This window comes from Pristis pectinata, chromosome 18 (assembly GCF_009764475.1).
Source record: "Pristis pectinata isolate sPriPec2 chromosome 18, sPriPec2.1.pri, whole genome shotgun sequence".
NCBI classification, from domain to species: domain Eukaryota; kingdom Metazoa; phylum Chordata; class Chondrichthyes; order Rhinopristiformes; family Pristidae; genus Pristis; species Pristis pectinata.
Window position 1 is genome coordinate 28,242,519 of NC_067422.1, and position 144,179 is coordinate 28,386,697.

A 144,179-nucleotide genomic window follows, 5' to 3' on the forward strand; every position below is an offset into this window, starting at 1 on the left:
AATTAGGGGGTTAAAATTATGTAGATTAACTAAAGTTACTAATAAAAGCATACACACTAAAAATAAATATGTATACAAAAATTACATTTAATTTAGTTTTCGTTAAGCAGGTATGTACCTACGCACAATGTGTAAATTTATATGATTTCAATGTAGAAGTCCTTCTTTCATTTGAATTTGGTGTAAAAATATAGAGATTATTTTTGTCTCCAATAATGGAGCAACAAACAGATAGCTGGCCATGGGAAAAGCATTGCGTTTTAAGATTAAGGCCAACATCTTTAAGTGATTGTCCTTGCACTTTCTTAATGTTCATAACAAAACGAAGTTGAACTGAGATTGCTTGAATAAAAAGGTAGATGAGATGGGATAATTGAAATCCAAGGGATAAAGACATTTTCCCCAACAGCATTATCAGTCATTATTGTAGCCTTAATTACATGTGGTAGTATTTTATGAACCGATGACCTTGTGCCATTGTATTGAATTGGTGGATCCAAATTCCGGAATAGCATGATTGAAGCTCCTTTTAGTTCAAGATTATGTGATGGCACACCAGGTGGTGATAGAGAGTTCAAAAATTCAACAGGAAAATGTACAGCCTTATCAACATCTGTCATACAGTCAATAGAGTTATAATGTACACGCTGTCTGGGAAGCTTTGAAAGAAGATCTTTATTCATGACCGGCACGGCATCATCTTTTGGTGCTAAAATTGTTCTTTCACACAACCGTTAATAATTCAAATAGTGTTGAGTGACATTTGTGAAAACAGCTTGCATCAGATCATGATGTGATGTAACAATTCAGCCCAATTTTTTCGTCAAAATCATTCCTGCTGAGTTTTTATGCTTAGTTTTTCCATTTCCTAATTTGAGTAAATTCAAATCAAATGCTTTTTTGGATGGATCGCCCATCAAATGCACTCGCATGTTGGTTTTCAAGTGAAATTGTTTAACATTTTCCCAATATATGATGCATTAATACAGGCTTTCAATTCATCTCTTTTAGTACCTTATGGAATTACTGGTAATGTTTGATGAAAATCTCTGGCTAACGCTAAAGTAATACCTCCCATTAATTTATTATTGTCTCAGATCTTGCGACCTTTGATTCAATGCTTCAGTGGCTGCTCTATGAGCCATTGTACATTCATCCCAAACAATAAGTTTACAATCTATTAGAATTTTCTCTTTGCAGTTCCCAGACCAATGTTATATGTTGGAGTCTCCACATTTGTCAAATTTAAAGGGAGTTTAAAAGCCAAATTTGCAGCTCTTCTTCCTGTCAAAAATATTGAAACAAAGTCTGGTAATGCCACAGTCAGGGCAATCCTGTTTTGTCTTCAAACTTTAGCCAAAAGTAGATTAATAAGGAAAGTTCTTCCTGTTCCACCAGAAGCATCCAAAATAAAAATGATTTCTTGGTCATTGCAAACAGACTCTGTAATAGTACCTAAGGCATTTCTTTGGTATCTCACTAAACTTGTCTCTTTCTCCCTGATATATTCATCTAACAGGTTTGAATCATAGCTAGTCTCCTGCAGAAACTTGGTGTGCACATTTTCAGTTTCCCTCTGTGGTTCAAGTAGACCAAAAGGACACATGTCAGGTCCACCCAAATATTTAGTACATCAAAAATAGATCTGAAAAATACTCAACAATTTTCAATGAGGAAAATTAAAATTAGGCCCCCTTTGTGCTATGCAGAGCTTCCTTTGGTGCTTTGAGAAAAACTAGGAGTGTAGTGCACATCCTTATGCACAACCCAATTTACATGCAAAATCTCAGATTTCTGGGTTGTTTCGTTACTGAGCTATGTACAGGACATACAGACATACTATTTTATTATATATCTTTAGATTTGCAACATCTATAGTTTTGTTTCGCTTTTTGATTACTCTACCCATGAATTCCGTATCCATTCCAAACTGGTGTTAGGGTGCTACGTTAGTGAATTCAGCAGCCTTGGATTAAAGGGAGCCAGATATACTGTGTTGCCTCAAATAATGGGAATATGCAGTCCCACCTAATAAAAGCATCACAGCTGCATCATAGTCTGTGGGCATGGACATGTATGTCAATAATTCTGTGGTAATTGGTCAGATACCACCTAAACAATATTTTGTTTGCACACTTTGGCTGTTCACTTTGAGGTGAAGAGCTCTGATAACAAATTGAATTATATTTTCCATAAAAGCAAAAAGAAAACATTGTACTAAAAACAGAAAATCCTGGAGATACACAGTAGGTCAGGCAGCATTTATGCAGAAAGGAAATTGAATTTCACAGCAGTTCTGCCAACCAAATGCCAGTGACTTGAAATGTTAACTTGGTTGCTGTTAACACTGATGCTGCCTGATGATCTTTCAACATTTTTGTTTTTATTTGGGTCCATTTATGATACCTTGGTCTCTGCAGAGCTCTATCATTATGAAATCATGAAGATCTGTATCTTACTCCATATCACTCCTCAGAAAATGAGACTGTGACTAAATGATTCAAGGTCAGGTATCAGTTTTCAGACCTCATGCTCACTGCCTGTGTGGCCTCATTGTAGCAGCATAACTTGCAAAATATGTTTTTATCAGATTGGAAAATGTGCTAGTATTTAACCAATTTCAAAGTCATAATTTCATTAGGTTATGCTGCTCAAGATCGATTATAATTATTATAGTTTATTTGTGTTGTTAACCCGCTATTGACTCTTCCTTCTTTAAAAACAGTGGAACTTAAAAATAAAATAATAGGTGCACAAGAGGGCACATAACATAACTCATCACATTCCAATCAAATCCTTTCAGGAACACTGCACAAGGTACTTCAGATAGACAAGTACCATAGTCTTCTTATACATTTTTCTAATAACAACTGATAATTTGAGAGATTTGCTGTTTCCAGCTTCTCCAACTTTGAGCAATTCCAAATAATAGTGTTTATCTCAATTAATACAATCTATAGCAAGCTTCCACACAACCTAATCTGTTTGAACATTGTTGACTGAAGGATAACAAGTAGCCAGGATATTGGGAACAACACCCTTGTTCTTCTTCAAAACAGTGTCATCAGATCTTTTACATCCACTCTCAAGAGAAGACAGAGCCCAATTTAATGTCTTACTTGAAAAATGGCACTCTGGATTGCCAGAGGGTGATTATCTTTTTTTAACTCAATGTACTGGTATACATCATGTGGAGGGCAAGGCTGACATTTATTTAAATAAAACAATTGGTGAAGTGATTTTGTGCAACTTATCCTCTTGGAATGTGATGTGATCTGAGTCACAGATGGAAGGAATCAGTACTTGGGGGCCACCTATTCACGATCTATATCACTTCACTGAGGAGACCAAATGTAACTTTTCCACATTTGTCGATGACACAAAACCAAGGAAAATATGAGTAGTAATGAGGTGCAAAGAAGCTTCTGACTACTATTTAAGTAGTGAGATATTGCAAAATGTTATTGTTCAAAGGGACATAAGTCATTGATAGCTAACATGTGGGTGTGGCAGGCAACTAGAATGTTGACTTTTATTGCAAGAAGACTTGAATATATGTGTAAAGATGCCAGAAAATGTCTTATACAGAGCCATAATGGCACCACACCTGTACTATGATATCTTCTTACCTCAAAGAAGGACATACTTACTATAGAGAGAATATAGCAAAGATTCACCAGACTGATTCCTGTAATGCAGGTTTGTAATATGAGTAGAGATTGAGTAGGCAAGGCCTCTATTCCTTAGAGTTTAGTGGAATGGTACTCAGTCATCAATTGCATTCAAAACAGGAATCAATTGATTTCTGGATAATAGAGGAATCAAGGGACATGAGGATAGGCCAAGAAAATGGTGTGGAGGTAGAAGATCAGTAATGATCTCATGAATGGTTGAGCAGGCTTGAGAAGCAGAATGACCTATACTTACTCCTATTTCTTGTGTTCTCACGTTCCACTGATTTCAGCTGCTGACCAAGGTGTTTCCTGAGCTGTGAAATGATCACTGCTGTGATAATGCATTCTGTTGGGGGAATCTAGAACATTGCTGTTCTGGAGTCATCCAGCCAGGTCTGGAACCTGATATTGGGAACTGTCCTGTCCAATTAGGAAGGGGTGGTCACCCTGCAATGTCAGTTTGTTTTTACTGCTCAAGTGAGACATGAACCCTTGACCTTCTAACTCATGACTCATGAGAGTGCTCCCCACTGAGTGCTGTCATTTATTAATCCATAACTTTCCTAGTTATAATTAAGTGTGCTTTCATTATTGTCTCCCTTGCTGTACTAAATGAAATCTGATTTTATTTTATTGATTATCCAAAATTAATTAGGTCATATTTAATTCCCAAATAAAACAGAAACAATTATGAACTTGCTGAACAAGAACAGTGAGTCAGAGCTCAACCCCGTTTTTACAAGGTGAATTCCACTTCAATTTTGGAGCGAAACTTCACAAATAAAGTTCTACTTCACACATTTGAACGGGCGAGGATTCCCAGCAGCCTGAACGTTGAGGGGGAGGGCGTGTCCCTTTAAAGCGAGCGAGCTGTGCGGCGCTCGGTTGCTCGGCCTGCGGCGCTCGGTGGTGCGGGGTTTGACTGGGCTCGCTGGTTGAGCAGCGGACGCCGGAAGTGGGCGCGGGGTTCGGGCCCCGGGGCGATGGTGGCGACCAGCTGAGGAGCGGCCGAGCCATGGACCTGCTGCCGGCCAATCCGCACGGCAATGGCCTGCTGTACGCCGGCTTCAACCAGGACCACGGTGAGTGCGGTCTCCCCCCCCCCCCCCCCCCCCCCCGAGAGCGGGCAGTCAGAGAGGTGTGCGGCACAGTAACGGGCCCTTCGGCCCACCGCGTCCATGCCGACCCTTCTGCCCGCCGTCACTGATCCCATTTGCCTGCCCCCCCCCCATTGGGTCGGTAACCGCCTGTGCCCTGTCCGTTCGAGTGTCTGTCTAAATGCCTCGTAAACACCGTGATTGCTTCTGGCTCCACCTCCTCCTCTGGCAGCCCTTTCCAGATATCAACCACTCTCTGTAAACAAGAAAACTTTCCCCTGAAATCCCCTTCCTCTCGCCTTAAACCCGTGCCCTCTTGTTTTTGATGCCCCTGCCATGGGGGAAATGATTCAGACTATCTATGCCTCTTATAACTTTACATGCCTCCGTCAGGTCACCCCTTGGCCTCTTCCTCATCCCCAGGGAAAAACAAGCCCAGCCTGTATGATCTCTTTCTCCCAGGGCGACAATGGCTAACACGAGGGGACATAATTTTAAAGTGATTGGAGGAAGGTATAAGGGGGATGTCAGCGGTAAGTTCTTTTACACAGAGACTGGTGGGTGCGTGGAACGCACTGCCGGCAGAGGTTGTGGGGGCAGATACATTAGGGACATTTAAGAGACTCTTAGACAGGTGAATGATAGAGAAATGGGGTGGGGGGGGGTGATGTGGGAGGGAAGGGTTAGATAGATCTTACAGCAGGGTAAAATGTTGGCATAACATTGTGGGCTGAAGGGCCTGTACTGTGCTGCGTTGTTCTATGTTCTCCCTACAACTGAAGTTCTCCAGTCTAGGTAATATCCTGGGAATCTTCTCTGCACTCGCTACAGTGCAACGGCATTCTTCTTATAGTGTGGCAACCAGAACTGCACACAGTGTGCTAAGTGTGGTCTTTTATAATGTTGCTGCAATCTCCCAACTCCCTATGATCTCCCAATTTTTATTCTGTTCCCTGACCTATGAAGGCAAGCGTAACACGGGCCACCTTCACTTTCTCCGTGTTACCACTTTGGGGAATTATGGATGAACCCCAATGTCTCTCTGTTCTTCAGCATTCCTTAGTGCCCTACTATTTATGTCTGACTCCTATTTGACTTCTCATAATGCATCACCTCACATTTGGCAGGATTAAGCTTCATCTGCCAATGTTCTGCTATAGCCTTGGACAACCTTCCTTACTATCTGCAACACCAACTTTCTTATCCACAAACTCGCTGGTCGTACCTCCTACATTTGCATCCGAGTTATTAATCTATTATAAATAACAAGGGTCCCAGCACTGATCCTTGTGGTACACCATTGGTTACAGACTTCCAACCAGAGAAGCATCCTTCCACCACTACTCTGCCTCCTATTACCAAGCCAATTTTGAATCCAATTAGCCAGTTTGGCTTGGATCCCATGTGCCTTTCCTTCTGGACAAGTCTACAAAGTTGTCAAATGCCTTAAAAGTCCATATGGATAAGGCCTCCTGTCCTACCTTCATTTACTTTCTCAAAAATCTTTGCAAGGGCTGCTTGCTGGTGTGATCCCCTTCTTTCCACACCATTAAAGGAATGCAGTTCCCCTGTAGAAATGTTTTGTACTGGTTTGTGGGAAGGTGCCATCACCTGATCTGCTGAACTCAATTTTGTAGTTGTGTCATGAAAGATCTTAAAGGCAGAATTCATGATTGATTCAGATCATCATGGATCATTGCAGTCAATGGGCATCTTCGAGCATACTTACTAAACATGAGTAAAACATCTCTGAATGGCAACCAGATGGAACTTTTTATTAAGGCTGCTTAAAAAGTTGGTTTATCAAAAAGCACTTTCAATACCTGGGAATAGGCTGACTTTAAAATTCATTGAAAATGACTACTTAGGATGTAGAACTGTACTCGTCATTTCAATTTAATTGGTCTTCACTAATCAGTTTCTCAGTGAGTTAATTTTCTTTGATAAGAGAATTCCTTTAATCCATGCTTGCTAAAGCCTGTGCACTGAGAAAATGTGTTTAATTTGGAAATTCTTGAATTCATACAATTAGTGGAATCTCTAACTTTCAGCCTGGGATATGTGCACTTTTGTAGGTGGATTCTGGTACGGATGAATTTGATGTAACAAATAATTGGAAGCGAAATCCTAATGCTGGTTGTCATTGATTTTGTTTTTAAAACTACCAGCTAGTGTTTGGATTTTGTGTCTGGACTTGGTCTGATCCTATTTGTTAAAGGAGAACATTACTGCAGAGTGAAATTCAGTGGAAATAACAATTTGGTAGATGCTCTTAAAGTAAAATATAACAATTGTACCTTGGTCTTTCCAAACACATTGGTGTCCATTAATCTCTTGGTCCTGTTTCTTCATCCAGTGAAATAAAATAAAAGACTGTAGATATCGTTTATCTGATGCAAAAACTGCTGGAAACATTCAGCACATCAAGAAACATCTGTGAAAAGAGCAACAATTAATGTTTTGGGTCAAAGGCTCTGTCAGAATTTGGAAAGAGGAAAAAGAGAAGTAAACAAGTTTTTCTGCTTGCCAGTTCTGATGGGTGCTGAATGTTTCCAGCATTTCCTATTTTTATTCCTCATTATTCATATCTTTTCAGGATGATCTTAAATGTGCAATGTTAGAATGATGTCAAGTACATTAAGTGTCATTGGAGCTTAATAGTACCACTCTTCCTTGTGGTTTAATGATGAGTTGAAGAGCTTGACCAATTTGTTGACTCTTTAATGTAGTATTGAGTGCTGCATTGTCTCTTGGATAAATTATAAAATCAAAGTTCCTTCTGTTCTCTTGGGTAATCTGATGGTTTGAGTCAAAATGAAGTGGCAAGGCTCTGCTCATGTGTTGGTCAATTCTTATCCTTTGACCAGCATGTCTAGTTATCTGTGCAACATAATTACTTTTTAATTATTTGGACTGATTCTGTTCATAGTCTGTACGTCAGGGGTGGCCTTTCCAGTGATACCCAATAACATCACTTGTTGATCTGCAAGTTCTGGTTCCTCGAGTGCTGGGGTTTCGAAGAAAGTCCTCCTTGGACAAGATGGGAACGGCAGACAAATAGAACCATGCCTAAATGGGAATGCAGATACATTTAACAATCAAATAAGTATTGTGCATAGTAGGGTTTCTTGTGTGTTGTCACTGGGATTGTGGCTATTAGAAATCTAAAACTTGGTGCCTCTTGTAGGTGATGTGGGACCTGTGTGAACAGGGAAAGCACCTGCTGTATGTATGAATCGTTGCTGGGACTTGTAGAGTCGAAACTGAGAAGCATTAGTTTGATTTGTGAATGCACCAACTTTATGATTGAGTGCATGTGCAGTCACAAGTAGCTACTGTCCACTTTTCTGGTAGTTTCACCATTGCTTACTATGAAATCTGGGCCTTGATCTTCTTCAAATCTATTCATGACCTTGTCTTTCTGGTTTGTATTTTGAATGTACAGCATGACAATCTTGCTTGGGGCATTAAATTGGCTTGGTTCTGGATTGGTGGTGCTTTAGGTCCATGTACAAGATATTTTTGCAGCAGGTGTTAAAGGATCTGGACTCCATCATGAGAATGTGTAGTCTGTCAGAATGGGGGGATTCTACATTCCTCTGCCTTTTGGTTTGATTTGAAGGATAAGATAAGGTGTTAAAGATTATTCAGAACAGACTACGGTGATTCAGGCTGAGTAGCCAAATAAAGCTGCTATAAAAACAATTAACAGAAGTGGAAGCAGGAATTCCAACCAAATTCATAGTGCTTGCATTGCACAGTGGTGTGAAAGAAAACGCTGATTATTGTTTTTGCAACTTTTTTTTTACAAGTTATGTCAAAAGGAAATAGCTGAGATTAGAGGGAAAATATGCCCTGATGGCTAGAATTTTAATGCATTCATAAATCGTGGGAAGAGTAGATATATATGCTACTAGTTTCACCCCCCATTCTAATTTGTTTCTCAAATCAGTTGTATTAATTTTATTTCTTTGTGAATGTAAGCAAAAAGCCAGTGCACTTGGAATGGAAAAATACATCAGACTAAGGCAAACTGTGGGAGGAAGTAACTGCACAGACTTGCTTAAAGATGCATTTTCTAAATTGGCAACATCATTTAAAAAGCATTAATCCATGTTTGTTAATATATGCTGTATATTCACTAATTGTCTGAGTTTGAATTCACAATAAACCACCTTATAAGATCTGCTGTAATAATGTGTTGTTGAAATTCAGACATGTAAGAAGCAAGGGTGATGTGCTTCAACAGTGTTGATCTTTGGACTGCCTTTTGCTGTTGGGTCATTTGCCTGACAGGGTGCCCCTAAGAGGTGAGTCATCAGAACATGCAGAAGGTTTAAGCATGAGTTGGCAGTACTCTGGTTTTCCATTTCATGCAAGAGCATTAATAAACTTTTCCTTGCACCTCTTTAGCTGTTCCTTTGTAAGTGAGTGGGGGAAGGCTATAAAATTTTCCCCACAGGTTTTGCTGAAAGTTCCTGAAACAAATACAGAACCCTATTTGCATACATGAATTGATCCAATGTGATCTCACAGAAGCTCTAAGTAGGCCTAGAAATAACGATAAGAACCAATGTAGTAGCAACACGGTTCAGGACTTCATGGCAAGAAGTTAGGAGGTAATACAGCCTTAACGTACTTTTTAAATAGTAGTACTGTTGGAAGTCCATTCCAGTTTCTATCACAGTATATCCAAACTATTTTTCCTCAAGGGCCTATGACAAGAGGCAGAGAGTTGAATCAGCTTCACTACATGAATTGAGATCGACATGGCTGCTCTCTGCCAAAAATTCCCAAACTTCCTTCTGCATTTGTTTCCTGAACTTTTCTGCGGATTGACTTCCCCTTAAAAGCCACCTTTTAGACCAAACTTTAATTTGCCTTCAAATACTCCTCCTTTGGCCCACTGTTCCTTTTTTTTATTTGATTACACTTCTGTGAAACCTTTGATTTTTTTTCTTCTATGTAGATGTAATTTGTTTCAAATTCTCTGGTCCCTTTGGAAATATAATGGTGATCCTTCTGGAGGTACAACAGTGATTACATTTTGAAAATATTTTGCCTGAAAAAATCCTGAGATGTTTTGAGGTCATCAAAGGTGCTATTATAAAGGCAAATCTTAGCTTAAGTGCTGTGACGTTCTAAGTTGGAATGTGAACTGGTCATTTTTCTGGCCTTTCTTCATGCAGTAAGCTACAAGGCATTAAAGCTTTTCTTAAAGAAAAAAAGCCACCGAGTCTCAAATTTTACTATTATAATGATGGTCAAACTATCAGCAATGGCTATCATAACACCATGAAGGAGAACTTGTGGAGCTTGCACCTGCGTAATTAAATAAACAAATGCAGACATTGGCATCAGTAATACCCTGTTCATCTGCAGGGTATCCTGTTTAAGTTCTGACAGAAATTTCTTTATAATGCACTGAATTGACAAGAATTTCAAATTGCACAATATCCTGTTTTGAAAAAATTTTTTATTCTCTTTTTTTAAAAAAAAGTTGAGCTTTGTAAAGAGTTCTAATCAACTGAGGAACAGAAGGCCAATGTTGTTGCTGTGCAACCTCTGTGGTCCTGAAAACCACAGTTCAGTGCAGTTCTCTCAATTTCTGTAAAATTCTATGTTTGCAAAAAGTTTGTTTTTAAATTTCATCGTAATCTTGACTGTCCACTTTTTTCCCTTCTGTTAAATATGCTAACAGAAAATTGAAGACTTCTTAATTTGCAATGTTGAGAATGATTCATTATAATTGATAAAACAGCATACTGAGCACCCAATGATCCCTTGTAGCTAAACCCAGAACAGAATTGATATCAAAGATGAAATCCATCCCATGGATGTCACCTAGACCTGTAGTGCTTAGTTTTCTTTGTGATCTGTAGTGTCTTCATTTTTCAACTGAGTATGAAACCCAGACCTATAATCTTTTTTAATATATTTTTCTGAAACATCTAATTGGTCAGAAGTCATCCTGAGTAGGAAAGTTATCTGCCATGTTGCACTGACAAGTTCTGATTTTCTTCAGGGAATTGTGGTGTGAATTTGTCATGGAATAACTATAAAGGATCTAAATTTCACATGTATGGTATTTGTTGCAATATCATTATTGCAACAAACCCTAGGACAGCATTCCTCCAGATTTAGAGGCGTAAAATGAATACAGCTTTTGATGATTATCTTCTGTTGTGCTCCAAAGGTTAAACTGACATGTTTGAAAGTGTTGAAAGCATAGATTACATCTTTGCAGTCGATTGTGTGTACTGTAGCTTAGTATAATGCTGTCCTGGGAGCTGAAGTAGATGGAAGATTATACAAAGGAAATTGCTGATAGATATTTGTTACTTGGGGGCAAAGTCACGAATACTGGTTTCTAAATTTGGCTGTATTCCTTTTAAATTTGACAACTAGTTGGCTTAACGCTTTTCTTAAGTTTGGGTTAGTTGAAATCCTGACTGTATTTTAATTTGCACCAATACTTGTCAGCCACCCTGTAATTACTCCTGTTATGGCAATGATTTTAAAATCATAGTCATTTTCCTTATCCAACCCTCACTTCTCTCGTTCTCTCTCGTTTCCTCCAAATCTGGCTTTTTTGTGCATTCTTGTTTCTTTCACTGGGGGCTGCTTCAACTCCCTGGACCCTACTGTCTGATTCCTTTCTGCAAGACTTTCAAGATGCTTCTTAGTCAAATGTTTCATCACCTGCCATAATATCTCCTCACATGAATCAGTGTTTAATTTGCATTCCTGTGAAAAGCCTTAATGTGTCTGCAATTTTTGTGGTGTTAAGTAATGTACAATAAATTGTTGCAAAGAGGAGGATTTTGTAGAGTGAGGATAGCAACACTATTCCTCCTTGGTGTATCCAAACTAAAGCAAGATCTTGTAGTGAATTCAGGAAAGATTTTACATACTGTGTTTAATGAAAATCTGGGACTTTGACCCAAAAACCTGTCGATGGTGGGATTACTGAAATTTTCTTGATCTGAGAGATGTTTTTAGATATCAAGGATTGTGGATCAAAGACTGTTTAATGGATCTGTAGATCACAATATGATTGCAGACTTCAGGAGTGTTTTTAATTGAAAGGAACCTTCTGACTCCTAAGCTTGCTTGATCTTCATACTTGGTTTTAATAAGAAACATTTGAATACAACTTTTGTACAATTCTTTCATTATTGAGCAAGCATGTGCCAATATCATGAGTTCTTTTGTGTGGTGTTGTGCATACCCCTCTTCATAATATAATGCCAAGGGTAAAGGCATCAGTTGCATGCAGGCCAGGTGAAACAATCTGGTCTGTGTTGTGCACCACTGATCTATCCAGTGCTACTTAGCAAACAAACATGTGAATTAGGAGTAGGCCACTTAAGCTTGGTGTGCTATTTTGTAAGATCATGGCTGAGAGTAAGCTCAACACTGATTCCCATCTCCCCACAGTAATCTTTCACCACTTTGCTTATCAAGTGTCTATCTGGCTTGGCTTTAAAAATGTTTTTTCAAATAAAAATGTTCTCCTTCCACTGCTCCTTGAGGAAGACAGTTCTAAAGACTTGTGAATCTGAGAGAAAATTTGCCCTTTCTGTCTTAATTAGGCCACCCTTTGTGAGCAGTGACTCCTGGATTCACCTACACGAGGAACCATGCTCACCATATCCACCTGTCAAGACCCCTCAGGATCTTGTGTGTTTCACTCAAGTTCTCTTGCTCTTCTAATCTTTTGCCGGTATAAGCCTAGCCTGTCCAAACTTCCCTCAAGAACAACCTGACCATACTGGATAATGGCCTAGTAAATCCACTTGTAACTTTGTCCATTGCATTCAGACGTTATGATGTATGTGCTTGGCTGAAGAGCCAAAGGTGTGAAGCTACCATCCATGGGATTATGTCTGAACACCCACAAGTCAGAATCCTGCTTAAACAAATATGCACCAAATGTACAAAAAGTGCTTGCTAATTTGTCTAAGTTGAAGCATGTGATTATTTTCTACTTGATGTAATACATTTGTAGGGAATAGGAGTAGGCCATTCAGTTATTTGGGCCTGCTTTGCCATTCAATTAAACACCCTTTAGGGTGGTTATAGCAATGGAGGGAGTACTGCAAATTTCAGTATGTGAGAAGAAAATGGATATTTAAAATGGGGGATGAATTGGAACTTGAGCAATTTCACAAATTAATATTGCATTCTCCTGACAAGCATAACACACCTGAGATTACCATTCTAAAACCAATGCTAATCTAAATCCAAGATCTGAAAACTAGAGGTACTCTTTTTTTTAGAAAAACTATTAGTCCTGAATATTCCTATTTTCACTTGCAACTTTTTTCAGACGTTCTGCAGAGTCATTATCATACAGCACTGATTCAGGTCCATTGGCCCACGAGGGTCTCCTCAACAACCATCAAGCACCCATCTATTGTAATCCCATTCATCCTCTCCACTTCACCTCCTTTCTCCTGCCATCCACTTACACTTTGGCCAATTAACCTATAAATTAAAACTTCGCTCTAAGACTAATATGCATCCCTTGTACAAGATGTTATCCTTCTAAGAATTTTACCCTTTCTTGAAAAAAAATACTGTATTTCTTCTATAGCTATTCTGAAATTGTGAAATCCAAGTGTTGCTATTGAAGACTGTGGGTAACAACATCTTATTCCCTGAATTAAACAAGTCTTGATGTTTTCTTAATTTAACTTGGGACATCATTGGTATTATGCTTACCTTTTTTAAAAAAAAAAGCTGTGCTTTTGATTAAAGTGCTCCTTCTCATCACTAAGAATTATGTGAAGGTCCCCATTGCTATCTCTTTCCTAATCACAGGTTGTTTTGCATGTGGAATGGAAAATGGATTCCGAGTCTATAACACTGATCCATTAAAGGAGAAGGAAAAACAAGGTGAGGCGTATCACTCGTCAGGTAATGCAGATTTGTGATTACTTTTGCTTTTATCAGAATAATTGAGAACATGAGTGTTGAATTTAAAATCAGTTTTATTTACAAGGGGTTGACTTTGAATTCCTATCTCTGGTATCTAAAATATAAGTGGGTAGTTCAAGTTTTAAAGCTAGGTTGATCAGTGATGTAAAGACATTTTAGCAAAGGACGAGTATGGGAACTAATGTTCAGGCTGTGTAACAGTCATGTCCCCAGTAGCCATGACAGACTTCTATGAAAATAACAGCTACAATAGCAACAAAGTGCTTGTTTTCTCTGGCAATGTCTTATTTTTAGTTTTGTAGGTGCTGTTCTGCCATCCTGTACATATAACCAATATGGATTTCTTGCTTGTTGGCCTACAAAGCAATAGTGAATCGCTGCATTAAGTGCCATCGGTTGAATAAATATTAAGGGATGTTAGGAACCGTAAAATATTTACAAGACAATTTGATGGGAAACATGGTATTCTTGACCTCTAATATTGACTGTTTACCAACAAATACCTTTTAGTTATTTCAAATTTTATGTTTAATGGTAACAATGCAAGTACTTCATTTGATAGTTCATGTGGAACTTGTTGCAAGTACAGTTTGATTGCATTTTCTGTTTGTATTGCCGCCTTGTATAAGGTAGTAGAGTGTAAGTATTCATTTTCCAAAATAATAGACCAATACAAGTATGAAAAAATTGTTACAACATAATTGGAAAGGTCCTACATTTCTTGATTCTACTGTATTCATTTGAGCATTTTTGTAATTGTTGGTTGCACCAGTCTGTATTTCAGGCAATTGTGACTTTTTCTTTTGCAGAATTTATGGAAGGAGGAGTTGGTCATGTCGAAATGCTTTTTCGGTGTAATTATTTAGCTTTGGTTGGAGGTGGTAAGAAGCCCAAGTATCCTCCTAATAAAGGTACGGTGTGCTCAGTGGAAATTTGATCATGGTCTTTGAAGCAGTTAATCAATTTGTCATCTGTGTTAATTGAAAACATTGAAAGGCTGGTTTGTGACATGATTAAAAGGGACATGTCTTTAATTTGGGCACAACGATGTAGTAGATATGGTGCAGAGCTAGCAATCTGAAATTTAGAATCCAGCTATAGCAAATCATGAAATTGAGAAATGGGTGTTGTAAAACTGCCAAGTTTGCATTAAACCTTATCATTATGGGTGACACTGTGGCACAGCAGTTAGCACAACTCCAGTGATCTCTGGTCCAATCCTGAGCATGTGGGTTTCTGCTGGGTGCTCTGGTCTCCTCCCACATCCCAAGTGTAAGTGACCTTTTGTTTTTAGTGTATTCAAGTCCAAAAGAATCCTACAAGGAGTTGATAGATATGTGAGAGAGAACAAGTGTAAGCCACAGGGAAATATGGAGAGGAGGAATTGGATTGTGGGATTGCTCTGCTGGAGGCTTGCATATGTAGAGTAGTCTGAATGGCCACCTCTTGTTGTAATTAAGTCTAACTATTTCCCAATGAGGGCTGGTCTCTGAAGTATGAGTATGAACAACTGCTTTACCCGGTTTTCAGGAAAACTGGTAAGTTTGTACTCACTGAACATTGCTTATATTCTCCATGTTGTGATTTTTGTTTTAGAAAACGGCCTGTTCCCAAAATTTGTTTCCTGGGACTCTTCTTAACTTTTCTGTTCTGACTTTTATTTTGATTCTTAATCCATTAAAATGATTTGGCTATTAAGACCATCCCTTGCTGAAGGATATTGAGTGGCATGAATAGCACCTTTAAAAAGGTTGTGTGTGAAATATGACGACCTATTTGTTTTTTTTTACTATAATGAACTGGATAGAATAGGTGCTTTGAGATTTTTCCATGAGATTTGAGTTGTGTTATTAAGATTTTGAAATAATTTGTGAGTGCATCAGGTGAATTAAAATTCAAATAATTTAAAAACTGAAAATTATTTTCTCATACTCTGAACGATCATTTTTGATCAGACAATTTAAATGCACTGAGAGAGTATGAGAACTAATTTGTTCATTATTTTACAGCAAGTGAAGGGATGCAGTTCTGATTTCAATTCGGTGGATAAGTTTCAGGCAATGTGTATTTGCCCTCACCATAAACCTTGTGCATTGAAATGTCTCTCAATAAATCTGCTGGAATACAGGTTCTAATTTGCTGCAGGAGTGAATCCAGCAACATCTGCAATGGTTAGATCTCCAATTTAATCAGAATGATATTTTGCATTGCAAATTACAGGAAATGAGAAATTATAAACTTGCAGTGATGAAACTGAGCTTCTGAGATTTGAGTGACTCAGTTCTTCAGATTCAATCAATTGTGAATTCGAAAGAGGAAGTAGTAGATTAGAATGGATGAATTCATTGTCAAGTTGGGTACAGGCCATAAAGGCCAATATTAGATTAAGAGTGTAAATTCTGAAACTTGTATTTTATTTAATCCATGGCTGTTAAAATTTGCAGGTATGAAACTCAACACTTTGGCGGATAGTTTCTAATTGCAAATTGCAACTAATGAATTTATCAAAAGAATCTCCAGCAGCTCATCCAGACTTAATTAAAGAAAGTACAAAGTACTTTATAAGTGAGATACTGGAAATGAGTGACAGGTTATGCAGCGTCTACAAAGATTAGAAACAATTAACATTTTGGTTCAGAGTACTGACTTGAGTTTGAGAAGTTTTTGAGGAAGTGTAGCTGCAGGGATGTAATGGGAAGGAAGGATGAAAAGTTGTGCCAGGGTGGTAGACAGGAGTGATTAAATGACAAAGATAATGATGAACTAAATGGGCAAGGCATAAGAGCAGTGTCTAGAATTTATTTGTGTGGATCTTCCAATATCCCCTTGCTTCACTTCAGACCAGCTAAACTTTCAACAGCTTTCTGTTTCTAACTAGTTAAGTAGCATACCTGACTGTAACTTTCAAATTTCCACATTTAATCATGCATCAGCTTTTTTTCTGTAAGTGCTTTCACATTGACATATAAAGGATTTGGTAGAGACAGGATGTCTTGATGTTACTTTGGCCAATTATGGGCTATAATGTTTATCCATAAATATCATTTATACTTGGTTACTCACTGGTCAGTGCATTTTTGCTTAAACATGCTACGATAAGAAGTCGTAAAATTAACTTGGGCCTGGTTTTCTCCAAAGAAAATTTGCCTTTTTCAATATACTTTCTGTGAACTGTTGATGTCAAATCATTAGCTGCAGTGTGGAGTGTTGTACCATTTACATAAAGGCACTGCAGAGAAGGTTACACTTTTATAGAATACATTTTGTATAACTTGTGATATTGAGAGAGAATGATGAATTGGTGTGGTATTTTGCAGTGATGATATGGGATGATTTGAAGAAGAAAACTGTTATTGAAATTGAATTTTCTACAGAGGTCAAAGCTGTTAAACTACGGAGAGACAGGTAACTCTTGGAATTTAATCACCCTTGGAATTTGGTTCCTTGCTTTCATATTTCAATATGCATTGCAGATCTAAAATATTAAAGAAAACAGTGCTCCACTTCCAGCTACTATTTTTTTTATTTTTTTAAAATTTGCTGGATATCAAACTAGGATGAAGAGTACTGGAGATGAAAAAGACTTGTTTGTGTTCACTTTGGTTTATACACAACAATTTTTTTCGTCTGACATAAAGGTTTGCTTTATGTTGACCTTGACTACTGGAATAGCTATCAGACTTTTTTCTTAAGCTTTGAAACCAGTTTTCAAAATTCAGGAGTATCATACATCCCTGTTTTCTATACTTACAATCACTTACAAAGAATTGTATGAAATGTATAAAACAAACTGACCATTCAACCAAACTGGTGCTGCTTGTGCATACACATCTTCCTCCTCCTATCCGATCATTATATCCCATTCCTTTCTCCCTCATGTTTAGCTTGCTCCCTTTAAATGCACCTGACTTATTCATCTCAGCTGCTACTGGTCATGAGTTCTACATTTTCACTTTTCCTTTTTAAAATGTAGAATTCGTTTTTATTAAATTGACAGTCTTATTAGTAGTTTTTGCTGCTTCCACCCCAAACATTTTCTCAATATCATCTTATTTATCAAACCCTATCACAAATCTTTAAAGTTGTCCTCAACTGTCCCTTTTCCGACGAGAAAATAGTTCCCATCTCATTAAATTTCATTTGTTTAAATTTTTACTGATTGAACACAATTTCCATGCTTCTCAGTTGTATCACTCTCAAAAGGAACCATGGTTATTTTCTGTTTTAAAAGCTATAAATCTGCACTTTACAATAATTTGTGCATCTCTAATCCTTTGTTCTTACATTTTCATTGGATAATTAAGATTAACTGTATTTTCACCAATGAAAATGCATATTTGTCTATAATGTAGTTAAGTTTGCAATTACTTAACTTTTTTATTTATTAAGTTATTTATTAAGTTTATTACGTTTCTCAAATTTATTAAGTTTCTCTTGAACTTTGTAGACTTTCCTGATTTTTAACTACTGTGTTGTAATAATAACAAAAACTTTTCATCTATGTTGGGAGTTGGATTGTACAGGTCCACTAGAAGACAGTATAATACAGATTCAAACTAATACTGAGACTATAACATTAGCTGACATGCATGTAATTTAATCTGTCTGGAAGATGCTCATGTTCCAGCTGTGGGGTGCCCATGTTAAATATTTTTTGGTAAAACTACAAAAAAAACAAATGGAACTACTACATTAAATTGTGAAGCACATCACTCAAGATATAATCAGATAGGAGATCAAGTATGAGGGGCTGAGTTCTTTTAAAATATGTAGCATTGCTAACTTGGATAGAATTTGAAAAATGCATTAGTTTGCAAGTTTGTGATTAGTTGCAGATCCTGCAAAAGGGCCAGGTGCCCTGTGAGTTCCTGAATTATAACTTCACTTTAAAATTCATAATATTTCTTTCTATTAGAAAGTAGTAGTTTCTAAAATTCATCAGTAGAAGGTGTTTGAAATGCTTAAAGATGAAATATGGCCCAGACCATTAAAAGAAGCAAAGCAGGAAATTGGAGGCTCTGGTCATCATTTTTCAATCCTTTCTGGATAAAGGAGTGGGGCCAGAGGATTGGAGGAGTGCTAATCTTGCATCCTTGTTTTACTTTTTAACTAACAGATGCATCACATAGTTCCAGGGTGGTTATTTTAACTATGGTGGTGGGCAAATTATTGGAATAATTTCTAATAAGGGGCAGCCAATATGGATTTAATGGAAGGTCATGTCAAACTAACTTGACTGAACATTTTGAGGAAGTAACAAGAGGGAGGGATAATGAGCAATGTATTTGGTGAACATTGTATTAATGTCAGCAAGGCTTTTCAATGTGGCAGGCTAGTCAATAAAGCAAAAGCCCATGGGGTCCAAAGGAGAGTGCTAAGTTAAGACTTAATTTGTCAGTGGGGAAGAAAGGTTCAGACACTAGAAAGATACAAATGGTCTTGTCCGGTGGATAGAAAAGTAGCAGATGAAAACTAATCAAGAAAAGTGAGGTAATGCTTTTGGGGAAATGCAACAAGGAAAGGAATACATTGTAAATGGCAGGATCAGAATCAGGTTTATTATCACTGACATTTGTCATGAAATTTGTTGCTTTGTGGCAGCAGTACAGTGCAAGACAAAGACATAAAAATTACTATAAGTTACGAAAATAAATAGTTCAAAAGAGAAATAACGCGGTGGTGTTCACGGACCGTTCAGAAATCTGATGGTGGCGGGGAAGAAGCTGATCCTGAAACATTGAGTGTGGATTTTCAGGCTCCTGTATCTGCTCCCTGATGGTAGTAATGTGAAGAGGGCGTGTCCCGGGTGGTGAGAGTCCTTAATGATGGATGCTGCCACCTTGTTCAAGGTTATTGAGTGGTGTAAAGTAACTAAGAGACGTTGGAGTGTATGTTCACCAATCCTTAAAAAGAAGGACGGGTCAATAAGATGGTTTAGAAAGCATACAGGATGCTCTTTTTGTTTTTACCCGAGGGACAGAATACAAGAGCAGGGAGTTTCTGCTAGAAATGCTTATCACAGTAGTTGGACCTCTGCTTGTATAGACATCAGGTCACCACAATATGAGAAAGGAAATCTGAGGCTGCTTACAGGGCTGGTAAATTCTAGCTATGAGGAAAAGTTTATTTCCACGAGACTATAGGGAGACACATTGGAATAATATAAATTTATGAGGCCCCTAGATAGATTAAATGGGAAGGACCCATTTCCCTAAGCAGAGGGGTCAAAAGCCAGTGGGCATGCATTAAAAGTAATGGGTGAATGGATAAGAAAGGAAATGAAGATCTTTTCATCCAGAGATCTGCAACTTGCCTATGTGAAGCTGTGACTTGCAGGATAATAGACCTAATGCTGGAAGATGGGATTGGGCAGAGTAACTCTATCATCTCGTAAAGCCACGGACTGAAAAGCTCCCTTCTGTGTTATAAAAATCTATGATTCTGAGGCTTCTTTGAACACTGGGCAAAGAAAGGGACCTTTGGAGGTCCTAAACATAACTTTCAGAAAGGGTGGTTGTACCTTGTATGTTTGTACAAGTTTTGGAATGATTCAGAATCAGATTTATTATCACTGACATATGATGTTAAATTTGTTATTTTTGTGGCAGTAGTACAGTGCAAGGCACAAAAAGTCTATAAATTACAAAATAGTACAGAAAAGGAATAATGAGGTAGTGTTCATGCATCGTTCAGATATCTGATGGCAGAAGGGAAGAAGGTGTTCCTGAATCACTGAGTTTGGGACTTCAGGCTTCTGTACCTCCTCCCTGGTGGTAGTAATGAGAAGAGGGCGTGTTCCAGATGGTGAGCGTCCTTAATGATAGATGCCACCTTCTTGAGGCATTGCCTCTTGAAAATGTCCTCAATGGTGGGGACAGTTGTTCCTGTGATGGAGCTGGCAGAGTCTATAACGCTCTGCAGCCTCTTGCGATCCTGTGTATTGGAACCTCTATACCAGGCAGTGATACAACCGGTCAGAATGCTCTCCACCATACATCTATAGAAATTTGTAAGAGTCTTTTCCTCAAATTCCTAATGAAGTAGAGAATGCCAATCTGGTGGACATTGCCTACCTGAGCTTTCAGAAAGCCTTTGATTTGAGTCTGTTACACCCCTCACCCTCCTCCTCCTTCCATCAACTTTATTTTTTTTGTTACAGGATTGTAGTAGTTCTGGATTCCATGATCAAAGTCTTCACATTCACTCACAATCCTCATCAACTACATGTCTTTGAAACTTGCTACAACCCAAAAGGTAAGTTAGTACTTTTCAGAGAACATGGCCAGTGCTAGACCATGTTGTTCTCCTATCATCACTGGGCTCTCAGATATTTGGAATTTTTTTTCTATGGGTAAATGTTGAATCCTTCATTGCTACTACACATTCTTAGTGCTTAGCAAATTTCAATAATTGTGTGATGTATGCAGAAGACCCCAAATTTAGGTGTAGTCATTGGTATTGAGTGTACGAAAGGCTAAAGTGACTTGCACAGGTTAGCTTAATAGTAATTCTGATGAGCAAAGGCAAATGTAAAATTGAGGCTGCTGGTGGACTACATATTTCATAGACTTCCTTTGGTAATAGCACAGCAAAAATAAGATGAGTGCCTAGATTAACAGTCAGTTCAGGTTTTGTTTGCACTAAGGTAAAACATGTCTATAATTAATTGGTTTGATTTGGAAAAGCTGTTTTTAAAAAAAAACCTTGATATTAAATCTGCAATTGTCTTTTGCTGCCTATATCTCAGTAACAACGAAGAGTTGAGTTATAGGGAAGTGCTACCAATTTGGAGGTTACTAACTACCTCTGTCCAATGAATTAATATTTCCCATGTTAAAACACCATTTAACTGAAGCATCAAGGACATCAAAGCATAGTATATATGCTGGGTGGGTGAACTTCACATTGGACTCTGAAAGTTGCTTGATGGTGTGAATCATAACCAAGCTGACCAAGGCTTGTATAAAGGGAAAAATGACTGCAGATGCTGGAATCTAGATGAAAAACACTATGATGCTGAAGGAACTCAGCAGGCCAGGCGGCATCTGTGGAGAAAAGCAGGAGGTCAATGTTTCGGGTCAGGACCCTACTTCAGGACGAGATAGGAAAAGGGGAAGCCCGATATATAGGAGGGAAAAGCAGAGCAGTGATAGGTGGACAAAAGAGGGGAGGTGGGGTGGCACAAGGTGGTGATAGGCAGGTGTGGGGGAGGTGGGAGGGCGGATCCACTGGGGATGGGTCAAAGGTAAGGAAAAAAGGGCAGGGGTAGAAAGGCTAGGAAAGGGAAGAAAAGAGTCATGGTAGCGGGTGGGTGTGGTGGAGAGTAATGTGTTGGATAACCCCTCCCCCTCCCATTCCATCACAGATCAGCATCAATAGATTGTATTTCATCATTGGCTCTAATGCATTGCCTTGGCATTTTGCTAATTCAGGTATTACCATGTCAGGGAACCAACCCTGGCTCTATGAGGAGTATACAATTGCATGGATAGGTACATGGAAAGGAGGGGTTCAGAGGGATATTGGTCAAACATGGGCAAATGGGACTAGCTTGGTGGGCACTGTGATCAGCATGAACGAGTTGGGCTGAGGGGCCTGTTTCCATGCTGTATGACTCTGACTCTAAATGCATGCTCACAGCAGCACCAGGAGCACTAAATAAAAAATGAAGGTTGGTCTGGTGACCCAACACTGGATTACAGGCATGCCAAGCAGCTGTACCACTTAGGTGATCCTTCAACCAACAATCATATTAAAAAAAATTTATCTTGCCATATCCATTTGTGAATGGTGGTGTACAATTAAACGGCTGAAGGGAGGAGAAGGCTCAATTAACATCTCCTTGGCTGAGACCGGTGTCACTGTCATACAACACCTTGCCTATCTGTACCAATTCCTTTGATCAGTACTTGATCCATAGCCTACTGTGCCTTGGTGATTCAAGTGTTTGTTCAGATGCTTCCACCACTTCTCAGGCAGTGTGTGCCAAATTCCTCCAGTCACCTTTTGGGTGAAAAATTCTTCCTCCAGATCCCTGTTAAACATCTTGCTACTCATTTGCGACCTCTGCCATGGGCGAAAAATTGCAACAGAGAAGGTTTACATGCTTTCAGTAATCTTCAACCAGAAATGCTGAGTGGATGAAAATAATTTTTTTAAAAACCTACAGATGCTAGTAATCTAAAAACAGAAAATGTTGGAATCACTTAGCAGGTCAGGGAGCATATGTGGACAGAGAAACAGGGTTGAAGACTCTTCGAGATTCCAGTTCATGCCTTTCCTCGTTTTGATGAGTCTTCAGCCTGAAACCTTAACTGTTTTCCTTTCCATGGATGCTAGGTTGCCTGCTGAAGGCAATCTGTTTTGACTTTGTCTTGAGCTGCCTGGCATTGACAAGAAGAAGTCAAACTTGAAATCTGTAGTTGCGTAGCATGCTGTAACCTCGTGCCAAAACCTGAACCTTGATATGCAAGTTATTTTATGGTCGTACAATAAGAAAAACATTTTGAAGTCAGACTAAACTTTGGCCCAGATGAAACAAAGCTTATTTTAAAAACCCTGGTGTATGGACCTCTAGGCCTGATTTAATTACTACTTTGTTCTGTTGCCTGCTTTTTTTTCCAGGGTTATGTGTCCTTTGTCCAAATAGCAACAATTCTCTTCTAGCATTTCCAGGAACCCATACTGGGCACGTGCAAATTGTGGACTTAGCCAGTACTGAAAAGCCTCCAGTTGATATACCTGCACATGAAGGAGCTTTGAGCTGCATTGCTTTAAACCTTCAGGGAACACGCATTGCCACTGCTTCAGAAAAGGTTAGTGTAGACCGATTCATCCAGAAGAAATGAATGCTGAATGTTGTTCTGCTTCTCCAGTTGAATAAGCACCATTATTCATAGCTTGATTTTTTTTCAATTATTCCCCAGGTGGTGGGACTAATTTAACAGTTAATATACATTTCCATTGTCTTTTTAGTAAAATCCGTGTATCAAATAGTTTAATGTTTAAAGAAATTTAATTGAAGCACATTAGGAATTTAATTTCTATTTGACTACACTTAAATGTAGCACTTAAACTGCATTTTTCAAAAGGTATTTTGCTTTGTGCTGAACCCCCTTCAAATGTTGGTCATGAAAATTGTGGAAACTTCTGGTGCCATCGCTCACTTTTGAACTTGCAGTTCGGGTCATGATTGAATATAAACTAGCTGCCATTTTAGTAGTTCCACCTTCTGCCATTGAGTGGGCAGTTGTTTGGCCTTCAAGGGAAATGGTGTTGGGACAAGGAGACTGTTAATTTGGAACAGATGAAGGTGAAATTAACTCTTTAGCATTCTCTGTACCAGTTAGCAGTGTATGATTCATAGGGTATGTTCAAGGTCCTAATTAATTGATTTTTTTGGACTCTGAAAAGAGTTCAGGGAAAGTACACTCGAACTTGAGGATCAGCCATGAATGTTGAACGGTTGGGTCAAAAGGCTGTGTGGTCTATTTCTGCCTTTTTCTTAAAGTGAAAGATGAAGGTTGAGGCACACATCACAAATTGTTAAGTGCATGTTCTCATTTCTGAGTGAAAGAAAGTGAAACATCCTGGATTAACAGTGGAAAAATAAATACTGGAAGTGGTCAGCTGGTAGGGTGAGAGGATAGAATATGTAATGGTGTTAGACACTTGTCAAAAGTCACTCTTTCTGGTCAAGAGCATTTCAAAAGGAGGTAGTGTAGACATAGTCCAAAAATATTATGAGTGGAAAATTATTTCTATGGCGGATGTATCAGAAGAAAGGGGGCATAATGAGACAAATCAAAATTGTTTCACTGCAGGAGGGTAAGTAGTTGGGAAAAATTGGAAAATTTAGGTAAAAAGGGAAGTGTAACATAGAGGAAAAAGCATGTTGATACCAAAGGTGTTGGTGATTTCGCAAGTACAGTTAGATATCATGCAGAATTCTAGGATACCAATAAACATCTTTATAACTCAAAATTTGTGAAATGAAGTACAAGTAGCTTGAAAATGGATATTTTTAATAGGAGTAATATATTACCAAATATTTACAATTGAGTAGCAATAAAGTGGCAAGAGTGACTTGAATTTTCTAAAGCCAAAGCCAATTGTATAAAATGTATTAAATCTGTGTGTGTGTAATTTGAAAATTATAACATTGAACACATATGTAGTTTATATTTTTGTCACAGGGAACCTTGGTCCGAGTTTTTGACACTACTACAGGACAACTCATCCAAGAGTTGAGAAGGGGATCACAAGCAGCAAACATTTACTGGTATGTCCAAAACTCTTACTTGCATTGGTTAACTCTTTGATTATTTTTTTGTGTTAAGAATATAGTTTATTTCTGAGACGCTTTTTGTTCTATTTAAGTAGAATTTCTGCCTTTTTACTTGGACAGAACAGAAATTATTTCAGTGAGATTCTTTTTTAATACTATTGCTGTAAGTGCTTCAGAACGAGATGAATCATTGACAGAAGCATACAGACCAGAAGAGGCTAGCAGAAGCATTTGGAAATTTTTATTTCTGGATCAGGTTCTGAAACCCAAATGTAATCATAATAGCATGTGCTTCCAAAGTTCCAGTCTGTCAAATATGTCCTGTTGAGGTGGAGCCTTATTGAATTTTTTTCTCTATGGGTGTAAAACAATATAAGAAAAAAATTAGTTCATTTTAAAATAAAACATCTTTATGTATTCCCAAAATCCTCTACATTCTATGGGCGCTGCCCATGGCAAGAGATGTTGGAAAATAAATTCTTTTGATTTTCGTCTGAGTGCAAGATGATTCTTAGGAACAAGATGCATTTATGTCCAAATGTCCTTCAATGTTAATGCTGTTTTAATGTAAGCAATTAAGGCAGCCAATTCGTGCAGAATGAGATCCAGTAAACCAATTAATCAGAACACTGTGTTGAGGTATAAATATTGGTCAGGGTCCTGCTGGTGCAAAGGCAGAAGAAACTTTGGTTATTTTATTTAAAAAGCAGTCAATCCCACATTGCCTGAGATGTTGGATCATAACTGGGTCTTGAAATTATCTTCTGAATCAAGAAAAATGATTAAGCTTGACACCACACATTTGGAACTTGAAACATATTTTGCCTTCCTGTTTCTATTATTAATGGCATTGTAGATACATCTAGCCATAAAATGTTGGGATTTTTTTGTATTACGATTTAATTATTGCTGATCTATGCAGTTCCTTATAACTTGCCACAATCCAGTAGGGAAATGTTCATGTGAGACCTCTTTCAGAGTTGATACCACCATTTCCTCTAAATCATCATGTCTTTAGAAGTAGAAGTAGGCAGTTGTTAAAGTTCTTTGATTTCACCACAGTTCATACTACCTGTTGAAATCATTCTCCACTAAGGGCCACATCTGAAGTTCTTTACATTTTCTTAATTATTCCTAAGAAAATGTGAGATGTATAGTTGAGATATTAATTATATTTCAACTGAAATGGAGATAGTTACATATTGTATTCAGGAACTCGTAGCATCTTGGGGAGAGGGCACACTTAAAAAAACACCAATTGGTTTATTTTTTAACTTTTAATTTTCTTGTGCATTTGTTTTGAAAGCAGTTCAATACTTGTACAATTAAATTACTGGAGAACTACGATATTTAATATGTAACAAGAGTAAAACTCTGCTCCACTAGCCAAAATCCTGATCGTTTGGCATCTGTCTTGCTGGGTCTCCCATTTCTCATACTGTGTTGAAATTTATTATACTAACACCTTTTTGTATAATAAAAATATGAATCAGAACTTATAGTATAAATAGGAATGTCCAATAGTCTGGAAAATCTAACAGTCCAGTAGCACAAGTCCTGAATATGTCAGGTTAACAGTTTTATTGTACATGGTTGCAATATTAACAGTTTAAAATGATGAAAGTTTAGAAGCTTGAGAGGGCAACATGAAACCACTTTTGCTACTTTTTTTTACTAAGCTGTAGTGCCCTTCTTAAAAATGCAATGCAGAGGAAGTTTCTTGGCTCCACCATTTAATGTAACCATGCAATATTCTGAAAAAGTTGTTTCAATTTCTAGAATCTCAATCTTATGACTTGTACCTTTTTATCAATTAAATGGTGTATTTGGATTGTGACCCAAATGAAAAAGGTGGTAATAAATAGCACACATTTAAAACATGAGGCAAAATTTCTTCTAAGTTCCCTTCCTCAAAAGTGGTGGAAGCAGAGTCACTGAATACTTTTAAAGCAGGGTTAAATACTTGTTGATCAAGGGGGAGAAAGGTTACTGTTGGTAGATATAAATGTTGAGTTGAGGTTACAATGAGCTCACCCATGATCTTGTTAAATAGCACTGTAGGCTTGAGGGGCTTGTTCTCTGTATGTTAGCATACCTAGCAATAAGTTAGACCGGAATTGTTCCGCTTGTCTCTTGTAGCTTTCAGTGCCTCCCCTCCACTCCACTCTCCCCTTTGCTTACCGTTCAATAACTGCGAAGTCGCAATTTTGCTACTTAAATAAAAAAAACTATTTAAAGACTTTGGGGCAGGGGATTGTAAAATTGAAGCATTTTAAGTCCATGTATCTTTCAATAATAAGCATTTTGTCTTGCAGCATTAATTTTAATCAAGATGCTTCTTTAATCTGTGTATCAAGTGATCATGGAACTGTTCATATCTTTGCTGCTGAGGATCCCAAAAGGAACAAACAGTCTAGGTAAATGATGAGATTTTAAAATGAGTGTATTAACACCTCTTTAAAACTACTCAATTTGAATTATTAATTGTTCCAAAATGCCTCCCATACCAATTTGTGTAGCATGATCTACACTAATTTGGTTCTGCTGAGCAAACAAAATCATGACTGAGTTTAGAAATGCAAATGTACTTGAATGACTTTGTGCCTGATTTAGAACATTGAACTTGCTCAAAATATTTTGGCGAGTTTTATCGGAATGGAAGCAGCCTTTAAGCTTATTCTGTACAATCAGGTAATACTTGATCTTCATGTCATCTTCATTTGCTCACTTTTACTTCATCTCCCTTGATATATTCCCATGTAAAGATGGATCTGTTTTGGAAGTTTGTTTATTTGGTATCTGAGTTTGTCCTGATTTCAAGTTCTCATTTTAAATGAATTCTTTAATCAGTTAAAGTACTTTGATTTGGTCAACCCAAGCTTCTGAATTCAAAGGGAGTTCAACGTTTTAAGTAATATACTCTCACCCTGGCATCATTCTGATTTAGCTTGCACCATATTCTTACCAAGGATAAATTTGACATTTGATGCCAAAAAAATTTTGAAATGGGACTGAGCATCACTTTCTTGACTTGAGAATCTGAGTTCTGCTGAGGGTGTCATTTTGCATGCTGTTTGTGAGAACTCAAATTGCAAGTTACTTTTATAATTTTGCAAATTCTGGATCTGAATACTTTTGAAATGCTGCTAAAAATTATGATAGTAGAAATTAAGATTTTATTAGTTACTAATTTCTTCCCTCATTTTGCAGTTTGGCATCTGCAAGCTTCCTTCCAAAATACTTCAGTTCTAAGTGGAGCTTTTCCAAGTTTCAGGTTCCTTCTGGGTCACCTTGTATCTGTGCCTTCGGTGCTGAAACAAATGCTGTTGTTGGTAAGTTTCATTCTCCATCCACCATCTGTAGATATTGAAATGTGCATCTAGAGAATTACATACACAAGTACAGGGGTTATGCGTGGTACATCTGGATTATTATATACAGTCTTGGTCTCCTTGTTTAAGGAGAGATGTTAATGTCTTGGAAGCAGTTTGGAGACTGTTTGTTTACTAGACTTTTTATTTATGCAGCACGGTAACAAGCCCTTCCGGCCCAATGAGTATCTGGAATGGTCAGCTTGTTTTGAGTAAGGCTGGACAGGCTAAGCTTGTATCCTTGTTTAGAAGAGTGGGAATACACTTGATTGAATTATTCTGAAGGATCATCGCATTTGTGTGAGGATAGGATATTTTCACTTTGGGAGAATCTGGAATTTGGAGTCAGGCTTAAAAATTAATCACTTCTTTAAGATAGTGATGAGTCATTGGACTCCATTCTTTCCAAATCCTCAAAGGATGGTAGATGTGGACTACTTGAATATTTTTAAGGTTGAGGTAGGCAGACTTCTAACAAGCAAGTGAAAGTTGTCTGTGGATAGATGGTAATGTGGAGCTAAGGTTACATTCAGATCTGCCATAACATTAAATGGTGGAGGAGGCTGGAGGGAGCAATGTAGTTGCTGACTGCTCCTAATTATGATTGTAACCTATTAATGGGATTCTTTAGCACCCATTTTCCATGTTACAGATTCAAGTGTTAGTTTGAGCTAGCAATTATTTCCAAGTGAAATCCTGCCTATCACAGAACCGACCCAGCTCAATCCACCTTAGTCCCATTATCTTTCCCCCAACACTGGTTAGCCACCGAAGGACCAAGCCATGTTGCATGTTCTCCTTTACAGTTTCTACCCAAATTTTCCAATAAATTTTATCTTCAAATATTCATGCATTGGGAGATCAGTGCCAATTAATAGCTCTGCTCTCTACCAAGCCTGTTTTTAAAGCTCAGTGTGTGGAAAGCTGTGCTTGACAAACCTTTAGAGGTAACCAAAAAGTAAGAAGGCAGGGCAGTGGATGTTGTCTATTTGGACTTCAACAAGGTCTTCAAGGTCCTGTGTGGTAGGCTGGTCTGGAACATTAGGTCCCATGGAATCCAGGGTGAGCTAGTTAGCTGGATTCAACATTGGCTCAGAAGTAGGAAGCAGAGGGTGATGGTTGAAGGTTGTTTCTCAAATAGAAGCTGACGACTACTGGTGTGCTGCAGGGGTTGGCGTTGGGACCCTTGTTTTTCTTATTTATATAAATGATTTGGATGTGAATGCACAAGGCTTGATCACTTAGTTTATGAATGACACGAAATTAAGAGGTGGTGTTCATAGTGAAGAAGGTTTTCACACATCACAGGGGGATCTTGATAAGTTAGGGAAGTGGACCAAGGAGTGGCAAATGGCTTTCAACATAGCTAAGTGTGAGGTGATGCACTTTGGAAAGTCAAACCAGTGTAGGACTAGTACTATGAATGGTAGGGCACTAGGGAATGTTATGGAACAGAGGGACCTAGGAGTACTAGTACATAGTTTGTTGAAAGTGTGTCACAAGTAGATAGGCTGGTGAAAAAGCTGTATTATGCTGTCTTCATCAGTCAGGGCATTGAGCATAGGAGATGCAACATTATGTTGCAGTTGTTTAAGTCATTGGTGAGCCTGCACTTGGAGTACTTTATACAGTTTTGGTCACCCTGTTGTAGGAACAATGCAACTAAACTAGAAAGAGTGCAGAAAAGATTTGAGGATGTTGCCAGGACTTGAGGGCCTGAGTTACAGGGAGAGGTTGGCCAGGCTAGGTCTTTATTCCTTGGAGTGTAGGAGAATGAGGGGTGACCTTATAGAAATGTTTGTTTAAGTTTGAGAGACATAGATAAGATGGATGGTAACTGTCTCTTCCCCAGGAGTCAAAAGTAGGGGCATAGATTTAGGGTAAGATTTAAAAGGGACCTGAGGGGCAAATACTTCATATAGAGGAAAAAGTTGATGGAATAAACTGCCAGAGAAAGTAGTTGAGGCAGGTACAAGAGTGTCATTTGAGCACTTGGATAGATACATGGAGGGATAGGGACTTAGAGGGATACGGGCTGAACATAGGAAATTGGGACTAGCTGGGTAGGCACCATGGTTTGCATGGACTCGTTGGGTCAGAGGGCATATCTGTGCTGTATTGCACTGACTCGGTTTGAAACTTCACTAGTAGCTTCATCACTTGCAGTTTTTTGTATATCCTGTTCATATTATAGCCGTGTGCTGCAATCTCTGCTGAATTGATTACCCCTCACTTTGTACTGGTTATAGAACAATTCTCAGTACAGAACTTAATCAGGGTACACCCCATGCATACTGAAGATTGTCACGATTCATTTTTTCCTCTGCTCCACTGGCAGTCTTTCATGCAGCTATTATGTGGCTAGCATGAGGAGAGTTCCTTTGAATGGTACCTTGTCCAAAGATCATGACAAAAGATGAGGTAGTTGAGAACTTAAGATGCAACCCCATTTGAGTTGTTTCAGTACATGATTCTGGTCGGACACCACCACAGCATTGTCTAATTTGTTTGACAGGGAATCGGCTTGGGGGTTTCTGCCATATGTAATACACTAAAAAAGGTAAAATCCAATTTTGAGGTAAATCCAATTCCTCCACCCCACTGAGTCCTGAGTAAAGTGCATTAAATCATAAACAACCAGTTAATCACTCAGTGTAAAAGTTCTGAAATTTAAAATGTTAAGCTTTTAAAAGCTGAAAAAAAAATTCTTTCCAGCAGGCTTCTAGTATCAGGAAAAGATCAGAACAGCTGCCTTGTTAGGACTAACCTTCATGGCATCAATACATGTTGTGCTTGGCTGAATAATTATGCAAACGGCTTTGTTCTCCTGCTCATTTAAAAGTTTTGTATTTATTCTAGCATTAATGTAATTTTACAGGAGTACTTGGATTTAAGATGTAAGGAAAACAAATTTACTTTTAAGTGCTTATTAAATCAGTTTCCTTCCTCACTCTTCATAATGTTGAATAGCATGTCATTTTACTGCTAACTTGTGTACAGGGTCATTGTACAGCTTAAAATCTATTCAAAGTTTGCATATTAGAAAGTTTCAAACTTAATGAAATTTCATGTATCTGAGCTAATACTGAACATTTTCTATTTTAATGAAAAAGGATAAAGTAATTGTAAATTTTATTACAAATGTTTAACGATAGACCCATTACTGCATTTAAAAAAAACTGGTTTCTATTTCATTGCAGCAATTTGTGCTGATGGCAGCTATTACAAATTTTTATTCAACACCAAAGGTGAATGCACCCGTGATGTGTATGCACAGTTCCTGGAAATGACTGACGATAGGATATGAATGCAAAGAATACGATTACAAATAATCTTCAAACAAACGAGTGTTGCTGTGTTGTAGCCTGCCTCCTAAAAGGACAGTGTTGAGTGACTAAACATCAGTTAAACTGAGGAATATAATTAACCTCTGGGTGGACCACTGGAAGAACAGCGTACTGATGCTTCCATATTATTTCTGCCATTTTCCTGTTCTGTTTTATAATGTTACTGGGTTGAGAGAGAATCCTCTAAAGTCAATAGAAATACAAACTTAGTGAGCACAGGAAGTTATCAGTTCTTCAGACTTTTATATTAAAACACCAGAACTAATTGTGCCTGCTTAAGCCCTTTGTTATCTGGATGTTTACAGTCTGAAGTTTGAAAGCAGCAGGTTCAGCAATGTATGCTATACCTGCTGACAGATTTTTGTCTGATGCGAGTTTGTGTTCTTGATGAGTAATTTCCTAAAGGATGGTTCAGGTCTCATCTTTTTCATTCTAAATAATGTGGTCAGTGAGAGCAAAAGGGTTAAATGGAAAGTGCACAACATTTAACAGCTGAACTGTTAACTTGATCAGCTACTGGAATAGATTGGTACCTTTATTCCATTTTGCAGTCCAAGCATAAAGTTAAACTGCTGTTTGTTTTGAACAGGATGCCCAATTTGTTATGTCATTCTTGTTATGTGAATACAGTACAAAACATTGAGTTGTAAAACCTCAATGCAAACTCCACACAAATCCAACTTGTATATTGCTGATCAATTTTGGAAGTTTTAATGGAAATGACTTTTGTCTGGATGTAATGGGGATTTAAATATGTTTCACTGGTACATTTGTCTAACGATCTGGCATCTAGGTTGAAAGCATTTTGTAAACTGAAAACAAACAATCATTGTAGATTTTGCAGAATAAACCATTACAAACAGCTACATTAAAGGTGGTTCATATTGGTCATGTTAAATTTTTTTTTCAGAAGACTCAAGTCATCCCTCATTTTTCAAAAAATTTAACAGCTTTCATTTGTGATTGCTCCATTTATACACATGATTCACTAGTTCTAGCACAATCTTATTAGTGATGTAATTTTAAATACATCTGGTAATTCTAATTTAAAAATGAGCCAGTTAGGTTAAATTTTGTGCAAATTTTCTTGCTTAACCAGAAAAGATTTTTGAATTAAGTTGGCTCTTTGAAGGAAAGAATCCGGAATGAGTTCTCCAAGTAAGTTTTCCATGGAAAATGTCAGAACAGACTTGAATGAAACTCTTTCAAATGTCCTATTTAAGCAGACTGATATAGATGTGATGTACTGTACAGTGATGTGGTTTATATTTGGAAATCAGTAATGAGTTTATGGACAGAAGACAATTATAACTGACATACTGTTACATAACAATGTTACACTACTGCTTATTTTAAAATCGGACAGGCAGCACTATACCTCACTTTGAAATTGCAATAGGACAACTGCATGTGGACATTTTGAAGAATTCAGCTTGAGCTTTTAAGAAAATGCTTCCAGTAAACAAGGAAGATTAATTTGAAATTCTATTGAGTTAGTAAGCTGTCACATATGGTTAACAACTTTCACTATAGCTTTTATAAGGCCACTTTTTTCCTTCTGTAATTGTACAGCTATTGAATGGGACTCTCATAATGGGTTCTTAAGAGGATGACTTTAATAATGCACATAACTTTAATACTAACCAGTGTTTATATGCACCTTTGAATTCTGGAATTATAAATTAAAATCAAATAAAATGTATATAGGTTTGTCTGCATGTAAAATTCTGTTAATGAAAGCTCAGTTACATCCACTTTTTACTAAAAATGTTTATTAAATTTTTCATGTATTAATGTTGAATCATTTGTGTATAATTTGCTATTTCACTGCCTTAATAAAAGGTAATTGTAGCCTTCAATAGTTGTTACTAATTATATTTATGCTATTACAGCAAAATGCATTTTAATTTGAATAGGTTTGGGTTGCACTGAATTTTATTGCCACACCTTGAATGCAACTTTTCCAATTTTAAAATTTGAATCTATTAGATTTTTAAAATCTTTCATCAGTTTTTGGGCAAGTCCACAGCTGAAGGTTGTTTGAAGACCAACTGCACAGAATACAGGACCATAATATTCCACTAAGAAGGAAAAACGAGGATGGTAAGTGAACCTCGGATGATAGTTGTGAATTTAGTCAAGAAGGAAAAGGAACCTTATGTAAGGTTCAGGAAGCTAAAATCAAACTGGTCCCTTGAGGATTATAAAGCTAGAAAAGAAGAGAGGTGGGAGAGTCAACACGGGCCATGAGAAGTTCTCGGCAAGTAAGATCGAGGAGAAGTACATGGAGGATATTGAGAGCAGTGTGGGGCTTGCTAATATGCTTGGGCATTTAGAGATGAGAGGCTGTGTTCAGTCTCAAAGAATGTCAAGGTGGATAAGGCCCCAGGACCTGATGCAACATGCCATAGGTTTTTGAGAGAGGCAAGAGATGAGATTACTGGGGCCTTGAGAGAGGCAAATAGCTAATGTTATTTCTTTGTTCAAGAAGGGAAATGGGGATAATCCTGAAAATTGTAGACCTTGGCTTGACTTGGCTGTTTGGATTCAGAATTGGCTTGCCCATCATAGTAGGTGGAGGGTAGTGGTTGTTGGGTCCTATTCTGGCTGGGGGTCTGTATTGGGACCTCTGCTGTTTGTGATTGACATCCAAATAATTTATGTATAATATTATATCAATGTGGATGGGTGGATTGGTAGATTTGCAGATAACAAAGATTGGGGGATACTGTGGAAGACTGCCAAAGGATACAAGTGGGATATATGGATCAATTACAGCTATGGGTGGAGAAGTGACAGATGGAATTTAATCTGAGCAAGTGTAAGTGTTGCACTGTGGCAGATCAAACTTAAAGGGACAGTACACAGTTAATGCCAGGACCCTTAAGAGCATCCATGTACAGAGGGATTTTGAAATCCAAGTCCATAGCTCCCTGAAAATGGCTATACAAGTTGATAAGGTGGTATATGGTATATCTCCCCTTATTACTCAAGGCATTGATTTCAAGAGTCAGGAAGTCATGTTGCAGCTTTATAAAACTCTAGTTAGGCTGCTTCTGGAGTATTGCATTCAGTTCTAGTTGCCCCATTACAGGAAGGATGTGGAGGTTACAGAGAGGGTGCAGAAAAGGTTTATTAGGATGCTGCCTAGATTAGAAGGCATATGCTATAACCAGGGTTGATCTTTATCCCAGGGTCAAAATGTCTGATATTATAAGGCATGCATTTAAGGTGCAAGGGGACAATTCAAAGATGTGCAGGGCAAGTCTTTTGTTTTTAAAGTGGTGGGTGCCTGGAATGCACTGCCGGGGTGGTGGTGAAGCAGATACAATAGGTGTTTAAGAGGCTCTTACTGGGGCACATGAATATACAAAGAAAGGAGGGATATGGACCATGAGCCAGCACAATATTGTGGGCTGAAGGGCCTGTTCTTGTGCTTACTGTTCTGTTTCACACCAAGCTCTACTAGTGGAATGTTGGGTATTCTCTTGTCTATCAATGGTTTGTACAAAATGTTGAGATTTGTTAATAGTGGGCTGTAATTTTCAATATCTTAAAGTTAACCTTGGCCAAATAACAATCCATGCATCAAACTTTAAATGGTGGTATATGTAAAGCCCTAACGTTAAACATTTAAAGACACTTGGACAAGTACATGGATAGGAAAGGTTGAGGTGTATGGGACTAGCTTAGATGTAAAATTGAGAGTGAGACTTGGTTTAGACAAGGGGAGGGGGTCAGGCTGGGGAAGAGCTTAAAACTGCCAAATTCAGATAAATCAAATCCTATCACCAACTCATTGTGGAAATACATCAAGAAAAATCCCCTTCAATTGATTGTGTGCATATAGCTTTAAATAAATGGAACAAGACTTAAAATTCTAAAATCTTTATGGGGGGATAATACCAGAAATAGATTATACAATCACCACTGTTGTAAACAATGTGTTCTCTTTTGAGCAAATAGCTGCTAGTGCTTCACTGATACTCCCTGGTTTCTGCATTGCATGTGAGGGCAGGAGTTGGTGAGTTGATTGTTGCAACCATCACTAACTCCATTGTGTTAAAGTGTAATCCTTCCATTTAAAGCCTGCCACCCATGAACACAACTGTAACCTTGCTATTGTGGCACTGTAGGCCATTATGCTTACTGTAACTGATTACTTGTCACTTCACTAACTGCCACATACACACTCACTTCTGTCACTGTATATTAGCTCGGGCACTTCATTACCATCATTCTTTATCATCTCCTTAAAAACACTTTTCCTGCCAAACTAATTTAACGATTGTGATCCCATCTACCAGATCTGGCTGAATCACAAGTGCCATCTTGTCTTGTGCTCCTCTAAAATCACTATCTTCTGCAAAATTGTTCCAACCTCTTTTCCTTCCTCCACCCAAACTTGCTTTTGATAATGACCTACCCAGTCCACTAAACTTTTAGTATATTATTCTAAGTGATTTACTTGCACTTTTCAAAAAAAAAAATCACAGCCCTTGCTCATACATAGTCACAACATGCATCTCAATATTTCCATAGCCACTTGCCTGAACACAAAACCTCAGAGCTTGTGGAAGGCTAGTGCAGAAATTGCAGCGGCCCTGGCAGAGATATTTAAAACATCCTTAGCCACGGGTGAGATGGCAGAGGATAGTTAATGTTTTTTCATTGTTCAAGAAAGGCTCTAAGGAGTCAGGAAATGATAGGCCAGTGAGCCTGACATCAGTTGTGGATTGTAAGGGACAGGACATAATTATTTGGATAGACAGGGCCTGATTAGGGATAGTCAACAATGGCTTTGTGTGTGGTAGGTCATATCTAACCAGAGTTTTGAGGAGGTTACCAAGAAGGTTGATGAAGGAAAGGTGGTGGTTGTTGTCAAAGGTCTTGCTAAAGTCCATGTAGACAAAGTCCCACATGTGAGGCTGGTCCAGAAGGTTAAGTCACTTGGCACTCAGGATGAAGTAGCCAAATGGATTCAACATTGGCTTAGCGGAAAAACCAGAGAGTGGTAGTAGATGGTTCTCTGACTGGAAGCCTGTGACTAGTAGTGTGCCATAGGGATCTGTGCTGGGTCCATTGTTTATCATCTAATCATTAATATAGATGATTGTGGTAAACTGGATCAGCGAGTTTGTGAATGACAAGACTGGGGACATCATGGACCATGAGGAAGGCTATCAGAGCTTGCAGTGTGATCTTGACTAGCTAGGAAAATGGGCCGAAAAATGGCAGAAAATGGGCTGAAAATTCCACAACACTCCCCAGGGCCCTACCGTTGACTGTACAAGTACATAGTTCACTGAAAGTGGCATCACAGGTAGACAAGGTCATGAAGGTGGCATTTGGCACAGTGGCCTTCAGTCTGGGTATTGAGTATAGGAGTTGAGGAAATATGTTGCAGTTCTACAAGATGTTGGGGAGGCCACACTAAGGGTATTGTGTACAGTTTTGATAACCCTGTTATAGGAAATATGTCAATAAACTGGTAAGAATGCAAAGATTTCAGAATGTTGTCAAGACTCAAGGGCCTGAGTTGTAGGGAGTGGTTGGGCAGGCTAAAACTTAAGGTCACCCCTCTGTCTCCTACACTCCAAGAAAGAGGTGTACAAAATCATGAGCAGTGCATTCATCTTTTCTCTCTTCTTCCACCACATCCTCCATCCGCGCCCCCCCCCCCCAGGAAACAGAACCAAAAACTACATGGCATAGGTTTAAAGCAAGGAGAAAGATTTAAAAGGGTCCTGAGGGCCATCCTCGTGCAGAAGGTAGTGCATATGGAGATGAGCTGCCAAAGAAAGCAGTTGAAACAGGTACAATAACATTTAAGAGACATATGGATAGGTACATGGATGGGAGAGGTTTAGGGGATATGGGCCAAACTCAGGCAAACAGGACTAGCTTAGGGGGGCACTTCAGTTGGCATGGGCCAAAGGGCCTATTTCTGCACCGTATTACTGACTCCATGACTCTATGAAATGGATCCATTTGGCAGAACACTAGCTGACAGTGTTCAATAGGGCAAGTGTGGGATTATCCACTTTGGATCCAAGACAGAATACTGGAAATATTTTCTTAATGATGAAAGGCTGGGAAGAGCAAAAGGCCTTGAAGATTTAACAATTGACAGAGAATCAATGGAAAACTTGATCACAGGTTGCATAACAAGTACAGGCTTCAGTTCAGTAGCTACTGATCTAAAACTTAAATTGTCAAAGCTTCAAAGTCAAGGCAAAAAAAAAACAAATCTTGATGTTTGTAGCATCTAAAAATAGAGCAGGTGGGACTGAAATCAGGAAGCCTTTTACTTATCAGTAGTGGAGATCTGGATGACTGCCTGCAAAAGGCTGTAAATACTTGGTTCATTGACATTTAAGATTAAGGTTGATATATTTGGAGGGTTTCAAGAGCTGGATCAAGACTGGCAGTCAAGATTCAGGTCAGCAATCATTTTACAGAATGACTGAACAGGCTTCTGAAGTATTCTGCTGCCAAAACCTGCCAAGTGAATTCATTGTTCCACTTCTCCCCTGGTTATCAATCTATTCACATTCAGCTGATTCAAAACTCTGCTCCCCATACTCATTCTGGCCTAGCTCTCAAAACACCAAATTTTAAATGTATTGAGGGTTCTATGTTGAAAATCCCTCCATTCTCAACTCTCCCATTTCCTAACTTCCTACAGTCCTTCAGGTTCTACATCTGGCCCCTTCACTACACAATTGATAGCAGTTTGGGGTTATCTTTTGAAGATCCTTTCAAAACTAAATTTTTGATTTAAATCTTTGGCTACCCTTCTCAATATCTTATGTGACTCAGCATCTTTCTTCTTGGTTATGCACTCAGTATGCAAGTTTCCACGTGGGAAGCACTATATTGGAGCACATTTCATGTTAAATCATACTGTTGCCACTCATTGTGATGCACTAGTTGCTTTATTCTGGATGCTTTAGCAGCCTTGGTGTTTATTTAATAGCTTTGATAACATTATTCATTCAATGCACTTCTTGTGGCCTGACTGCAAACTTTCCAACAGCTAATATAATTCAATACACTATTTTACTGGTTTAAGACCAAACCCTGACGAGAGTCAGAGTAATACAGCACAGAAACACACCCTTCGGCCCATCTTGATCATGCTGACCAAGATGCCTACCTGAGCTAGTCCCATGTCCCTCTGAACCTTTCCTATTCATGTACCTGTCCAAATGTCTTTTAAACATTGTAATTGTACCCACCTCGACAGCTTCCTCGGGCATTTGACGGGAATGTGGGAAGAATAGTGACTATTTCCTCCTAGGACCAGCATTCTACACTTAATAATTTGGGTGTTCCAATTTCTATGATTTCCAATTATCATGTTCCAACACTGGATCTTGCTGGCATGTAGGAATTAATGGTATTCATGATAACCTTTGTGGTTGGGGAGTAAGATTGCTCATTTAGAGGGTTGTGGCTTTGTTTGCTCTACCGTGCTGTACAGCCCACTGCAACATGAAACATACAAATGTTTTCTTCTGATTAAAGGAAGATTTGGATATAATTATTGATAAAGCTTGCAGGTAGTATAAAATGAACAAAACTAATCAAATTGCTTCCTCTCAAAGCCAACAACATCAAAATCAAACTCAAGGACATGCAAAAAAAAACCTCAAACCACAGGTTCATCTTGTTGGAAAAAATTCAGTTATTCCCTCATAAGTGGCAACAACTTATGGCATAAATAGAAATATATTGAATTAGGCAAAACAATACTTACTGCTATTAAATTGGTCAGAGGTCATTCAGCCAGGCTATAGACTATTTACCTACCCTTGCTCATACCTGTCAATTTACCCATCAGCTGTTTGAAAGAAGCACTCGCCTGCCATTACATACAAACAGCTTAACTCCATGCCCCAATGCTCCAGCCTCTAGATTTCCGAAACCGTCCCTGAATCAATACTCCAGAGGATACAAAAGGGTACCGACTGTGAATAGGGATGAGTGTATATTACAAAGGGCATCCTCCATTATTACCCCAGTTATCCAAACTACCCCTTCAACCTATTCCAGTGGACCTTTCTCCTAACCCTTGTAGATAATTGGGACCTTTTTTGGGGGAGGCATGACCTATTCGCTAAGGATGGGTTGCACCTAAACTCCAGAGGTTCCAATATCTTGGCGGGAATGTTTGATTTAGTTGTAGGGGAGGGTTTAAACTGATCTGGCAGGGGGATGGAAACCAGGATGTTAGGTTACAAGATGCTAAGGTAAAGGAGGGAGTTTATAGAAACAAGTCCAATGAGGATGGCAAGAAGGACAGGCAGGTGAGAAGTCAGGATAGGGGATGAGGTATATAGGAACATGTCTAAGGTAGTATGTAGTGAAGATGGTAAGAAGGATAGACAGGTGGAAAGCCAGGATAATCTGCTGAACAATAGAAGTACAACAAAATTAATAGCAGATACCGGACTAAACGTACTGTATTTAAATGCACGTAGCATTAGGAATAAGGTAGATGACCTAGTGGCACAACTACAGGTTAATAAATATGACATTGTGGCAATCATCGAGTCATGGCTTTATGATGGATGTGACTGGGAACAATGTCCAGGGGTACACAGTGTATAGGAAGGATAGGCGGGTAGGCAGAGGGGGAGGTGTGGCCATGATGGTTAGTAGTGATATAAAATCGATAGAAAGGAAGGATATTGGGTCAGAGGAGGTGGAATCCTTGTGGGTGGAGCTAAGGAATAGCAAGGGTAAAAGGACAATAGTAGCAGTCATATATAGGCCCCCTAATAGCAGTCAGCAAGTGGACGATAAGTTGCAGTTTGAGATAGAAAAAGCATGCCAGAGTGACAATGTGAAGATAATTATGGGGGATTTTAACATGAAGGTGGACTGGGAAATCCAGAATGGCGGTAGTACTCAGGAGAGGGAATTTGTGGAATGTCTAAGGGACGTTTTTCTCGAGCAACTTGTTGAAGAGCCCACCAGGGGATCGGCTGTTTTGGATTGGGTGCTGTGTAATGAACCGGAGGTGATTAAGGAACTAAAGGTAAAGGAACCACTGGGAACCAGTGATCACAATATGATTGAGTTCAGTTTCAAGTTTGAGAAGGAGAAACTGATAACTGGTGTATCGATATTTCAGTGGAACAAAAGAAATTACAATGGTATGAGAGAGGAGTTGGCCCTAATTGATTGGAAGAGTAAGCTGGCTGGAGGGACGGCAGAGGAGAAATGGAAGGAATTTCTACAGGAAATAAGGAAATTGCAGGATGGATATATTCCAAGAAAAAAGGTTTTTAATAGAAAAAAGGCACAAATGTGGATAACGAGAGGTGAAGGCTAAAACAAAAGCAAAAGGAGCGGCGTACAAAGAAGCAAAAATTAGTGGGAAAACAGAAGACTGGGAAGCTTTTAAAAACCTGCAGAGAGAAACTAAGAAGGTCATTAGGAAAGAAAAGATGAATTATGAAAGGAAGTTGGCAGATAACATTCGAAAGGATACTAAGAGTTTTTTTAAATACATAAGGTGTAAAAGAGAGACACGGGTTGATATAGGACCAATTGATAACAGTGTAGGAGCTATTATAATGGACGATAGAGAGATGGCAGAGGAATTGAATGAATATTTTGCATCGGTCTTCACCGTGGAGGACATCAGCAATGTGCCGGTTAGTCAGGAGTCTCACGAAATGGAATTGAGTTCAGTTAAGATTACTAGGGAGAAGGTGCGAGGAAAACTAAATGGACTAAAGACTGATAAGTCTCCCAGACCGGATGAGGTGCATCCCCGGGTTCTGAAGGAGGTGGCTTTAGAGATAGCAGAGGCATTGGCGATAATTTTCCAGAAATTGATAGATTCCGGCGTGGTTCCGGAGGACTGGAGGGTCGCAAATGTAGTTCCGTTGTATAAGAAAGGAGGGAGGCAGCATAAAGGAAATTACAGACCTATTAGTCTAACGTCAGTGGTGGGAAAGTTATTGGAATCTATCCTCAAAGACGGGGTTACGGAATACCTAGAGGCGCAGGGCAGGATAGGTCCTAGCCAACGTGGTTTTGTGAAGGGAAGATCCTGCCTGACCAACCTATTGGAGTTTTTTGAAGAAATCACAGGTAAGGTGGATAAGGGAGAGGCAGTAGATGTTGTGTATTTAGACTTTCAAAAGGCCTTTGATAAGGTGCCTCACAAGAGACTGATTAATAAGAGGTCATGGAATTACAGGTAGGATAACAGAATGGGTGGAGCATTGGCTGGTTGACAGGAAGCAAAGAGTGGAAATAAAAGGATCTCGTTCTGGTTGGTTACCGGTTACTAGTGGTGTGCCGCAGGGGTCGGTGTTGGGACCGCTCCTTTTTACCTTGTACATTAACGATTTGGATGATGGAATAAATGGTTTCGTGGCTAAGTTTGCGGATGACACCAAGATAGGGGGAGGAGTAGGGAGTATTGAAGAGATAGGAAGGTTGCAGAGGGACCTAGACAGTTTAGGAGAACGGGCAAGGAAATGGCAGATGAGATTCAATGTAGGGAAATGTGCAGTTGTACACTTTGGAAGCAGAAATAAGCGGGCAGATTATTATCTAGGAGGAGAGAAAATCCAAAGCACGGAAGTACAAAGGGACTTGGGGGTACTCGTGCAGGATACCTTAAAGGTTAACCACCAGGTCGGATCGGTGGTAAAGAAAGCGAATGCTATGTTGGCATTCATTTCGAGAGGTATAGTGTATAAAAGTAAGGAAGTGTTGATGAGGCTCTACGGGGCACTAGTGAGGCCTCATTTGGAATATTGTGCGCCGTTTTGGGCCCCACATCTTAGGAAGGATGTGTTGACGTTGGAGAGGGTTCAGAGGAGATTTACGAGGATGATTCCAGGAATGAAAGGGCTTACGTATGAGGAGCGTTTGTCGGCTCTTGGACTGTACTCGCTGGAGTACAGAAGAATGAGAGGGGACCTCATAGTGACATTTAAAATATTGATAGGGAAGGACAGAGTAAATGTGGCTAGGCTGTTTCCCTTGGTGGGTGAGTCCAGGACCAGAGGGCACAATCTTAGAATTAGAGGGTACAGTTTCAAAACAGAGATGAGGAAAAATTTCTTTAGCCAGAGGGTGGTGAATTTGTGGAACTCCTTGCCACGTACAGCAGTGGAGGCCAGATCAGTGGGGGCGTTCAAGGAGGAGATAGATAGCTATCTAAATAGTCAGGATATCAAGGGATATGGGGATAAGGCCGGTAATTGGGATTAGGATAGTTTTTTTTTTCTTCTTCTTCCCCCATTCCTCATTTCTATTTCCCTTTCCTTGGAGCAGACTCGATGGGCCGAATGGCCTGCTTCTGCTCCCTTGTCTTGTGATAAGAAAACACATTTCTGAAAAGTGTGAAAAAACATTGATTCTTTGCAACACTTAAAACAAAATACTAATAAAAATAGAATGGACAATTACCTGGAATACTTGGCATGTTTAAAAGATAAAAATGTCATATGCAGATCACCTTGGTATCACATTCACACGTTAGTTGGTTTTACTCTTCATCTAAATTGGACAGTGAGATCCTAAATTCAACTTGTAAAAGGCAGCTAAGGAATTTAAAATTCAAATAATTTACATTTGATTCCACAATTAAATAATGCACATAAATGTGATTAATGCAGACCTATCTTCACACAAATACGATGTTAATAAAACAAGCTAAACATTTAAAGAAAAATGCCAAGTTAAGTGATCCACTAAACTACATCAACGCTCATCCCCTTCATCAATTACTACAATGTCCAGTGTGAGTGAAAGGCTGAAACATTTTCAAACATCTCCAGATGGCAATGCAGAATGAATAACCATTCCTGGTCACAGGAGCTTGTTTACAATTGGTTTGATTCACCCCATGTGATATTAAAAAAATGTCTTTCAGCACCTGATGTGGCAAGATTATGGGTTCCAACAACATCCTGACTGAATTACTTAAGATTTTGGTTCCAAGTATAATTGTGCTTCTAGCAAAGTTGATTTTATACAGCACTGGTTGATCTTATACAACACCCAAAGTGCAAAAGCAGGATAAATACAATCCAGACAGTCACCTCTCAATCTTCAGCAAGTGAAGGAAGTATCGTTAGGCATTTTCAAGGGGTACTTAATTCATTAAGAACTTGCTGTTTGGATTCTACGAGGGCCACTCAGTTCCAGATCTTATCACTGGCTTGGTCCAAAACATGAACAAGTGAAAATTCCTGAGCTGAAATAAAAGTGATTGTCTTTGACATCATCGTATGAGATCAAAGGTATCCTAGAAAACTAGTCAATGAGAAACAAGGAGAAAGCATTCCACTGGCTGGAATCATATCAAACATAACAATGTCTGAGATTGATCAACTCTAAAAGGCATCACTGCAGAAACTCCCAAGTCAGCTTCACCTGCTTCATCAACAACCTTCCTGGGGATGTTTGCAGATGGCTGGAAACCAATCAATTCCATTTGCAACTTCTCAAATGATGAATCACATGTAGCAAGATCATTAACGGAATTCCCCATCAATATCTTCCAGGTCAAAGGTGACCTGAAACTGAACTGGGCCAATCATGTAAAAACAGGTTAGAAATTTAGCATTCTGCACAACTCACCCTCCAACTCTTCACAATCTACAAAGTACCATTCAGGAGAGTGGTGAAATACTCTCCACTTTCTCCAGAGGTGCACACTGCAATAACACTTGGGCAGCTTGCCATGACCAATGTTTATTGACTGCATCTCATTAACTCATTTTCTGGAAGAAATGAGCAAAGTGATGGGACTTTGGCCCAGCATCTCAAAAGCACTCAAAGCCACACATTAACTTGACAGGAACCTATTCTGCCATTCTTTCATTATTGCTGGGCCAAAGTCCTATCACAGGGATTATCTAAATACATGATGGCAATTTCAACTACCAGCTCATTGAAATGATGCCCTTGTTGGTGTTGGGCAGATCCCCTAGAAAAATAAGATGCAGAAAATGACCTACAATCTCAATTCAGAAGAAAGCTTTATGTGGAGTAGCACCTCCGGGCGATTTCTTAAATCTGGACACAAGCCATTAATTTTGCTTTAGTCTCCTATTCCTCACTCCAAAGTCTGGAAATGGGGCTAGAGGGGAGGAAAAAACTGCTCTTAAGGTTTGCTGGACAGCAGTAATTTTTGATGTTCATTTTCTGTTTCCTTTACTCACCATGAGATAGCATCACTGGAAACCTCCTGTGATTATTCCATCTGTGTGAGGGAGTTTACTTGAGAACATCCATTCTGTACTCACATTCTTAACACTGCTTTGAGGCTTCTGGGGTTAAGGCAGATAGAACAGTTATCATAGCTGTCAGAACACTAATTTTTGTACAAACCAGGTCAATATTCACATCAATAATCAGATGGAAACACAAGGAACAGTTTTCTCTATAGGTTGGTCACCTCATCAGACTATCCCAAAAATATTTACACCCAAACTGGCAAGTATGATGATGATTAAATCAATGAGTGAACAACTGACTGATTATACAATTCCAAGGAATTATTAAGTACATAAATTGAAGCAACTTTGATTATAGAAACAATACCTAGAGACAACCTCCCTCTCCAGGTAAATCTAATATAAAAATTTAAACTAAGATTAAAAACTTATTAAATGGCTTTGCCCATTATTCGATTACTCAAACTTCTCCATGAAAAAAAAGGAAAAATGACAACTAGTGTACAATTCTTTGCAAACTGATGTAAACAGTGAGCACCTGAAAAACATGCTCATGAAGGTTAGTTACTACAACAGAAACAGAATACACAACTTATTTGCCCCCATAGGTTCGTCAGTTAACTGTGTCCGATCTACAAAAATACTCAGATCAGCAATTTCCATTTTGCAGGAGGGGTTGGGATCAAATTTCTTGTATATCAGAAAGTTGATTTGAAAGGCTTAACTTCGTCTAAGAGTCTTAAATTAGTCTATTAGTCATTAATCAGTACATTCCAAATGCATCAAGTTTAAAAGCTACATGAAATACATTATTAACTGGTAGGCTACCAATGTAAATTAATCCGGACACCCAAAAGATTTGGTCATTGGGAAGTAACTGCAACCTCTAAAGTTAAGACGATCAGCTCACCCTACCCCCGCCTCAAAGATCAAGTTCTGTTGCTAATGCTGTTCATGTAAAACGGAGACCCATTATCATATGGAAATTTTTATCTGTTTTATGCATTCAATAAGTTGACAAGTCAAAATAGGTACACTGCTGTAGACGATATAGTTCAAGTCAAAAACACTGTTCTCTCTCCAAAAGAAACAAAATACATTCATCTTTTAGTGGTAATGTCTGTTTTGACCCACTGCTAGACAATGGGAAATTGCACAATTTGACATCTTTTACATACATTTTCATCATGCAAAAACACCTTTTATTCACTATTGAGAAAAATGTAGCTTGCCAAAAACAAATCATTGAAGTGAAATCTCTTGCAACTATTACAAGAGCAAGTAGCCAGATCAGATTTGGCCCTTCTTTGGGAGAGGAATGTTAAAGCTTGTTGTGTAGAACAGTTGAAAGAGGAAGAGTATTCAGTTATATTGTCACAACTTTAATGTCATAAAAGCAGCATTTGAAGACTATTTTCATATCTAAGAGTCTTCAGGATTTCACCTGGTGTCTCTTCTGAGAATTACCATGGCTCGAGGGTCTTTAGGGATTAACTTCTTGTTCTCAACGATGACTTCTCTACAAACCAGAAGAACCCTCTCACTTCTATGACAGCTTCATGTGAATATCCAATTGTAGCTCCACTTGCACCAACTTAGAGCCTACAGTCTGAAAGGTGAGGATAAGCCGTGGAAAAATCTCCAGAGTTTAATTCCACAGTATATTTTACAGTGCTGATTATTCCATCTGACACTAAAGTCCTTCAGAAAATAATTTCCAGTACTAATAAAACATTCAGTTACAGAGATAAATGAGCAGCTATTTCATAAAATATCACCCCCATATTCAGTGATTATATACTCCAGGATCTGTACATCAAGGAGTAAATACTTCAGGGTGCTCGTTGATATTAGGATTCAAGTGTCAAGAACAAAAGTCAGGAATGAACCAAGTTATGAATGAAGTGGAACTTCTACACTATCTCCATTGCAAAAAAAGGTCTTCAACATCAAATACCAAAACCATTTCTTTATTTCAACTTTAAAAAATTCTTTGTATTTTGTGGCAACTTCTGACTTGTCTTCTGGGGTTTACATTTACAGGAAGATCACAATTCCTTTTCACTAATTATGCTTAAACTTTACATAGTCTGAGCCAGATTCAGATCCAGAACAAGTGAAGAGCCTTGATCCCATTTCATCATTCAGCCTCAATGTTCTACTGTACTTTCACAGGCATAAATATTGCCTTCATTTCACCTCTTAACATATTCCTACATACTTGGAAGTAGACAACGTGCAGCCTCTTAGCTGTGGTAAGAACAATTCAAGACTATTCATTCCTTACTTCTCCCTTTGTCAAGTGTAACAAATCTACAACATTTTAGAAATGGCAACAAAATCTCAATGCGGGGCAAGTCAAGGTAAATGTGCAAAAATCTCAAGAGCCACATACCAAGCCCACACTCCCCTGTACTCAATAACATCTCCATAAACATCAAGCTACCTATCAATCAGCACACTGCTTGGATGGTCAACATTTCTGTGCACATTCAAAAGATCCTGCAGAGCAACTGTTTTTAAGACACAGTAAAATACTTAAGCATTCTCTACAGCTTGGATTGCATGAATATACATTTTTAACCAAATAAGTATGGATCCCTGTTAAATACACACACAAAAGTACTTAAGACATTAAACTGCTACAAATCTTAGAATAAACTTGTGCTGGAAGGATAAAGACATGTTTTACTGGCTCCAAGTACAAACTGTGGGTTTATCTAGCCTACAACATTTAAAAAGAATCACACACTGCATTCAGGATTTTGACAGTGTTAAGGAAGGCAGTAAACAGATTTAGACACCTAAGCACAAGGAGGAAAAATCTATTAACTCATCCCTTGAAGACTGAAGTGAGTGGTACTGCACAAGTCTGGAATTGGCTTGCATACTCTTACATCTGTGTGTGGATCACCATAGATTTGGCTTGATAAGGTGTGGAATGATAGGTGTGCTTCATGGAGGAGGTGACAAAGTAAAAAAGGGAAGATGAAACACATTGTTTCTAAGAGCTGCAGATGGAAGTCAGGAAATATAGGTGTTAATTTGAATATCCAATTTTCACATCCACATTCCTACAAAGACCAACTTCGTTTTAGTTTTAAAGACGTTCAAGTAATGGGACTGATGATTACATTGATTCCGTGCACTGCAGTAAAAAGAGAAACAAACTTGCCATTACGTTATAGCAGCAGAGAACACCATTACACAAGTTTTTCCTTTGCTTCGCATAAAAAGTTAGAATTTGAAATATTGTTGGATTTCATTTGTACCTTCCAATCAAATCTTTGTTCTTATTAGTGAAATTTTAATCTACGATAGCAGATAAGTCCTGCCACACAATTTTTTTTTAATTTTATGAAATAAATTTTATAAAATCCCTCTTTCAGCCCTCATGTAACACAGAATACATTTGCACAGCAGCAACAAAATGTCTTATGCTTTCCAATATACAGAAGATTGAACTGAAATTAATTCTCACCTATCCACTGGAACATTCTAAAACAGACTAATCACTTAATATTGCAATTTCCTTGCTTCTTAATGCTGTGCAACTTGTAAAGCTCAGCTGTAATGGAAACAAGACCTTTTCATTTTGTCACAAAAGATATGGTAAGTTACAAGGTCACTCAGCAAGAGAAGATACTTTTTTGTCTTGGTTAAAATGAATGAATGAATAATGCTCATCTGCAGATTAATGGCAATGCAGCCAATACTTCAGTGGCTTCCAAGTAATTCTGGATTAAAAAAAAATCACCAATCTGTTAATGTCATGAATTTACTGGAAGGGGAAAAGAGAAGGCATTAGTGGTGCAACACCTGAAATAATGGCTTCAAACCCTCCTGCTGATCTTAGATTTGCTGGATTGCTTCAGGTCCCGGCAAAACAACTTATTTTGGCGAAAACAGGACAAAGGCTGCTGAAGTTATGTACCAGTCTTTCCAGATTCAGCTATTTAACGTTATATTTAAAACCACACACATTGTGACACAACTAGCCTGAATTTATAAAGTTTATCAAACTAGTGAAAAAATGTATTAAGTTTCTGCTCTTGAACAATCCTTTTATGTCATTATAGTACATCTGTCACGTGTGATTTGGTTGAGTTCATGGGTCTTTTCTATCCATAACAGCCAGGGGGAGCCAAATGACTCAACTTTGTTTCCCTTAGGACAAATGGGCAGCAGGGAGAGTAGTTTGGCTTGACTGATTTTCTTCCATTCCATTTTTACCACTAAATATTTCAGGCACTTGACCTGAACTAATGAGTAAAATAATTGAGAATTAAAGGTGTAACCTTTAATGATCCTACCAGTGATATTCTGCTTCATTAAGTTTGATTACATTTCAATTCTGGCTTCTATTCTGTTAGTTTCCTTAAATCATAATGATGATATTGAATACAAAATTACACTACTTTATATTGAGTCACAAAAAATATTTTTTGTTTACCCAATTGGCCATGAGTTTTGACTGGTTATTTAACTTTGAGGCATCAAAGATGAGCCTCATCTCATTCCTAGATTTTACAAGACAGTGATTTGGACCAAGAGACTTTGAAACTTGTTATAGCTGGGGACACCTAATTCAGAACACCAGGGGAATTACATTCCTGGCATGTGCAGCTCAGCCAACCTGTGGATGAAAGTGTGTGCGTGCGTGCGGTGACAAATTTATTTTGTTCACATTACCACTTTCAGTTTGTGTAATCCTCAGTACATGGACATCATATTTAAATGTTTTTATTCTTCAGTTTGACTTTTAGTAACAGTTACTAGGTTCCAATAGCCCAGAACAGATATGCAAGTTTTCTCCCCATCTCTTAAATAAACAATTTGCAGCAATGTGTTTTTTCTTCTTTTAGTTTGAAATATAGCCTGCAAAACCAAGCCAGGAATAGTCAACGTCAACACAAAGTAACAAATAAGCGAATAAAGCAAATAAGCAGTAGTTAAGTGCAGCACTGGTCAAATTAACAGCTGTTCATTTAGGTCTGGTAACGGCTCAGTTACATTGTCTTCTTGCCCAACACATGCAAACCCGAAGCATTTGCTCACTAAATATTAATAAAAATTGATTAAATTCATCAGGAATCTGTTAAAATATGAAAATTTGCAGGTGTAAATTAGCTTTATCTGGATTCAAACAAAACTGAAGTAAACTTTTAACCACTCCATTGGTTATTTAAAAAAACATAACTACATTCAATTTCACTGAACATAAAATTAAATTTACATACGAAAACAGTTGCAGTTCCAAAGTTTCTGAAATATAAAATGGAGTGATCTGAAATGATAGTGACCCCATTTTCATCTACAGAATGAAAAACACCCAAAAATATCCTAATTCCACATATGAACAAAATACTGCATATTTACTAACAACTGCATTAGGTAGGTCATTAAAGGCTAGCTGCCAGATGTAGGAAATGGGTCCACACCTTTGTTCCCTTTATGTAACATACAATCTTGTGTTATTGGTGTACTTTAAAGCACTCGCCATGCTGCCGTCACACTGGTGTGCTCAAGTCCGTTAAGTATCAGATGGAGAACGTCAGATGTGTGTGGCTAGCTGAGGCCCTCTCCATCTCTCCCTTTCCCAGTGAGCACTGAGGTAGTTGAGCAGGAGGAACAGCCTCTCATGAGGGGTGTCATGTTTTAAATTTGTTCAGTTTCTTTAACTTATTGTGTTTTAAGGCTTCCCATTTCTCAGTGCTGCAGTTCACAGTCGCTCATACAGGGCCCCATAACCCCCAACGAGTCAACACATGCTGGAGTTCTAGATATTGAGTTAGGCTTATCCTTTTGGCACCTTGCAATTGATAAAAAGTTAGCTGCGTTCTCATCCCCTAATCTTCAGTTCTGGCTATTCTGTACATTTGCAGCCACGGTTGGGGCTTCCACTTTGACAGCAACAAGTATACTTTCCCCATCTTCTGTTTTGATACGTTTAATCTCTGGCTGTTCTCCTTGGTCTCCATTTTGGCGCTTTGTAGGAAGGGATGCTGAGGCAGAGGCATGAGTTGCCAACATGTGCAATGGGCTTGCAGCAGCTGGAAGAAACAGTATAAATATTTACAGGGTTGACTCATTATATAGGCTTATAAAGTACTTCTTAATAGTTCTATTAATGTTAAACTTGTATATTCCCACAATTTAAAATGTTTCTTTCAAAACTACTATTGCAAAGTTATACATCAATTTGATGAACTTTAAACATTAGGAATAACAAATATATTTAATATTAAGCAGCAATGGAAAAAATATATTAAAAGAGAATTTTGAAAATGATCAATTCAAAATAGATCTCGTTTTAATGAAGACCACTGTGGATTGATCTATTATTTCTTTCAGACTTTGACTGGCCCAACGTGTACAGTTATAAGGTTTCAATGCAGAATATTCTTGAGCTGGTGATTTACAGAAACAGTAGCTATCCTGACATCCCAGAATGCTTTCACCTATTTTGCTCAAGCAGCAAAGCTCCAAGGAGATCAATTATGTAACCAACAAATTCTTAAATCAAGATTTAAGCTCAATGCCCATGTCTTTAACTTATCAAATAATAAAGGAAACAGTCATATCAAAATGATACTTCTGTTTCCTATACAACTGGTCTAGACAAATACAAATCACAACATATGTGCAAGCAGCCAAATCAGTGTAGATTATAACAGAGGCACTCTGGAAGGCACCTCTCAAGTCTCTTACATGAATTTCCTGTTGAAACATTTATTTAACCAAGATCAAAGTGACCTCAGTCACTTTCACCTCTATTCTATATAGAAGGCATGATTCAGCATATCAATTCTTTAACTAGAAGACACGACCTAAATTAACTAGAAGCTACAATTCTCAAATGACAGCCATGTACCAGATTTAAAAGCTGAACAAAGTTGATCCTTCCCAAACGAATGAAGCTGTACCCAGTACAAAGATAATCAACTCTCTCCCCCTCCTCACCCTGACTTCACTTGATGACCAATCACATTTCGCCTCCCCCAACTTTTAGGCCTGGTATGCAATTTTGATAATAAACAATGAAAATGATTTTCATTGGAAGATTCGCTTAAATTGATGATATCAGTGCTCTTTTAAAAGATTTCCCACTATGATTCAAACACAAAGACTTACTACAATTTACCAATTTCAGAAGAAATATTCTCTAGCCAAATCAAAATTGCAGATTTTTACAATAAAACTTTGGGTTTAAGGCTACAGCATTCAGTTATCAATTTCATCAAAACTTTTGATCTTGGGAAATCTCCTGTTGTAACAGGGAAGAACTAAACATTGCAAGCCACTGGACCTTCAGGCACAAGCTTCACAAAACCTTTTCACGTTAACATAATGGAACATGCTCGTCTTTCTCTGCAAACAGTTATTATACCAAGTTTCAATCAGAAAAATTAAACCCTTATATTCCAATTTGGCAACATAAGATGGCAGCCCAAGTACAAGACAGCTTAAGCGAAGATATACAAATGTGAATTGTCAACAAATGGAACAATTAATTGCATTACAGCAGTTATCAGAATTTAGAACTGGTGGAGGAGGAAGAATTGGGACAATTGTAAGAATCCAATTGGGATACTAATGCCCTTTATAACAACTTTACACAATTTGGCCTATACATACAGATTTAAATGAACTCAATTTGATGGGCAGCTTCATCCAGGAAGTTCTCAATGAGAAAACAGAAAAATGCAGAAGAGTGCAGATGAGCAGAGATCATGGGTGACTTGCTGCTGACCAGAAAGTGTAACCCATTGTTCTCTTGTAGCAGTTTGATTCATCCGTCTCAATCCTCAAGAGTCATTATTGTCAGATTTTGCCACCATGAGTGGATGCACAAGTTGCCTCTGGGAGATCTTGACAATGCAACTAATCTTTGTAAACCACCAATTAAGTTCACTTTTGAATGCAGTATTGGGCCATTGTATTAAAAAAAAATACAGCCTTGTTCCTCCACGAATAGTTTGTTAAAACATACACAATGGTATTTTATCCATTTATACAACAAAATATTTATCGCTAGAGTTAATAACTGATCTAAGAAATGATTAAAACTATTCTCTTCAGTCATCAAGGTCAAATGGTCTTTGATGATCTTTTAGCCAATAAAGCCATTCAAAAGACTACTTTGCTTCTTATGTCAATTAACATTTTGTGTGCATCAAGAGAATTCCACATAATCATTAAAAATTCATGTCGTATATAGGTTGCATCTGCCATACTGCTCACCTAATTAAAAAAACCACAGATCATTTTCATTATCCAAAGTTGCATAGCGTGTACTGTAGGCATTATGTAAATGTTTGACCAATATTCAGTGGATGAAGTTCACAAAAGGTTGAAGGTAAAAATGTGGTATCAGCAATAGTCACTGGATGTAGTTAATATTTAATGAAGCTCTTTAACTTCATATTCAACTCCTCCGGGAAATATTTTCAAAACAGTTTTCAACCTTGGGTCAGTAATAACTACATCTGTCCCCCAAGGTGTATATTAAAGGTCCCATGGCAAGATTTAAAGTGGCAAGGGAATTATCCTGATGCCCTGGTCAATATTTATCTTTTCAACAAATATCACCAGAAACAAATTAAATGGCAAGTTCATTACATTTCATCATGTTCATGTCAGCCAGAAAAAAAAGCTGCCCAGATTAAACCCATATTCCAGCTTTCAGACTGAAACCACGTGGATGAATAAATCTCTAGGCAGTAACCCAAGAACTTTTAGAATACATTGATGGTTTCTCATTCTACCTGCACAATCCACTCCCTCATGTCGGGATTCAATAGCAGCTGATGAATTGATGCAGTATACTTAGTTTCAGTATCTTTGATAGGAGTTGAAGTCAGCTAAGATTCCCCACCAACTAACCCCTGCTGCATGTACACATTAGAAGATAGATAGAACAGGATGCAGCTCAAGGATTCACTGATGTAAATCAATTTGCTCACATACAACAGTTTTGGCTGTTGCTTACACAAACAAAGCTCACTCAAGCCATGTGCTGAAATACCACAGGAGAGCTTGAACCAAAATCTAACATTCCTCAAGGACAGGAGGAAGGAAATTGAGGGTTGCTTCAATGAAATTAGTTGAAATAAGGGATCTGACATTTCAAATTTGTTTAAATAAATCTAATGAAACATAGATGGAAGTCAACAATCTATTCAGGACTGAGATACAAATTTCCCTTCCTAATTCAGAATTAAGGAATACTTGTATTGAGTGAGTGGGGGTGGGGAAGTGTTGGGTTGGGGTAGGTGTGCCAGTAAAGATGGCAAACCATAAAAATTCAAATGCAAGAATTTACATTCACAATTAAATCAAATATAGAAACATTTGTCCTCATTTAAGTAACCTTACAAAGAGAAAACAAAAATATAGTTTTACCAGTATTAACTTGTCCATGTGTTACTGAAGAAATGGGTACTACATGCGTTCCATTCTGTGCAATTGGTTTAAGGGGTAACTGGTGCTGGCCCAAAGGAGCCTGTTGTAGTATAGTAACTGTCTGTATGGGTGTACCTTGCGAAGTCTGAATGAAGCGACTGGCAGTGCCTATTGAGGCTGGTGCAATTGCTGGAACAGACTCCACTTTGACTGTGAAACAGAAGTAAAAGTGTGAATAAATGAAGTTTGAGGTGACAATCTCCAATTTTCAACTTAAGATATATTCAGATCAAACAGTTTTTGTTTTTGCATTAAAACTACCAAAAAAAATTATATGGTTTACAGACATTCCTGCTGGATGTCAACAGGGTAGGGTAGGTTTATGACCACCTTATGTTGTTAAAACCATGCTAACCTTGACTTATAATGTTCTAGGTAAACAGGAGCTGTCAGATGCCCATGTTTGGGCTGAATAATGGAATCTTCTAAAATTATGTTTGGGTGACACGTTTCTCTTCATTAAAAAAGGATTAAAAAAAGTTATAACCTTAATTTAAAATTTTAAGGAGTTAATTCCTCAACACTAAGAGATTAAGGTTCTTTAACAATTCTTTTTACAAATGATCTTGCAACTGAGAACGAACTATGACACCACCAAACAACTTCAGGAAGTGCTGCCTGGTGCAACAATCTCATCTGTCAAATGCTATGTCAAGTGGGCTCTTTGAAATCTACTCATTGGAGCAAACTTGGATGAATCTTAATTTAACAGCTCAGATATGTGGACTGCAGTGCATATTGAAAATTGCACCATGGCATCTGCAATCATAAAATGATCATTTTAAATTTAGTATTAATAACTACAGCTGTATTCCTTGATCTATTTTGGCCTATGTTCTCCTCTACCCCGAAAAGCTATTAAGTATGAAAATAGTGCTTTATCTAATCTAACAGCTGTGATTCCAGAGGGGGAAGGCACATTTCACCATTACGATAACAAATACTGGAGAAGGTGGTGGAAGATTTCAGAACGTTTTTTGGACAGCTCAATTAAGGTTATGCGCTGCGAGATCTTATACCAAATTGAATTTTGTGCAGCCTTTTGTGTTACATAACCTTCCTTCTTGCATTCTATACTAACAATCATTTCACCACATCCTCATTTCCTGTTCTAATTTTTCACAACACATTCTTATGCAAGTTTTATCAAGTCATTAAGTCAGATGATCAGCAGTAAATATGATGTACATCCTGTCCTAACAGGTATAATTTGGTTAAGAACATCCCAACTGACATTACCTTTCACTTCTTTTTGTTCTCCATTTTCTGGGCGTTCCATTTTGGCTTGGCTAACCATTGCCTGTGTCACAATTGACTGGTTTGCTACAGTGTAGCTGTTTGCTGGTAGACTAGCCATAGTAACAGACACAGCTGGTATTTGATGAACCACATGAACTGTTTGCAACATAGGCTGCTGGGATGTTGAAGTAACAGGGGTGGCTACTGTATACGTAACTGGTTTCATAGACTGTGAAATTTGCCGTTGCACGGTGATTAAAACTGGCTGAGCTGACAAAGGTGATCCTGCAAATTAGAAGGGAACACAATTAATCCTATTGTGCACACATCTTTATTTCAAATTATGTAACAATGTATAAAAATGGCAACCAATGCCCACATTTCAAGAATTCAGTCTTCCACAAATTACATCTTTTTAAAATCTTTCCAAGTAGCACCATCTTCCTCAAAACAGAAGTAAATTTGGCTAAAATACCACATAACTGTGCACTAGAAAAACATTGCTTTTAAAAAAAACTTTTGAAATGGCCCTCAGATTAGTTTAAACACACCTCTTACTGACTATACAACATCTTGATTAAAGCTGGAGTATTTTATCCAGTGCAAATTGATACATTATTACCTTTAAAGCACATCATAGTTTGACAATCTTACTCAGTCCCATAGTACAATTCTGGTATAACCTGGTTATGCAGAGGCACGTCTCATTACATGTCTCAAAACATACTGAAAAATTACCAAATATCTCAATGATACACTGAGACTAGAGGTTATGGTTCTGCATTGAAAAGACAAAAGTAAATCAGTCTTCATTTATCCCAATTCTATCCATCAACAAACAAGTTTCATTAAACTCATTGCCACTAAGTCCTAACATTTATCAGAACTGAAAGCATTGATAAAGCAAAATAATATACAAAATTAGACACACAAAATACAATCTTTCCCCTTACAGCTTGATTAACCTTTCATGGGTTTTAAATGTATTTTTTAAAAAGATGATCTTGCCAATATCAAAGATGAATTTGAGTACTGCATTTATTTTAAAAGACATCAAATCTGGAGCCAACAAGATCTCTCCTAGTGAATCTATATTTGACAAACTGCAAAGTTTGAAACACGTAATCTGGATGATATCCAAGTAATAGTGGAAAACTAATGCTTTATGCAGTACTGACCAGCTTGCTTATCAACAAGATATTCTTGTGATAATGCACTTATATTAACATAAATATTTAAGATTACAGTGCTATTTTCAAAAATATTGAAGACAGGAAAGTCCTTTGCCTCGTCCTCTATAGCATCTCATTTATGACAGCAAAGCCAAGGGTTTAAAAGGTTCGCGAGGAAGGACTCCTTAAAAGCCACAGAACAACCATCAGCAAGAGAAAAGGAAGAGTCAATTACAGGATCTGGAGGCATTTGTCTCCCCTTTTCCTCCATATGCACTTTTGATTTAGTAGCATCTTGAATTCACTTTCCCTCCTCTCCCCTCTAGATCATAGGTTTTCAAACTGGGGTCCATGGTAGGATCCCGTAGGGATTTCAAATATCATCTATCATTATCAAGGAATCTTCAGAATTTTGCATATACATTTTGTTTGCAAATGTGGAATTATCATCACATTACAAACACTTTCCGCAAGAGGATGTTTTAACTGGGCAGCCTAGCCCAGTGAACATGTTTATAAGCCAAAGGAGGGGCTCATCAAAACTCAGCATCTCTAGGATTTTGCCTCGCATACAAAAGTTTGAAAACCATTGATCTGGATCACGTTTGGTGAAGGACAAAATTCACTTTTGTAGCAGTTATGTATTTAGTTGGTACTATTTCCATAACCTGCAGATCGTAATTCTTTGGCAAATTTCAGTTTCAGCTTCATTCAAGTATTTTCTAACTGATCTAACTTAGCCTTGCTCACCTTTTTCTGCGTGGGTGATTAATATATTATCCTTCCTCTAACAAAGGCCTTGTATGCTTTCCACTCTGTACCAAGAGAGGAGGTGTATTTTTCATTAAATATGAAATGTGAAATACTTTTGCATCCTTTTTGAAAAGCTCTATACATTTGGAGTTTTGATTAAATGACACAGAGTGTCATTACATAATTCTAGGGTTCACCACGTTATTGAAAATGTGACCACTTTCAAATATTACTTACCAAATAATGTAACAGCCATCAATATTCAGGTAATGTAGTTCCAAATTAATTATGGACATGCACAAATATTCTAAATGCCTTAATTCTTATCACCAAACATCTGCCCCTTTGCATGCTGTCTTTATTCAGTTCCTCTGTCTTACACAAACGCCTTAACTGGCCAAAATGCTGACCTGAAAAAGCAGTAATTACACACTCAACACATCCATGAGAATGGGCTCATGGCCAAATCCACCAGCAAAAATACACAACAGCAAATGGAGTGCAGCATCCCCTTAAGATTTGTTTTATTAATGAATTACTCATGTAAATCTATAGTTCTTGAATTCTGTAAGTTGGAGGACTATACAGATTTCTAGTTTACTGATAAAGAAACACCTCTGCTGAGATCACCAAGCAGACCAAAAGCAGCACCAAGTGTCCAGAACTGATCAGTGATAGTGGTGCTACATAAATCAAGCTCAAGTGAAAAACCAGTGATATTCAGAGCAACCCAAGAACAAGGTTTTGCTGGGACAAAAAGAACCACTGAACAATCAATGAGATCATTAACCACTTGACATTTGCCTTGGAACCAGATTCAGCAATTTAAATCTTCAGGAACTGAGCTAAGTATGCAAAATGCTCTCTAGTTATCCAAGTACAGCTACAGATCACAAATCACAAGTTTTGTAGAATATAATGTTTCCATGAAAAGAACTTTACACTAGGGAAGTCTCCACATGTAAACACAAAATGTAGTTGCCTGAATTACACTCTTGGAATCAAGGCAAGCAACAGCCATTCCAGATCATGACCTGAGGGGCTGTTTAATCCATAGGTTCCAAAAGATCTATTATGCAACACTCTTGCATATGGATTTCCTGCTCATTTTCCACCAGCACTCCCTGAGAACTGGCCATTTGACTGTTAAAGTTCTGACCCCCACAAATTTTGCAAGTCCAGCTGGTATTGGGAAGTGGATAATGATTTGTCAACTAGAGTAGATTTCCATATCACAGGTAGGAAGGTCAACCTCCCTCCTCTATCAAGGATCTTTGCATTCTTCATTTTACCATTTTTCAGGTGATTGCAAGAGCCCACATTTCTGTCACTAGTTGTGAAAATGTGATCTTTTCTGAAAGAAGCATTCTAGTGATTATACAATCAAGGACTCAGTTTTCTTTCTCCCCCATTTTCTTAAACTAAACATTTCCTCTCTAAACGGTTCTCCCAGTTGATGGAACTTTGATTCCCTGCTCATTGATTTAGCAACTATGCAAAATCAATTTTTAAAATGGAACTGGCATCAAGTTTCAATATTTTGGCTTTGATTTTTGCAGCAAGAATTCATACTTCTGCAACTCCACTCATGATACGTTTTCATTATTTCTAACAAGATAAATATAATGGGATAAACAGGGTATTTTTTCCCTACGAAATTTAATATAGATTAGAAATTCATACATACATGTGTTTTGGGGGAAGGAAGAAGCATTCAACCCTTTCATACTGGAGGCAGGTTTCAATGTAATTCAATGATTGAAGACTTGGCATAATGAAAGAAATGACAGCTTGTATTAAAGGAGAAGTTTCATTCTCTTTTCACTGTCAAGTACTAGATTTAAGGATAGAGCTAACATTTTGTGTTTGGACACAAGTGGCACTTGGATGTGATACCGTGATTTAACAAGGCCTCAAAAACCTCGTTTACAAATAGATTATCAAAACAAATAGAATCCTCAGTTTCATCCAACATTACTTCTATAATTATAGCATCTGAATTTAAGATTTTACCACAAGATTAATGAGTTTTTTTCCCCCAACTCATTATAGATTGTAGCTCATGTCAGTCCTTTCACTGTTCAGATGACATGGAGATCTAGCTCAACAAAAATTCAACAAGTTATACGTGCTACAACCAACACAATTAAAATCTTTCACTTTAAAAATAGGTAAAGTTAATAATTTAAACATTTCCACAGCCTAAAAACACAGGCTTATCAAATGGCTTAAACAGGCATTGACATATATAAATTTGGATGTGTAGAACATTCACCTGGTGCACTTTGAGCATATCTTGCCTCTTGTATTACTGCTAATTTAGGTTGCACAGTGCTAGATTCATGATCTGTGGGGACTGGAGAACCTTCTCTGGACAGGCTCTCTGGGGTTTGCACGCCACTGGAGTGGGACGAAAACACACCGGGGTGGCTTGGAGAAGCTGGTGCACTTCTGTGGTAGAAGGGGGAAAAGTAAACAGAGAATCACTTAAATAAATACCAAGACAACATAGTGTACTTGAAGTTTAATTTAAACCAATAATTTGTCATTTGTAGCTAAAAGTCATGGCCTTGAAAAAACCAACGTACATAATTAATTATTTTTCACCCGCAAACATTTTGAGTTGAAAATAGAACTATAGAGATCAAGTTATTATGGACCACCCAATCACTGCAAACTTTATTCTTCAGTACAATCAAAGCCAACATCAATATTAGAATGTCATCTAGAATGCAAATTCAACGAACAACTTTTCAACAATTTATGCACTCTAACTTCTAATAACAGCAGCACTATCTTTACTGAAGAAGTTTACATTAAGCACAAAGATGAAACTTATGAATTTTGTTAAGGTCTTGGGAAGAAATGAAAACTTTAAAGGATCAGCATTTGAACTTTTTATAGCTACTCACTCCACAATTATACAATGCCTGTGAACCAAAAAATGAAGTTTTAATGAAATATTTTATTCATTTAAAAGAATCAGTTAAATTCAGCTGGTAGAATCCCAAATCTAATCTGGGATATATAGGCCTATTTCAACATTTGAGCATCATCAAAGCCAACAAGCCCAACCCTAAGGTAATATGTGAGCAATATTTGAATTGGGCAATAAATAAAGTCCTCAAGTGCCTGTTTGAATGGTCATTAAATTTTTCATAACGTGGCATATACACTTGCAGAAATTTGCTGATCCAAACAGTATGCTTCTATACTGAAAATTAGAACAACAATTTTGAAAGGAATACGTAATCTGCCTCATTTCCTCTTTCAAATCACCTCCAAAAACATTTCCAAAGAAAATGATTCCATTACAGTTTGTGGCATCTTTTCTGCATAAATAAGGAAATTTAAAATTCACTGAATGTACAATAATTTGAGATGTTTCAGAATGAGCTCAAAGTTATACCTTCTGCAGTTTGGATTGCAAGATTCTTTTAAACTGTATGATCACTGGTGCCCCATAATCCAGAACACATACTGAATGCAGAAACATCATAAACTAATCCTATAGGCTACAGATATAATTTTAGATCACTGGATCACATGCAACATTGAAGTAGTAACGAAAACCAGCACAATGTTTCGTGACCTGACCAAATGGAATGAACTTAAGCAGGAAGCTGTTGCCACTGTTTAAAAGACTTAGATTTGATTTGGCAGATTTAATGCTGAAAAATACACAAGTGACCAATGCCGAACATTAGACAAAATTGTATTGGAAGTGACAGACAAAGGCATCTCAACAATCAAGTTCTAATTTTAACCAGCCCTGATGGACTTGCAGAATTACGAAAGTGCCTTTTTAAAAAAAATAAAGCAGGGTCAAAGGACAAAGTATTGCAACCCTATGTAAAAGAATCAAGATCAGAAATGTTACACTGCTTCTTCAGTTGATCTTCACTCCCTCAACTCAAAGATTGCAGGCTAGTGGATATCGTGCAAAGCTATCCAGTATTAGACCCTGATGGGTCAAGTGTACTTGCTTCTGCCTAAACTATTAAGTTTATACTGGGAAGCAACAGTAATCTGGAGCATTTTTCCTTTCCTGTCAAATGTCTCCTGGAATGCTTTTCTTCTACCACCCACCAGCGACCCCCAACTATAATATATGTTATATTATATGTTATATACGTATATATCAAACGTTCAGTATCATGTGTTACCAATGTGAACAGCACCTTTTGCTCTTATTGCTTTTCCTTTCCCTTTGCCCACCAAGACGTGCCATCTTCTGGATCCCATCAAGTTTCTTTTGTATCCCTCATCCTTCTGAGCTCATTTCATCCTTGCAAACTTTAACTTGCTATTTTCAATCCATTTCTATGAAACTGCAAATCACTCGATAACCATTTCTGCCCGTGTGCTATAATTGCAATGAGTCCCCCTCACTTCGTTTTAGGACCACATTATGTCCTCAAAAAATCCACTCTCAACTCCCTGGCTTAAGTAAACAACTTCCCTAACTGCAATCTGTACATCAGTTTGCTCTGCAATTTGCCAACTGTTTATCACCTTTGACAGCACTCAAATGACCCAATGTTACATCAAATGGCATGCTGCCTTTCTTTGTTCTCCTCAACTGCAATATAAACTGACCTTTTTTTTCTAAAAAAAAACATTGATGAATTCAAATGAACTTCCTTTGGAGTGAATCACATTATATGGATGCCTACAATATCCCAAATCTATTACTAGCCTTGTGTATTATGTATATGACATGATGTTTTTCATAGAAAAAAACAAGAGCAGGATCAGATCATTTGGCCCCAAGTCTGTTCGACAATTCATTACAATCATGGTTGATCCAATACTTCAATACCACATTCCAACTCTCACCTGGTATCCCTTGATGCCTTTTATTTCTAGAAATCTAGCTATCTCCTTAAATATACATACCAACTTCCATGATAGAGAATTCCACAGGTTCACTACCCTCAGACTAAAGAATTTTCTCATCTCAGTCCTAAATAGTTTTTACTTCATCTCAAGACTGCAACCGGACCCATCGCCTCTCAAACTACTTACCCCTTCAAGCATCCCTGGCAATACTGGTGGCCCACATTGGTCATCTGTAACCTCAGAATTCAGGGTGGAAACAATTCATTCAAAAAGCAGGAGCAAGTGGATGGTGGCAGAAAAGCAGATGCAGCTTTTCCTATGCTGCTCACCATTTTTGCAGAATAGTTAACTTCCCCATACGAACTGTGCTCTGGTTTGTACAAAAATTAGTGATACCTCTGACATTGCATTTATTAGCCTGGTCTTCCCAGAGGTGGTCAGGCCCTGATGTTATTCAAACACCAAAACATTAACTGTAAACTCAATAAAAGTACAACAAAGAAGCTGAATATTTGGGAATCTCATCTGTGCCGGTGTAAACACATAGTAAAATAGCTGGTAAAGGAAATGATTAAAAATAGCTCAACTTTGCCACAATGTGTTGAGTAATACATACAAAGAAAACCCATTACTGGCCTTAAATACAGTACTAATCAAAGCCATAGGAACCCCAGTGAACAATAAGATTAATCTTTTCAGGATTAAGTTGCAGGATTTAACATCAAAAGAGTGGTCTTGTCAAAAACTGTACAAGATTATGGCCAGAGCAGTTCACACACATATCCTTTAACAAGACATCCTTATTTCTAACAATGTCACAGATAAACCAATCCAAAAGTTCACTGCACTACAACCACAAACCTGCACATACCATTTCTTTTCCCCCATAGTTCCACTCCCCATTAGTACTGCCACTAAATATGTATTCGTCAAATAAAGAATTGTTGAAGCCTTTTGAGGACAATAGATATCTATACTTTGGCTAACAATTCCTTAATAAAAATTACTTCATGCTTCCCGCATGGTCAAGAGATCATCATGACCCGATTGTTATGCCCGTTTGTTTTCTATAAAGTATCAAATTTTTAAAAATTAAGGCACATTACCCCTCATTGCAGAATAACACAAAAATAACAATTCTCAAAAGGGTGGAATGAAGTTTGACCATACGAGTCATGAGAAATCCTCAGCTGTAAAGGTGGTTGCCATTTGGGGGGCTGGGTGGGGAAAGAGGGGAGGTACAGAAGGACAGTGGTGTGGGTATTTCAAATAATAGCTGCTTAATTCTTTAAATAAAATCTGCTGTCAAAACAATAAATGCACAATTAATCTTCAAAGCAAGTCTTGAACAATGTCAATAATCTAAATTGTTTCATTACCTGTTACTTTTTAAAACTAACACTGCTTGCACACAAGAATGACTGTGCTGGCATCAACAAGTAGCTTCCTCTTCTGTTCAAGAAACAAAAGAACACCTCGTAGCAGCAACCTGTAGAGTCAGTCCTGACCCGATATGACTACAGGTGATAATTACAATTTTACCCAAAGATCTGCCAAACCATTATAATCATGTACTGAATTTATTTCTGTCTATTACAATGTCTTGAGGTTAGGCTTGCAACAAATCCCAAATAAATGTTCACCTGCAGGTAGGTCAAGACTGGAATACTTCTTGATACACTTATCATAAAAACATAAGAGTAGGCCATCTACAATAAGATCATGGCTGTTCTGGCTGTGGACTTTGAATTATCCTCTCACCTATTTATTCATTTCACCTCAGATGCACATGCCTTTTACACCACTTCCCACCCATCCCCACCCCCCCCAAGGTGTATCACATACACATTCTACATAAATGAAAACCAGATTTCTATTGGAATGATCCAGGAATGTCATGACAGGGGTAAATAAATCTGATTACAATGGTAATTGCATGTCTTATGAGGATAGGTTGAGCGAGCTAGGGCTTTTCTCTTTGGAACAGAGGAGGATGAGAGGTGACTTGATAAAACTGTACAAGAGGCATAGATTGAGTGGACAGTCAGACTTTTTCCCAGGGTGAAAATGGCTAACACAAGGGGGCATAATTTTAGGGTGACTGGAGAAAGGTGTGGGGGGGGGGGGGGGGGGGTGAAGAGGGTGGGGGGTGGTATGTCAGAGGCAAGTCTTTTTTTTACTTCTTACAGTGGTGGGTTCATGGACTGCACTGTGACAGGCAGGTACTTTAGGGATATTCAAGAGACTCTTAGATAGCCACATGAATGATATAAAAAAATGGAGGGCTACATGGGAGGGAAGGGTTAGATAGATCTTAGAGCAGGATAACATATCGGCACAACACCATAGGCTGAAGGGCCTGTACTGTGCTGTGCTATGTAAACAAAAAGGAAATAAAATGAAAATCAAAAGAAACTGTAAAATACTGGAAATCTAATATAACAGAAGATGTAGGAAACACTGAGCAGATCAAGCAATATCTGTAAAAATAAACACTTCAGGTCAAAGACCCTTTGGCAAAACTAGAAAAAAGAAAATATTAGTTTTCAGATGAAGTCAGGGGAGGAAGAAAAATGGCAATGGAAAGATCTCTGATAGGCAAGACTAGGGTTGCCATGGTGATACTCTGAGGTTAATGAGGAAGATTGGGGGGGGGCAGGGGGAAGGAGAGCAGGAGAACGCGCATGAATAAAAGGGACATAAAATCTGAAATGTTGAGCTACAGGAAATGTGTAGCAGGTCAGGTAGTGCTAATGGAGAAAGACTCATTACACTTATTTATTACCTACAGTCTGGCCACCACAACAGAAGTGCCAAACTGTAGGTAGGAAATAAGAGTGCCATCACAAAAACAACCAAACTACTGCATCAATAATACATAGTTTAGACAGACCACCTGTGCTAGTTAAGAAACATAAATGAACAAACAAATGTCGATCTATTATCTTTAGACAATTTTGATCAATAGAGACTACAAAATTGTTAGTGAAGCCTGTGATTCCCTCAACAGGACTATTCAGCGAAATGAGGAAAGTGTTGATCAACCTTGTACTTACAGATGCTATCCCATTCCGAACCCAAGAATAGTTAATTTAGCTAGATTTTGCTGAACTATCATGCTGCACCAAAGCATAAGAAATAAAAGCAGCAGTAAGGGCAACCACCATGTGTCTGCTCCACCATTCAATAACAGCTCAAAACTACTTTTCTAAATTAACCCCATATCCTTTGATTCCTTTACTCAGAAATCTACTTACCTTTGTTTTTAATATACTAAACCACAGCCTCCAAAGCCTTTTAGGTCGAGAATTCCAAGCTTCCCTACCTTCCGGAAGAAAAATGCTTCTCATCTCATGAATGGCTGACCCTGGATGGTGTTTTGCAAGAGTGGCCCCTTGTTTTCTCAGGTTGGGGTGTTTAGAACATCCTCCCCTCATCTACTCTGTCAAGCCCATGAAAATTTTGTACACTTTAATAATATCACCTCTCATTCTCCCAAATTCGAGACTATAGCCCCTGTTAATGTCCACTCATATGGAAACCTGTCATCTCAGTAATTAATCTGGTGTACTCCCTCTACTGCAAGTGTATGCTTCCTTTGAGAGGGAGACCAGACATGCACCTGATGTGGTGTCACCAGGGCTTTACATAATTGGAGCAAAATGATTTAACTCAAGCCTTCTTGCACTAAAGGCCCATACACCACTTGCCTTGCTAACTTGCTGCTCTACCTTCATATTAATTTCCAGTGAATTACAAGGATGCCCAGGTCTTTCCAAACAATAAAGCCTTTCAATCTCCATTTTAAAAAATCTTCACTTTTTTTAAACTATCAAAGTGCATAGCTATTTTTCTACATGATATTTCATCAGCCATGTTTTTCCACCTGATCATACCTCCCTGAAGTCTCTGTATTTCCCTTACGGTCCATACTGCCAACCAACTTTGTATCACCAAATATGGATTACTTTGCTCTCATCCAAATCGCAAATACAAACTGTAAATAGTTGGGGCCCAATATTGACATCAACTTGTTATAGCTACCCAAGCCAAAATTGACTGTTTATTCCTACTGTTCATTAGTTAAGAGCCATTGTGTTGTGCAGCATAGAAACAGGCCACTCAGCCCACTATGTCCACACCAACCAGCGAGCACCCATCTGTATTAATTCCATCTTCCACCACTTGGCCCATGGTCTTCAATGCCTGGGCAATTCAAGTGCTCGTCTAGATACCCCAAATGCTGTTAGCGACTGATTCCACCACTTCCTCCCGCAGTGCACACCAGTATTTTACCCCAAAAACCATGCACTCTAATATGTTGCTTATGAATCTCAAGTGTAGCACCTCATTGAAAGCATTCTGAAAATCCAAACAGAACATGAAATGGTCCACTTTCATCTACCTGCCAGTTACAACTTAAAAGACTAGATTTTTTAATTTAAAAAAAACACGATTTTTCTTTCATAAATCCAAGTGGAGCATGGCCACTCCTATTTTTTCCTCCCTTAAGTGCCCTGTCACCACTTCAGAGATTCTAACATTTTCCTCACCAATTATATCATTCCAATATTCCTCATTTTCCCCATCCCACCCTCTTCAGTCAGGGGCTTATATTTGCTACCTTCAAATATGTGGGAACTGTTCTGGAACTACAGATTTTTGGATGATGATATCTCGTACATTCACCATCTCCATAGCCACCTTCTTCCTAGTTAAAAGATGTAGATCATTAGGTCCCCAATATTTATTGTTTTTCAGTTCCATTAATTTCTCCAATTTTTTAAATTGAATCTAATTTCTTCAAATGCTTTATTCAGTCATTGAGAGGTCTTCATCTTCTTCCATGAATTTGTTTAATTTCTGTTTGCTTCTTGCCCCATGCAATTTTTGAGTCCACAAAGAACCCACATTACCTTTGTTACGAACTGGGTTACTATTGGTAAATGTCCCTTTAAGATAGAGCATAGTGGTGTGTGCATGTGTGTGTTGGCGTGGTTACGACAATAGAAGATAAAGGATGTAATGACGTTTGAAGGGGGGGGGGGCGGGGAGAGAAAGCCTGCTAGTCTCTATCGATGGATGAAAAACAGTAACTGTGTCTGTCACAACAATCCATGTATGGATTTTTGGAGTAATCCGGTGGAGTCCACTTTGTTGTTGACCTGTAGAAGGAAACAGGTATTTGTGTGGATGGCCACGATTCGAGTGCCTTTCGGGGTGAGGAAGATGCAGTGGAGTAGTCACTGCTGAGTAAACACTGAGGTGTCGTTTGGGTTCCCAAGTGGAACATTTGGATTTCATAATTACTCTCTATTTTCTTTCTACATCTATGTTTTGTCTTCAGTCAACAGCAGTTGTTGAAGAAGCCTTTGATCACGTTTCACCTTATGGTTTGCTGAACTGAACTTTAAGAACCATTCCTGGACTTGGAGTTTGAGAGTTTGCCACACACATACACACTACGAGTTTAGGTTATGTTTAAGATTTAACATTTTTACTTCTAACATTAACATTTTTATTTATTTTTCTTATCATAAGTAGTTATTAATAAAATAGTTTTTAAACACTTATACATGACTCAGTGTTTCTTTTGTTGCTATTTCGTAACACCTTTCATAAATCTTTTTAAAAAACATACCAATAGATGTTTTTATAGTCTGTTTTTGTATCTTCTTGCATGTACTATTCTTCCTCTTTCCTCAAAGATCTCAATTCTCCTAAATTTTAAAGTTTTGCCAAGCCTTGGATTTTAAGCCTTTGCCTTGCACTCCCTTTAAATTGCCCAATTTCCTCAGATTTTTCAGGGTGAAGGATAGTTAAGTGAGTTGCGTTTATTGTGCCACACATTTGCAACCCTGAATCAACTACAAATTAATGAAAGATAAATCATATTTTTAAATAAAAATACATAAATAATTGCAAAGTATTTTCACAAGAGGAGAGGACACCACGTCAGCATAGAATTACAGAATTATTAGCCGGCTTCAATGATTTAAATGAGCATCTCCCCCAGCCCCCCCCCCCCCCCCCCACCCCAATGATTACTTGCCAAACATGTATTTCACATGTTCCTTCAACATTCCAGCAGGTGGCACTCTAATGAACTCTGATGTATAAATGGATGCTGCTGCTTGCCATTTAATAGTATTTATATTTAGAAAGGCGAGTTATACAACACTGAATACTGACTTGGCAACATTTCCAACACGAGAATTAATTTAACTACATTGGCTATATCAATTTAATTATAGATTCTTCATTTCTTTCATTGCTGAAATGGTAAATCAACAAAATACATTTTTCATTTTCACAATGTGACAAAATATGACTTGAGCATGAATACATGATAATGTACAGAAATTTACCAAAAATGGAAAATACTCAATTCCTATATTTAAAAAGCATTTATAGGCAAGTGACATTTTATAACAGTGTTATAATATGGGAAGTTTAGAAAATATTTTAATCAGTCCTCCAATTATATTTGCCTAAATATTTATTAAAATCATGCACAACTCACCCAGCTTCAAATTTTTCAGATGCTGTCAATAATCTCACTCGTGCATGATGCATGTCAAATTATAATCACTTGCAGTATTTATTGGTAATATTCAAAAATAATCACTTAATACCTTCTAAACATCAGCATTTAACTCACTAGGCAAAAATAGAACTAATACAACTAACAAAGTAGTTAAAAGGCCAAATTTACAATGGCTAGCTAGATTTGTTTTTATTAAGACAAATACTGTTATAATTGTCTTTAATGGAATACATCAAATCCAGAAAAATACTACAGGCATAAATAACTAGGCCAAAGATTACATAACTAATTCCATGCCATTTACACACCTGGAAGAGAGGGGTCCCAAGGGAGTTCTGAAGCAGGGCACACCCCTTGGCCTTCTTTTCCTGAAAGCCTGCTCTGTTAGTTTGCTTTCAGAAGCAGGGTCTATCCTCCAGAATGAGCCTTTTCCAGGCTCCTCCTGGGATCGTGGTACCTTAATGAAGTAGCGGTTTAAGGAAAGGTTATGTCGAATGGAATTCTGCAGGAAATGAGAGAAAGATTGAGGCTCTGCAAATAAAACACATTAGATTCTACTGAACTGCAATAAGGCTCTAAAATACTGAAGGAAATTTTTTTACCAAAAGTTTGGAGAATCATAAACTATTTATGACAAAGGAGTCCATTTGGCCCATCATGTCCATGCTAGTTGAAAGAGCCACAAAGCCTAATCCCAGCTTCCTGCACTTGGTTATGGCTTGATAATCGCATAGCCAATTACATTTTTTAAAAAAAGACATGACAAGTTGATACAATTTATCACTTTCACTTGGATTCCATAAGTTTTTGCTTCTACCTCCGCCTCACTCCAATTACCCTGCCACGAGGGACCTTGTCAAATCCACGCCAAAATCTACATAGGCTACATCAAAAACACTACCTTCATTGGTAGTCCTCATTATCACCTTAAAACATTCAATTACATCAGACAAGATCTTCCCTTAAATTCATGTAATTTTTTTGTTGTTGCAAAATTGTGATATTTACCTGCCAGCCTTTGTCTGCTGTCCTGTAATATGGATAATTCTTTGTGATGTGTGTGTAGATTCCACTTAATGTAAGCTGTTTATCTGGTGCTGTTGTAATGGCTTGAACTATTAATTGTGCATAGGAGTAAGGTGGCTTTGCATCATCCTGTTATCAAAGAATATTGTTACTTCTAGAAAATATAAATTAACTTAAAGCTATTAAGAACAATTTTCTACTTCACTAAATTTTGTTCAAAACCAATACTTTCATACTCTGCACTATACTTTAGTTCTGTTCAAATGAGCATATTCTATTACAGTGCGAGGTTCCTCCAAGCTCCATAGTCATAATTTTAATTAAGTTATTTAACACATGCAGCAAAACAATTACTGATCCAGCTTTGACATTTTTCAGAAGAATTAGGTGTGTATTTAAATAATTATACTGGTGCCAAACAATTTTCATGGCACATTGTTCAGCCAGGACAGAACTTGATCCTAGAGCTAATGCTCAATGTAAACATAAATTTACCAAAGTAGATTAAAAATAAATCTATCCCTTTAGAAAATAAAATTAGCCATTTTCAAATTGCATAAGAGGTCTCTGGGTCATTTTGATTTTAATCTAAAATGTTAAATTAAAACAAAATATTTATAAACACTCACTTATTATGACATGGGAGGTCATTTGATCCATTGGCTCCCAGCAGAGCAATCCTATGTTGATTCCCCTTCCTTATTTTACTTGTAGCCCTACAACCTATTCCTCCTCACAAACCCTGTCAACTCCACTTTGAGTCTTTTGACACTTACTTACAACAAGGGGTAATTTACAGTAGCCAATAAACCCACCAGAGCATCTTTGAGAGGTGAGAGAATCCTGCTGAAACCCACGTGGTTGGAAGGAAAATGTGCTAGCTCCACAAAACAGCAAATGAAGCCAGAATCAGGTAGTGATAGGAGATTCATTGATTAGGGGAAGACAGGAGATTCTGTGAACAAGAACAAGACTCCCATACGGCATGTTGCCTCCCAGGTGCCAGGGTCAGAGGCATCTCGGATCGAGTCCACAGCATTAAGGGGGAGGGTGAGTAGCCAGAAGTTGTGGTGCACATCGGTACTAATGACATAGGCAGGAAGGGTGATGAGGTCCTGCAAAGCGAGTTCAAGGAGTTAGGTGCTAAGTTAAAAGACAGGACATCCGGGATGGTGATCTCCGGATTGCTACCCGTGCCACGTGCTAGTGAGGCAAGAAATAGGAAGATAGTGGAGTTTAACACGTGGCTAAGGAGATGGTGCAGGACGGAGGGCTTCAGAATTTTGGATCATTGGGCTCTCTTCAAGGTGGGACCTGTACACCTGCCCTAGAAGAGTCTTGCAAGGATATTGGTTCCCCCTCCAGTTTACACCCTAACTGGAAGGGGGGGGGGTGTCAATATCCTTGCAAAGGTTTGCTAGTGCTGCTCAGGGGCAGGGGGGTGCTGGCAGACATATTTAAAACTAATGTTGTTCCGTTCTTTAAGAAAGGCTCTAAGAATAACCTTGGAAATTATAGGCCGGTGAGCCTGACCTCAGTTGTGGGTAAATTATTGGAAGGTATTCTAAGGAATAGGATACAAGTATTTGGACAGACAAGGCTTGATTAGGGATAGTCAACATGGCTTTGTGTGTGGTAGGTCATATCTAACCAATCTTAGAGAGCTTTTCCAAAAGAGGTTACCAAGAAGGTTAATGAAGGAAAGGTGGTGGACATTGTCAAAGGCTTTGCTAAAGGCCATATTGACAAAGTCCCACATGCAAGACTGGTCCAGAAGGTTAAGTCACTTGGCATACAGGATGAAGTAGCCAATTGGACTCAACGTTGGCTTAGCGGGAGACGCCAGAGAGTGGTAGTAGATGATCGTCTCTCTGACTGGAGGCCTGTGAGTGGCGGTGTGCCGCAGGGATCTGTGCTGGGTCCACTGTTGTTTATTATGATCTAAACCATTAATATAGATAATGTGGTAAACTGGATCAGCAAATTTGTGGATGACACCAAGATTAGGCGCCTTGTGGACAGTGAGGAAGGCTATCAAAGCTTGCAGCGTGATCTTGACCAGCTAAGAAAATGGGCTGAAAAACAGCAGATGGAATTTAATGCAGACAAGTGTGAGATATTGCACTTTGGGAGGACAAACCACAGTAAGTCTTACAAAGTGAATGGTAGAGTACTGAGGTGTGCGGTAGAACAGAGGGATCTGGGAATACAGATCCATAATTCCTTGACAGTGGCATCACAGGTAGATAGGGCTGCAAGGAGAGCTTTTGGATCATTGGCCTTCATAAATTAGAGCATTGAGTACAGGAGTTGAGATGTTATGTTAAAGTTGTACAAGATGTTGGTGAAGTTGAATTTAGAGTATTGTGTGCAGTTCCGGTCACGTACCTACAGGAAAGGTATCAATAAAGAGTACAGAGAAAATTTACAAAGATATTGCTGGGACTTGAGGACCCAAGTTATGGGGAAAGGTAGCATAGGTTAGCAAATTATGAGGGGCATCGATAGGGTGAAGGCATGCAGTGTTTTTCCACTCAGGTTGGGTGAGACTAGAACTAGAAATCATAGATTTAGGGTGAAAGGTGAAATATGTAAGTGGAATCTCGGGGAAACTTCTTCACTCAGAGGGTGGTGCGAGTGTGAAATGAGTTGCCAATGGAAGTGGTAGATGTGGGTTCAATTGTAACATTTAAGAGAAGTTTGGATAGGGACATGAATGGAAGGTGTTTGGAGAGATGTGGTCCAGGTGCAGGTAGATGGGACTAGGCAGAAAATCAGGTTAGCATGGACTAAATGGGCTGAAGGGCTGTCTCTGTGCTGTAGTGCTCTGACCCTAATCAAACCTGGATCCCTGATGCTCTGAGGAGAAAATGCCAACAACTCTGCTGCTGCTTCTGGATTATTAACAATAGTATATCTGAAGGCAATGTGGAGTGGATGCGTATGAAGTGACCAAAAAATTAATTTTAGTTTGTACTGGTAAAACAAATTTGAAATTGGCAATGCACTAATGCTGTACAATAATTTTGTTTTCTTAAAAAAAACATACAAGATTTAGTCAAAGTCTGAGGTTTTCAACAGTATCCGTGTCCAGGTCATTTAGTCACACAACCACAATTAAAAAACAAATTTGATCATTTGTTTCATTATTGTTTGTAGAACCCTATAATGGCCAAATTTGCCCAAATGGTGCATACATAGCAGAAGTACAACACTGGGGCTTCAGAATATCCCACAGCTGTGAAAGGCACTATGTATGTTGAAGCTTTCTCTTTGCAAGGAAAGACAGCAATTTAGAGTTCAATTTCATTTCAGAGAAAGATACACCTTTGTTTATGCTATAGAATACCACTATAACGATATGTCAACATCTATCAGTGATAGCTCAGCTGACAAAACTTCCATGTCGAGTCAAGCAGGTTCAAACCCCACTACAGGAACTTGATCTGACAATCTGGTACAGAACTGAAAAGAGCTCCCATCTTTTGGGCAAGATTTTAAACTGACCTTTGGACTATCTCCATCTGAAGTTTCCTTGTCATTCTCTGAATTATTCTGTACGTGATCAGACATTAGCTGCAGGTCAGAATGAAGTCCACGACTTATTCGGTAGCCAGAGGAACCTGCACCTCTTGGGCTGGATGGACAGGAGTTTGCAGCACTGTAGATTAAAATCAAACAAGTCTAAATTGGTGCAAATGTTGCAGCAGAAATGCAACAAACCAGTTAAACAGGATTGAAAGAAAAACAAAGATTAGCTAATTACACAGAGTGGCAGAGTGAGAAACCTAGATTGCAAAACAGTTTCAATACAAGGAAAACTTCCCGACCTTAACTCTGGTTCTTATCAGCTCCAGATCATTAACTTAGGAACATGATATGGATCAACTGCGGATGACCCATTAGAGTGATCTGAAATAGATTAAAGAGTAATGAGAAGGAAGATAAAATGCAATGTGCTGAGAAGATTGCTTGCTAGAGGATGAGGCAGATGCAAAAGCTGGTGACTACCTCAAGAATACAGGAGTCAAATAGTGGAAAAGGCAGTGGATTCACTGAATAACTCAGAAATAGGATAAACCTGCAAGCTGTGTTAGATTTAACGGAGTAAGGAGATGGAGTTAAGGGAAAGTAAAAGAAAAGATGGACAGAACTGAAAAAGAGACAAAAAGATACAGTTTTGAATTGTGGTGGCAGCTGAAGTGGGTAACTGGGAACTACAGATTATACAAAAACAAGGAACTCTACAAAAGAAAAGCTAATCAGTAGATATATTCATGGTTAATCAATGGTTTGTTGAGAATCTGAGCCTGCAAGAGAAACTGGAAACACAGACCGCAAAAAACTTGAGAACTCCACTGTCCAGGAAGGTGGTTATGAAAAACCCAAGGTGACAATGCTAAACATAATACCACTCCAAAACCTTAACTTGCATGCTGAACATTATGCTGCTGATTACCCATTTCTTATTCTACTCCCTCTCAAATATTCCTGATACATTTCTCCTTTCATCTACAATATCCAAAAATCCATCTTTACAATGAGAATTTTAGTCATCCTAACTTTGTCAATTGAAATCAAGCTGACAACGTAATAAAGTCAAACGAATACCAGATCGTGGAGTGCAGAAACACTGCTATCCAGCAGCTTACCTGATTGTTCCAGTAGGAGAAGGTAAGGGACTGATCAGATCAGCTATGTTGTCTGGAATGTTTATCTTCAAAGGGGAGATTTGTGGTTGCACTGGCCTCACTGGGGATTCTGGGGCCTCCTGTTTTTCTTTTTTGTCACTGCACAGTGCGGTAAATGAGATCTTGATATTTGTGCTGGGGAACCTGAAGGTACATCTGGAAAATACAAGTACACTCTTCAATAGACATGTTATTTCTTTGCTACAAGATTATCTTACTTGAATGAGAATGTTAATGAACACACTAATTTCAGAGCAAATAAGGCAAACTGCTGATGCAGGGTCTCAACCCAAAATGTTGACCATCCCCTCCAAAAGATGCTGCCTCACCCACTGAGTTCTTCCAGCAGTGTTTTTGCTCCAGATCCCAGCATCAGCAGTCTCTTGTCTCTCCACACTAATTTTGGAATTTACCCAATGAGAGCTATTACCACCATGATTTCACAAGTACTGGATTCTTTATATACAGTAGGTGCGTGCATGCACATTTACCGCACACATACACACCATGTGGGCCTGGACCTGATGCCACCCAGAATCAGTCTGGTTAGCCACCCAAGCCTATCAAAGTCTGATGAAAAGGGCCCGGCTTGCTAGCCTCCAACAGGGTTGTCCGGAGGTCCAATCCCCCAAATCATCCCTGAAACTCAAAGCAGAGGAGCAGGCTTTGTTGCATTTATATTAGTTTTTCCAGTTTCCCTGACATCCAAAGATAGGAAATTAAAACTGAAATAAAAAACATTTGGAAATTTAAAATAGTTAAGAAAACACATATTAATACCCTAAAGAATAATTAAACTTGCCTTTTAACTCTTTGCTCTACAATCCCCAAAATTAATGAGATCTCAGAACATAGGCATCCAACAGGCACTTCCCTAGTCTGATGCTGGAGAAACCCAGCAAGAGTGAACCTTGCTGTTGGGAAATGGTAGGAAGATAGTCAGCCAAAATAAACCAGAAGGCACAATTCTAAAAGGGGTACAAGAACAGAAAGATCTAGGGTGAACGTACATTTAATATGGTAGCACAGGTTGAAAAAATGGCTTTAGTTATGTGGATTGAATGGAGAAGCTGGATTGTTCTCCATGGAACAGAGAAAATTGAGAGGGAATCAGGTATTAAAAAAAAAATCAAAGGGCATAGTGAGGGATAAACTGTTCCCATTGGTGTTAAGATTAAGAAATGGGAGGACACAAAAAGGTGACTTGCAAAAGCAAGGACAATGATTTTTTTTTAAATTAAGCATAAATGTCTGGAATGCACTCCAATGATAGTAGTGAAGGAAGATTCACTTCCAGTGCTCAAAAGGGACCAGGACAAGTATCTGAAAAGACATTTGCAGAGTTACGGGGGGGGGGGGGGGGGGGGGGGGGGGGAGCGGGGTGTGGTGGAATGAGTAGGGGATTGGAATGAGATAGACTTGCATTGAGCTGGTACTGATTTAACTGGCCTCCTTTGTTGTACCAGTAGTGCAATACTGATTCTAGATGCCATTCAGTGGAATGAATTGACAGATTTGATCTTCCAAATATGTCAGAAAGCACTCGACTTCCAGGCTTGAGCATATATGCATGACTCTTAGACTTGAAAAAATTGGCAGAATACAACTCAAGGAGTTTGTCATGAGAATATTTACAACAAAGCAAACCTTTCTTTTCCAGATTATAACCTGCAGAGATCACTGTTACGAAGAGACTAATGCTTTATTTGGTCCTTGAACTCAAATTAGAGGTCAATTTGTTACAGTACTTGGAACTATAAAAGCTAGATATCATAAGACAACATTCAGCAAAACAGAAGACAATTCATTTCCAAAACTGGTTTAAAGTTACTTTTAATATTTAAATAATAAAATTTAAACCCACTGATGATTTCTCTCCTGCAGATAATTTTATAGTTACTGAATTTATAAATGCAATCCTAATGGTCAGATTATATGTCAGTAATCAAATGAACTTCACACATACCACATTGCAAGCACTGTAAACACTAACAGCAACTGATTTTCAAAGAGCAAATGACTATTTATAGATGATAGCAGGGATAAACAGTTTCATTAAGAACTCCCTGGCAGGACTGTGCACAACATAGGGACTGTTGCATAAACAACTTCAAGTAATCACACCCATTTGTTACTAGCTAGCCTGTCCCTTATGCTGATCAGCTGGTGCTGTTTTTTTTGGTTGTGTGACATCTTCAAAGCATCAACTCTGTCGTTATGTTGAAATATTACACTCCTGAAACAACCTCCATCAAAATATATCACAGAATACAGCAATCCCACTGTAGCAATGCTTGCCTTTTTCTAAAAAAAATTGTTTTGAGAGAAAAATTCTGAAATAATTTTGCCTGAGGGGCTGAGTTATAGGGGGAGGCTGTGCAGGCTAGGACTTTATTCCTTTGAGCACAGGAGACTGTGGGGTGACCTTATGGAGGTGTATAAAATCATGAGGTGCAGTGAGAGGGTGAATGCAGTCTTTTTCCCCAGGGAAAGATTTAAAAAGGACCCAAGAGAAACTTCTTCACAGAGGGCGGTGCATAAATAGAATGAGCTATCAGAGGAAGTGGTTGCAGGAATAATAATGTTTAAAAGACACTTGGACAGGTACACGGATAGGAAAGATTTGGAGGGATATGGGCCAAACGCAGAACAATGGGACAGGCTTAGATGGCCATCTTGGTCAGCATGAATGAGTTGGGCCGAAGGGCCACATTTTTGTGCTGTATTACTCTGACTCTAAATACATTTCCTAGACGAACACTTAAAAAAAAACATAAAGCAAACTTAACCAATTCCAGGAGTCCAAGTCCCTAACTGACAGTTATTTCAATGTGCTGAAATATTAGAAGCCAAGAAAGTTGTTCATGGGAAGAAAATATTTCCCAAGTAAACCCCTTGGCCATTCTCAACTTTTTAAATTCACAACACCAAAATACTAAACAAAACTCATCTTAGTTGTACTTGAGCATACTATTGCAAAATTAAAATTTAACCACATTTGTTCACATTGTTTTAAAATATGATCAAAATGTTCCAAACTGGTGGATATTTTTAGCAAAAGATTCTGTATTTTGTCTCCAGACCATTTTACATTTTTCATAAAAACTTACACCTTCAGAGCAGAACATTCCAAGGTACCTAAAAGCATTCAGCACAATTTAAGTCACAGAAAGATGGTAATAGATGACCAGAAGCTTGGTTTAAGAGTGAAGCCAAGGATAACAAACTAAAACAGGTGCAAAACCAACTTAAATAGAACACAAGGTTTCAAGTTATAGAGGCAGGTTTTTAAGGATCATCTTAAAAGGGAAGGGGTGGAAATGCAGAACAGTTTTTAAAAGGAGGGAATTTCCAAAGATTAGAGTTGGATCCACTGAAAGTAGAGCTAACAGTGGCAGAATGATGAAAGTAAGGAATGGGCAAGATTTCAGAATACAGTATAAAAATCTTGAGTTGTTGGGCTCAAGAGCTACAGATACAGTGGCATGCAAAAGTTTGGGCACCCCTGGTCAAAATTTCTGTTACTGTGAATAGCTAAGCGAGTAAAAGATGACCTGATTTCCAAAAGACAAAGTTAAAGATGACATTCCTTTAATATTTTAAGCAAGACTACTTTAGTTCCATCTTTTACAGTTTCAAAGTAACAAAAAAGGAAAAGGGCCCAAAGCAAAAGTTTGGGCACCCTGCATGGTCAGTACTTAGTAACACCCCCTTTGCCAAGTATCACAGCTTGTAAACGCTCTCTGTAGCCAGCTAAGAGTCTTTCAATTCTTGTTTAGGGGATTTTCGCCCATTCTTTCTTGCAAAAGGCTTCTAGTTCTGTGAGGTTCTTGGGCCGTCTTGCATGCTCTGCTCTTTTGAGGTCTATCCACAGATTTTTGATGATGTTTAGGTCGTGGGGCTGTGAGGGCCATGGCAAAACCTTCAGCTTGTGCCTCTGGAGGTAGTCCATTGTGGATTTTGAGGTGTGCTTAGGATAGTTATCCTCTTTTCATCTTCAGTTTTTTTTTCCCACAGACAATATGATGTTTGCTTCCAGAATTTGCTGGTACTTAACTGAATTCATTCTTCCCTCTACCAGTGAAATGTTCCGCATGCCACTGACTTCAACACAAGCCCAAAGCATGATCGATCCACCCGTGCTTAACAGTTGGAGAGGTGTTCCTTTCATGAAATTCTACACCCTTTTTTCTCCAAACATACCTTTGCTCACTGCGGCCAAAAAGTTCTATTTTAACTTCATTAGTCCCCAGGACTTGTTTCCAAAATGCACCAGGCTTGTTTAGATGTTCCTTTGCAAACTTCTGACGCTGAATTTTGTGGTGAGGATGCAGGAAAGGTTTTCTTCTGATGACTCTTCCATGAAGGTCATATTTGTGCAGGTGTCGCTGCACAGTAGAACAGTGCACCACCACTCCAGAGTCTGCTAAATCTTCCTGAAGATCTTTTGTAGTCAAACGGGGGTTTTGATTTGCCTTTCCAGCAATCCTATGAGCAGTTCTCTCAGAAAGTTTTCTTGGTACTTCCAGACCTCAATTTGACCTCTACCGTTCCCGTTAACTGCCATTTCTTAATCACATTACGAACTAAGGAAATGGCTACCTGAAAACGCTTTGCTATCTTCTAGCCTTCTGCTTTGTGGGCATCATTTATTTTAATTTTCAGAGTGCTAGGCAGCTGCTTAGAGGAGCCCATGGTTGCTGATTGTTGGGACAAGGTTTGAGGAGTCAGGATGTTTGTAAAGCTTTGAAATTTGCATCACCTGGCCTTTCCTAATGATGACTGTGAACAAGCCATAGCCCTAACAAGCTAATGAAGGTCTGAGACCTTGGTAAAAGTTATCCGTAAGCTCAAATCTCTTGGGGTACCCAAACTTTTGCATGGTGCTCCTTTCCTTTTTTCACTCTAAAATTGTACAAAACAAAAAAAAATTCACTAATCTTGCTTAAAATGTTGAAAAGAATGGTTCATCTTTAACTTTGACAACTTTTGGAGATCAATTCATCTTCTACTCACTTAACTATTCATAGTAACAGAAATTTTGACCAGGGGGTGCCCAAACTTTTGCATACCACTGTATATGGATGCATGTTAATATATGTAAACCTCTGCATTTTTTCTTAGCAAATTCAAAAGTAAGGACTGTTTGCATAATATGATACATTGCCTTGCAGGAATGCAGCAAATTAAAATAGATCATTTTGCACTAGTTGTGCAGGACAGTTATTATATTTTGACTTGTACTATTCAGTAGTCAGTCACTCAATCTGTTGAGAGGCCTATAACTAAAGAAATATGCCCTCAAAAAAATCCACTAAGTTTAAATTAGTAGCTCAAGTTACTGAATATGTATGAATAGTCACTCAGTGAGACTAAAACCATGCTACATGTCTTTGGAGTCGGTTTGGGGCTCTTAGCAAGAAAAACTCCATTACCAGAAATTCATAATGCAACTTGAAAAATTTGTTGTGTGTTCATAGAATGTAGCACCTTTTTAATTTAGCAAAGTGTTCCTGAGTGCTTCACAGGAGCAGTATCAAATAAATTTAACACCCAACCATATTAGGATTTTGAAGACCAAAGCCTTGTTCTCAGATAAGTTTTAAGGAAATTCAACACTGTGTGAATGACTCATTGAAAGTCAGGATTCAATCTGAAGTGCTATGGATGAGAATTACAATGTGTAAAAAGAGGAAGCCTGGACAAATATTTGTTGGAATTTCTAGACTAAATATTCCAAAGGCATGAATGGCAGCTTTGCAGTTGAGGCAAGGTAAGAACAGCTCATTTCAGTCAAATATGACATGCATTGCCAGTAACCTTATCAGTTTTGAACATTAGCTGAGGAGAGAAATGGTCAGTGGTTTAGGGAGCAGAGTTTGTGACAGGGATCAAAAGATGATAGCTTTGGTCTTCCCAATATTTGTTTGGAGGAAATTTCTTTCAGCCGATACTAAATGTCAGACAATACAGGGTGAGTTTAAAAAAGAGAGATCGAGAAGGTATGCAGAGCTGATACAGTCAGTGTACATTTAGAAACTGACTCCATATTTTTGTATGATGTCGCCAAGGGGTGATTTTGAGAAATGGGGGACCAAAGAAAGATCTTGGGGGCTACCTGTGGAATCGGTACAGTCATAGGAAAGGAAGCCATTTTAGGAGATTTTGTGGCTGTGGTTGGATGTATAAAAATTGTCAGCATTTAATTGTTCTCTTCCTCAGGCAAGTATGTCATGTGAAAGAGCAAATTCTATGCTACGCTCGCCTGCTATTGCTTTGGCCTGAATACCTTGTTGGAACTTGTTTTATTATTGTCACAAGTACCAAGATTGACTGAAATGCTTTTTTGTGCCATCCATATAGATCATGCCATAGATAACTACATTGAGGTACTAAAAAGAAAACAGAATGCAGAATATTGTGTTGCAGTTACAAAGAGAGTGCAGTGCAGGTAGACAAAGTGCAAGGGCCATGACGAGGTAGATTGGAAGATCAAGAACTCATCTTTAGCATGAGAGGTCTGATTAACAACAGCGGCATAGAAGCTGTCCTTGAATCTGGTACGTGCTCTCAAGCTTTTGTATCTTCTGCCCGATGGAAGAGGGGAGAAGAGAGAATGACTGGGGTGGGAGGGGTCCTTGATTATTTTACCTGCTCTCCTGAGGCAGCAGGAAGTGTAGACAGAGTTGATGGATGGAGGCTGATTTGTGTAATGGGCTACGTCACAACTCTCATCAATTTCTTAGTCTTGGGCAGAGCAGCCACCATACCAAGCTGTGATAGAAAGCATCTGGTTAGGATGCTTTCTGTGGTGCATCTATAAAAATTGTTAAGTCATTGGCGACATGCCAAATTTCCTTCACTTCCTCAGAAGGCTGAGGTGTTGGTTTGCTTTCTTGGCCACAGTGTCCACCTGGCTGGACCAGGACAAATTATTGGTGATATTTACACCTGGTAGTTTAACTTATTTTCTTTCTAAATCTTGTCTCTGCTTTGTGACACAGAAGGGTGAGGGGATTAATAAACACTGAATTTGGAACATGAACCTATTCAGATTGGGGAGTTGGTCCTAACTTCAATGCCAAAATGTTTATGGCCACAAATGTGAGTAATGTTATTTGTCTAATTGTTTCATAGAAATGGAAAACAGGTTAATAAGTGATATATCTTTTCCAACCAAGAGTGTACATTTAGAAATTTTTATCTTGAGTATTGGCTAAGGTGACAAATGGAGAGTTTTATATCTGCTAATTTGAATCAGTTAAAAATTCTACATTAAGGACTATGTTCAGCTTTGCATCCTGATGGTAGTTATCAGACCGAAGTAAAGTGCTTGTTTTGAATAAAAAAATTGAACATTTATAAATTGGTATATGGCTGAGCTATCAGTGAAAGAGGGTGTATATGCCAGGTCTTGATCCATGTGGGTATGGTAGTGGGAGAGCTATTCTGTTGGGGTGAACTGGAATTTGCGCATTGGCAAATTGGTTAATGGAGAGTATGACTAGGGCTTTAAACAGATATTGTGGCATGGCTGTGTATGGGGAGAGGTGGGATGATCAAATGAGGGAAATATTGCATTTTAAAGAGAAAAGGCTCAGCTCTAGAACACGATAGCAGTTTGGATACTAATGATCAGCATACGACAGGATGTGGTAGTGACTAACAGTAATGGTGCATTGGTGAACATTGTAGATTGTGAAATTAGATTACAGTATTGTTGGTAGGTAAATCACACATTTAAATGCCTTGTGAATATAATCCATTGAGAAATCATTTTGCAGGAAAGGTGATCCACCTGCAGTTAAAGATACTACAGGTGTTACTAGATTTAAAAAAAGCAACTTAAAATGCTGGGGAAAAGTCATGTTTGGAAAGTTATAGTAGTTTAAGCCAACAAAAGGTGACCACAAATTGAAACGGTAAAAGTAAGAATGAGTAACTAAATAAATAGAAGAAAAAAAATAGAACTTCCTGAAGAATACTAACAAAGGGGTGGGGGAATATTTGCGTCCCTTTTGGCCATAACATCAGGTTTCCCTTGCACACTGACTGCATAACTATCCTAAACACACCTCAAAATCCACAATGGACTACCTCAAGAGGCACAAGCTGAAGGTTTTGCCATGGCCCTCAGTCCCACGACCTAAAAATCATCAAAAAATCTGTGGATAGACCTCAAAAGAGCAGTGCATGCAAGACGGCCCAAGAATCTCACAGAACTAGAAGACTTTTGAAAGGAAGAATGGGTGAAAATCCCCCAAACAAGAATTGAAAGACTCTTAGCTGGCTTACAGAAAGCATTTACAAGCTGTGATACTTGCCAAAGGGGGTGTTACTAAGTACTGACCATGCAGGGTGCCCAAACTTTTGCTTTGGGCCCTTTTCCTTTTATTTTGAAAATGTAAAAGATGGAACTAAAAAGTAATCTTGCTTAAAATATTAAAGAAATGTGTCATCTTTAACTTTATGCCTTTTGGAAATCAGGTCATCTTTTATTTGCTTAGCTATTCACAGTAACAAATTTTGACCAGGGGTGCCCAAACTTTTGCATGCCACTGTACATGTATCATGACTTCAGTGTGTCAAGATATCACAAGGTATTTTGCTGCTAATTAGTTTTCAAGTGTAATCACTGCTATAAAGAAAAAACTGCAGTCAGAATTTTCAAAAGAGCAATGAAACAATGTTCAGATCATCTCTCTTAGGTGATGACGGAGGGATAAATGTCTAAGACCCCAGAATACCCCAACTCCTCTTCCAGCAGCAGTGGAAAAATTAACATCCATCTAAAGTGATGGAGTGGCTTATCTCATTTAAAAGATAGGACTTTGGAACTGTGATAATCCTAGAAATGAGGTACTTAGATAGCTTAAGTGGATTTTAACCCAAGTTCCTCACCAAGACAACTAACTGAGCCAAGGTTGCCACCTAGTAAGATGCCATACTGATATTTTTTCTAGTAAGACTAGTTCATAAAACTCAATGCAGAAGCATCCTACTCTTAACATATCTCCGACTGTACTTCTTTTGAAATTAACCCTGCAATTGCCAAAGGCAAGAATCGGGCAGAAAATTTTTATTTTCTGAATACAATTCAACATGGAAATCATTTTATTGGTATTGATTTATTATTGTCACTGTACCAGTTTACTAATAATAGATGAACTATTGAATTTGAATTTTGAAGATCTATATTTTAAAAGATCGAATACTTTATCTCTTAGAAGTAATACAAGTGAACCTAATGCTAAACAGAATTGTCATTACAGAGTATATTGTGATAACTGTTTGTATACGAAGGGCAATATGGGATTTGCAGATTTTGCTACAGGCGGTGATTGGTGGGTGAGGTGGTGCACTCCTTCCACTGTTTGTGCTGGGCTTGTGTGGCAGCTTGAAAAGCTTCTTTTCCACCTAGGCCAGGGATTCCCAGGAGCTGATGGGAATCCTGCACTTTTGCCCAAGATTTTGAGAACATCCTTGAACCTTTGTCCACCTGGTAATCCTTTCTCATCACAGAACTACAGCAGAGTCACGTCTCTGGTTCTGTTGGTCCCCTTTGCCAACGGATCAAGGCCTCATTCTGCCAAGTCAATTTTACAGAGACAAACATGAGATTCATGGCCACACTCACTGGCCCAAGCAAATACACCTGTTAGATAATATCTTCTGAGCAAGGGATCTCTGTGTACACGTGCACAAATCATTGGAAGTAGCAGGGCAGGCTGAGAAAGCAGTTAATAAGGCATGCACAATTTATCAGAGACAGAAAATATAAGTAGGGAAGTTATGCTGAATTTTTTATAATCAGTTTCAAATTGTATTCAGTATATTATAAAGGCAGCATTGAAGGGTCCAGAAAAAGGTTACGAGAATTGTTCCTGCGATGAGGGACAAAAGCTACATTGATAGATTAGAAATGCTGGGACTGTTTCCTTGGAGGTAGTGGTGAAGGGGAGATTTGATAAAAGTATATAAAATGATAAGATCGAGACAGAGTGGATAGTGACAGGCTGTTCTCATTGATGGAAGGGATGAGGAACAGGATTTACCATACAACTTAAAAGGGAAAGAGAATAAAGAGTAACACAAGGAAAAATTGTGTTATGCAAGCTTGGTTTGAATTTGGAATGGAATGCCTACAGATGTGGAGAAGGTTCCATTGTGACCTTTAAGAGGGAATTGGCACAGATATTGGGCAGAAAGGCTTCTTCTGTGCTGTAATCATCCCATATCTTCATCACTTGTTCCAGGACAGGAACCGATGACATTTGGACTGACCACTTCCTAATCTGTTCCATTACCTCCATCAGCCTAGCCCCAAGCAAAAACAAACATTGCTGTATGTTACCCATGCAGAAAAGTGGACCTATGCCACGCATTAGGTCAATTTATTATGGCACACTACTGATTAGCATAACCAATATAATAATTGTACCAATGTAACAAAATACAACTTTGATCAACCTGCCTTTTATTGTCAAAATATTTTACTTTTAGGAAAGGATACAACACAATGACAATCAATACAATGGGTTCCACCAGATACCTAGTAGTCAACTCAGTCTTGCAGCTCCCAAGGCACTAGACGAATACAGGTTACTTCATTAAACAAAAGTCAGAAGTCAAAAGGTAGTGCATTTTCCCCTTGTGTTTTATCAATAATTTTAGAAATTGTTTTGAAGTATAAGCAATGAAAGAAAATAATGTTAACAGTTCATCACATCCACAGGATATCAGAAAAAAACTTCACAACAAATGGATTAATTTTCAGACCTCATTCCATGATACTAATCTCTTTTTGCTGTGGGCTAACTAAATAAATGATAGGCTATAGTGGATGGCATGCAGGAAATCTCACTGCTGCTCAACAAAGAGCCTCTCCTTCATGCATACATAGAAAAGCAACCAATCTCCCAATACCTTTTGTCCTCTGCACAGTATTTTTCAATTTAAGTTTAATTATATAAGAAAGTTTTCCTCATTCATTCATCCAGGATTTTTCTTTAAATTTCATAGGGTTACAACGTCTAATTATGCTGGAATCTTGATGCAACTTTATAGCATTTGAGCAACTTCATTCACTTATGAAGTCTGACCCAGATTCTGACGAAATACATGGTACTGGTTAGAGAGAACAGATAACAGAAATGCATGCACTACATTTCTTCTATTTTGTATTATTTGGAATTTTATACCCAGAACAAATAAGGCAAATTTCAATAACTCTTTATTCAATCTCGTAGACATCTGGCTCCAAGAATGGTAAAGACGCCAAGCAAAGAAATGGCTCAATCCCGCATTAGATTTATCAGTAACAACTTTATCCATGCCCCCTAGTTTTGGATTCATCCATAAGTGGAAGCATTCTCTCTACATCTACTCTGCACAACCAATGCATTATTTCATAACGTTGCCATGAGGTCACTTCTAAATTTCTTTCAATTAGAAGGTCCAAACTTTTTCAATTTTACCTTTTTTTGTATCCTCTCTATATTTTCTATGACATTTTGGGGGTCCACTCAATATGTAACATTGTTATTGATGAGCATTATTGCAGAAAAGCTGCAGTAGTCTAGCTCTAATTTTGTAACTCAAGGACATCATTAACAATATCTATCACACTGCATCCCCTTTTCTGGATACAAGATAGAATTTGGGCAGTGAAGCAACAGGACCACAAATGAAATGAACTTCAAAGCAGTCACCACTAAAAAAAATGCTTCTAAAATACCATTAGATTAGTAAACTAAAATTTAAGAACAGACTCAAATACCCAATCCAAGTGTTCTGACCAATGTCAGCAGGATAGAATTTTTCTCTTACAAAAATGTGTGGAGTGGTGCATATGTACAATTTTTTAAAAATGTCAATTAAACTTAGGAACCCTCCTTTCAAGATAAATGCAACTTTGCCAAAAGAGGTTTGAGTAGCATCTCCATGCTTACAGGCAACTTTAATAATATCAATCACAGAACTTCAAGGCAGGTTCTGAAGTAACTGTGCTAAAAATAGCAAAGGAATAATGCACAACGTGGGGGAAAAAAAACTACTCTGGGGTATTTCAAGAAAGAGCTTCATCAGAACAATTGGTAGAGAAGAAGCCAGTCACAAAGATCTCCATACAGTAAAATAATATTCTGTAGAGTCTTGGTTTACCACTTTGGTGGTGGTGGTGGTATGAAAGTAGTAATTCATGACTATCCTTCTCCTCCAAGCCCAATAAAATTGGTAGTTTTTCAGTAGTTTTTGTCTAAAGAAGCTCCTCGTTTCTCCTTGAATGAGCATAAAAGAAGTTGAAAGCAATCAATAGGAAGCCGCTTATAAAGCTACACGTCACATCTGTTGTTCAAAAGCTAGACATTAATTCATTAAAGCTGCTCATGTAATGCCTTTGGAATTCGAGTCTTTCCAGACTCTGAAGACAAAGACAAAACTAGGGAAATACTGCTTCTTTCTTACCTTTTCTTTCACTAACAAAGTCCATGACAAGCTTGGAATGGGGGGGGGGGGGGGGGAGAAATGGAAAGGAGACAAAGGAATTTTTTTCCCCCTAACTAGTTGCATGCCTAAAATAAAAATGCCATTGAGAAACGTAATCACTGCCACAAATTCACACACACTGATACTGTAATCTGCATGCAGGCAATGTAATCAAAATAATCCAAGCTTTAGCCTCACAAAACTCACTTAGACAGCATCTATGGACTAAAGCCACGTGTAATTTTAACATTCTTTCCTTACCCCACCCACCCCGCATGACATGATAAATCTCAAAATGGTCCTTTGATTTAAACAGGACAGTTTAAGACATTAGTTTAGGTTTGTAATTACATTTTCATGCTGCTTAATACATGCTAATTCAAGTTGTCTAGTTTAAAAAGTTATTGTAAAGGCCCCATTCAAATTCTGCTTTTGTCTCAATGATTAAGTATGTGTACTCATTTATCAAGTCGTTTCTCCCCAAACTCCTTCACGTTAAATGTGCCAGGGACAAAAGCATCAAATGTAGCAGAAAAGCACAGAAAACAATAAAAGATTACAGATACAGGATGTGCTGCTTGCCAAAACTAGAAATAATGTCCCTTTGGCTCAATGATTTCCACACTCACTTGGTGTGAGGAAATTTATTCTACGGAGTTGCAAGAGGGGGGAAAAAGAAAGCACACTTTCAGCAAGAAAAACAGCACATAATTGATGTTAGGATGTTTTGACAGAAGTTTAGTTGGAGAGTAGACAATGTATGGATTCTCAAAAGTATGGTAAACAATAATGTTTTGCGTTATCAGAAATAGACTGAATTTTATTGTACAATTATAATGACTGAAAAGAATATTCATTAAAGTTTAGAGCAAAGAAGGCGGCCATTACATTTATCATGCTTGTGCCAGATCTTTGAAAACAGCCATACAATTATTCCTATTCTTTCTTCACAGACCTACATTTTTTTCTATTTTAGGTATTTATCAATTCCCTCTTGGAAATTATTATGAAATGGTCCACCCTTTCCAGACAGAGCATTCTCTAAAGTATTACAAAGTCAACAAAAGCCCTCTGGCTGTGCCTTTTGGTTACCAGTACACCTGCCATTGTAACAAAAAACTTAAAAATACCAAAAATCCAGCTGTGGCCTGACTTATAAAGCTACTTATCTGTATGTTCTGTTTGAGTATAAAAGCAATCAACTAACAACACTCAAATATTAAATGTTTTCATCAAATATAATCTTTAAACTGGCAAGTATTAGTTTACTAACCAAAACTCTTCAATCAAATCAAAATCTGTTTTACTTGAGATAAGCCAGTAAATCCAGTCTTGCTTTAAATGCTCAGTTATCCAAGAGGGGGAAAAAAGGTTGTTTTCAGCTTAAACAATAAATTATACTTGCATAGCAGTTTTGTAGCATAGTAATACACCTTCATAGCACTTCACTGGATCATTAACAAATCTGACATCAAAGTCTAGATATTATAGTTTGGTCAAATTTTTAGGTTGGGTTTTTTAAAAAAACAAGGGGGGTGGTGGGGAGGTTAAGGAAGGGAAGTCCTGAACTTTTACTCTAGGCTGTTAAGGTATAGTTGTGAACGGTGGGGCAATGAAAATTGGTAACACACAAGCAGATAGAATGGGGGGGGGGGGGGGGGGGGGAGGATATATTGGCTGGCAACCTAGGCCTGGAAGAGGTTACAGAAATAGGGAGAGATTTCAAACAAGAAAGATAATTTTTTTTAAAAAAATGTGTCAATATGAAACAGAAACGAGGTGATAGTTGGGAAGCAAGTGGTAGGATATAGGCAGCAATTTTAGATGAATTTGAATTTACAAATCGGGGTAGCATTAAAGTCTTGAGACGTGGACAAAAGGTTTCAGCAGCAGATGACAAGAGGCATTTCCTCCTTTTTAACCTTGAAACACAGATCAACAAGTTCTCAATATCATTACCAAAGACAAGCAAATCTTAAGTCACTTTGACAATTGAATTGGTGCTCACCTTTAAAGTTACCTTATGTGATGCCACCATAATTATCGAAGAACAAAGACTTAAAAACATTATTAACTAATATGGCCATTATCAGCACAACAGCAACCTTGCTAAGAATATTATAAACATCATGGTTAAAGTGATTACAAAAAGAACAGAAAATTAAAATTTTAAATACAAATGCTGAGTGTAATGCTTTAGCATTGAGGATAGGAACAATAGTAATGCAAATTGAATAGCTCATATCTGAATTGGCCAATTCTGATATAGATCATCCACCTGCAGATTTACCAAAACTTTTCCTCTCTATTAGCACGACCTGACCTCCTGGCCATTTAGTATAATTCTACATTTGAGAGCTTTCACATTCCTTTGTTCATATTCTCTTTCAAATTCCCTAATTAACTTATCAACTGCAGGACTTCATCCACAGTTTATTCCGACAGACACTAACCTCAGCATATCAGCAGTATTCGCTTTTGTCTTATCCATCCCTCCACATGCACTCTCCAACGTAAACTTGTATTTTCACTTTTCTAGTTCTGAAGGATCTCTGACCTGAAATGTTAACTCCATTCTTCTTTCCACAGATGCTGCCTGACTGGCAAATACTTCTATTAACTGCTTTTATTTCAGATTCCTAATATCTGCAGTTTGAATTTTATCCACTGATTATCTTGATAATTATGAAAAAATGGATACAATGCATTGTTCATGGAAAAATATTATACACAGAATTTAATACAGATTGTGACTTTATAAGCATGGTTAATTCAAATTTATAGATTTATTTTCAAATTCAGCTGCTGACAAACTGATGACAGCTTGTCAATGGCTATATTAATGCTAATCAGTTTCTAGGAGGATGTTTCATCCAGTTAGTTTTCAATGAATTTAATAAAAAGGGAAGCGTCCACTTTGCAGACCAGTAATAAACACTAACAAAAAAATTCTCATTTTAAATGGAAATTGACGGACTAGGGAGGGCACATTATGCTTTTGTCCTAGACAAAGGAACTGCAGTTTTTACTGGTTCAGGTCACTGCTGAATTAAGATCAAGTCTTTTGCGCACAAATACCAAACAGTCCTGAAGTAAATCTTTCACGAGTTATTTTGATATTTTTTGTAACCTTGCCATCTTTGGTTTAAATTTATTTCCTACAGACATAGTAAAGGGTGGAAGTGGAAATGTTCATCTAATTCTGTCACCTCCATTCCTTGTAGCATTTATAGAAGTTAACACTGAACCAAAGCAGCGTGGATAGTTAGGTTAACAAGAAGAATCCACCCACTTCAAATATACCACTATGACAAAAATGTTTAAAAATTTTTTTTGTATTCCTCAAATACTCTAGGGCTGTGAAATAAAGCAATTTTAAAGGATACATAAAAGCCCTGATGAATTTCAAACATTTCACTATACACAGGAAAAAAAAATCCTGTTAGTTACATGCAGACCATACGGCACACAACCAGGATGGATCACAGGTTTCCAGAATGGGACTTATGAATGGGTCTCCCTTGATCTGAAATTTTTTTAGTTTTTTGCTATAACATCAATAAATTCTTAGCACATTCCTTCCAAAACTGAACGATTTTAAAATGTCTTCTTGAAATGCTAAGAATGTTCACTTTTAGATAGCTAAATATTTTGAAAATCAGGAAGAGATTCCTGCATATATCTACATATATTTGCAAAGGATCCTTTGCAGTACAGCAATTTTAATGGACTCCCCAAAAAGAACAATTTGAAAGAGCACTGATGCATGACCCTTCTTCCATTACCTGGTAGTCTTCTCATGCTGAGTTTGAAAGCAAGTCTCAAGAACAGTAATCTATTTGTATTTTGATTAACTTTTGGAAATGCTTCAAGTGATCCATTATTCAGGGATCTTAAACTTTGAGATACCAGATATTCACCTCAAAGTTGTACAGATGTCAAAAGGAGACTAAAAACAAGTTTCTAGACTCGTGACAGCAGGAAGAATTCCTGTTCCAAGAACTCTGGCAATATTCTTGGATCATCTAGAAAAATCATCAAGTACAGAAAAAAAACTTAATAATTCTAAATTCCAACAATTAGCAAGGGACTTGCTCAATGTTTATATGAAGCTATTTTTGTTCACCATTTACAAGCAGACCAATTCCCCATTCTTGTCATGGCCTTTCCTTTTCACCCATATGTGGCACATGCTCCTTTTAGTGCACTGCCAAATGTGCTACTTAACCTCCAGACTGACAATGATTGAAGTTGATTTTTTTTTTAAAATACAAAATCTACACCAGCATGTGGTTAATATATTACCACCAGTGAAATAGCTTATATTGCAATTTTTTGCACAATGCTACAGTGGTTTCTTTAAACCACACCTAAAAATTGTTTGGCATAACTTCTGCACAGGCAGGTTTTCAAAACTATAATTCTGAACACTTACAAATTCATATTACTCTGGCCTGGGAGCACTTCTCTCTGGTCCATTCCTCTGAAGACATGGACCCATAATCTAAGCTCATACCTCTGTCCTGTACTGATGAAAAGATGCCTGTAATATGCATCATCTCTCAGCTCACGTATTAAACAGAGGTTTTATTTGTCCTGAGCTGGACTTGAAAGATCCAATTACAGCGTTTGAGGGGGTTTTCCCCAGGTGGCCTGTCCAAATTTTATGTTTCAATAATAATAAAGCAGAATATCTGATTATTTCCATCTTTGCTTACAAGACAGAAAACACCCATCAAGTCCATGTTGGTTCCCAGAGGACACCTATTCACCCACAAATTTTCCTTTAACCTATTCTCCCCACATTCCCATCAATTCTACCACCCATTTACACCAGGGACAATTTGATATTGCCCAATTAATCTAGCATCCCACACGTCTTTGGCATCTGGGAGGAAACTGAAGCACCAGGAGGAAACTGAAGCACCAAGAGGAAACCTGTGCGAACACAGGAGAATATAAATTTTCTTTTTACGAACAGCACAGGTGGGCAAGATTGAACATGGGTCAATGGAGCTGAGAGACAGCAGTCTTCCTTGTGTAACGATTCTTTATTTTCCACTTATAGTTTTGTGATTACTTTCTAAAAGTACTTCATTGGCTGTAAAATGTTTTGAAATACTCTGGAGATAATCAAAGCAGATACACATGCACAAACTTTTTAAGATGCAATGTAATTTTTGTGTATTTAAAAATAATAGTGTCATACTCCAGCCCAGCTTTCAACCATAAACTTTCATTTCATCATTGATCCACTCCAGAATTTTCATTATAGTCAGTTTGCCTTGCATTAAAATTTCTCCACCAGGCCATTTTCAAGCCTTGAGACACTTTATCCAAAAGGAATGCTTGATATTACACCATTCATTAGTTCTTAAAATTGATGTAGCAGACCGAGCATCCAAGCAACAAAATCCACACATTGATGCACAGGAAGATATCAGCAGCAACATCCATGGCTGTCAACAGCTAGCCACAGGAGGATGATGTAATACTGGGACTGACTACATATAATTCTGCAAATAATTGAGAGTATTTAACTGAATAATACATCTCCAACTCAGGGCATCATTTTAAATCGTGTTTTCTTTTTAAATTTCACCCCATTTCAGATGCACCATTTAGGCATTCTATTCAAAGAACTCATCAAGCTGCCAAGTTGTGCATCAGCCTATCTGTAGATACCCAAGTTGGATGTAGTCCATCCTCAATTACTGCTTCTGCTAGGTTATTGGCCCAAAGTAAAACATAGAAAAGTGCTTTAAATGACTGGATGTCCAATAGCTCTAAAGTGATGACAGCAAACACAAATTATGCCCTTTCCTTTCATTACCACATCCAGATTGGGGGTATTTTTTCTTTATTCAATGTGCAATTCCACAAGAGATTGACTACATGTTATTGATATTTTCCCTCCACTCTCCATTGCTTTTTATTCTCTGTGGATAGAACATCAACTGTTCACACTTAACTCTTGTTGTTGGGCTGAACTATAAAAAAAAACAAAGACTTGTGTGTGCAAAGAATGACATATTATTCCACACTTAAATACCTCCACCTCTGTTGTACCAAAACGGGGTGCAGTGCTGTTTACCCTCTTGAGACTCCCACCACAGTGCCATAGTAACAGTTGGTTATTTTGGATAAGCTGTGTGCAACATGATAAAAATAAAGAGCAAGAGGTTTTGCATCTAAAAACAAGACCAACAAGCTTAGATAAAATAGACCTCAAGCTGTTAAAATAAGTCTTTGTAAATATAGCAGAGGCTCTTACCACCATTTTAAAATCCTCCCTGATATAGAAACATTGAGGCAAAAGAAAAAAATCAATTCCAGGCTTCAAGATAACCAAAGACTTTTCTTACTCTTCTCCTCAGAAGAAATGCTGAGGGCAAATGCAAGCTTAAGCTCTCTTTGACACAAGGGTCCAAACAGAACATTCAAAAGGCCAATCTTCCAGTGGCATGTTCATCTAACAAAGAATCCTGAATGACAGTGCAGCTCTTCAAGGAAATACCATGTTTTTTTTCCCCTCCCCTCATCAAATGATGTTGTGCAAGGAATAACCAGGACAACACAGCCTTGCTCATCATTGACAATCTGGTTAGTACCCAGATAGCATGCTCCTCCAGACACCACCCCATTGTAACAACCCATGGTGCTATGTTCAAGATTTACTACATGCAGCACAGAATGAGGCATGTCATTTTGGAATCAAATTGTAATAATATACACATTATTCAGTAAATCTAGGAGTACAACATCACAATAGGCATATTATGACTCGAAGATTTTTCATGCAACTCCCAAGGCTTTAAGAACTTGAAATATCTCTGTGACTTCGTCAAATTAGGCTAGTTTTGATGAAGACCAAGAGGAAATGTTTATTGAATCGCATGGTGAAGAACTCACAAATGAAGATCTATAAAAGCTTAACAATAGTGGTTACAAGAGGAGCAAGAAGCCACTACCATCACCGCCAAAATAGCTATCCATAAAGAGGCTTTTGGAACCTTTCTACCACATTTAATAAGTGATAGCCATCTTTAAAGATAAAGATCCAATGATGGAGTATATCATTCTATGTGGTTACATGATGGAAAAAAGTTCCATGCTCTGCCAGAAGGAGCTTTATCAGATGAAGAATAGGAGAACTATCCAGATGTATAACATCTTAAGCATCATATGTCAGCTACCAAGAAACCAGTCACAGGAAAATCCCTCACCAAAATGAAATGCCACCATGAATTAGGAGTGGCTCACTCAGCTCCTCAAGCCTTTGTTACCATTCAATAAGAATGGATGATTACTCATTCAACTCTGCATATCCAATCTGCAGTAACCTTTCAACCCCTCTATCAAGGATCTGTTTAAGATAATTCTGCTAGTCTTTGAAGGAGAAAAAAATAAAATATACACCGTCCAAGAAAATTTTGCCCCTTTCTTGAGACAGCAATCCCTAATTCTAGGTTCTTCCACAAATGAATTTGCAAGTGTTTAGGTTTTTTCCCCCAACTGAAATTCTTGAGCTCTGCAATGCAAGAGGTTTTACACCCAAATTAATGAAACTGTTATCCCGTTACATAACCACCTCATAATAAATCAAAATACCAGTACTGCATAACAAATAAACAATACCAAATGAATGCTGAAGGACAATTCTATATACCCCAATACCTTTTCAACACGTATTCTGTTTTTAAAATTCTGATTTAAGTGTGCATTCCGCACTTGCAACAAAACAGGCAGTGACATACCAATTAAATACTGATTTTTCATGACAATTTTGATGAGACAGGTCAGCCCTTCAGCAATATGCTTACCAATGAATCGCCTTTGGCAAAGCATTTACTTCATTAAAAAAATAAAAAGCTTTAACTACTGAAATTGAAATAAACATTAACACAAGATGTTACTTACATGAATAAGGCAGTTCTCAGGAAAGTAATATTGGGTTTTGTGCTAAACAGTTTGTTTTGGATAAGCTTGTGAATCAACATGGGTAAAACTTGCAGTGCTAAAAAACAGGCATAAGAGGAAGCCAAATACTCGAAAGCTAACATCAAAATAATAGCTATCACAAATAGTCAAGTCAGGCAACAACTGTGCTAGAAGATCAAGAATTAACATTTCAGGTTAATAAACTATCAGTCACTGACCAGAAACATCATTCTCCTCGAGAGGAATACTCATCAATTTGAGAACTTCAATCATGTTATTCAGTTATTAATGAAAGCTTGGCTAAAACTCAGCTAAAACTAAAACTGAGAATTATGGGCAACAAAAATCATACTGCTGTCACTGATGGATATCTGAATTTAAAGAAATATGGTATTTTAATACAAGTTCCATACGTGGAATTAACATCTTTCATGATGTGAGAACAATGACCACAGTATCAAAGCTACAAAATGTCTTGCGGTCAAACCCAATTCCCGAACTGCAAGAAAATAATCAGTTTAATCTAGAAAACTGAGGCAGGTTTTCAGAAACCACAATTCTGTACTCAGACAATATTTTGGTAGTAACAATAAACATTTGACTAGATTTTTAACTCCTCTGAATTTTGTTGGGGGGGGGTGGGTAGGTTGGTTTTAATTTTCTAACTGTAACAATCCTAAATTAATACTCATTAAAATAACAAAAAAGGTTAAATAAGAAAATTCAGCCTTAAAAATAAGCTCATGCCTGAGAAACTGATCATGCAGAATACAAATGTTTGAGATTTAGCTAAATCAGGTGATACAAGTCTGCATAATATGATTAGGGAAATAATGACACTTGCCACTGATCTTGAACATGACTGCCTAAAGATATCTATTGAGCCCCAACCCATGAATGACCCCCTTTCCAATGACTGCTGTTGTCAGGTGTCAGTGCAAGTGATATGGTCAAGTTATCTGAACAACACCACCAAATTCTCAGGCAGAATACAAGAAAAGCAAAAGCATAATTTTTTAATAAAAATACAGATTAGGATACCAGGAACATACTTATAAAGATAGAAAACAAAACCTTAAACATAACAGTTAGGACAAATTTTGATGACCAGATCCACACCAACCCCCCCCCCCCACCCCGTTTTCCCCACACACCCATACTTCCCAGGTCTCATGCCTAGGGTCCATTTTGGAGGATCAAAACACCTACTGACCCCAGTTTGATTAGAGAAAAAGCCTTCCAAGCTTTACCAGATATTAAGATTTGAGACATAATAGTTTAAAATGTCTCTGATATTAACATTTTAAAACTAAAACTGAAATTTAAAAAAATTATACCTAAACCATATGCCCACAATCCAAACCACAGCCAAACAGAGCGATGGTTCAAATGGCTCCTCTTATGATCCCATGAGTCAATTCCTGTAAATGCTGGGAAATCTTGGTAAGACAGGCCTCCAGCATTAGTTTCCATTTGGTGTTCCAAATCTGACAGCAAGTCCAATGGCCACTTGAGAGAGCTTAATGCCGACATTACTACTTAATACAACTGGGACAAGCCAGCAGGTTTCCTCCCACATTCCAAAGACATATGGGTTTGGAAGTTCCATGCTATGTTGGCGCTGGAAGCGTGGCAACACTTGGGCTGCCCCTAGAACACACTACGCAAAGATGCATTTCACTGTGTTTCAATGTACATGTGACTAATAATGATATTTTTGAGGGAAAAAGTAGGGCCTCCACAGTTAATTAAGCAGAAGCTATGATGTCAATTGCCATTAATCTTTCTGGCAACTAAGTACATCATTTTCAAGGCACAAAGAGGTTACAAACTTGAACTTATCAGATGTTCAATTTTCCTCCATAATATTTAAGAAAGCTACAAAACAATGCAGTCTGCAGAGATGTGCTGAATCATTGACATTTCCACACGTGCACTAAATTTTGAAGTTTCTATCAAAGTTACAGCTTGACAAAGTAATAACACCAAATGCCAATAGTTTTTCTTTGCAAAAATATTTAGCTGGTTTGAGGTGGGTTGCACATTGTATTATTTAAAGAAATTTATGAAATGACAAGAATGAAGTTTATGAAGTTAATAAAGTCCTCAAACACTTCTTTATTCACATTGAAAATAAGAACAAATCTAAAGAAATTGAATTAGGATTGATTAGAATTGTGGGATCACATGCTAGCAACAACACAGCAGTCTTGAGCATTATACCCTCAAAATAGCACTGATTGGCAAAAAAAGATTGGAGACAGATAGAAAGGGGACAACTGACAAGGAAGAGTAAAATGACCATGATCATCTGGTATTGTGAATGGAACAAGATATTTATACAAATCTCAAAAATTGAAGCTAGCAATTTGCTACACAGGATTAAGCCAAGTTGATAATTGGTCCACAACCCACAATGTAAAAAGGCAAAGCTTTAATCCTTTCCAACCCCAAAAATATTTCACAACTGACAAAGTGAGAATTTTTTTTTTAAAGATGCTGCAAGGCATGACTGTCAAATACCAGGCACGTTATTGCTCCCAGGAATTTGGCTGCATAAAACATTTTATTTTCACCTCAAGCCTCACTTGAATATACTCCATCCCACCACATTTGAGCACTGTGGAAAGCTTTACCTTAACAGTGGAAGAAATATAGATGGGTAAGAGGGCAACATTGATGGAAGGTATAAATTATACCAAAATACGCGCTAAAGATTTATTTAACCCTCTTTTCTGAAGCCCAGTGTACCAGATTCTTACACAACTTGGAAATTGGCATGGACTCCATTCAAAAGAATTACAGCGGCCTTATAGACATTTGACATTATAGAAAACCAAATGCAGAAAGAGAAACAACGATCAATATTGCCCATTATACTTCCTCCTCCTCTATCTATATTAGAGGCAATATCTCAATGGAGCTATAATTCATATAGCCCAAATAACTTCAGACATTAATCCATTTGCGGGTCAAATCATTCCAGAGTTCCTGAACTAAATCACTTTTCATTCACTGCAATATTTTAAAACATATTCAAAAAATCTTATTTAAATAAACTCTTGCCTGGAAAGCAATCCTTTTACATTCAAAAATATTGCAAATCCAAGCCCCTTCTTAACACCCTGGAGTCTGTCCAGAAAGATGAATTCCCTGCACATTCTTGCAAATTTTAGAGTACCTTATGGATTTCAATACACAGATGACACTGACATGTAAATGCAGAAAACTGTTGTTTTACTTGCACCAATATTCTAGGTTAAGTGTGGCTCACTCAAGATTAAAGTTCTCAAGCTTTAGGTGAGATCATTCTCATTTTAATTTCAGATGCCAAATAATGTGTGTTGTATTGTGGTTTCAGCAGATTTTGGAATGTCTCATTCTTAAAACAATACTTACCTTTGGCCCACAAGTTCATCTTGGAATGTACTGCAATCAAGACTAGCTAGTTGCAATAACATCAAGTTTAGTCAAGGTGTTCAACATTACTTACTGTTTAAATATCTTTAAGATGTGTAATTCTTTGATTTGATAGCCAAGAGAATGAAGCAATAATGCAATACTTTTTTAAAAAAAGCTAAAAGGTTTTGTTTAAAAAAATCCATGTACTTATCCTATTCTGTTGGCCTTTGCAGTAAGTTCAATTTCTGTGTAATCTAGCTGCATCTGTAGAAAGTAAATAATGATACCACAGGAAAGGAAGTTGTCGTCTGTTTCTCTTAATACAACAGGTCAGTCTTATGAATGATTGCAGCTGACCAGCAGCATTTCCTTCTTTTCCCAGGCCAAACAGGGAGAACTTTGATTTCCACCCCCATCAAAATAAGTCACAAAGCTTTAATTAAAATGAACCTCTTCATTACTCAAGTGCGAATCACAGGAAGTGCATGACGCATTATTTAACCAGAGTTAAACGACCCTTTCTTTTATTAACAATGAACAATGCCTGAAAGCTCATATGGAAAATATTCAGTGCCAGAGACCAAATATTTCCTTGCTAACTGGTCAGTCACCAGCCTTTATAATAGCATAAAAAAGGCACAACTTTCCCCAAGCAAGAAATATTCATTGGTAATGAAGAGTGAAAATTTTGTTCATTTTTTCCCCCTTTGCTCTAAATGCAAAAGATAATGTAGCATCTCAACTGTTCATATTCTCATAAAACATGGGAGGTGGCCATTTGGCCTATCGAGTTTATGCTTGCTCTCACAGCAATCCCCATTTCTCCACTGCCCTGCGAACTATTTTCTTTCATGTTAATCTCTTCTACCGCATATACAGTAGTCAATTAACCTCATGATGTGGGAGGAATATCCAAGTGAAAAACTATGTGGTCACAGGGACAACGTGCGAATTCCACAGACAACACCCGAGGTTAGGACTGAACCTGGGCCGCAGGAGTGCTGACGCAGCAGTACTACCTGATGCCCCACAATGCTCCCTCACTCAGCCAAAATTTAGTTGCTCATTATAGCTCTCCACAGCTCAATACTACAGCTGGCAATACCTTAACCCATTGCCACAACAGCACCAGCATTTTAAAACTACAGACTTATCTACATATGAACCTTCACAGATGAGATGCTCTACAAAACATTGTAGCCATTCCCCAGTTTACAAACAGGGATGTACTTCTCAAAAAAAAATTTCAATGCGAGGCAAAATGCAGTTTTCAGTGCTGTGCTCCCATAAAGAATAATGCACTATTTGTTAGAGTGGAAAAAAAACTTTGCAAATTTAAGACATATACTCCAAACAATCAATGATGCCAGAATGAAAATTCATAAATTGGGTATATAAAATTGAGGGGATTGCATAAGGTAGAAATTAAAAACCATTTTCCCTTGGTGGGGTTCGCTAAGACTTTACGGTGAGAAGTAGGTTTAGAGAGGATTAGAGGAGGGATTTTTTTTTCCCCACAAAAGACAGTTGGAGTTGGGAATGCACTACTTCAAGAGATGGTGGAAGCAGATACTTTCACAACATTTAAGAAGCATCGAGACAAGTTCTTGAGTTGTCAAGGCATAAAAACTATGAACATAATGCAGGTAAATGGGATTAAAGTAGGTAGGTACAATGAGCAGTATGGACACTGTGGGAGAAAGGGCCTGTTTCTGTACTCTACCACTACGACTCTACCTTACTGTTTATGCTTACAGTTCATGTACCTTTGGGCAATCCAAATTTTGTGGATCAATAAGAACACAAGCTTCTTACTCCCCTGAAGAGTTGCACAAACTGAAATATTGCATTATTTTACTGGTGTTCTGATTAACCGTTCTGGGGAAAAAAGTACACACAAATTGAAGACTATTAATTACATTCAGATCACCGCCAAAATTGGATGTTTTCCCCCACCAATATTTTGATATCATGGGGTTATTTTTTGGAAACAGGAAGCCAAAATGTACAGAAACTTTACAAAGAATGACTTGCAGTTTTAGGTCACTTGCATTGCTGCTTTACTATCATGAAAACGAGTCCATAGTTGATTGATCCCATGAGAACAAAGCAAGCTTCACTCATTTAAAAAAAACAACCAACTGCCTTCATAGACCCAAGTGTTTAAGTTACCACCATTCACTGGCAATTTTAAGTACAACTAAAAATTAATTTGAATTCAACATTAAGGAAGCATCACATGCCTCCAAAATAAAAACATGGTTTACAACATTATATGCCATACCTCTTCAACTGTCTTAACAATTTATATTTTCAAATAACATTTCAAAAGTATTTCACATTAAAAAGACAATAAAATATTACCAAAGTGGGATGCTATTTTTAAGTGCACCAACCATCACATGAGCAAGCTTGGAAGTGGTTAGACAATCATTTCTCACCTCTTTCATTATCCATTAAAGTCATGCCTAGTTACAGTGCCTTTTCACAGGAAAGAACACAAGGAAGCACATGTACAATGAACATTTTTATTGCTTATTTGAGAATACAATATCCAATAAATATCTAAGATAGAAACGAATGAAGGATTAAAGCTTCTGAGGTAATTGTACAAGAGACTAACCCTTCATAATATGTGTAGGTTTCATTATCACCTCAACATCTAGCCCAGGCAGAAAATTACATGCCTTCATTGACAAAAAGTATAAAAAAGATGACTTATCAGGGAGTAAAAAAATGCAAACAACAAAAAATTTGCAGCTTTTACTGCATGACTAATGAGGGATGCAGATATAATGTAAACAACTGGGAATAAGCTTTAGGGGAAATAAAATACCCATGCCTTTCACCAACTTCTGGCAAAAAAAGCAAAAGGTAACTAGAATTACATGCGTTTTTGAGATAACTTTGTCAATCATGCTCACAATGCCAACAGCAATAACATAATGGGCCAGATTTTGCAGGGAAATGCCAACAAGTTTGGAATTCCTGCATAAGCGCGCATGAGCACAGCAGTCCCAAACTTGTTGACAGCTGCTCAAAGGCATTCTGCCAACTGCTCTCAAACGTCGACTCCTCATGGAGTTAAGCAGCAGTATGTAAAGCTGAGGCAATCCAAGCAGCCTGCTCCTGATTACGGAGTTTTCCTCTGTTGATTTCAATGGAGGTAAGTGCTACATTAGACATGGGTTAGATTTTCAAAAATGATTTTAACAACATACAAATAAATGAAAACAATGTTAAAGTCGTTTACTTAATATTAATTTGATGATTTAATTTTAATAGTTTTGGAATGCCAGAAAATTCATTGGCTTAACCAGCTACAAAAACTATGGCATTTAACTGGCTCTCAGCATATACTCCTCCCACCCCAAAAATGACATGACCAGAATTACACACTGGTAGGCACTGCTGTCATGCAGAGTTTCAATGTCAAGGTTGGAGACAGCATTGTTGAGGAAGGTCTCAATGGGGACAAGAGATCTCATACCAGTGACAACCAGCTCGCCTGCAAAATCTGGGCCACTGCTTCACCATACCACAAAGAAAGATGCTTGGACTACTGAACCCATTTCCTCACTGAACCTAACTAAACCAGTTTCCCCACTGCAGCATCTACAACAATTACCTTACCATTACAGACAAACTACAGGTCTGTACTGATTTGAGGTATAGTTTCTTTTTACAATTTTGAATCCACAGTACTTGTAACATTATAGACAGCTTATTATAATAAAAAAAAGTTAAATGGGAATCTTTCCTAAGTTTAAATTCATCAATGAATTGACCATTTTAATTCTGCTCAACTACCTAAAAACTGACTGAATTTTTATCCCCTCAACTCAAAGACTTGCAAATCTAAACACCGAGCAACAATACCTTACACTATATCAGAAGTCACCATCATCATGGAAGGTGGTCAGCCCTCTATGATCAGAACACGAAAATTTCTAGAAATCCTCGAGAAGGTGATACAAAATACAAAGTAAAATATAAATCAAGGTTATTCTAAGTTGTTGCACCTGCAGATGTCAATTTTAAAGTGGCCCCAATAAGTACTGCAAAAGACTGAAGCTCAATATTCCACCTGCATCTATAATTTCTAAAGCAGTTCTTTAGTCCAATTCTGAAATTCTGCCAGCAGAATGTTTCCTCTTCATTTTCTGTTGTTGGGCTTGCTAACTCACGATTCCTGCCTTCTGAGGGAATGGTGATCTGATCCATAGTCCGCCATGGTGGCACCCAACATAAAGCCAGGTGGCAATCAGAATATGTGGCAAATCCAAGTTAAACTGGGCCAGCTTCCTCCAGGTGTGCATTAGAAGCTGCAACAAACATTGAGGGGGTAGCAGGCCACCAATAACTTGGCACCTCATGTTGGAGTTGGACATCCATCACCTCTTGTTACATCATCTAGTTATGTGACAGTAGGTCATACAACTTCTACAAACTGAAACTACCTTATAAAAGTTTAGTACTGGCAGACAATAGTCTTTGTGGTTTTATGCAAGTAGCAACAGTCCAAATGATTTAATGAACTAAGAGCAGTCAAAATGGAAAAATAAAATATCCTATCAATTTTAACCCTTAAAATTTCTTTTGCTTTCGACAAGACCTTTGCAATTTCAGAAGATTCTTCCATTCCATCCACTCCAACCAACAATTACCAGTTTTATTATACAATGGAGACCTTTTTTGTTTTACTTAGCATCCATACCAGCAGTGAAACCCTTCTATTGTGGTACGAAAGTTGTTCAAGTATCCAATCCTAGAGGGAAAAATGTCTGTCACTGCGCATATTAACTAAAGAAACCTCCATAACAAATAAGCCATTTTATTCACCCATTGTGCAGTTCTTTGTGCCCAGTGGTTTAAGCTGTTAAAAGTACAGTGCATTTAAAGGCTACCCATAGTTTGCCAACTTAGTGATCCATGGTTTCAATGGACAAGTTGTCAATATTGTTTAGGCTGGCCAATAAATGACTATTTTTGGTCACTTTTTTTTATACATGGTTTCATCACATTCATCAATATCTTTTCTATTCAGATGTTCAATTGCCTAGTTAGAAAATGAGATTACTATAGTATACTGTAAATTATTAAAGCTCTGATTTCAGAAGACAAATCTATGCAAAATGCTGCAATTATCATTTCAATATATTTTATTAATGTTTTTGGCAGGGTAGTGTAGCGGTTAGCGTAACGCTTTACAGTGCCAGCGATACAGGTTCAATTCCGGTCACTGTCTGTGAGGAGTTTGTACATTCTCCCCGTGTCTGCATGGGTTTCCTCTGGGTGCTCCGGTTTCCTCCCACATTCCAAAAAAACATACGAGTTAGGAAGTTGTGGGCATGCAATGTTGGCGCTGGAAATATGGTGACACTTGCAGGCTGCCCCCAGAACACCCTACACAAAAGATGCATTGCATTGTGTGTTTTGATATACATGTGACTAATAAAGATACCTTAGCTTAGAGCACTAATCACCTAGATAAATGCTACAGGAATCCATGGAATATTGTCCTTTGGTGCCCAAAGCAATTCAAATCCTTGCTACTCAACCTGTTATATAATCTAACATGCAAAAGCAAATCAAGATGTATGTTATTATGCTGTTGATAAGGATGAAAAGTAAAAATGAGTCAAACCCTACATGGAAATTATTTCAATTGGCCGATTCCAATATTTTGAATTAAAATGGAAAGGTAATATTGCAACACTGAACTCTGCAGTTCTTTCTTTAGCCATAAAAGTCTATCAAGATTTTGTATATCAGTAGAAGTTGCATACTGCAGCAATCTGGGAGAAAGAAACATTAATATGGAAATCTCATTTCTCTTTGTTTCCAAACATTCATGAAAAGTTGCAACAAGGAAATGTAAAATTTCACAGAAGATTCCTACGTCAACATCTGCTTATTTGAATAGCATTAATTTGCACTTATACGATGCCTCAAACATAGAAAAGCATTCTAGATTCATAATTAAAAAGATTTGGTGAGACAAGTATAATTAAAGGTGCACAGGTTCAAGAAGTCAATAGCAAAGGGAAGAGAGGGTTGGAGTCCAAAGCATAAAGAATTGGTCAGTGTAGCTGGAGGAGGGTACCAATAGAAGAGACAGGCCATTCAAGATATTTGAATGAGTGAACTTAACTTGGGGGTAAGAAACAATGAGGTGTGTTAGGCAAACTGAACAGATTGTGCAAAATAGGAGGCAGGAATTGAGGCAAGTTGGGAGTAGGTGGTCTTAAAATGATAAGAGTATATGAGCCACAGAGGCTTTGAATTGAAACTGAACAGTCCTGTTAAACCAGAGACAGGAGAGAGACAGAATGTGTAAATTGCCAAGCAGCATGGCAACACAAGGATAACAGACATGACAAGAATGGTGGAGTGCAATCAGCATGTGGGTAGAATGAAGAGAAAGCTACAGACTGATTCTTAAGAGGTTCCAAGTGAAGGCATCGGGTTGAAAGGAGAAAGCATTTATTGTAGATGTCCTGTCTGCAGTGGAATAGTAGTAGAATTAAGGTCATCACATTTGGGTGGATGATGGAGAAGATTCACTGGACGATGGTGTATGCAATTCTTGATTTAGGTTATTGTCATGATTGGACAAAAAGAGGGAATATAGAAGCCAATAACAAATACAAGAATTGGAAAATGGAAAGCTAGAAATGGTGGAACAATTATCACAGAGAGAGTGGTGAAAAGGGGGATTTCTGAAAAGAATGGTTGTTCTGAGAGGGGAGGGAACAGTTACAATTTTAACTACTTTGGTGTCCTGGGAGGGAAATTAGGTCCTTTTCACTTCTGTGGGAATACAATGAAGAAAATAGATAAACTGGGACATACATAAGTGAGGGGACAGTGAAAAAGATTATAGGATCAGGCAAGAATTGCACGTGCAAACATCACATAATTGTTCTGACACCATTAGTATCAGCATCTGAATTTGTAAGCAAAATAGCAGTTAACCCATACCAGACAATTATCTGGATGATTTGCACAATTAACTGCAAATTTTAGTTTACAGAGAAAGCAGTGTGTGGCACGGGTCAGGTTGAGGAGAGTTAGCAAATGGAAACATTGACTACATAGACCAGTTTTGTGGGCAGCTCTGGAACTCAAGAAATGACAAAGCTGATAACATAGGGAAGAAAGATAACCTAAACACCAGAACAATAAGTGGAGGAATTTTTATTTAAAATCTAGGGGCAAGCTTAATGATCTTCTTGGGAATGAGGCAGATTTAAAAGTTTATAATATGACAAAATGTTAGTGAGATATTTTAGATATTTGCAAGTCACTCATGTTAGCAGACTACAGTACTTAGTAATTTAACTTCCTTTTTAGTGTGCCTGGTTTTATTGCATCATTCTTTAACTAATTAAGCTGCCTCTTTTTTTTAACCAATAACTTCTATTCCTTCTGACTTTATGATCTAGTCTCAAATATGGAAGTGTACAATATGAATTTTAGGTCATATTCTTAATGCAAACACAACCAAAACACACATCATAAATATAAATTTTTTTTTTAGAAAACCTCAACAAATTTTGTCAGTTTCCCCATATTCTACTTTCTTTTGCTTTGACCATTAACTATTTTGTCCTGTTGTACAAAATTGAAAATCTCATACTGTGCCAACAACAAAGATAATGCAGAATAGAGTACAAGGAAGCTTGGTCACGTTACCCTCGGACATAATGAATACCACTGACAAGCAATACTTCAAACCTACCCATAATGCAAATTTACGAACTAAGTTGGTCACCAAATGTGGTTTTTGCATTAAAAAGGGGAAAGATAATGATAAGCTTAGAAAAAGGTCCAAATCAATGGTGTGGAATTGTATTTATAGGTTTAACCACATACCTCAGATAAACTCATTCCTGTTAAAACTTTCATTCATCGAGATGCTGATGTGAATAGTGATACATTTACAAATAAAAAAACAAAAACATTTTCCCCAGGCCAACAAAACTCAACAGAACAACTCCACAAAGATAGCCACAGAATAATCCAAGAGTGCTACTATTATATAAAACAATGATTTTCAAAGAACTCTGAAGTATTCTAAGTGAGAAAGATTTCATGAATAGTATTTTAATTTAAGCATGCAAAACTGTTTTCATTCAGAAACGAAAGAGAGGGGAAGGGAAAGAGAAAGGAAAGCAATGCACTACTTCATAAACTAGCAGGAAAGAAACAATACAACATATTGTATAACCATTTGGAAACAGTAGATAGAACCACAAAGTAGTCATTGTATAACAGAGTACGTCATGGTTGAATTTGGATCACTACATAAATTCACAGAAAATACAGCAGTACAAGTTTTAGCATGAGAATGAGCAAAGGAGTACTTGGGGAAAGTCTCAAATAACCAAGTGAGCTGAACAGTTTCCTATTCCTAGACAATTGTGTGTTTACATTGACAAATCCAATTTGCAGAGATCAGGTTGCAACTCAGAACACTAATACTAAAAAAATCACAAGAATAGGTCAGATGGAATCTGGAGCAAACAGAAAATATAACATTACCATTGTGGACTTTACAATTTCTCATTAATTCTCTACCCAATACAACTTGCTCTTATGTAGGGCCTTTAAAAAAACATTTCACTGCATTTCATGGGACTGTTATTACTTTAATTGACATAGCCAAAAGAATTTCTAAGTCATCTTTCTACTTTATATATTTAATATAATGGTGAAAACAAATTTGAACTGGAAGTAGTCAACATTAGTTTTTACTTTGGTGCAGCAAAGAGAATACCTCGTATTGGTAATGTGGTTCATCTTGACCTACATCCAGTACTACCCAGTGCAATGATGCATCATGGGAACCCTGCTTTTTCTATGCATGATGTTTGGTTTGTGGTTCCCAAAAAACACTTTGTTGAATTACTGGAAAGCATCACTTGTGCTGAATTTCTAACCAAATGCACACTATGAAAAAAAGCATATTGCTTAGATCATCAAGTTCAAATGTTAGTATTTTCCAGAGTAGTAAACTACTTGCTTCCCTGGAAAGAAAACTGCAAAATCAGAACAGTGGGAAAACACAGATGATTCGAAAAAGGACCTTAAACAGCTTTGAAGCATTACATGGTTGCTGCCCTTTAGTCAAAGCCAAATCTGAAGTGAAAAATAATGAAACTGGGACTTGGTTGTTTTAAAAAATGGTTATTGTATTTTGCACCCCATTAACAGATGCAATTAGCACTTCATAGATCCCTTGATCCTTAGAGAGCTGGCTGCTGGCATGGATTTTAGAACAAATATTACAGTGAATGATTTTCTGCATATTAAGACTATGTTCCAGAGGGGAGGGGGGGCAGAGAGCCACTTTAATTCATGCATACATTGCTACTTTCAGCATGATGTTCTCATTTTGCAAGTTATTTATAAAGGTTGTAGGTTGGATCTACTTTGTCATAAGAACTGTTGACAATATCAACACATGCATAAAATACGTTAATGAAACAAAAGTTGCATTAGGGCAAATCAGGACAAGAGTACCCCATCTAATTTCCCCAATAGGTGGGACTTCAACCGGGAATTGTGCAAATAATTCAGAAGCAGCTGCCAAACACTTCATATGCAACCTACACATCTAAAACAAACAGGTGCAGGTGAATCAATGTTGAAGCAACAAAATGGTCTAGCTCCCCAAAAGAGTACTTCTGAACCCACATTTGCTGCTGGTCAATAATGACCACCAGAATATGTATGATCAGAACCTGATGAAAGGCAAAGTGGTTGGAATCTCTCTTGTTGGAGATTGTCATTCCTTGGCACATTGCAAACTTTTCTTGGTACTTAACAGCCTAGGTCTGGATATCATCCCTGTTTTCCTGTGGACTAGTATCAACTGTTTCATTACAAGAAGAGTTGCCATCGCTCAATTTTTACCTTTGGATGGAGGAAAGACCATAAGAACCAACAAAAAAAAGTTGTCCAAAAACACCTCCCTGCATAATTCTCCTAACAATATTAAAGTGACGAGATTACAGCACCCACATAATCGTAACTATCTTTCTTGTTGTCACCTAGACATCCTACTGAAGCTTTCCCTCCATTCTATTTTTACCAACGCCACCTTGATATCATGAACACTCACTCACAATGCACTTCTATAATTCAGCTCTTTTATCCATAATTAGCCAAAGGCCACTGAAGCCCGAGTCACGGTTTCTGGCTGAAACCCAAATCGAGCATTAACAAACGGTTCAGTGCTTGACAGCGCCATTGACAATCCCTCAATAGGACTGGCTTTGTCCTGTTTTTTGTAGACAGATACCAGTTTCCTAGATGTACTGCAACAATGTGTGTAGAAGCACTTTAGACCTTGGAGCACACAGTGTTCAGCACCACAGCAGGGATTTGTTCCATTTGGCAGACATTGCCACTTCTTGACATCACATGCAATGCATCAAATTAGCTGAAGACCAACTTCTTGATGAAAGGGTCCTAAAATAAGCTGAGTTAGATCATCCACTTGGCAACTCTGGCTGAAGGTGGTTGCAAATACTCCAGTCTTGTATTCTGCGCATGTAATGGACGCCAACATTTACTGCTGCAGAATCTGCCACACAATGTAAATGAAAATTTGACAGCACCCAAAGTGGATTTTAAGACTACAGCTGGTAGAGGTCTGACTCGTGTACTGCTACTGATCTACCATGACATATTTTATCAGGCTCTGGTGCAAAAACAACCATATACTGAAAGGAAAGTTACTTTATACAAGCGCAGGATTAGGCACATGTTAATCTTTTACTCCAAATTTTGTGCAATTACAAGTTTAAGAAGAGGGATAAGAAAGCAGAGACAAAACATAGATGCAGTAAAAGTCCTGTTACTTATGCCAAACCAACACTCTGAATGTGGGTGGGCTGGGCTGATTACTGCTGCATTTTCCAGTCAGTTGCTATATGACCCCATTTCCCAGACACTGCGTGACAGTGACTGATATAATAAAAATTTACCAGTGCATTCGCCCGACCTAACGGGGAGACAGTTTGGAGTAATGCATGCTGTGTGCCCCCTTCCCTGGCATATCATAAAAATAGATAGAGACCAAACAAAACATATTTCATTAAAAAAATTCTGTCCAACAAAACAGTATGCGTAATCGTCAGCTAACAGAGTACAATATTATGTACTAATAAGCCATGCTTATATTGCACAAACCTACTGAACTGCACTGTCTGTTATATGTTTACTCTTTCGACTGAAAACATCAAATGAGTGTTATTATAATGACATCAGCCACCTTGAGAACATCCATCGCAAAGTAATACAAATGCCTGCTAGATCACATATGGCTTCAATCTGGCAAATGATTACAGTAATACAGTTCCAAAGAAACAATAAAGTCCACTTATGAACAGAGAGCTTTCTTTCTAAAGACTAATTCAGCAACAGTTACATTGGTTCATTTGGGTGCTAAATCCTTACTAGTTCCCTTCCATTACTGGTGCAAGTTTGATCAAAGGCTTAAGCAGAGCAATTATTTACCAAAAATAGATCCCAATGATCAATTATATTACAGTGTAAAAGATCAAACCAAAATCTGTTATCTTCACTGGATAGGTAGAAAAAAAGATCAGCTTCTCCAGCAAGCCTCCGTCACATCATATTTCAGCTGCGTCCCTTCCTTCCCCCACCCACTTGCCAATCCTGCTCACTTTTCCTCTGTCTTACGATCTCCAGAGAAATAAAAAAAATAGAAAATATTCCCATGGCCAACATATTGGTGGGGGGGAAGCAAGAGACTGAAAAATTCCTCATGTAAACAACTTGAGGAGATTACTTGTCCAAATAGTTATTAGTTCAAGAAACTAATCTTCAATGTGTTCAGAGGCTTCCAGATCATAAAATGCAAATAACAAAGTAGAACTATAATCTAATACATACACAAAAGATTGAGAACTTGTTAAAGAGTTAGCCTAAAGGACTAGCAGAAGACACTAGATTCTATTTGGCTTATGATTTTCATTAAGCTTTTAATGTGTTATTATATAGCAAATTCTTTGAACAGTGTAAAGCAGCTTCAGCCTCAAAACAACGTCAACAGTAGAATATAATAAAAGACAATTCAAGGCTTAGTTCTAAAAGCAAGACTGCCAAGAGGTAGGCAAGCTATTGGAAAATTAACTTTTAAAACTTGAAGATAAAACACTCCAAGTTCTAACCAATTTCATTCTATCATTATCCACATACTTTGACAGAAAACGAACCCAAAAGTCAATGTCAGACCAGAAGTGACTACAACTGTTGATCACCTTCGAGGCTGCAATGTGCTTGCATCATATTTGAATCTCGTACAGAGTAACATGACTGTTTTCATTCCTCCTGCACATAAAGGTGATGGACATGAATATTCCTGGGCACACATGTCCAAATACTAATCATCCCAAATCAACACACTTTTCAAGTTGAAATGGGATCCAGACTGATTAAAAAATGAAACAAGTTAAATTCAGACAATGTGTCAACAGACACCAACAAAACTATTTTAAGTATTACATGGAAAATTATGTGGAAACACCACACATAAACTAAGCAAACTTATCAAGTACAAATCTATGGAGGTCGGTGTTTATTATATTGTATTAGGAAACAATTCAGATGTATTATCGCTGACATACAACGTGAAATCTGATTCTGAATTTGGTTTTGAGAATTTTCCTCATGGGAAAGAAAAGTTAACATTTCAGTCACTGCCAGGTCTGCTTGGAATTTCTAACATGCATTTTGATTTTAAAATGAAAAGGTTGTATGCCCGCCATGAGCAACAATTTAAAAACACATTTTTCGATGGACGATTTTTTTATCCGATAATTGCTGATTTTAACGCTTTTATATAAAAATACGGCATTGCATTAATGAACCCACCTGCAGGGGTGATAATTACGGTTTACTGAGAAATAGCACATGCATTAATGCAGGTGCTCAGAGAGAAAAAAAGTCACATACACATGACGACGATCAAAATTATTTTCAGAGCTTCGCAAAACGTATCCAGCTTTAACTATGAAAACTGTCAGAAAACATGAACACACCAGTCCCTTTTCACGTCTTACGAACATAGTGACTTGGGTTGATGACCTCGCAAGGTTAAATACCAACGCTTCACCGTAGGAAAAAAAATGCAAAGCGACACCTTAAAATCATATTTAAGAAAGGGTCAAAATATACATACGGGATTTCCACAAACCACAACACGTGTTTGAATGCCACAGCTCACACGTGTAGTTATAGATATGATTAAACAGAAAATATTACACACCATAATTAAACATCTATAAATTTGAGAAAAAAAATCTTTTTCCACATTTCTGACACGAGTGTTTGGTTTCAGTACGGTCCCTGTAACCACACGTGCATTAAAACCTTGTCACTGCATGAACATGGCCGATTTAAGGGTGGTAAATCAAGGTTAATGCTGATGTGCTATCGATTGGTCTCTGCGGCCGTGGCCTACGGTGGGGGGGGGGGAATGTTCCTCAGACAGTTGCCGGCTCCACGTTCGCAAATCCCCCTCACTCCCGATCCCCCAAAAATAAAACACACACCAGCCCAGCTCCGCAGTCCCAGGCTCCATACTCACACCCTGGGCAGTTGCAGCGGCGGCGCTCCCCTCCGTTGGAAGACCCCGTCCACGAACACCCCGTTCTTGCCCAGACACCTCAGGTAGAAGCCGGCGGCGGCGGCCGTTTCCCCGCCGCGGAAGATCTCCAGGTGGCGGCGGGAGATGAAGCTGGAGTGCCCCATGTTGACGTCCACCTGGCCCTGGCTGGAGTTGCGGCCGATGGTCACGCTCCTCTTCTTCATCAGGAACTCGAAGTCGCGGCCCTCCAGCCGGGCCAGCACCTCGGGCCCGGCCTGGTGCCGGTGACCCGAGGCCGCCCCGCCACCCGACGGCGAGGAGGACGAGCCGCCGCCGGCGCCGCCGTTCAAGTCCTCCTCGGGGTTCCAGTGAACCTGAACCCGGGACGGGCTGCACGGAGCCGACTTGAGGGCCAGCAGGGCCCGGGCCCCGCAATCGGTACTGCTGCCGTTATTGACGGCACTGGATGTCGAGTCGCTGAGACCCGCGGTGGTGGTGGTTGCCGCGGCCATGCTTAAGGTGATTATATTTAATTTGTTTTTTAAAAAATTAACGGGAATTTTTTTTCCTTCCACAACAGCAGCAGCAGCGGCAGCCGAGGGGGAGTGAAACGACGGCAACCAAACTTGACGCCGGAAAGAACGTCAGACACCCGATTGAGCGACACCGGCGCTCGGCCAATCGGCACCCTGGGAGAGGAACCCGCGGCAAAGGGTGATCTCCTTCCTGACCAATCGATGGCCAGGACGGAGGCGGGTCTTTAAGCTCCATCAAGTTAGGTTGTGGAGGAGGGCCGGGGCTGCGGAGAGTTGGGCAAAGGAGAAGGAGGTGATAAACCACGGCCTGGAATCCACGGACAGGACTCCACGTTTATTCTAATATCGGGTGTAACAGCCGCAATTACAAATTCATTTCGCATCCAATAGGCAATAGGGCATATTGCTGATTTAAAAACCTGATGAAATGAGGCTGCAATTAACTTATCCACAACAATTCCCAACTTGATCTCCATATTTGACGGAAAGTAGATATTTACGCCTGCATTTACAGTATTCATGGCGTTAGATGTGTGGCAGGAGAATGGAGCTCCTCATGTAACAGTGAAGAAGACATTCGCCAATGGACAGAGCTCAAGTATCATGATTTTTCCTGCCTTTGGTTTGTGGAACGGCCTTACTCCGCTCCGGGTTTTGCGGCCAGCTGTCGTCTTTGGGTTTTATTGCCGCTCCACTAATGGAGGGCGTCCGGAGCCGGAGTAAAAAATACCGACAAAACCGGGAGACCGCAGGCCTGGTCCAGTCGTTGGCTCATCCTCGGGCCACGGTGTGTGGCGGGAGTTGAGCCCGCTGTAGGGGTGCGAGGGGCTGCGTTTGGTGTACCATTCCCCCCACCTCGGGTTGCACACTCAGACATGTGCTCTGTTGAGGCGGTGATGTCAGCGACGCTGTCTGGCCCGGGTGACCGAAGCGGGGAGTGTTTGTAAACACTGAGCAACAGCAAGAGGGGCATCCCAGGGAGGCGGCACACGCTGCACTCTGCAGCCAATGGGCTTGCTGCATCATTCTCCCTGCTCTGAATGCTGATGCTTGCACTTTAAAGGTTTGCACGGGAAACTATCGAGTCTGCAGCACTGAAACAGGCCATGTTGATATAGACTACCTCGGCTGACACATCAAGTGCAATACTGGGAAGATGCTGCACTGCCGGAGGTGCCTCTTGGAATGAGATGCTCAACCAAGGGCCTGTCTGCGCGGATATAAAAGATCCCCTGACACTAAGGAGAAATAGCTCTGGTGTCTTGGTCAGCGTAGTTATCAGACTTCTGAACCAATTTCTTTCATATCCCCCTTCATAGTGATGCTGCCACATTCTTCATCTTTTAACTTCCTCTCTCAGTTACTCTGTTACTGACACTTCAGCATTTTTGCACTACTTCAGACTGCACCATCTTTGCACCATTCTGTTGTACTTTGCACCAATCTGTTATTTTGCATTAATCGTTGTATTTATTGTTGTATTTATTATTACCATGTATACTATTTATTCTCTGAGCTTCACGTGAGCAAAGAATTTCATTGCACCCTGGTGTATATGACAATAAACTAATCTTAATCAGACTGATATCCTTAAATGATGATCGCTAAAAGAGATTAGTTATCATCAATTGCTAGTTGTGGTGGCTAGCTGTACAGTCCCGCAAACTCTTGAAAGGTGTATTCAAAGAGGCCACATAAGTGGCGTTGGTGCTTTGTACATGTATTAAAATGATGATCCTACGAATGTTTAGACTTGGCCACACTGTGAATGTATAGACTAGACAACATGAAGAAAGCCATGTGCCATTTGTATTTCTTGTATATATTTTTATGAAGATTTATTTTTGAAATAAAAGAAGTGGGGGCTTGCTGTGTGCAAACTGACTGCTGATGCTTAATTACATCAATAACCCCACAGTAGTTTATGATATAGGATTGAAGATGGGATAGATAACAAACAGAGGGGTTTTGGAATAGCCACACACAGAAGTAACAAAACAAGAATGAGGGTGTATCAATCTCTCTAATGCTAATATACTGAGATATATGGCAAAGAGACATTCACATTTATTTAAAGTAAAATGAACTAACTACATAAAACTCAGGGATAGATTCATTTCACAGATTGCTTTATTTTGCTGCTTTCACACAAGCACATCTCTCTCAAATCATGTAAATAAACAAACCTACTAATGTGACCTCCCTGACCATTGCAACCGTATTTACTTAGTGAGTCTTAGATCGCTATACACTGGTTTTGGCACCACCCCTCAGGAAATGTATTCCGGATTTCAACCATCTCAAATTTCTTTAAATCTCCTCTGAATCTCCTAACCCTATCTTAAACCTATGTCTCTGGTCATAGATGCCTATGCTAAGAGGAAAAATTTCCCATTATGCATTCTATGCCTCTCATAATTTTGTATACCCCAATTAAATAACTCCAAAAACTACCTTCCTCACTGTCAACAACATCACTAATCTTTATGTTTAGTGCAAACCTACTAATCATATTTCTTAATTTCACATCCAGATTGTCAATGTACATAACAAAGATCCCAGCACTGATCCCTGATCATAGGCTTCCAATCACAAAAACAACTCTCAACCATCACTCTTTGCCTCTTATCACCAATCCACGTTTGGATCCAATTTGCTAAATTGCTCTGGATCCCATGGGCTCTTAGGTTTTGGACCAGTCTCCCATGTATGCTACTACATTAACCATATCACCCACATTGATATACTTGAAATATTCAATCAAATTAGTCAGTAAGGACTTCCCCTTAACAAAGCCCCATTGACTATTCCTGATCAATCCCTATCTCTCCAACTGAGGTCAACTAGAATACCAAAATTGTGTAAAATCAGAAATAAAAGCGGAAAATGCTGAAAATACTCTGTAGGTCAGGTAGAGCAGAACCAATGCCTCAGGTCAATGATCTTTCATCAGTTCTGTTTTAGTTCAGATTTCCAGTATCTGCAAATTCCATCCCCTCTCTTCAGAGCCGTGTTATTTTCTTGAGCCTTTGTGACTTTAAATATTTGAAATCTCTGTTTTGAAACTCAGCATAGTTCAAAGAATAGATACCAAATTACTGTACTTATTAATAGAGTTTTGACTTTTCCTGTCCCAATTTTAGAGTTTAAAGATATTGTGCCATATAGTAATCACTTTTCAATTAAATATAGTCCTCAATTACTTGATCTTGAAACAGAAATTGGTGGGAAAATCGTTATTCTGGAAGTTTTCCTTCTAGTGTTATGTTTCATTCCAAATTTTCTGTTGATGTAGTTCGCACTTTATCAATCAAAGTGCATTATATAATATGAATTTATCAATTTTATTAAACACATTGGCCCAGATGATGCTGAAAGAAACAACTGTATGCAACAACATACACTTTACTGATGCACAAATCAACCAGACATTTGTAGCCTGGAAGACTTACCTTGTCAATGGTAAATCATCAAGGGTTGATTTATGCTGCTCCACTGTTGACTTTGAAAAAAAACAGCATCTCCATTTTAATCTGCATGTGATTTTCATGAGAATGTTAAATTTACATGTTGATAGTCCATGAGGTCTACCACAGAAAATTAAGTATTAACATAAGCACCCTATTAACAAACAATGAATGTTAATAAAAACAGAAACTGCTGGAAACACTCAGCAGGTCAAACAGACTTTGTGGAAATAGAAAGAGAGTTAGCATTTCAGGTTGGAGACCCTTCACCAGAACTGGGAAAGGGAGATAACAAGTTAGTTTGAAATTATAGAGAGGGTGGGAAGGGTTAGATAGAACAAAGGGAATATCTCTGATAGGATGAGGTCAAGGTTGCCTTGGGGATAGGTGGTAGATGAAATAATCTGGGTTGATGGATTCATGTGGGCAGTTAGAGAGAGATAAAGCAAACAAAGGAGCTTGAAAACTGTGAGATGAAGGCTGTTAGAAAAAGAAACAAAGAATGGAAAAGCTGCAAAATACAGAGCTGTAGGGACTGCTAAACACGTCAGGCCATAGTAAAGGAAAGAGAAAACTGTGCCAATTGTTAAGGATGGATGACCTAGGGCAGATCCGGCTCAGTGCTGTTAGAGTAAGTTACCTGAAGTTGTTGAATCCAATATTGAGTCTGGGAGGTTGCAATGTGTCCAGAGAGAAGATGGGATGCAGTTCCTCAAGTTGACATTGGCCTCTTTGTAACAGTTCAGGAGGCAAGAGACAGATAGGTCAGAGTGGGAATGGAATGGAGAATTAAAGTGGCAGCTAACAAGAAGCTCAGGGTTGGCCCTGCAGACTGAATACAGATGCTCTGCAAAATAGTCACCCAATCTACATTTGGTTTCTCCAACATAGAAGTGATCACATTGTGAGCAATGAATGCAGTATATTAGATTGGAAAAGGTGCAAGCAAATCGCTGCTTCACTGGGAAGGTCCTTAGATGATGTAAAGTGAAAATGTGAACGGACAGGTGTTGGATCTCCTAAGGTTGTATGGGAAAATGCTCTGAGAAGGGGAGTGGACCAGGGACATGCAAGGAAACAATTCCATTGCAATGCTGAAAGGTGAGGGAGCGTTTGTCTGATAGAAGAATCTTGTTCCAGGTGGTGGTAATTGTGAAGGATGATGCTTTAAATGTGGAGGCTGGAGGATTGGAAAGTGAAGTGCAGGGAACTCTATCCTTGCTCTGCTGGGAGGGGAGGAGATGGTGAAGGTAACACCATATCTAGGGCTTATAAATAATTCTTGCTTCCTTTTTTGTGTCTTTTTCCCTCAATATCCTCATTCTTTCCCTCTCTTTATTTCTCCATGTATTTAATTTGACATTGAATTCATCTATTCTAATTTATACTTCTCAATCCATCTCTATTTAGTTATTAATTTCTTTGCTTAAGAAAGTCCACTGTTTACACCATTGATCAAAGAGGCCTTAGATATCCTGTTATCATCACCACCACAACTTCCTAGTCACAGTTAGAATACTTGATGGACAAATATTACAAATCTAGACATGCAGCTTTAAGACTATGGTTACACTGGAGGAGGTCATTCTAGCAAAATCCAGCTAAATAAACTTCTAACAAATTGAAATTGAAAAATTACATTCAACCCCACTATCTTCAATGATAACATGTGGCAAGCCAGAAAGCCAAGAAATAGGCTGCTAACAATATTCTGACATTATTATTCAGGGATCATTGCTCTCTCAAAGTTAAGATGCAGTCTTGTTTATATACCAGTAATGTTGTTTAGGAGAAGATTCAAAGTAACAATCTAAGTTGACAGATTGTTTAGTTCTTTTTTAATGTGGTATGTTTATTAAAATTTATAAGCAAGAATAGGGCTTAAAGCAGTAAATGCACTGATTACATTGATTTTTCCAAGGGAGTTTGTAAAAATGTCTGTTGTAGCAATATCTTGTGCAAAGTTTTCTGATATTGATTTTAATATTGTTATTGATGATTGATTATGTGGATGAGTAAAGGATGATTTTCTTTCTGTTGGGTTCCCAGTGTAAAATGTTTCTAGGACTTGGAATATGGAAAGGGTACATACAGCATCACAGAAGTGCTGAATATTTTATTTATTCAGCAGAGGAAAGAACAAAATAGCACTCATATTTTATCCTGCAGTAGTTTCAGAGGAATTTCTTTGATCTTGGAGAAGATGAGCAGCAAAGCAACAAAGCAACAAAGTAGTTTTTATTTTGTTTAAAGCAACAAAGTAGTTTTTCCCATGTCAGAGAGAAAAGAATGAAGCAAACAATAACTACTTATCTGAAGCAGCTCCAACTCAACTTGCCTGTTGCTGAAATCTTCATCCACCTCATAGTAATCCTGAGGTTTGGCTATCACAACATACTTCTGGTGGGCTTCCTATTAACTCCTATAAACCCAACATAAGCTTCCACACATCCTAATTTGTATCAAATCCCATACCATCTTCCCTGTGCTCTCACGAATCTGTAATGGTTTCTCGTTGAGCTATACACAAGGAAGCAATAAACTGAAGCCAAAGAAACAGAAAAAAAAGTCACCAGACCAAAACAAACCCATTGACCAAACTGCAAGCAATAGCCTCCTCATTGCTCAGCTCGTCCCTGACTTCTTCACCTGCCCATTGCTGTCTAATAATCAGAGAGGAGTTGGAGGCACTTTGCAACAGACAGTCAGCTTTACGCCAAGGTTGGCTGATGTAAGAAAGGCAAACCCATTCACTTGAGTAGATGGCCAATGATTTTTAAAGTATTTTTATGCTTTTTTACCATTATATTTTAATTAATATCTAGTGGTTTATGCAAATTTAGTAATTATCTATCTATCTAAGTATGTAGATCCATTTGAACTGTTCTATAATACCTCTGATTATCAGAGAGATTTAAAAGGTGTCAAATGCCACCAGGATGTTCCAGGGGCTGGAACTCAGGGGCCTGTCACCTGAGGCCTACTAGGCCTAGAGACTGCTCACAGTCTGCTCTGCTCTGCCTCATAGGATGGCTACAACAGCCAGGCCAGAGCTCAGTTATAACAGTAGAGCCACACATTGTCTTGAGGCCTGGCTGCAGCAACCATCCTGGGAGTGGGTCATGTGCAGTGAATAGTCCTCAGGCGGCAGATCCTGAATCCTTGGCCCCCAGAACACCCTGATGGTCCTTGATGATTTTTAAATGCCTCTGAAAATTAGAGACTTTTAAGTAGATTTAAATAATGTAAAAAAAATGGAAGTGCAGTCATGGTCAGTGGGCCTGGTTGAGTATATTTCAGCCCAATATGTTTGCTTCATACCCTGGTATTCTCCCTAAACATGTGCTTCATTGCCTCTCTTCTCCCCACAGTAAACATCTGCAAAGCTATCTCTTGAACCTAGGGTTTAGTCACTTTTTCTTACCTTTGTTTTGCAATGGTGCACTTATGTGAATCACTTTCAGACACTCTGCACATTAAGACAATACACAAATCTAAGTTGTATTTGCTGAATCAGTAGCAGGGGGCAAATGGAGGGAGAAAATCAGAATGGAAAACCTGGAACTAAACTTATAACTTTGAAGTCACTCATGGGCTAGAGAAACAGTGCTGTACTTTTGGCATTTAGGTCCACCATTTTATATTTTCTTGCCTGTAGGGGAGAAAGTGCTGAATACCACAGGAGATTGAAGCTTCATAGCCATCTGGTGACAATGCCATCTCATTCAACCACATGCATGCACATTTAATCAAGTGGACAAACTCAGTAGTGAGTGACAAATCATCGTGTGAATTAAGATAAACTTAATTATTCTTATCTTGGTAGTGTCAATTGATGGCTTTTATCCCCCATGGGGACTTCATGCATCAGCTAGGGCAGGCAGCAGGAGGACCACAATGGCTCCTCCTCAGAAGAATTCACTAGGATGGACTGCCGTTATGTCCATCACTCACCAGCTCAGATTAGCACATTTTGGTGGTGCCAGTAACAAAAATCATAATTTATCACTTGGCAAATCCCACATCACAAATAAATAGGAGCAGATGGTGCAGACATGGGCACTGATGGGAAATTCATGTTGAAGGGCACAGCATTTTTGCTGAGGTGGATGCAGGAAGACGCTGCTCGAACAGGGAACTTTTGGAGCAACAGCAAAGAATGCTTGTGGTGCTGATAGGCATCCAGGTGCACTGTGTATGCTCACACTGTGATTGGTGGAGTCCTTCTCAAGCATTAGTGCATCATTTCACAAGTTTCCATGATGATATCTTTGCCAAGAAAGAACAGTCAGCTACACAGAGCAAGAAATATAATGAAACAATTTTTGTATTTATTCATTTTTCAGGATGTGGTTTTACTGGCAAAGCCAACATTCACTGCCAATCCCTACTACGTAGTGGAAGGAGGCCATTTAGCCCAATGATTCATGCTGGTTTTCAGCAGAGCATTCCATCAGACCCATTCCCCCTCTTCTTATTTCCTTGCAATCTGCAAGTTACTCCCTCTCATGCCCATCAACTTCTCCTTGATTCTGTTGCCACGTACCTCCACTAAGGGTAATTTTAGAGTAGCCATTGAAACTACTATGCATCTTTGGGATGCAAAAGGAAACTAGAACAGCCAACAGAAACCCATATGGAGAGCGCTCAAGATCAGGGCAGAACATGGTACCTGAAGCTGTGAGGCAACGGTATTAACTGCTGCACTATGGCACCCATTGCTTTGCAAAGGTAGCAATGATCCCCCGTCTTTAACTGCTCAGTCCTTTTGGCTAAGGTGCCCCCAAAATGCTGTTGGATAAAAAAGTTCCAGGATATGAATCTAGCAGTGATGAAGGAACAGCAATATATTACAAGGTAGAATAATGTGTGACTTTGAGGGGAGTGCGTGCCCCTGTTGCCTTTGTCCTTCTTGGTTGTAGAGATTGCAGGTTTGGGAGGTTGGAATAGTCCAGGTGATTAACTGCAGTGTATTTTATAGATAGTACACACTACACATATTGTCAATTGGAAGTGGAGGGAATTAATGTTTATGACGGTGAAAGGGCTGCTCATCGGTTTAAAAAGCAATACAATAAAACTCCAATAATCCTTTATTCTCATTATTTGGAAATCCCAATGATTTGGCACCAGACTTAATGGGGCTCTTTATTTCACTAAGTAGTAACTAGCTTCTCCCCTTATAGGCATAAAACACTTCTAGAAAAAGGACTCCTGAATGTATTTCTGCAATCTCTATCAAGATAGAAGCAAAATCTTACATCAGTGAACCAGAAATTAAAAAAACAGGTGAATTAGAAGCAATTATTCCACAGGATGATATAAATGTTGCAGAATTCCATTCCCTTGTCTCCATTTATTCCTTCTACTCCATTCAAAGAGCTGATGTTCAGAATCACTTGGAACAAATAATTTTGCCTCTCTGCACATCTTTATGATTAGAAACAGATTTCTCATACTTTTATAGTTTGGAGGGTTTGCGGTACAGATCCACCAATGTAGCAATCCTACTTGCATATTTGATCTCTAAGCATATTGATTCACCTGCCACTTCTTGTTGTAGATCAATGTTCTTGACAATATTTCTTTTTCTCACCAACACTATCACTCTTCTTTTTCACCTATCTCGTCTCTCCTACAAAATATTTAAACCTTCTGTTTATTTTCCCTTCAGATTGTAATCTGGCTTTTGTTATATTTACATCACCTTGCCAGACTGTTGCTTCTAATTCACTCCATTCACATCCAGGCCTCTGATGTCCTGTCTTTGACCAAATTACCCAAAAGGGTTGTGAATAGTGTTTATTGAGTCACTGAGGACTGAAGGCCACGATAAGTATCAGAATATGTTAGTTAATATTGGCATACAACCCATAACAGAAAGGACAAGATTTCCAACAAGCAATGAGGCAGCTCAGACTTGGCAGCTTACAGAAGTGGGCTACTTCTTCTTGATCATTTTCTTGAGCTGGGTCAAGGTGGTATGGGTTACACCCTGAACACACTAACTTTTCTGCTCCCCACTCCTCCCAGATTCTGCTTTCTGCTCTCTGTTTTTATGTTGACTTTAGGGCCTGGAAATTCCCCGGATCAATCACTTATCAATTCACCCATCCAAATAAAAGATGGCAGGTAGCAAGCAAGATTAGCCTGGACACCTGTCCTGGGACACGTATCCTTTTGTTGAGGTTTTTTGAAGTGCATTTAATTAAATAAAGAAGTCTGATCAGCTCCATTCCCAATCCCTTATCAAGCTGAAGTACGTTACGTGAAGATTTGTTGTCACTGCTCTACTGATAACTTCCATAAAAGATTTCATTCCATACCTTCCAGGACAATGCTGAGATATTAGGAACAGCTGTTCAGCACAAACAGATCATAACCCAGTGATTGTAGAAATATATAAAAGGACACTGGCTTCCTCACAAACCATAAATTCTTAACATGCTCTTATGTCTTTGCAGGTTTTATTGATTACAAACCTATTCACTCTTACTTGCTATAACACTATTTCTTTCACTGACTGTTGCTATATAAGTGCATTTTCTTTGGTTTGCATTTAACACATCACCTTTCTTTAAATCAATGGTTATAATGCTTCATGCTTGTCACATGGAGAAAGATAAAATCAGCCAGGTTTTCCACTCTGATTCAGTGATCCCAGTAGAATTGTGTGACTATTGGATGAGAACAGAATTAGGTTTATCTAGATTAGGTTATTTAGACAAAATAACCTGCTGACGTCTCATTATCCAGACACACAAATGAAGAACAGAAACTTGGTGAGGTACCAGAATGTCTACTTCTCCAATTCTTCCTCTTGTGCATCCACATTTTTCCCAGCACCTTCAGCTACCTGTTTCCTATGTTCCGGAGGAAAAGGTTTCAAGATTGTCCATGTAGGTAATTACACTGTGGGGAAGTGACAGACAGAATGAAAGATATTGAGTTGATGTCCATTATATGAAGTATTAACCAACAACTATATTTTTTGTTTAGAGGGAAATGAGTGTTCTTATGGCTAGATGGGCTTGAAAAGATGCGGATTATGAATGTGGACTTGTTTTGCTGCCTTTTTCTGTGATAATGCTGGTGACTTGGATGAAATGTTCCCAATAGAGAAGAGAAGCTAAAGGAGGAGGAAAATGATGTATTGTAAGTGTTTGTTTCTTTCCGATGGAAAAGATGGAGATCAGAAATTTATTTGTGAGGAATTGTGACACTGTTTTAGATTTTAATTCCCTAATTTTAAACCCACCATTGGTGCCTTCAGCTACTAAAACTCTAAGCTCTAGAATTTTAGCCCTAAATCTCTCCACCTTGCCAACCCTCTCATAACCCTCTTTAAAAAATCTCAATTGTCCCAGTATCTCCAATATGCTTTGATGTCAAATTTTGCCTGTTACTGCACCTGTGAATTGCCCTGGGTTATTTAATTATGTTAAAGGTACAGTATTAATGTAAGTTCATATTGTGGGGGAGTGTCAAGGAAAAGATTCTGATCATTCAAAAAAGTAATTTAAAAGAAACTTAAATTTAAAAGTTAAAGAAACACAACAATTTAATCCAGCAGTAAACATATTTCACAAAATAATTTCCATTCATTTGATGATTGGAAATATCTTTCAGTTGAAATCTAAATGAGCCAGACAGCAGCAGTAAATAGCTAGTCAATGCAAAGGGGTCAGCTTGTAGGAATATTCACAATAATTGAAATGTTGTGCTCTAATTATTAACCAGTACACTATTCATGAGTTCTCCATCTATCCCCTAGGTGGGGTTTCTCTCCTATGTTACTAGATACTATTCAGCTCCCTGTTGGTTCATGTGTTCAACAGATTTTGAAAAGACCTTGTGTCGTGACTTTCATAACCTTAGAACATTTCAAAGTTGTCTGCAGCCAAGTACATGCACTTAAAGTGTAAACTAATGGTTTTAATGCAGGAAATAGGCCAACCAGCCTGTGTACAGCAAACTCCCACAATCATAGTGAAGAATAAATATTGGCTAACTATTAAAATATTGAAGATTGGGGTGGTAATCTGCTACAATTTTATTAGTTCAGCTGAAAATAAATTTATCAGCAGAGAATAAGCATTTTAATGTCAATTCTCTATTTCACGTGATTACATGGTTTAAAATAATTGAAAATGACTTTAAAATTTATACTGAACCATTTAATTGTACATTTTTTGACATGAATGTGTTTGAAAAACTGCCTGAAGATGGCTGTGTAATCAAGAAAATGAACATACTTGTAGATCCTTGCTGAACCCATGTACTTGGCAGAATCTCACGATCTTGTGGGTGTGGGTTGATCAAGGAAAATTAGAATCTCACAGAATATACAAAATTGAAAAAACATTTGAGCATAAGTGGTTTTAGGTGTATCTCATTTATATTTAAAATTCCCTACTTGTTTACAATAGCTTGACCTTTTGTACTAGAATCAAATTTTAATTATTACTCTGTTTTATGACCCATTCCTAAATGCACCTGGGAAGAGGATGATGAGCTACAGAGTTGTTAGGTGAAGAAGTCCAGAATTTTGACCCAATAACAAGTGATTTTATGTCTATATATAGTGTGTTCTTAAATCAGAAAGAGGTGTGATTTGAAGGGGACTTACAGAGGCAGTATTCTCATGGTGCTGCTGTTATCCCTCTGGGCAGTACAGATCCTAGTTTATTGAAAAGGCCTTAGTGAATTGTATTTGGCATCTTGTATTTGGCACATTTTACAATTATAGTGGTGGATGGAGTGATTGTTTATCATGGTGGGTATAATGCTAATCAAGTGGGCTGCTTTGTTCTGGATGTTGTCAAGCTTCTTGAATATTATTGGGGCTGTACTCATCTGAACAATGAAAAGGTATTCCATCTCACTTCTAACTTGTGGCTGTGGATAATGGAAAGGGTTTGGGGAATTTGGAGGTAAGCCTCTTACCCCAAGATACCCAGCCTCTGCTGCATTTATATTGTTGGTAGAATTGAGTTTTGGTTATTGTTGACCCATGGGCTGTTAATGATGGAGGTTCCACAGTGGTAGTACCTTTTAATGTCAAGGGAAATATTTCTTGTTGTAAATGATCATTGACCAGCAGTAATGCAGCATATTATTTGACACATATCAGCCCAAACCTAAATGTTATCCAGGACTTGATAGATGCAGTTGTATACTGTTCCATTATCTTAGGAATCGGGAATGGAACTGTATGCTGCACAGTCATCAGCAAATGCTCCACCTTTGGCACCTTCTCCAGACATAGAACGATACAGTACAGGAACAGGCCCTTCACCCCACTGTATCTGCGCTGACCATGATGCCAAATTAAACTCATTCCATCTGCCTGTACATGGTAATTATTCCTCTATTTTCTACCTGTTCATGTGTTTGTCTAAATGCCTCTTAAATGTTGCTATCGTGTCTACTTCTACCACTTCCCTGGCAATACATTCCAGCACCTCCCATTCTCTGCGCAAAAAACTTGCCTTGCAAGTCTTTTTAAACTTTCCCTCTGTCATCTTCGACCTATGCTGCCTGGTACTTGACATTTCCACCCTGCGAAAAAGACACTGACTATCTACCCTATCTTTGTCTCTCATAATTTGATATAATTCTATCAGGTTGCTCCTCAATCTCTGATGCTTCAGAAAGAAACAATCCAAGTTTATCCAAAGGAGATAGTTAATACATCAATCCAGGCAACATCCAGGTGAACCTCTTCTGCACCCTCTCCAAAGCCTCCACATTCTTCCTATAGTGTGGTGACCAGAACTGCACACAATACTCCAAATGTGGCCTAACCAAAGTTTTATGCAGCTGCAACATGATTTGCCATCTTTTAAACTCAATGCCCTGACTGATGAAGGCAAGCATGCTGTACATCTTTTTTACCACCCTATCCATTTGTGTTTGCCACTTTCAGGGAGATCAAGTCCATATCTCAAGCATCTCAAGATCCCTCTATACATCAAAGCTCCTAAGGATCCTGCCATTTACTGTATACTTTCCTCCTGAACTTGACCTCCCAAAATGCATCATCTCACACTTGAATGCCCTGAGATATTTGCATTCTTCTTTTTCTGGCCTTTTTCCTCATTCTGTAGTTTCATTATTCTACCTTTGTTAGCTACACCTTGAGTTACTCAGGAACCAAGACATGGAGTTCCTTTCTCTCAGCACCTGCAGGAAACTCATTCCGTCACAGGGAGAACATGCAAACTTTACACAGACAGTGCTGAAGGCAAGAATTGAGCCCGGATCCCTGGAGTTGTGAGGCAGCCTCATTTGCAAGCTATTTATTTCTACTGTTTTCTCTCTGTACAACAACTAATTCTCAATCTATATTAGTACATTAGCCACAGTTCCATGTGCTTTAACTTTGTTGGCATCCTGAAGACATTCTGAAAATCCAAAAACACAATTTCCACTGGTTCCCCCTTATCCACTCCTCTAGTCACATCCTCAAAGAACATTAGTAGATTAGTGCAGCATAATTTTCCTATCATAAATTCTGTTCCATCTTATTAATTCTATTTAAAATACATCCTTTGTTATAGATGCCAACATTCTTCCTGTCACTGATGTTAGGATAACAAGCCAGCAGTTCCCTGTCTTCTCTTTTCCCCTCCTTTCTTAAATAGTGGGGTCAAATTTTCTACCTCTAACCCAGAGGAACAATTCCTGAATCTATAGAACTTCAGATGATTATAACCAGAGCATCCAATATTGCTAAGTTCACTTCTCTAGTATTGTTTTGACTAATACTTAGTTCCTCTTTCTCACTAGACCCTTAATTCTCTAATAAATCTGGTAGGTTTTGTGTGTCTTCAGTGGAAAGCAATTGTTTAATTTTTCTGCCACTTCCTCCAAAAGTATTGTGACTGGTTGCATCATGGCCTGGTATGTAAACTCCAATACACAGGAAAGCAATAGGCTACAGAGAGTAGTGGACCCAGCCTGTTCCATCACTGGTACAGCTCTTTCCCCACCATCAAGGACATCAACAAGAAGTGATGTCTTAGAAAGGCGACATCCATCATTTAGTACCCCCATCATTCAGGCCATGCCCTCTTCTTGTTGTTGCCATCAGGCAGGAGGTACAGGAGCCTGAAGACCCACACCTCAAGCTTCAACAACAGCTTCTTCCCCACTGCCATCAGATCCTTGAACCTACCTGAAAAATCCTAACACGACCTTGGACTATATTTCTTTTTGATCTCTCTCAAATTGCACTAATGTCACTATGTTTATTTTGTTTATTTTGTCATGTAAGTTATGTATAATTTATGTTAAGTTTATGTTAACTTTAGGTTTGTCATGTTTGTAATGTACGGTGCTGCTGCTTCAGAAAGTTAATTTTCATGGCATTTATACCCTGGGTATGTCTGCCTATGACAGTAAACAAATTTGAACTTGAACTTGGAGACACAAGAAAGACTGCAGATGCTAGAAATCTGGAGCAAGACACAACCTGGAGCAAGACAACAGTCCTGATAAAGGGTCTTGACCCGAAACATTGACTGTCCATTTCCCCCGATAGATGCCGTCTGACCCGCTGAACTCCTCCAGCGCTTTGTGTGTTGCTTTGAACTTGAACTTATTCCCCATCATAAATTCTCCTGTCTCTGTCTGTAAGGGCCCACACTTGCCCTTGCTGGTCTTTCCTTTTTACGTTCCTATTAAAGCTCTTTTAGTCTATCTTTACATTTTTCATGAGTCTATTCTCATATTCTACATTGCCTATCATTATCACTATGATGCTGGAGGAATTCTGCAGGCCAGGCAGAATCCGTGGAGAAAAGCAGGCGGTCAACGTTTTGGGTCAGGACCCTGCTTCAGGACTGAAGGTTGGAAAAGGGGAGGCCCAATATTTATGAGGGAAAAGCAGAGCAGTGATAGGTGGACAAAAGAGGGCCGGCTGGGTGGGCACAAGGTGGTGATAGGTAGATGCAGGTAAGAGATAGTGCTAGGCAGGTGCGGGGGAGGAGAAGAGAGTAGATCCACTGGGGGATGGGTCAAAGGTAAGGAGGAAAATAGAGGGGGGGTAGAGGAAAGAGATAGGTTAGGAAAGAAAAGAAGAGGCATGGTTGGGGGGGATTTTGTGGGGGAGGGATAGTTTTGGGGAGAATTCAATGTTCATGCTGTTAGGCTGCAAGGTTCCAAGACGGAAAATGAGGTGCTGTTCCGGCAGTTTGTGCTTGGAATTCTCCTGGCAGTGGAGGAGGCCGAGGACTGACATATCAGTGATAGTATGGGAGGGGGAGTTGAAGTGACTGGCAACAGGGAGATGCAGGTCGTGGTTACGGACAGAGCGCAGGTGTTCTGCAAAACAGTCACCTAGTCTGCGTTTGGTCTCACCAATGTAGAGGAGGCCACTGAATGCAGTAGATGATATTAAGGGAGGTGCAGGTAAATCTCTGTCTCACAGTCCTTTCCCTCCTATGTATTGGGCCTTCCCCTTTCCTACCTTCAGTCCTGAAGAAGGGTCCTGACCCAAAACGTTGACCGCCTGCTTTTCTCCACGGATGCTGCCTGGCCTGCTGAGATCCTGCAGCATCATAGTGTTTTTCATCTATATATTCCACCATCCGCAGTCCTTTATTTTTCCTGTCTATTTTTATCAATTTCTTGGTCCTCCTTTGCTGGGTTTATGGTTAAATGTTAGTCTGTTTACAACCCCTTTATCTCCCAGTCTCAAGTGGATTCACTTATATTTATGATCAATTCTTTACAAATCTCCTCCTTCGACTCCTTCACCACTCTGTGCCATCTTTTCCAGGTGACTACTGTTGTATTATTAAACATTACATAGTAATTTTGTATTCACAAAACTTAATTCTATTCTTACAGTTTTTGATCACAGTTTTCTGCCAATACAAACCATAGTAAATTTGTATCTTAAGATTCTTCCTCAATTTTGATGTGAATTATTATATTGCACTTGCTGTCTCCAACCACAAGATGACTCTCTGGGATATATCTCTGTGATTTCATTCCCATTCCATGTCTATAACAAAATTTGACCATGACAACACAGGCACCTTATGCATATGGGCATAAAATCACAACAAAATAAACACATGCCTAATTGTTAGACAGTTGAACACAATGTAATCTGGAAGGAAAGTGTGCTCAGATATTGTGCTGATCAGCTTGCGGGGGTATTTGCAGACATATTTAACCTCTCCCTCCTTCAAACTCAGGTTCCCACCTGTTTTAAGAAGACCACTATCATCCTGGTACCTAAGAAAAACAAGGTAAGATGCCTTAATGACTACTGACCAATGGCTCTGACATCCACCATCATGAAGTGCTACGAGAAGCTGGTCGTGGCATGCATTGACTCCTGCCTCCTGGAAAACCTTGATCCACTGCAATTTGCCTACCGTTGAAACAGGTCTACAGTAGAAGCCATCTCCCTGGCCCTACACTCATCTCTGGAGCATCTGGACAGTAAAGACACCTACGTTAGACTATTGTTTATTGACTACAGGTCCGCCTTCAATGCTATAATTCTAAGCAAACTCATCACCAAACTCCGAGACCTGGGACTCAACACCTCCCTCTGTAACTGGATCCTTGACTTCTGACCAACAGACTGCAATCAGTGAGGATAGGCAGCAACACCTCCAGCACAATTACTCTCACCACTGGTGCCCCACAAGGCTGCATCCTCAGCCCTCTACTCTACTCCCTATATACTCATGACTGCATGGCCAGATTCTGCTCTAACTCTAACTACAAGTTTGCAGATGATGCCACTGTAGTGGGCCGTATCTCAAATAACGATGAGATACAGGAGTACAGGAAGGAGATAGAGAGCTTAGTGGAATGGTGCCATGACAACAACCTTTCCCTCAATGTCACCAAAACAAAAGAGCTGGTCATTGACTTCAGGAAAGGGGGCGGTGTACATGCACCTGTCTGCATCAATGGTGCTGAGGTCGAGAGGGTTGAGAGCTTCAAGTTCCTAGGAGTGAACATCACCAGTAGCTTGTCCTGGTCCAACCACATAGACGCCATGGCCAAAAAAGCTCACCAGCACCTCTACTTCCACAGGAGGCTAAAGAAATTTGGCATGTCCCCTTTGACACTCACCAACTTTTATCGATGGACCATAGAAAGCATCCTGTCTGGATGTATCACGGCTTAGAATGGCAACTGCTTTGCCGGGACTGCAAGAAACTGCAGAGTTGTGGACACAGCTCAGCACATCACCGAAACCAGCCTCCCCTCCATGGACTCTGTCTATACCTCTCACTGCCTTGGTGAAGCAGCCAGAATAATCAAAGACCCCACCCACCCAGCTCTTTTCTCTCCCATCAGGCAGAAGATACAGGAGCCTGAGGGCACATACCACCAGACTCAAGGACAGCTTCTATCCCACTGTGATAAGGACTAATGAATGGTTCCCTTATACAATGAGATGGACTCTTGACCTCACAATCTGCCTTGTTCTGACCTTGCACCTTATTGTCTACCTGCACTGCATTTCCTCTGTAGCTGTGACACTTTACTCTGTATTTTGTTATTGTTTTTACCCTGTACTACCTCAATGCACTGTGTAATGAATTGATCTGTACAAACAGTATGCAAGACAAGCTTTACACTGTACCTTGGTACGTTACAATAATAAACCAATACCTTAACCAAAACTTCATTTACATTTTGCTCACTATTTGAAATATGCACCAGTTTCCCTCCACCCATCCTATTATCAACTCCTCCATGATGCTTAAGGAAGAAGCCCTGGCTCTGAGAGTAGATTGGAAAATAGAAGGGCATTGGGGACTAGGCAGATCAATTGCAGACGTGAAGTTTATTGCTAAGTATTTCATGCTACTTCTCCAGACATAATAAGCACTTTGGCACCATTTCCCGAACTTGATCCAGCAGACACCTTTAGGGCTCCTTTGTACATGTTATTAATGGGTGAAGTGCTTGAACATTGCAGTGAATTTCTCAGCTGGTTATCACCTTGATTTTATGGTTTCAACAGGGAAAGCAATTGAAATTGCTTCCATATCACTGGATCTTGGAGGTGCTAGGTTAGTGGTGACTTTACCAGATTAATAATCCAGAGACCTGGATGTGGACAATCTGAGATGTGAGTTCAAATCCCACCATTACCGTGGCAGCTAAGGAACTTTAAATTCAGTTAATTAATTAAGCTGGAATTATATTGTATAAAATTACTAGCAATGGTGACTATGAAACTACTGAATTGTTATGAAAGCCATCTGGTTCACTATTATCCTTCAGGAGAATATCTGCCACCTATGTATACTCTGACCCAGTGGGATGTGAGTGGTGTGTAACTTGGAGGGGGAACTTCAGTTGATATCACTCCCACACAACTGCTGCCCTTTACCATACACTTGGTGGATGTTGCGGATTTGGGGGACAGTGTTGAAGAAGCTTTAGTGAGTTGCTACAGTACATTTAGTAGTTGGTACATACTATGCTGGCAGTGGATGGAGTGCCTATCATGTGAGTTGTTGTGTCCTGGATGGTGTAATGTTTCTCTAGTGTGTTGGAACTGTACGGGGGAGGGGGGGCGGGGAGGGGGAGGGGCAGGGAGGAGAGTATTTCATCACCTGATTTGTAGATGTCAGATTAGGTTTGGAGGGTGAGGGGGTGAGTTACTAACTGAAAAATTTTACTTTTTATATAAAAAATTAAGCAGAGAAGGAGATTATAATATAACCATTCTAATCAATTAGTAATTGGTAATTGGTTTATTATTGTCATATGTACCAAGATACAGTGAAAAGCTTTGTTTGCATGTTATCCAGGCAGATTATTCCATACAATACATTTCCGGTTTTAAATTCCACAGTCCCTTCTTAAATAACAGAAAACAATCCAGACTAGAACCTCAAATACATTACGATTGAAAGAATCAGTGGGTTTAAGTGATAGATCCAGCAACCACAATCTTCCTTTGTGCAAGTTATGACTCCAAGCAGTTGTGAAATTTCCCCTTAATTCCCAATTTGCTTCAGTTTTACTAGGAATCCTTGCTCAAATATCAATCTCACCACATATCTTTTGTTTACATTTGGACCAAGACTGTAGTGAGTTCTGGACTGTAAGTGGTTCTGTCTTCCAATTGTGATTGTGTTATTAAATTAGCTTATACGAATTTGTGAGAAGGCTTAGAATCACATGTCTGAGGTATCATGTTCAGTCTTCAAAAACTATCTGAATAATACCTGTAGTATAGTTAAGAACTACATCCTGTAACCTCTGCAAAGATTTCAATCTTGCAGACTTTCTACCTTAGTATTGAAGAGAAATTCAGAACCACTTGGAATGATTTGTGGACCAATTAATTGATTGCATCTTGGTCACTTCAACCAGTAGAGAGCAGAGAGAAACCTGATATTTACCTGTGCATAATCTACCAGCCCAGTGAAGAATGGACAAGACCTGCCACAAAGAAAGGAGCGATTTTAAACATCACTCATCAATACAGACTTAAATATAAAGCCATAGAAATAAAAGTATTGTTCACCTGTTTGGCCAGACTCTTCACAAAAGTACCAGAAAAATGAAATTGTTTTCATGCTTCCAAATATCCTAATTGGCTAATTACAGCACTTTGAAAGCATGTGAAAAAGCTTTTAGCATCCATTAGGTAATTTATTGCAGGCTCTTTTGAATTTGCTGAAAAAAGGAAGTCCAAATGCTTTTAGCTGATTTGTGTGTTGTGGTGTGGCAAAAACCTTTCATCTAATACCACAGATATCCCTTAGGAAGTTGCATATTAGCTTATTGTTTTGTTTATGTATGACTCAATTCACTTTACTCTGACAGCAGGACTCAAAATATTCTAAGCCATCTCATTTCCTAAAAGTCAAAACTTGTGGTCTCTCCAATGGAACAGACTTCATTAACTGGGCTATTAGATTTCTAGTCTTGAAACCACATTTGGTTACCTGTTTTAATCAGATGCATGCTTCTGACCCTACACCAGAAGCCTACCTTAAGTATGTTGCCTATTTTTAAGTGCACAAAGCTAAAATGAAATTTAAATCCATGAGGTCTATACTATATAATTATTTTAATAAGGATGTGCCTAAACACGTCGATGAAGGGAGAGCAGTAGGTGTAGTGTATATGGATTTCAGCAAAGCGTTTGATAAGGTACCCCATGCAAGGCTTATTGAGAAAGTAAGGAGGCATGGGATCCAAGGGGGCATTGCAGTGTGAATTCAGAACTGGCTGGCCCACAGAAGTAAAGAGTGGCTGTTGAAGGGTTGTATTCTGCGTGGAGGTCGGTGACCAGTGGTGTACCTCGGGGATCTGTACTGGGACCTTGCTCTTTGTGATTTTTATAAACGACCTGGATGAGGAAGTGGATGGGTGGGTTAGTAAGTTTGCAGATGACACAAACGGTGTGAGGGCTGTCAGAGGTTACAGAGGGACATAGATAGGATGCAAAGTTGGCCTGAGAAGTGGCAGATGCACTTCAACCCAGATAAGTGTGAAGTGGTTCATTTTGGTAGGTCAAATATGATGGCAGAATATAGTCTTAATGGTAGGACTCTTGGCAGTGTGGAGGATCAGAGGGATCTTGGGGTCCGAGTCCATAGGACGCTCAAAGCGGCTGCACAGGTTGACTCTGTGGTTAAGAAGGCATATGGTGTATTGTCCTTCATCAATCGGGGAATTGAATTTAGGAGCCGAGAGGTGTTGTTGCAGCTATATAGGTCCCTGGTCAAACCCCACTTGGAGTACTGTGCTCAGTTCTGGTCACCTCACTACAGGAAGGATGTGGAAGCCATAGAAAGGGTGCAGAGGAGATTTACTAGGATGCTGCTGGAATGCGGAGCATGCCTTATGAAAGCAGGTTGAGGGAACTCGGCCTTTTCTCCTTGGAGCGACGGAGGATGAGGGGGACCTGATAGAGGTATATAAGACAATGAGAGGTATTGATCGGGTAGATAGTCAGAGGCTTTTCCCCAGGGCTGAAATGGTGGCCACAAGAGGACATAGGTTTAAGGTGCTGGGGAGTAGGTATACAGGAGATGTCGGGGTAAGTTTTTTACTCAGAGAGTGGTGAGTGCGTGGAATGGGCTGGTGGCAACGGATACGATAGGGTCCTTTAAGAGACTGTTGGATAGGTACATAGAGCTGAGAAAAATAGAGGGCTATGGGTAAGCCTAGTAATTTCTAGGGTAGGGACATGTTCGGCACAGCTTGTGGGCCAAAGGGCCTGAATTGGGCTGTAGTTTTTCTATGTTCTATGTTCTAAGTAGATTTTTAGGCTTTAGTGGAGTCAAATGTTTATGGTGACTGAGCACAAAAGTTGATTTGAGGTCTAGATGATTTCACCCTTGATCTTGCTGAATGGGGAGCAAGCTCGAGGCATACAACCTATTCCTGTCCCCTTTTCTCATATTCTTCAAAAGTAGCCATATAGAGTCATAGAATCATACATCATGGAAACAGGCCCTTCAGCCCAACTCTTCCATGCTGACTGTGTTGCCTAGCGAGCTAGTCCCATCTGCCCGCGTTTGGCCCACAGCCCTCTAAACCTCTCCTATCCATATACTTATCTGGATGGCTTTTAAAATGTTGCTAATGTGCCCGCCTCAACCACTATTTTTGGCAGCTCATTCCAAATATGCATCACCCTTTGCATGAAGAAGCTGCCCCTGAAGTCACTTGTAAATCTCTCACCTCCGAGCTTAAACCTATGCCCTCCTGTTTTTAGCACACCTTCCCTTGGAAAAAGGCTATGTGCTTTCACCCTGTCTATGCCCCTCGTGATCTAATATACCTCTATCAGGTCACCTCTCAATCACATTCCAGGAAATAAAGTCCTAGTCTACACAACTTCTCCTTGTAACACAGGCCCCCAAGTCCAGGCAACATCCTGGTAAATCTTTTCTGCTCTCTTTCTAGTTTAATAACTGCAAATACATTTTGGCTATTGGCAAGGAAGATTCAATTTATGATGTTTGTGACACTTTATGAAAGATGTAATGCCAAATAATCATTATCAATCTGTGAAACAAAGAGTTGTTATTATTTATTGCCCCCTCTATTCCCAAAATAACAAGGTAACGATTAGCTCAAAATGAGTTTTATGGGGAATGTAATCCAGAGCATTTGATATTCATGTTGCTGTAGCTTCCATATAGAATTAATGTTGTATGAAAGTTTGATTTTACAATGAAGGTAATGACCCTTGTATTACTGAGCTTTCAGTGTTGTCTGTGGAGATACTTTGTAAGTGGAGGCTGGTTGCAGGTGCAAATAACTTTGTCATCTGGTTTCTGGTTAGTATTATTCAAAGTTCAAATTCAGCACGTGTTTCTGTGGAGGGTAATTTCATGCAAGATTCTAGTCGGATGACCGTTGTTTAAAAACAATGTTTAAATACTTGGCAAAATGATGGTCTATCTCCAAACATGAGATGAGCATTCAGATTCATTATTAGTTTTACAGATCAGATCAAATTTCACTAAATTTGAATGCACTGAATCTGAATTTAGATTGATTCTTAAACGAATTGAGTTTTGTTTCACTGCATGGTTTGAATATATTTAAGCAGTGATAGTTCACCAAAATTCAATTTAGAAATCAGAAAAAAAGAATTTGAGAATGAGCTTTACAACAAGCATGAATAATTTAAGTTTTTCAAAAATTGCACCTTGAAGAAATCCATGTGATTAGAAAGATATTGGAGGGCTTTGTATAAATGCAAACAGGTGCAGCTATAATAGCATTCAACACAGCACTTTGAAGTTTGATATAACAGCTTTGTTTGGGTTGGTCAAGGCTGGATAATGCCAGCTGTATTGACATCATGCTTGCCTCATTCAAGGCTGGGGCTTCACATCTGGATATCTCTGCATCTTGAATCTAGCTTAGACATAATTGTGGAATTTTGTGCTAAGATTATGACCATTTGATGAACCCCATTCAACCCATCTTGGCTCATTCATCCAGAAAGACAACATTGTTCGCCTATCACTGCTTCTTAAACTACTTTAGGATTTTTGCCTTCAATATCCAACTCACTCCAAGTGTTGATTGCCTCCTGTGGACTTCTTTCCCATAATGGAACAAAAAAACATTTAAGTGTTGCTGCAGATCTAATTATTTAAGGATTAGCAACAAAATATCATGAGGGAATTGAGGTAATGAGCATTGTAGCATTGAATCATTTTCCTGTGTGAAATCATTCATTATTAACAGTGACTTTTATAAATTGCATGTTTGTGCTGTTATTTTGATTATAAAACATAAAATATACTCCCCTCAGCCTTTTGTAAGTTTATAATGACATTTATAATAGTTCACAGCAACATTTAAATTGGTAATAATACATTGTTTTTAAAAGAGCATTAAGTTCAATATAATGAATCACAGGATAATCCAGTCTCCGACTCTGCCAGGTTACAAGTAGTTGTATAAATATGAAACTTACTTGAAACTAGAATAAAAACAAAGGAAGATAATGATATTAAAAATCCCATAGTTGTTAAGGCAAAAGACATTTGGAGTTAAAATATAAAATGGTCATCTTTTTGTCTAATGGCGTATTGATTAAATATACCAAACAGATTTACAGGTGCCGATTGAATTGTACCCCGACATGAGTCAATGGACGAGGAAAAATAAAAAGTAGAATTTGTTTAAAAATGCTAAATAGATTGATTTCTTAAAATCCAATCATTACTGTCGTGTTATATGATGCCAAAGAATGGATCACAGATTTGTATTTATCCAAGGCTGCCTCAGTGTTACTCAATTTAATATAGAGGGCAGCAAATATCCAGAGCCAACTATTTCCAATTAAACTGCCTCATGAAAATGACAGGGTTTAATCACCCTCCATTAATTAATGTAAATCAAAATGTTACAAGGAGATAAAATACGTTTTCCTGATTTACAATTACAATGTTTTGCTTACATCAAAAAATTAAAAAAGTCTACAGTGTATTTTCCTATATTGCCTATTCTTCTTGTTCGTGAATCATTCTTGCTAATTTCTGTGGTTTCTTGTTCTTCAAGTTGCCCTCCAGTACATTATTTAAGTAAATATTCTTTATGACTGTCAGTGAAGAAAAAATTTGATTGTAGAAGTATCTAACCCGGAAGCTAGACTATACTGACAGTACCGGACCAAGCACTCATTCAGTGGAAGATGCTGGACAGCTTTGAATTCCTTCCAAGCACAGGAAAATAATAGCGCTCCAAATGCAGCCATGGTTGAGGAAGATAACTCAGTACAACTTGGAGAATGAAATTAGCATCTTGTTGTGTTTTATTATTTTCTTATGTACTATGTAAACCTATTGAATGTAAAGGCAGTTGTAAGGGAATGCAGAAGCTCAAATGATAAAATTAGAATGGATCATTGCCATGAGTTGAAAGAAGCTGTGGCAGGGAGCTCTACAGGTACAGAGCTGGATTGGCCACACTTGCAATATCACCAGCCATATCAGACTTCAGCATACTAAACTGGTACTGCTGATTGATCGTGGATCAGGGAAAACGTGTACAATTAGTTACAAGGATACTTGCACCCAACCTGCACTATAGGGTTGGTATTGCAAAGCTAGCCAAGGTTAGTGGAACACTTAACATTTTTTGTCCTTGTGTCCTTGCCACTTTCAGATTACCAAAAACTTCTGGCATCAGCTGATATTGAGGACCAACAGGATCATTTCCTCATTCATTACTTATGCAATGTGTTCACCATTAAAAATAAAACATTGATAGCAAATAAACAATTAAAAGTAAAGGATTAAATATTAAAAAATATTTAAACAAATTCAATTAACTCGAAAAACACATATTATATAATACCAGTCCATTATAGCCATTCCTGGTCATTAAAATAAATGGGCTCACTGATGCTATACTAGGTCTGGCCATGAATGCTGGGGAATTCCAGCAAGGACTTGCTTCGCTCTTGGACTCCATGCAGGTCCAGCAGTGGAGTGCAGCCAGGAAGTGGCCAATGGATCTCATGTCCAATGGATCTTCTGTATTTGGGGCACAGGTACCCAAAACCTGCTGCCACCTGTATTGAGAAGTGCTGACAGTGTCTGGAAAACCCAGAAAAATCTAGGCCATATTTTTAAGCCACTGTGGTGACAACTATGACTGATTGAGCCTGAAGACCTTTTAGAATTTTGGGTTTTGAATTAAAACTTAGTGTTGTAATGGATACCCCAAAAGCTGAAAAGCTGCATGAGGGCTTAGACTGTGATTCTGATTGTGCAGCCCCTATTCATGCACTTTGAGCAGCAGTTCCTTCAAATGGTGTTCAAGTACTGTGTTGCTCCATCACTGGTTTACAGTCCACCATTACAACCTTTAGATTAACTAGCCCACAAATTGTATCCAAATGTTAATCAGGCAGGTTTATTACCATACTTTTAGGTTACCACCCAAGGTAAAAAACGACAAGTCACTCTTTGTTTCTGCTTTTCATTTCAGTCATCTACAAGGGATTACTTATAGACCGTCCCAAGGTGGTTCAGTTACATAACACAGTGGAAGGATATATTTTTATTAAACAGATTTTAAAATGTCTTAGCACCTTCATCATTGCAAGCAGCTTGTTGCTGGCAGTAAAACTTTGGTCATTGACCTGAAGTGGTAACACTATTTCCCTATTATAGTTTGCTGCCTGACCTGCAAAGTAATTCGAGCATTTTTGTTTTTGTCATGTCAAACTAAATATTGTACTTTTATAAAAGAATGATTAGGTTTAACTTTACAATGCCATTTTCTATGTCAGATAAAGTCACAATGAAGCTTTCTTCTGGAAATTTTTTTCCTTGATGATCTAAATTATTTTTTAAAAGAGAATTCAAATCTCAAACCTAATATGGTTGCAAATAGAGCTTTTATTGTGTTCAGCCAAGTCTTAACTCACTCGGTGGATAAGCAGTAGTAATGCAGAGAAATAAATGATGTTACCACTATTTTTCAAGAAGACACATAACCACTGATGATCCTACAGTGATAGAAACATACAGCATGGAGAAAGGACATTTGGCCCACTTGTCCATGCCAACCATATTAATCCCATCTCCCAGCACTTGGTCCATAACCCTCCATGTTTTTGCTCTATTTGCTCTAGGCATTGTAAATGAATATTCATGTTCTTTATTGTCCAGTGCCTTATTGTGCTCCTTCTTCATATTCATCCTCTTACACCTGGTCTTTTGGGGCTTGCACCTTAGCCTAGACTATCTGTTTGATGATACCACCCAAGCCCTAAGGCTCTGCATTCCAGAATCTTGTTTACTTAGAGCGGTTCCTTAGCTTGCTGTAGGACATCATTGATACTCCTGACCTGGGAGTTACCTTTAGTAGGAAACATTGGGGGTGAGTTAAGCAATACAATTGTAGATGCATTGCTGACTCACATATAAGTGCTTTAAATTGGTCAAACTGTAACCATAGGATTCTCCAATGTTACTTACATCTCTACCCAAATACATGGGTAATTTTTGGAAAAGAGGTACAATGTAAATTTCACCAAAATAAATCCACACAATATCTTTGAACCAAAATGTATAAAATTGAACACCTTTTGAAAATACAAAAGCTTCTGTTAATATTAATAGAGGATGCTGGAAATGCTAAACAGGTTAAATAGCATTTGTGGATAGAGAACATTTCAAGTCAATGATAAAAGATCACACACTCATGACAATACCAGGCACCTTAATTACACCAAATCTATCAAACCATATTTGCTAATTGCTGTCATCCATTTTAAAATCTTGGATTTTTTCAGATGTTGATCTCTAAAGTGATTGATTTTGTATAGCAATTTCAAATAGCAATCTAAAGATGCTCACATAATTTATATTACTTTTTCCAGAATTGACCACAAAAGATAAAGCAGGATTCATAATTTGATCAACTGGTCGGGTACATAGTGTGTAAGTTTTGGTTTTCAAAATCAAAGCCTGAGGAAATATGTTTATGTAGAGAAAACAAGTCACAGATGTATATCAGCATATGCTCACAGACAAGAACCTGATCAAAGTGCTTAAACTACTGTTAATAACAGTGTCAGGGACTATGAAGGTTAAATTTATTTTAGTTTCATGAGACTCTGTAACATGAAACAGCAGGAAGTAGGGCACACATTTAAAGAAATAGTAGATGTAGCACAAGTGAGTTACTTCAATCCTGTTTTATCACAACTTTAATAATTGCTGTGGGCTTTCCATCTCCTTCTCTTCCTAAATCTCTTCTCACTCTTCCACATCCAAGAGGATTTTCTACAGAACTGCTTTGTTTGAAAGAAAGGCTTGCTTTTACATAGCACACTTTACATCATCTTGCAAAGTGCTTTACAGCTAATTAAGTGTGATTAAAGTTCAGTCACTGATGAAATGTTGACAAATTGGCAGCTAATTTAACACAGAAAACTCTCACAAGCTGCAAAGTGATGATGACCAGATAATTTGAGAGAGAGAGAGAGAGAGAGAGAGAGAGAGAGAGGGCAAGAGCGAGAGTGAGAATGTATGAGCAAGACAAACATGAAGAAATGCAATGAATCTTTCGATGTCTGTGAAGCACACTATAATCAACTAATTGCTACCTGTGATCACTCTTAAGCACCAATTGCCTAAAAAGCACATTTCTAGATCATTGATTCTGATTTGGGCTGATATGATACTCATGGATCACATTTAGTGTTATTCAAAAGAAATAAAATCAAATCCCTCATTTCTGCATGATTTTTATGTTTCTGCTATCTGATGGATGAATAACCGTAATTGCATAAATTTTAAATTTAAACTACGTTGATATGTCATTGCTAGACTGGTACCGATTATGCAAGCCATTACTTCTCATATTCCTTTCAGTTTCCGATGATGTAATCTTCACAAAATAAACATAATTTTGTGGAAGTAGTTATACAAGTAGGTTTTTATCCAATAATCAGGATTGTATCTGAGTGCTGAATATTAGTCAGCAAAATGAGCTGGTAGGAAGCTGCTAGATGGGCTTTGAAATTAAAATCTTGAATTTTGGGCAGCAATTTGATTAGAATAGTCAGAATGAATGGAGCATCCTCTGAGGGAAAGGTCAGTGAAGAACCAGGTTAATACTCTCATTTACTGTATCACCTCATTCTCAAGTGCACACCATTTTAAAACAAAGAGGATACATACAAGCTGAAAACATTAATGACACAATCACTTAGTGAAAAGATTGTAATACTAACAGACAATGTGCTATCTTGGTATGTTAAAGGATTGAGTTTGATTAAATTCTTTAATTGAAAAAATGTTTGGATTAGAATATTGATATTCATTTCAAAAAGATTGCAGAGTCAAATTGATTATTGAAGAGGCAGAGTCATTTTTATTAATCTCATTATTACATTAATGTTTTTCTTGAAATTGAACAGTGAATGACATTTCACAGCAGGACCTCCAAGGACTACTCTCTGTGATTGTAACCAGGCGTAATTCTCATCAATAACATTTCGGCCTAAGGGTCATACAACACTTAGCACAGGATAAGAGCTTGAATCAGGTTTAAGAGATCAAAGTATTTAATAAGATCTGACTTTACTGACAAATCTTTCTTACTTGGACTTGAAAAGCTGGGTTGCTTTTAGCTGAAATTGGATAATTTGGAGTGAAATAGTGTTTTAGAGATCTGGGCAGAAACAAATCTATGTTCTTATTTTAATAATTTTGTTAATTAATGCGGGAAGTAATATGTACTGCATGCATGTTATAAAATTCATTTCATGAGCATACTTTAAAATACACTTAGAGACAGAATTTTTTACTTCGAGATAAAAGACGAATTCTGGATATGGTGCCTTCTTCATTAATGACAGTATCTATTTAATTTTTTGGTATCAGGCTAGTTTGCATAAGGTAGGCAGGTTTGCCCCTCTGCCTATCCTTGTGGAGAAGCAGAGATCGGCAGCAACAACTTTTGCAAGCCTATCATGGTGTGAAGTGGCTTTGAGAATGATTGCAAGAAAGTAGGAAAATAGAGTTCAGAGCATAATGTATCTAAGACATTATTTGACTCAAAATTCTCCAATAACTTCAGCCAACAACAACCCAACATTTCAAGTCCAAATAAGAAATATCACTACTGCAGCTTTAAAATGCTCTTTCCAATTTCACCTCTCCAGGCAGCTTGTGCCAACAAATGGCCCTAGCAGGCTGCTTAAAGAAGCCACAGACAGCATAAAATTCATCAGTTGAGGTGTTACTATGATCAGTAACACACACACACACAGATTACAATACACCTGGCTACCATGGGATGGATGTTGTGACCTTGCACCTTATTGTCTACCTGCAATGCACTTCCCTGTAGCTGTGACACGTTACTCTGTACTCTGTTATTGTTTTTTTACCTGTACTACCTCAATGCACTCTGTATTAACTCAAGGTATCTGCATTTTGTAATGAATTGACCTGTATGAACGGTACGCAAGACAAATTTTTCACTGTACCTCGGTACAAGTGACGATAATAAAGCAATACATTGCACCTACCCACTTCAGAGGAGAATCTTGAAAATGGTTGTGAAAACTGAGTTATTCTATTGTATCTCCTTGTGACCACTTGATCATTGACAGGGGCATGAGTGGAGAGAATGGAGTTATCTGCTTTCCAGGCATCTTAATAATTCCTGAAGTGGCCACTAAAAGGAGAGCTGGATTAGTAAAATAAATAAATGTCGATTTGGCCTATTTTAAGTACAAATAAACCATAGACCAGTAAGAAAAGACATATTATATGGTTTTGTGGGGAGTGATAAAGTCTGCTTTGATTCTGGGTCTGCAAATGTCAGTATTGCCTGACACTGGTGAGATCCCAATTCCCAAATTTCTGCTACCCTTTGTGTGAACAAAGTGTTTGTTGATTTCAATCCCACTTGGACTAATTAAAATTAAAGTTAACCATTCAAGAATGATGTTAGAAAGCACTTTGTTATACAAAGTGTGAAACATATATATAGTGCAAAACTAAAAAAGCTTTTCATGCTGGGTCAATTGAGAATTTCACAACTGAGATTGGTACATTATTGTTTGGTTTGGATGCTAAGGATTTCAAACTCAAAATAGACTGAGTTAAGACAACAATGGGCTCTGATCTGATTGAATGATTGAAGACTATGCTCTAAACTTTGTTGAATAACATAGAAAAGTATAAAGTGGTATTCTGTTTTCATTGCTGTGAGTTGTCTTCATAGAGCGAGTTGTCTGTTTGCTTATCAGCAACATGGCTCTTGCCTCTACTGAAGGGGAATTTCCTTTTCTCTAGTGTATAACAATTCTTGAAATACTTTTGTAATTTGCCCATTAAATGCAGCATTACTGAATGTAGTGACAATGCCATGATTGGTTAGACTGCAGACCACTGACTATTTTCCCTGTCAATTAAACTTGGAGATTACACTGCTGGAACTAGCTGAGACTGTTTTAGAATTCTGGACAATCAGTCATGGATAGCTACAATGAGGTACTAGCATTACACATGGGGAAACAGCTTAACAATTTTACTTAGCCAGATCTCTATCGGAAAGACAGACTGCACAAACCTATACTCTCAGAAGTGATAAAATTAAATCCTTTGCTACCTTAAGCTTTCAACAATTCCAGTTTTAATAGGGTTCTTCCTGTTGTAGATGGCGGTCACCAGCTTCTAAATTCAGCTGGTAACATTGGAAGTCCTGAAACACCATATCAATAGGGCTTTTCAATTTCCTTCAGGAATGGGAAACCAAATAGCAAGCAACTAAGATCTCTGTGTGTGATTGCAACTGAAAACTTTCCACAGTCTAACATAGAACTGTGTGTAATATTGACCACTGAAAACATGCCAGGATTTAAAGACAGAACCATTTTGGGGCCTGGGTCTCATTTAAACAGAATGATCTGCGTGTCTGAATCAATAGAGCTCAACTTCCGATAAAAACAGAAAATGTTTGAAGTACTCAGCAGGTCAGACAGCCTACGTGGAGAGAGAAAAGGAGTTAACATTTCAGGTTGAGGAACTTTGATCAGACTGGGA

At 38.4% G+C, this 144,179-nt stretch overlaps 2 protein-coding genes across 5 annotated transcripts; one reads left to right on the forward strand and one right to left on the reverse strand.

The window, feature by feature from the left end:
• The first annotated feature begins 4,535 nt into the window (after positions 1-4,535).
• wdr45b (WD repeat domain 45B) lies at positions 4,536-33,632 on the forward strand. Of its 4 annotated transcripts, none has more exons than XM_052032789.1 (10): positions 4,536-4,756; positions 13,598-13,693; positions 14,524-14,625; positions 17,032-17,119; positions 20,874-20,968; positions 23,339-23,529; positions 24,910-24,995; positions 27,317-27,418; positions 28,212-28,333; positions 31,573-33,632. In XM_052032789.1, the coding sequence occupies exons 1-10, from the start codon at positions 4,690-4,692 to the stop codon at positions 31,677-31,679; spliced, it is 1,056 nt and encodes a 351-aa protein (XP_051888749.1). In that variant the 5' UTR covers positions 4,536-4,689; the 3' UTR covers positions 31,680-33,632. The 4 variants fall into 4 exon arrangements, with proteins under 4 accessions (XP_051888749.1, XP_051888751.1, XP_051888750.1 ...); XM_052032791.1 differs by having other exon boundaries at positions 23,381-23,529; XM_052032790.1 differs by having other exon boundaries at positions 13,598-13,672.
• Positions 33,633-49,663: 16,031 nt separating this feature from the next.
• Positions 49,664-112,892, reverse strand: LOC127579822 (forkhead box protein K2-like). The gene is made up of 9 exons (XM_052032782.1): positions 112,125-112,892; positions 74,633-74,827; positions 73,488-73,641; positions 69,963-70,109; positions 69,263-69,456; positions 59,841-60,016; positions 55,641-55,925; positions 54,342-54,551; positions 49,664-50,989 (listed from the first exon to the last, which is right to left on the reverse strand). The coding sequence occupies exons 1-9, from the start codon at positions 112,634-112,636 to the stop codon at positions 50,793-50,795; spliced, it is 2,070 nt and encodes a 689-aa protein (XP_051888742.1). The 5' UTR covers positions 112,637-112,892; the 3' UTR covers positions 49,664-50,792.
• Between the last annotated feature and the right edge of the window lie 31,287 nt (positions 112,893-144,179).

What these genes read in the sequence shown, in the direction of transcription:
- wdr45b (XM_052032789.1), top strand. Translation starts at nt 4,690, where the DNA reads ATGGACCTGCTGCCGGCCAATCCGCACGGCAATGGCCTGCTGTACGCC. An exon ending in GTTAAACTACGGAGAGACAG is followed by an intron (nt 17,120 to 20,873) that starts GTAACTCTTGGA and finishes TTTTTGTTACAG; the next exon opens with GATTGTAGTAGTTCTGGATT. An exon ending in TGAAACAAATGCTGTTGTTG is followed by an intron (nt 28,334 to 31,572) that starts GTAAGTTTCATT and finishes ATTTCATTGCAG; the next exon opens with CAATTTGTGCTGATGGCAGC.
- LOC127579822 (XM_052032782.1), bottom strand. Translation starts at nt 112,636, where the DNA reads ATGGCCGCGGCAACCACCACCACCGCGGGTCTCAGCGACTCGACATCC. An exon ending in TCTCCTACTGGAACAATCAG is followed by an intron (nt 73,642 to 74,632) that starts GTAAGCTGCTGG and finishes TTTAATCTACAG; the next exon opens with TGCTGCAAACTCCTGTCCAT. An exon ending in ACATGGACAAGTTAATACTG is followed by an intron (nt 50,990 to 54,341) that starts GTAAAACTATAT and finishes TGTTTCTTCCAG; the next exon opens with CTGCTGCAAGCCCATTGCAC.